Source organism: Copadichromis virginalis, linkage group LG22, assembly GCF_057382275.1.
Source record: "Copadichromis virginalis isolate Kocher_CV1m ecotype Utaka linkage group LG22, C_Virginalis_male_GT1.1, whole genome shotgun sequence".
NCBI classification, from domain to species: domain Eukaryota; kingdom Metazoa; phylum Chordata; class Actinopteri; order Cichliformes; family Cichlidae; genus Copadichromis; species Copadichromis virginalis.
Window position 1 is genome coordinate 22,062,660 of NC_140638.1, and position 144,179 is coordinate 22,206,838.

A 144,179-nucleotide genomic window follows, 5' to 3' on the forward strand; every position below is an offset into this window, starting at 1 on the left:
CTGTCAATCAGAAAGAGAATATCTTTATTTCACGGGACCATAAACCTCCTTTTGTGCTTAAATACCTGAAACATTTCTGTGAGTAATGCCTGCACAGAAATATATTTGGTAAAAATCACATAAATGATGTATTGGCTCAGATTATAAAGGTATACTCAAAGAACACATTGATGCATAATATTAATTACTGCAGTGGGAATCTGGACCAGTAGCAGATTCCCACTGCGATAACGCACTAACAAATTAAAGACTACACTCTCAGCCACATTAGAAGATTCACCTGTTCAACTGCTCCTTTATGCAAATATCTAATCAGCCAATCACTTGCCAGCAACTCTTTCCATTCAAATATCCACTTAGAAGCAGCTCTGGGTGAAAACGCCTTCTTGATGCCAGACATCAGAAAGGTCTGAGCCTGGTTGCTTCCAGCAGATTAAAGGCAACAGTACCTCAAATAACCAGTTGTTACAACCAAGGCATGCAGAAGAGCATCTCTGAATGCACAAAGTGTCAGCAGAAGACCACCCCGGGTCACACTCATGTCAACTAAGAACAGGAAACCGAAGCTACGATTCGCAAATGCTCATTAAAAACAGAAGATTTGAAAAACATTGCCTGGTCTGATGAGCCTGGTTTGGCATGCAGATGGTAGGGTCAGACTTTTGTTTAAACAACAGAAAAGCATGGTTCAATCTTGCCAATATGAATGATTCAGGCTGGTCTTAGTGTACCAACTGAGCATTGTTTAAACGCAGCCTACTTGAGTTTTGTTGTAGACCATGTCCATCCCTTTATGACCCCAGTATACCCTTCTTCTCATAGCTGCTTTCAGCAGGATAACGTTGTATGTCACAAAGCTCAAATGATCTCAAACTGGTTCCTTAAATACTGGAATGAATTCACTCTACTCAAATGACCTCCACAGTTATCAGATCCCAATCCAACAGAGCACCTGTGCAGCAACTGTGTGATGCTGTTATGTCAATATGGGCCAAAATCTCTGAGGAATGTTTCCAGCAGCTTGTTGAATCCGTACTACCAGAGAATGAAAGCAGCTCTTAAGGCTAAATGAGGTCCAACCTGGTACTGGAAAGGTGTACCTAATAAAAAATAGTGTGTCCATGTGTGCGTCATTGCAGTTTGCTTTAATAGTCTCAGATTGATCAAATATATTCTGATTTCTGTGCAGTATAGTCAATGCGTGCTGCGAGTACTGTTAATGGAGGCAAAGTCAGGTTATTAATCTTACTTTCTTGGACACTTGGAAGAAAAATGAAAATGTGTGAAAAAAGAAGTGGGACATGGTGACAAGCAGGCATCCTGTTGCCTCAATCATCAGTTATTCTGACTTAGAGAAAAGAGGACCTTTATTAGTTACACTCCTGTGCCAACTAAAGGGATCGCTGGAGGTCAGAATGACCCAACCCTGAACTCTTAAAGGAACTGAAACTTAAGATGTAAAAGACAGAATTTAAATAGTAAAAATGGCAGACCAGACTGTTGTGCCGTTTGCCATTTGAAAATGTGTTGGTTTTTACAGTCAGGACCTAACTTACATTTAGTAATATTTGTAATCAAAGTCGGTGGCAAAAATCCAATTACATCGTCACTCCATAATCAAATAGATAATTTCAGAACATTTGCAATACAAAAATAATGCATGTAATATTACAATGATGTCTGTTGTTTAAAACTTTCCACTGTAAAATATGAAATTTCATAACATCTACAATTAAAGGAAGATTTCACAGATGAGTTCAGTATCATAAATTTAGCACCAGAACATATTTTCTTTTTCTTTATGCTTTTTTTAATGTTCTGTTTATAAACAAATATCCAAAATTTAAAAAATCACCATTGATGATTTTTAAATATGAATCAAAAACAATCACCATCATCTTTTTGTGAACAGGTATATTTGTGTTTCACCTCCTGTTTTTTACTAAGCTGTTTTTCCTCCCTGTGGTTTCTTCTTCTTTTTTAAAGAATAATTTCCCCCAATATTATTAAGAAATTGTAGAGGCACTAAAGGTTAAACTACTTTCATGCATCTACATTTTCACTAATGAACATGAAAATTACTTTTATGAACTTTAAACCTCCTGATCACAGAGCCTGTTATAGTACCATATGTCACGGTCCGCGGAAGTAGACTGTGTTGGAGTGAGATGGAGGGCCCAAATGCACACCCAAAAGGAGACAGAACTGACTTTAAACAAAAGGCGAGCCGTTTATTAGGCTGAAAAAACATGAATACAAAAACAAAGCAAGGTGAACAGGGGGTGAGAACTAAAACTAAAACCTAAACTGGGAAAACATAAACTGTGATGACTATGACAAAAGTGAACATGATTCTGAAGAGGTACATGCGAGGAACTATGAAGAGAAAACACGAAAAATGAACATGACCTGAACAGACTCATGAAAGACTTTAAACCTGAAGTTACTTAGAGGGAGGAAAACAGACGACCTGAATGAAAACACAGAGACTAAATACACGAAACTTTCTCGTATCCTTTAAATATGAGTTCATTTATTATTTTTTAAAATTATCTTTTTGAGCTTAATGTTCTAGCTCATTTTAAATAAATAAATAAAGACTTAAAATTGCTTGACCACCTCAATGGTTGTGTTGTGAGGCAAGATGTGGTTTGGCTGCTGAATGAACTTTTGCTGAAAAAGACATCCGTTTTAAAGATTACTCATCACATATGAATGAATAATATTAATAAGTTCAAACAGGCAAATCTGCTCATGTCCCGAAACGGACACACAGATACACACACAGATACACGTCCCAGTGTGCTCATATGATCAGAATTAACTCCAGGAGGCGGTCTTCTGTTAGGGTTAGGGTTGGCTATACAGTCCTCTCAGCACTCGCCTGTAGCTTCTCCCGGACAGTGCTGTCTTTCGGGGATTTGCTTCACAGTTTCGTCATTTGCTCAAATAGCTGTGTGTGAACTTTCACTTAGAAAGCCAAAGGACTACTTTTGGATTTTATTTTTTACGTCATCATCGGTCACATTTCGTTACTGACTGTCAACTCTGAGAAAGGTAAAAACTTTATTTATTGGCTACTGCGTGTCAGTCTGTGTTTCTGTGCGATGACGAGACTAAGAATGGTTTCACTGTCCCAACCTGTGTTGTTATTTTGCGGTCAAAGTATTTTTGAGTCTCCGGCTCCCTTTAAATTCATCCAAGTCATGCGTCTTGAGGCTCGTGCGCAATTGACCTCACTCATTACGCCAGCTCGTGCGCGGCCCCAGCTACTGTAGCTTGAAAGCTTGAACTGGAAAAAGTGGGCTGCCGGGAAATGGGCTGGCACACGTGTGTATGGGGGTGGTCGTGGAGCCTGAGCCGAAAACAGGACTGTCAGAGTCCAACTTTAGCAACCTAAAGCGTCTGATTATGCTCATCGACACATTACATTACTATAGAAAATCTATCTATCTATCTATCTATCTATCTATCTATCTATCTATCTATCTATCTATCTATCTATCTATCTATCTATCTATCTATCTATCTATCTATCTACTGCATGTGACAGTTATTCCTTTTATGCCCCTTGTTTCCTTGGTTCAGAACACACTAAACAAAAGAAACATGAAATATTCAGAATGTGAGCTTTTACAGTGCAAGTTTGGGGTTAAAGGACAGTCCCAGGTGACATTACGGCAGCTGCTTAATAATTTAACCCAAGTGACTCAACACAGTGAATCTATGTCAAGTCATGGTTAGTTTGCCTTAATCTTCAACGGCGAAGTTGAACATTCTTACATTTTATTCATGAGGATAGTTTTCAAAAGCCTGAGCTCCATCATCTTCTTTTATGTAACATTCCTCTACCATCTAATGCTGCGCAGCCTTCTCCTCCAAACTCCCCTCCCCTCTTTATTGTACATCCAAATATTGTGAATATTTAAACAATGAAAACTGAGACTGCAGTATTAGTGGACCTTGGTGTCTGTGTGCACTCATGTTTTTGTTGTTAAAGTTGTATCCTAACATCCAGGGGACTTCCTCTATGTCCGATGAGTCACTGATTTCTTGCTATTTGGGGGTTAACCCCCCCCCCCACACACACACACACACACACACAGGCCTCTCAGTCACTCATAAACAATCAAGGGTAGAGAGCTGGAGAGAATACCAACTGGAAATCACCTACAGTTGTTTAGATATTTAAATAAAACACATTAGGGTTGCTGTTGGAGAGAAATTAAGCCCAAGCTGAAACCTTTAATTTCTTTCTCTTCCAGCTGTCTGTGGTGCTCGTCTTCTGGAGTCATGTTTTCCAAGGCCACTGCCAACTTCGTCCGTGAGATTGACCCCGAAGGACTTCTCATCCACGTCTCTCGAGTAAATGACTCTCACAAACTGGTTCCCATGGCCCTCGTGATCAAACGCAAGCGCTGGTTTTGGCAGAGACCCAGGTACCAACCAACAGATTTCACTCTCGGCGACTTGTTGCTGGGTGACAAGGAGCTCATCCCGGGTAGGTGTGCAGATTCAAACTTAAGTTGTTACAGGAAAAATGTCGTGCATGTGAGTTCCCAGACACATTTCAACAAAGCTGATATCGGGGTAACACCTTGTGTTTTTGCAGGAGTGTCAGAGTCAGAATTCTTGACCTACAAGGGGACATATGGAGCTAAACTTGCTAGTGATCTGGGCCCCGAAGCCGGCTCTGCAAGTATCAGACTGGAGGGGCGTGGCACTACCAAGCTCCAGTCATGTTTTGGCCAGCTGAAGAAAGAGGAGGTGAATGTGAAGAAGCTATTACTTGACTCAGACAACAGGTATGATGTAATATTTTAAAAGCTTTTTTATTTTATTTTTAAAAACTGCTTTCACATATACAGGTTGTAATCAAAGATTAAGGAGATGAGGTCATCAATGGTGATGTAATGAACTCCTTATAAATGTGGACTTCAGGCATCACATGCTAAACACCTCAGACCACAGCGGCGTGGTGTCATTTTCCATTTGTCAATCAGTCTGTCTCAAACCATTAACACCAGCTTCTCTTCATATCAGGTCGGTGGACATGCAGCACGTGCTGGTGAGGCAGATAGAGAAGCGGGCTGAGGTGGTGGGGCTAGTGAAGGAGAGGATCTTCACCACCAGCCCCTGTTCCATCACCCAGACAAAAGTGGAAGAGTGCACCTTTCAAGGGGTGCTCGGGCTGGTTGGCATGCTGGGGAGTTCGGTTAAGGTAGGCCTCTTAAAAGCTTTTTTAGTCATGATGCCATGAGAGTTTTCAATAATTCTATCAGGTAAATTATTATCAGCATATGTCTTATTTTGTAGTTTGATCGCCATAAATTTGTGAAATTCTGTTTATGCACCCCCCAAAATATAAGAAAAAAAGAAATCTGTCAGCCTTCCTCTAATCAATCCTATATGTGTGTGTACAGAGAGTGCAGAATTATTAGGCAAATGAGTATTTTGTCCACATCATCCTCTTCATGCATGTTGTCTTACTCCAAGCTGTATAGGCTCGAAAGCCTACTACCAATTAAGCATATTAGGTGATGTGCATCTCTGTAATGAGAAGGGGTGTGGTCTAATGACATCAACACCCTATATCAGGTGTGCATAATTATTAGGCAACTCCCTTTCCTTTGGCAAAATGGGTCAAAAGAAGGACTTGACAGGCTCAGAAAAGTCAAAAATAGTGAGATATCTTGCAGAGGGATGCAGCAGTCTCAAAATTGCAAAGCTTCTGAAGCGTGATCATCGAAAAATCAAGCGTTTCATTCAAAATAGTCAACAGGGTCGCAAGAAGCGTGTGGAAAATCCAAGGCGCAAAATAACTGCCCATGAACTGAGAAAAGTCAAGCGTGCAGCTGCCAAGATGCCACTTGCCACCAGTTTGGCCATATTTCAGAGCTGCAACATCACTGGAGTGCCCAAAAGCACAAGGTGTGCAATACTCAGAGACACGGCCAAGGTAAGAAAGGCTGAAAGACGACCACCACTGAACAAGACACACAAGCTGAAACGTCAAGACTGGGCCAAGAAATATCTCAAGACTGGTTTTTCTAAGGTTTTATGGACTGATGAAATGAGAGTGAGTCTTGATGGGCCAGATGGATGGGCCCGTGGCTGGATTGGTAAAGGGCAGAGAGCTCCAGTCCGACTCAGACGCCAGCAAGGTGGAGGTGGAGTACTGGTTTGGGCTGGTATCATCAAAGATGAGCTTGTGGGGCCTTCTCGGGTTGAGGATGGAGTCAAGCTCAATTCCCAGTCCTACTGCCAGTTTCTGGAAGACACCTTCTTCAAGCAGTGGTACAGGAAGAAGTCTGCATCCTTCAAGAAAAACATTATTTTCATGCAGGACAATGCTCCATCACACGCGTCCAAGTACTCCACAGCGTGGCTGGCAAGAAAGGGTATAAAAGAAGAAAAACTAATGACATGGCCACCTTGTTCACCTGATCTGAACCCCATTGAGAACCTGTGGTCCATCATCAAATGTGAGATTTACAAGGAGGGAAAACAGTACACCTCTCTGAACAGTGTCTGGGAGGCTGTGGTTGCTGCTGCACGCAATGTTGATGGTGAACAGATCAAAACACTGACAGAATCCATGGATGGCAGGCTTTTGAGTGTCCTTGCAAAGGAAGGTGGCTATATTGGTCGCTGATTTGTTTTTGTTTTGTTTTTGAATGTCAGAAATGTATATTGCCCTCTGAGTGGTAAATGCTGTGCAAACATTAATGTCATAACTCGACAAATATCTCGTAATCTGTGTTCAGGAGAAGCAACTGGAGTTTAGTCAGTATCACTGCCTTGCATTGCTTCACTTCTTCCTCTTATTGTAAAATAATAATTGCTTTTGGAAATTTATGTCTAAAATATTAAATATTTAAAGGAATTATATAACCTCTTACAGATAGTAGACCATTGTTTTTCTTGTTCTCCTTCTTGTCTGTAAAAAACTGCATATTTTGCATGATTTAATAGCTTGTATATCACAAGTTATCAAGTTGTCTCCACAACACCGTGAGACACGTTACCAGTTGCTCATGTTTCTGTGAAGGAATTCTGGCCTACAACATTGCTTCATTTCATTTTGCACAGCTCTTTTGAAGTCCCACCACAGCATTTCAATCCGGTTAAGGTCCGGACTTTGACTGGGCCATTGCAACACCGTGATTCTTTAAAAAAAAAAAGAAAAAAAAAAGAAAAAAAAAAGAAATGTATATTTGTGAATGTGGAGATGTTATATTGGTTTCACTGGTAAAAATAAATAATTGAAATGGGTATATATTTGAGCCCTGCAACAGACTGGCGACCTGTCCAGGGTGTACCCCGCCTTTCGCCCTATGACAGCTGGGATAGGCTCCAGCGCCCCCCGCGACCCTGAAAAGGATAAGCGGAAGCGAATGGATGGATGGATGGGTATATATTTGTTTTTTGTTAAGTTGCCTAATAATTATGCACAGTAATAGTCACCTGCACACACAGATATCCCCCTAAAATAGCTAAAACTAAAAACAAACTAAAAACTACTTCCAAAAACATTCAGCTTTGATATTAATGAGTTTTTTGGGTTCATTGAGAACATGGTTGTTGTTCAATAATAACATTATTCCTCAAAAATACAACTTGCCTAATAATTCTGCACTCCCTGTATATGTGTGCTCCCAGGTGTGTGTGAAGGACAGCAACAGCATTGAGATAGACAGCGATGTTTCTGTGGAGATCCCCTCTGGTACAGTCATCGCGTACAGCATCCTGGAACTGGAGGTTAAAAAAGACGGACAATACTGTGAGTGTGTGTGAGTGAGAGTTTCTTCCACATTGTCAGTGGGGTCACTGATTTTCCTCGCCAGGTTGACCTGTGTTTTAGCTCAGTGAGATGAGATGCCGTTCTCAGACTGGGAGGCCCGGGTTCAAATCCCGCTTATGGTAACATTTCTTTAAGTTAACAGTTAAACTTTTTTAACTCTTTTCAACACAAATTTCAGCCTTTTCACCCCTTTTCAGCAAATTTTTCAGTTTTTTCTACTGTTTTCAGAAAAAAACTTTTTTCAGCAGAAATTCTGCTCATTAACCTCTTTTCAGCCCAAATTCTGCTTATTCACCTCTTCTGCAAAGTTTTCAGCCTTTTCACCTCTTATCAGCACAATTCTCAGCAGCTCCTGCTCATTTCAGCAGATTTGTCAGGCTCTCCACCTCTTCTTTGTGAGAATAAGTTTGGCTCAGTGAGATGAGTAGCCGCCTTGAGACCAGGAGGGCCAGCAAAAATTTCTCTGTCTTTACCCCTTTCAGTAGAATTTTTGGCTTTTCACCACTTTTCAGCAAAAATTTTCTGCTTCTTCACATGTTTTCAGCAGAATTTTCAGTTTCTTCACCGCCATATAACTTTTTGCAAGTTTTCAACTTTTTCAGCTTTTTCAGCAGACAACTTCAGCGTTAAGGCATCCACACAGCATTTTCGCAGGAAATGTAAATTTTTCTAGTTTTATCTCAGTTTACCATCTCCTGTCCAGCCATTTTGCTGCTGCTATGTGTGTGTGTATGTGTGTATCAGATAGGACACACTATATTACACCCATACATGGAAGCCGCACTATAAAGAGCAGTTATTCTTCTTGACTTAGATGCTTTGAAAGGGAAAATAAAATGTTGGGAATAGAAGTGTTAGTGATAGATAGCCAAACATGGTTAGAGGATAGAATAGCAACAGTAAGTTCTTCTGTTTACACACTCAATAATCAGATAACATTTGTGTGTGATATGTGTTTGCCCATGTGTTTATGATGTTTTCTGTATTTTTCAGACATATGTCTACAACCTGGTGCAATTGGAGGCTTTGAGTCAGACTCCATCTCGAGGTCCTGGCCTTCTGATGATTGCTTCGACACAGTGGATGGAAAGTGCAACGAGCAGAAGGTTCCACAGAAAGCCCCCCTTATTGCACTTCATAATGGTTTGTCCCTTCATTCATACATTCACACAATTACTTGTTGATGGAAAAAAAATATAACAAATGAAACACAGTAGACTTATGGCAAACCGAGGAAGGTTCCTTTTTGTCCCAAATACAACTGTTATTTTATCCGTCTCACTGAAACGTTGCCTATGCCGTTGCATTTTGTGGTTTATTCTCAAACATTATAGCTGAGCTGACTTTCCTCAGTAGTAAACACTGCCACTAAAACTAGCTGTAATACCTAAAAAAATGATTATGACAATATGAAAGAACAGCAGTCACATGGTTATAATAATCGATAATAAACAAACAGTATCTTCTGGTTTGTTGCAGAATCGCAGGAAAAAGTCCTTTCTCCTCTGGCAAAGCTCCCCCAGCCGACCCAATGGGCTTTATTCAAGAAGCTCCAAGAAACTCTGAATGACAGTGCTGCTCTGTCATATCTGCAGCTTGTGGTGAGTGAAACTGGTAACGCCCTGTAGACCAAAACAAATTTCCCACGTGTGGGACTAATAAAGGTTATCTTATCTTATCTTATCTTATCTTATCTTCGTGGTGACCACTAGCCAGTCGGCTAAAATAGTCTGTCTTGCGGTTGTGTGAATAAATGTGTAACCACAGCATCCCAAAATGTTTATTTTTCCTTCTAATCTGAAGCCCTTTTTCTATGTCAGCTTGAAGATTTGTGTAGCAATGAAATACACAATGGGACCCCAAAAGAAGAGCAGCCCAGTGCAGAGAGTCCCACTGAAAGCACCCTAAATGCAGCGCACCTGTTGGTCAGTGCCATGGAAGGTAAGAGGAAGTTACAGACAAAAAAAAGCTCAGCATACAAAGCAGTGCTGCAGATTTTTTTTTTTTTTTTTAGTGGGTTTAACCTCATCATGTGTTCTGTTTAATGTTTTTATAGAGTTGCCCAAAGAAACTCTGGAACTTCTGAGCAAGAGCGCTCCTGACTTTCTGCAGGCTTTCAACATGCTGGTTAGCTAACTTGTTTCAGTTTAGTACACATTGTTGGTAATGATTGGTACCATGATTAGTACATTGGTGGTTGAGTTATTTCAATAATTCAATATTTACGTAGAACACACTCACACACAAAAGAAAACTATGTATTAAAAATAAATTTTATATCTCTAAACATGACAAGCACCTGTTTAGCTTAGTATAAATGGGGAACTAGCTAGCCTATCTCTGTTCCAGAGGTGTCAAAATACACACCTATCTGACCTTCTAAAGTTCAATTAATAATAATATTTCTACTTTATGTATTTTTTACCCCCCAAAATTCCTTGTGACTTTCTGGTGGCTGCTTTAACCAGGCTAGCTATGCTAAGCTAACTACAACCAATTATGAGGTTTTAGCTCTATATCTAATGTTATGACATAAATTTATAGTATTTATTAAACCATTTCATCTTTCTTTATTTTAGTTCTTTGAGGAAAGTAGAATTCGAATCTGTAAACCAACATTTTGCAACAAAAAACTTGTCCACTGATCCACCTACCTATCTCCCCAGGTGTGCAAGCTAAAGAGCAGCGATGTTCTCAACATTCAGTCTCTTCCTGCCCTGCTGCAGGATAACCAGGCCTTTCAGCTGGCAGAGCAGTTACTTTCCTCTGCCAGTGTGATGCTAAGAAGAGACGCTGACCTCCTGTGGATGGAAACCAGAGATAATGCAGGAGTCCTACCAGTGGTCCTCTTCCTCAGCATCCATGGATTGTGTTTGCTCTGCAATGCACTTTAATAGTTGTAGTGCCTGAGTGTGCACTCCCTCTCCTTTTTTATTGATTGTATTTGCACCATTTCTTTTTTTATTTTAAAATCTTATTACATGTAAGCTTGCTATCGTTTGTTACAAGACTTTTTCATATTATTATCATTATTACTTTTAAAACATTGCTTTAGATTTATTACAGAGCAGGGGAAATTTTTTTTTTCATAAATATGTTTTTATTATCTAAAACAAACATTGTATAACATGTATTTTGAAAAAAAGAAATATATATTGATAGATAGTGATTAATTGAAGGAGGATTTGATATATTGTGGGGAAGCCCTGATATGATATATTGTTTCATTTTCTTACTTTTCACAGAGTTTGATTAGACACCTTAGCAGGGGTCTCGAACTCCAGTCCTTGAGGGCTGGTGTCCTGAAACTTTTACATGTGTCCCTGTTGCAACACACCCGAATAAAATTAGTAGGTCATTAGCAAGAGTATAGAACTTGATTGCATGCTGAAGTGGCAACCCATAACCCTACTCAAGTATAAGTGTTTGGAAAAATGTACTTCTAAAAGTACTTTTATTGCACCAGGTTCATTCACTCATGAGCTACTGTAACATGAATCACATGGCTGAATTGTTTCTATAGAGTCTTGCTAATGATGTATTCATGTGTGTTGCAACAGGGACACATGGAAACATTTCAGGACAGCGGCCCTGGAGGACTTGAGTTCGAGACAACTGCCTTACAGTAATCTGTCCTACAAGTTCAATCCAGACGTTCTTATCTGCTAGTTTTTGGTACACAGTTTTTTTAAAATTTTTTAGTAAATCTCATCGTTTAGAAAATTTACTAACCAGGGATCACTTGAAAGGCGATTAAGCTAAAGGTAGTTCAAATTTCTCAGCTCAAGAAATGTTTACATGTTGATGATTTTATACAGAAGCGTTGAGCTGCCACCCAGGGAAAAGAAAAATAGAGCTATATCACATTATAACGTGAAACGTTTATTGATCTAACAATATACTTTATATGTTTGTACAATATATCTTTCACATTTGAACAACATAATATCATGTTATTACAATAAACATAATTATCACGTTATAACAAAAAACCGTTTACGTTCGTACAATATAAATATTATATTGTACAAACGTGATAATTATGTATATTGTAATAACGTGATATTATGTTATTCAAATGTAAAAAAAGGATATTGTACTAACATTAAAATATATGTAACAAACAACAAAAGTATATTTTTAGATTTTTCATGTCATAACGTAATATAGCTCTGTTTTTCTTTTGCCTGGCTGGCAGCTCTACACTTCTGCAATTTTAAGCTTTTCAATTAACATAAAAAAATTGAAGTTTGTTCCATGCCTATGGTATGTAAAATAACTAGCCTTTCCATATCTATGTGGTGAAAAACATGCTACATGCCAATTCATGCAAGGATTTTTAATTTTAAATGGTACGGCATTGTATTGCTGCTCATCTTAATAATCAAAATAGCATTAAACTTTTTTTTTTACTTAAAGAAAGCTTTATTTTTAATATTCTCTTGAAGACCAGACTTTGTTAAAACAAGCTACACTATAAAATACAGTATTGACATTTTTAAAAAGTAGAGCTTTTATTAAGAAGATCGTGTGTTTTCATATATGAACTATATGTTTTTATGACATTCCTTTTCTCATGACCTTACTGGTACTTACTTTCTAATTTATTGTTAAGAAAGACTATATTACTGGGCTTTCAAAGAAAGTGTTTTGCATGTAGTTGTCTGTATCAAAGTATATCATTTTGATAACACGGAAAGCAAAAATAAAACTTTTATATTTTCTGTGAATTGTGTCCTCCATAGAAAAATAAATGTGATGCAAGCTACATTTTATTGTACACGTTTAGAGAAAGTAGTGCATTGGGGGATTTCTGTATTGAAAACTATAAATGATCATCCTTTACATTTACATTTTTGGAAATTAAGAACGAGTGTGGTGTAGTCGCTGTGTATCAGTGAGGTATCGATACAGATTATTTACACCATTTCTAATTATCTTAAATTAGTGTTTACTTATTTTTTTTACATTACAGTAAGCACCGTAACTTTCTTATAGTTCCACCATAGCTTTTAAGGTTACTATTTACTGACAGCTACAAACTGTAGGTAAGAAAGTGTTTGACATCTTCAGTGTGCTTTTTTTCATAGGTTCAAAAAGTTTCTCCAACTCTGAGATTCCAAACCACAAAGGCGTGATGAAAGGTGTATCTTGGATTTTAGTCAGAGTTTGTGCAAATATTTAATAATGATTAAATATTCTAAGGTCTTACAAACATTAAATCACTTTTAACTTTAACATTATTACACATCATGCTGTAGCTGTAATTTACATTTTAGAAGTGATTATTTTAGCTGAGTCATGTTTAATAAGATCTTATAAGTTAGTAGCTGAGTGAGTTATTAGTAGTTGTGACATTATTTAACAACATTTACCAAGGACTTTACCATACTTTACCAAGTACAAATACTAATACTACTACAATTTTCAGGTATCTGTAGTTTCTTCTCCTTACATTTTGGTCAAATAAAATAAAATAAAAATACAGATTTGTTTTTCCTTTGGTAAAGGTTAAATTACAAAAAATGAAATAAAATGTGTTTTTAATTTAATATGATTATTTAATTTCTTGTTATTAGTATTATTATTTTATATTATTATATAACTTTTGTTAAAATTAAAAAATATCTGATAGAGAAATTATCTGGTAAAGAAATTAAAAAAAAAAAAGAATCCCACCCGAAAAAAAAGACCACGTGGGACGAGTGGTGACGTAAATCTCGTGCGACCGCAGTTCAGACACGGCCAGAAAATATTGCCGAGTGGAAGTGGTGTTTTTGCGCTCTAAAAGACGCCTTTAGCACCTTTTGGAAATGCCTGTGTGCAACTTCTTTCTTCAGGGCCGCTGTCGTTACGGCGAAAAATGTTGGAATGAGCACCCAAGAGGAGGAAGCAGAGGAGGAGGAGGAGGAGGTGGTGGAGGATATAACAACAACTACAGCAACCGCTCCTCTGGTCAGCAACAGCCCAGAAGTGGAGGTGGAGGTAACGTCTTTGATAAGTTAACATTCATCTAAACGTACTTTCAGTTTCTTTAGCATTCTTCGTGTGATGTTTTCGCTCTCTTAGCTAGCTTTTGTTAGCCTTCCTTTACTGTTCCACTGAATTGTAGGCAAATTAAGTTTGCTTCGTGGGTAGGGTATTTGAACAGTGGGCTGAGATTGTGCTTATCTAGGTAACTTAACCATGGAGTTAACCCTGGATTTTCAACTGTGGTTCACTTCTTACTGGGGTGTGTCCCCGTCATGCTAGCTTATTTAGAAATGGAAGGGTAGCCTGAGTATGTTGAATTCATTTCATAGCACGGGGCCCAGTCAAAAATATCAACTCTGTTAAGTTTTAAGTATGTCAACAACTTGGCATATGGGTTTATTTTTTTATTTTTCCCAAACTTGAATGGGCATCACAGAAGAGGTTTTCCTGTTATTCTGAAGCCACATGAATGCACATTTAGTATAGGAGGGATGGGTAATGTTACTGTGTCGTAGTTTCTTTTCCAATGCAGTTATACTAGAAACAAATACATATTTTACAAAGGTCAGGTGTGTGCTAAACAACAGCAATTTAATTTCATGTTACCACTTCATGAGACCTCATGGTGGTTATCAAATAAATGAATGTAAAGCAGACAACCAGCTTTCAGTAAAGCAGAAAGTTGAGGATAAAGCTATCCAGAGAGCTAATAAAGTGATTTAAACAAGGATTAAAATTGGTTAATAATGATGATGCACTATGGAGTGTATTTTACACAATTTGTAATGCTTTGTGACACTGGTTTGTATTTTGATTCCAGGGTTTGGAAACAGAGTCTGGGTGAATCCTTCCCAGCAAAAAGGAAACTACATCCAGCCTTCATCCTTCTCTTCTCACGGAAGTGACGACTGGGGTCATGGAGGAGGTGGGGGAGGGGGAGGAGGAGGTGGTGGTGGTGGAGGGCGAAGAGAAAATGTGAAGAGCTCCGACTTTAGTTTCTCAAGTCAAAACAGATTTTCAGCTCTTAATACTCCCAGCACCTTTGACAGGGGAAGCAGGGGGGGAGGAAGGCCAGCGGGAGGAACAGTTGGTGATGAAGACGACGACAAAAAACTGTGAGTCTTTATGAGAAAACATAATGTTCTTTTTTTTTTTTTTTTTTTTTTTTTTTTTTTTTTTTTAAACAAATTTTTTTTATCAGTCGTAAGGAAATCATTGTCATATTTGTTATCCAGGGAAGTTATTCAGATGGACATGGATGTTTGGGAGAAGTCTGGCCAGTGGGGATTCTCGTGTTATTATAGCTTCAAGACACTTGTATCTGGTGTGTATGAGATTTTTCATTTTAAATGTATATTTTTAAAAACTGAAACACTGGACCTGAACATGTTTCCTATGTTTTGACTACAGGTTTCACTGACCTCTCCCCTGAAGAGCTCCGGCTGGAATACTACTCCACAAGACCTTCAGGAGATCTGCAGGGCTACGTAAGTGTAGTGTTCCTTAGTAATGTCATGTCTGTTTGGCTTTGGGTCAGTATTCATCTTGTACAGGATAAAGGTCTAATCATCTCTTAGTTTACTCAGATTGCACAGAGTGTATATTTGTTAATAATTTGAATCATTTTGGATAAGGATAAGTGTAAGATAATGGGGAATTTCAGTTTTTACTTTATAATTTCTTTAGCGTAAGATTTACAGTTAAATTGTATTTTCTTGCCTTATTTAATTTTTACGTACTGTTCCTTTAACACACGGTAACTGCACGGGGGGAACGTTCGCGACGGGCAGTGTGGAGCTACGGGGGCTTTAACTAGCTGTGGAGAAAAACAGTTTCTTACTGTGTTTGCAGTGTACAGGAACATTCAAACGGATCACTGTATTTCAAAACTGTGGAAATAAATGTTTGCCTGTTTGTTTTTCGACTACAAGCGGACTTAGTGCAGTTGAACATAATCCACAAAGACACGCGTACGGCCCGACTACCAGCTAGTGCTTCCGCGGTATCACATCTTCGTCGTGGATAGAAGCATGGCCCCAAGTCTTTTTGTTACATGGGCTTGATTATTATAATCAAGCTCTAATTTAATATCGGAAGGCAAAAGGTTAAATGTGTTTAAGTATTTCTAAGAGTATAAGAAATTCCTCTTGTCTGTGCTTAGATGAATGGCATCAATCAGCTGCTCAGTCAGTGGAAAAACAGAGTCCAGGAATTGAAGATTATGAATCCAGCCACTCGTGCGGCACTGGTAAGACACACAGATCCTCACAAACATCGCTTCCCAACTTTAGATCATTTGTTACAATTCCAGAGTCCATAACTGGTCCCTAATGAGACGTGAAAACCAAACAGCACTGAGAAGATGTGTTTAGATTTTTGCCATTAGGTGTGCATGTCAGCAGTGTGCAGCAATGGAAATGTCAGAATACATTTTCGTTTAATAAAGTTTCCTTCTACTCTTTGAACGTATCGAACACCTGGTTTAGATTTAATGCTGACGTTCTGATTTGACACTAGCATTGCTCCTGTCTGTTTTGGGGCTTTTAATTCAGTGGGTTTTTTTTTTCTTCTTTTTTTACTTCATTTGTTTTCATTGCAGCTTGCAGAATTAAATGGTGCCGCACCTCAGGGATCTTCAGGTGGGTTTGGTTCGACAACAGCAACTGGATTTGGATCCTCAATCTCCAGCTTTGGAAGCAAAGGTAAAGATTAACGATTTCTTCATTGAATCATAAACTGTCTTTCTTTTTTGAAGGTACTTCCCATTTCTAATGAGTTATGATGCTTGAGCAGATTTTACAGAGACGGCATGTAGTTTAGTATTTTAGCACTAAATTAATCAAAGTATAGGTTTTCAGAATTTCATAATAAAAGGTATTCTATAAAATTATCCATCACTCCATGATAACTCTAAGTCCTTCTGTTCCTGCAGATTTTGGTGCACCAGCCCAGGCCAGCGGTTTCAGCTTTTCTGCTTCAAATAGTGGATTTGGCTCTGCAGCCACACAGTCATCTTCAACAGGTTTTGGTGACATCTTAGCAGCTCCCACACAGCCTCCCTCTGGGTTCGGCACTGCGTCCTCCTCTACACCTTCAGCTTCAAGTTTCTCCTTCGCCTCTACCACCACGGACAAACCAGCACCTGCGTCAGGATTTGGATCTGCCTCTGGATTTAGTTTCCCCACTGGAGCAAGCAGCAGTTTCGGGGTTGGAGCCCCTGCGACAACAGGAAGCAGCAGTCTTTTTGGGCAGACAAGTGGAGGATTTGGGGCAGCAGCCACTCAGCCCACTTCAGGAACTGGGTCTGCCGAAGGGGCGTCAGATAGTCTGTTTTCCCCTGAGAGTAAACTGACCGAAGAGGAACTGAGTCAGTTCAAGGCTAAGAAATTCACTCTGGGACAGATTCCACTGAAGCCCCCCCCTTCTAACCTGCTAGTGGTGTGATACTGTGGAGAATATGGGTAGATTATTAAACTAAAAACTATAATTTTGTGTAAACTTTAAGCTTTAAACCTTTTCCGTGCAAGTAATTTTGAAGATGTGGCTGACATCCACACACTTCTCCTCGGTGTAGGTGGAGAAAACTCAGTTTGGAAGTGTGCTGTGTACTTTCGAGCTATCTTTTGTCATAAAAAGTTCTATTTTTGAACGATTTTAGGTTGCATGGGTTTTAATTTGTTGATTTTTTTTCCCTTTTAAGTACCTAAGGGTACAGCAAGAAAAGTTGATGGGGAAAAAATCTTTTAAAGGTTTATTTTAATTTTTAATGATCAAACATGCAAAATTCAGCAAATCAGCTTCTTGAACTTTATGTGGAGTAAATTTGAGATTATCTGTGTGTTGGGCTAAAGGTAAATGTATTTCATTTAAGGTTTCATGGGATAGGAATTCTTGCTGTAATTACATGTGTCAGTCAGAAGGTGGTGTCACAATACAAGCTGTCCATGAGGGTTTTTTTTTTCTTTATTATTATTGTTATTTTTTCTGCATTTAAGTGTACTTGTGTTTTAACCTAGAAGTACTTTTTAACTTCAGGCTACTTTTCCCTTGCAATGTAATGTGATAAAACAACAAAATCAAGGCCTGGAAACCAAAAACAAACATTTATTCACACCAGATTTCTGCTAACAGAGAGCAAAGTGAGGCAGAGAATAAATAAGCTGTTCAGAATGTATTTATTAGGTGCTGAGCAAATGGTGGGACAGCAAGAGTGATCCATGTGACAGCAATAAACCATTCTGCTGAGGGGGCTCTACCTCTGCTGACTCGAGCATATTTTCAGCTGACGGGGAGTGCGTAGCTTCAGTCGGAGGTGAAGCTGGGTTTCGTGTTTGCCTGCGTTTGTGTGTCCGTGTTTTACAGCCAGGTCAAAAAGGCCTTGTAGATATAATTAATACAAATTTTGTGTTCTTATAAATACTGAACATTAACTGTGAGCAACAGTGTGCAACACAGTCATTTTCTCTCCTGCTCCTCTGTCCCTCAGCAGTAAACTCCCACCCACCCCCTGCTAGAAGATGATAAATAATTCAGCTGATTAATGAACGACTGAAAAAGACACGCTCTCATGAAAAGGCACTTGCTCCCTCGTGCCGCTGAAATGTGTTTGTATTGCTGTCCTGTGACTTTTAAAGCAATCTAACTGATAAATAAGGGCGCTTGTGAGTGTTTGTTACCCCACCCCACACCAAATAAGCAGGTTTGCTACGGCATCAAATCGATAGCATTGCTTGTGTTTACGTAGGGTATGCATGAGTGAGGGGATGAGTCTGTGGATACCTGAATACACACACAGAAACGCACGGGGTTTCATTGGTATCATTTACTCACTCTCAGATACATCACCTCAGTGATGATGTGGGATTGCTCGTCTGACCAGTTGTGCGTAATCTTAACACACATGCGTACCCTCCTTTCCTCCCATGGATCATTAAATATTCCCCAAGAGGGACCCTACATTTAAAATGATGGAAATACAGCGTCAAGACTTGAGTCCATATGCTCCTTCAGTCCTCCCTTCCCAACCCTCCTGTGAAATCACTGCTTAAACAACACAGCGTGCACTGTAATCCAATTGACTGTGCCCTGACTTCAGCAACACGAACCAGATGTACACAGTATATGGTGCTTTAATATATTTAACACACCCATCGATAAGAGGGAAACAGGAGCTGTCTGTCTGGTTGATGCCCTCCTTTAGACTGCATGCCCCGGCTGTGTAGCAGCCCTTTGAATTATGACTTCTGCCTGCTGCTAACTTTTCCAGATCAGCAATTTTTGTCTTTATTATAGGGTGACTAAATGCACGCTGTTTCCATTGCCACTGTGGTGTCTGCATTAGCTGATGTCAGCACTGGAAAGAAAGAAACGCTTCGGTTGCCCCTCTGCACATTTCAGAGGAACTGAGTTGAATCCAAAACTACTATAAATAGGGTATGATTCCAGGTGACCCCTCCAACACACACACACACACACACCACCCCTTTTATAGTTGTAGCAGAGAACAAGGCTTAGTAATTGGAGCTATGAATCCAGAGGTAGAATTGATTGTGTTGTGCCACAGCAGTTTGCCTATGGGAAACAGGGCATTGATCCAAGGCCTCTGATTTATGCCTATCTGACTGGCCTTTTGCAAGAGGCCTTGGTGGCACATATTTCACCTGCAAATATATTTTTATAGGTCCATGTCTGGCCTTGTGTTTCCATGCTGAGGATGTTTATGGTTTCATAGTAGGATTAGTGTCTTCCGCTTAACACACTGAGAGTAAGAAACGTTGGCTTAGAGAATATACTGCACATGCTGCATTTAAGGCTGGTCTTGTTTTAAATATTGAACTGGAGATCCAAAAAGGCTGGATAGAAAATAAATTCAAAGCATCAATCTTAACTGTGCAGACACTGCTGCATACTCACTAAGTGGAAACGGAAGCATAGCCATTTCAATTTCATTAGATCTCATATAAATTCAAAATACTTTCCAGTAAAGATCATGTCTGCTTTTTTTTTTTTTTTTGAAATTTCATTTCACATTAATCTAGTGTACTGGTGCTGTACAGACTGGGTAACTCAGACAGTAACAATGTGATGTGTTATGAGTCATCTCTAGCAAACATCCAGTATACTTGTTGAGTTTTATACATTACAGAAATGGAAAAATTTAAATGCTGTGTCCAAGCCAAGAGTCTCAACTTGCATAGGCCTACTGTACGTACTCCAGCCTGCGATTGCTTGCAGCTGTTTGAGTTAGATCAGAGAATAATTTCAGTCTTGCAAAAGGCAGCGACCGCCAAAGAGTTCAACAATTCTTGAAGTTCACCATGAGTGGCTGCAAAAGAAAAGTAACTGTTTTCTTCACACTTGTTGGATTAAATAACTTTAGGAGCTAGGACACATGTAAATATATATAACTCATTACAACGCTTTAGAGTAAACGAGTTTGACATTTTGCCACATACACCCTTTAGTTGTTTTGCTGAAATTAACATTAGAAGATTTCTTTTACTCTCTTTTTTGTCCATTAAGTATGAGGCTGTGCAGCCAGGAGACCATTAGCTTAACAAAACAGCAAGAGTGGCAAAGTTATTGCCGCTCTCTGCAAAAATGACAACACATCTAAAAATCGCCAATTAACACATTATAATGTGTGTTAACTATTTCACAGCCATGGACTGTGACTTGTTGGAGTGAGTCTCATCCCCATTGTGAATTTGCTACATGAAAACCCTAAATTTATGGATTTAACACACCAGCTATGATTAATATTTCACTTTGGGGGAATAAAAAAAGTACTATGACAAGAACATCAACATAACCTTTTTAGCTAACCCCCCCCCCCCCCAAAACCCTGTTTGCTTATTTACACATACAGCTGTTACTTTATGTGATTAACGTTATAAATTGGCTATTCAATTCTTCTATTCTTCCTGTTTTCTTTGCTATCTAGCTTGGTAAGCTAGTTTATATGCTAACTGCATATCAACTACTGCTAGCTGTTTATAGTGCCTAATTAAGGTTTTTAAAAAGGCAGTTCCTGTAACATATTTTTTAAATGCAGCTACATTATTATCATTAGCATTATTATTTAATAAAAGGTTGCTGTGTTTACTTTTTTATTTAACTAAAATTATAATTTTGTAAAATTTATTTCACAACTGGGTCATGCCAGAAATAGTTTTTTTGAAAACCACTGGGCTAAAAGCTGGTGCAAAGCAGTTAATAAAACGTAAAATGTAACTTTCTCCAGCCTGAAAACAGTTTCCTCCTGAGGCCGAAACGAAGAATGGCAAAGGTGAATCACAATGATAAATGTGAGGACAGGTGGACGCTTTTGCACAGGTAAACATTTACAGTTCCCTCCACGCTTTCTCCACACATGTCCACGCGTAGTCGCTGTTTGCCTGTCTTCTCCAAGCGGCTGGGCCTGCTTGTAATCCATCTCTCCTCTCCCTCCTTCCCACCCTCCTATCCCTTTCGCCACAGCAGCGCGTTTCTCGCCGCGCCTTGCATGCCGTGTGACCAGCATCACAGAGCCGACAAGCCGTCCTGCGAACCGCCGTCCTCACACCAGCACAGCGAAAATAAAACCCAAACGATGACATACTTACAAAAACGACAGAAGCAAACATTAATTTGACAACTTCCGACTCCCCGCACCTTGCCTTCGCCGCTCCTTGCTGTAAGTGGTAAGTGCACTGATTCCTTCTTAATTGCGCGGCTCGCGGTGCTCAGTGTCCGTGCAGGACAATGATCGCACCAATGGACTGATGATCGGAATAATACAACTGATATCTGAGCAGATGAGAGGAGCATGGCGCAGATATCTTAAACTGTGTTTAATCTTGCAGTGTACAGGCTATAGGCATTTTGGAGGTAGTGGACTGGATTAGATTATTTGCATCACATCAGCTGGAAATACTTGGTTTCCTCTGTTATGCTCTCATCTTTGTTAGTAAGCAATTGCCACGATACAGCTTACAGGTTCATGTCTTTTCTTACTTTAATCTCGTTAAGTGTTTAAAGAGATTAATACGGTCATAAGAGACAGTATATATGATGCACAGTGATGCTGTGGTGGATATAGCATTGTGGCCTAAATACTCATAGACACAATTTTCTTGCTTTCACTTTTACTAATAAAGTATTCTGATTCTGATGATTCTTAGTCTACACTGATGTTTGCTTAAGAGATGTGGAACCAGTTGTCTCTGCTGATTTAGACATGTAGGGAGAAAGTTCAGGCATGTCATAGGTCAGCTGTGCCCTTCTGGTGATCTGTGGATGGCTGCATGAGGTCAAAGGCATAAAGGTGCCTCGCTATAATTCAGTTTATGCACTGCTGCCCCTTTCTTATGGTGTTTGTTTATGCTGCACGTGACAGTGAATGGAGAGGAAGGAGGGAGTGTGAGTGAAACTGAGCATATTTTAAGATGCCTGCCCCTTGCCTGTGCCAAGTGCACGCTGAGGTGTGAGGTTGTATCAGATGGCTGCATGAACGTGTATGCACACAAATGAAGGGAGATGCAAACACCAGAATGGAAGCGCAGACTGTGCTCCCCACCTGTGGAAGGAAACTGAAACATGTGACTCAGGATCTTCTTTTGAATAAAAAGAGACAGCGCATATTAATGAACATATATCAATGTAAATATGCCAGAGTTAGCCAACAGGCTAAATTTACATCTGTAGCACCTGGCAGGTCAGACAAAAACAATAAATACGGAATTTAGCAAACCCTCAGACAGTGTACAACAATCTAGTCCAGACAACAAATACATGAAATTACAGCACAAAATGTTATATTACAATGAAACCCAAAATATGTAACATTAAAAATAACACATATTAATATAAAACTAGTGATTGCAAATCTGATTCCTGTTTAGCCATCGTTTGAGATTAGTTTTAAATGTGTTGAAGGAAGTCCATTCTCTTAATACAGCTGGAATACCATTCCACATCTCAGTATCTTTGCCAGAGGTAGTGAGATACCAAAGGTACTGTACAATCCCTTCTAGTAGAGGATCTGATTACTCTTCCACTGATATTGGATTTAAACATGATGAACTCACTCAGTGAGGGTGGAGCAAGTCCATGTAGGATCTTATAAAAAGAACAAGCAAAAGTAAATATTTAAACATTTTTAAAACTGAAGATATTATATTTCTGAAGCATGAGACAGTGATGGAAAGAAAAAGGTTTTGTCTCTAACACTTCTAAGGCCTTTTAAAATAAAGAGTCTTTGGTTTCAAAGTAGCTGTACTTTGACTTTCTCTCAATCGTGTGAAGGGAATAGTATGAAGGCAGTTTGATATTTGTGACACTTGTAATTGTTAGTATTAAGCATGAGTAAGCGAGAGCGAGTAAGTGCATTAACTGGCACTAAAGGACTGTATCTTCTCGGCCTGTTTCAAGGAGAAAGAGAATAATTATCCTCATGCTTAACTCTTAAAATGCTACCGTGACTCAGACTCGATCCTTTGAATAATCCAATGAAACGCAACTGAGTAAATAAAATCTTAAAAAGACTGAAACTTGTGCTGTGGAAAGCTGTGGCCCTGTACTTCCATTTAATTTGAACTCACACATTCACAGAAGCCAGTTTTCATAAATTTGCTATTCTGTACCGATTTAAGAGAGACCAAGGATCACTCATCCCATTTTATATCCTCAAAAGCTGCCATTTAGCTCACATGTCTGCTTATGAAGTATTCATGTGCTCGTGTCACAGTTTTACTCCAGATTTGGTTGGGTGTGGCTTTCCAAGCAGCTTTTGAGCTGCAAGTCTGGGATGGAACAAAAGCCTCTTATTGTAAAATATTTACTTGGATGAAATATATAGCTGTGCTCAGAAGTTTACATACAGTGATTTCCATGAACTCATCTCACTCGCAAATAAAGGAGGATCCAAACGCAGGCAGTTGTAAAGGTGTGAGGGTGGTTTATTAAACACAAAATAAAAATGGGCAAACAGCAAAAGGAACAGAAGGCTATCTAAACTGAGAACAACTAAACTAGTGAACACAAACCAGGACATGAACATGAAGGAGGATGAGCAGCGGAGGATGAGCAGCGGAGGATGAGCAGCGGAGAATGCCGACGGACAGCAGGGAAAACACACGAGTGAGACATGGTGGATACACAGACAGACCAGCAACTACAATGACAGGAGACGCGACTTAAATACTCACAGAGAAACACAGGGAGATTACACACAGGTGGTGGACACAGCTGGGAGTAATTAACGAGACGAGACAAACCTGAACACACTCACATGAGACGCCGACCTTCACAATAAAACAGGAAACAAGAAAACACTACACAAGGACGCAGACACGACACTGAGAGATAGACAGAAAATGACACATGGAACTTGAACTATACTATACAGACACAACCGAAGGACAATTCCTAAAACATGAATAAACAGACACATAGAATTCCAATAATAATAATAATAATGATCAACAAAGCACAAGAGTAACAAAACGATCATTCAAAAATAAATCAAAACATAATAAACTCAAAATGCTGGGTCGAACCGACCCAGAACCGTGACATGGACCTGGATTTCAAGCATAGTCTGTAGGATTGAGGTTAAGACTTTAGGAAGACCATTCCAGAAGTTTAATCCAGTCACAAACCAGTTTTGATGTGTGTTTCGGTTCATTGTCCTGCTGGAACGCACAGTTTTTTCCAAGTTTCGTCTAGTCGTTGATTACTATTCATTATTCCATCCACTTTGTGCAGTGTATGAATATCAACAAAACAGCCCCAGAGCATGATGCTACCGCTACCATGCTTGACAGTTAGTACAGCCTCATCTTTATTCCTCCTAACATATCTCTTGTCATTGTGGCCAGAAACATCAATCTTTCTCTTTTCTGACCATAAAATGATGAGTACCCTCTCAGTCAGCGTTGTTAACCTTGCTTCGCTGTGGACAGTGATGCTGGCGTTCCAACAGTTTTCGGTTCATGGCAGGCTCTAGTCTTGGTGGTTTCTGGGTTGTTCCTTAACATCCCAACAAATTTCCTCTCATCTGAGGGTGACAGTTTGAGTCTTTTGCCAGACCTGGGCAAAGTGGAGACGCGTCCGAATAACTTTGACACACCATTATTCAAACTGATGACCTTGGAGTAGTTCTTGTAGAACATCCAGCACAATTTAATGAAAGATTTTGAGTAAGTTTATGTATATGTTTGAGCCTGTATGCAAACTTCTGTTTGAATACGTCCGTTTGTATACTGTATGGATTTGAGAAAATCCAAAATAAGCCACTAAGTCAGTAAACATGTCTGCTGTACAATAATTTCACTGTGGACAAAGAAAAGTTGAAAGAAATGAATAAAAGTCTCAAATTACCATCATATTATGTAAAGTTGTGACCACAATTGTATGATTGTGCATAGTCTTGAGTCTTAGTGGTGGGGAGAGTAGCATCACATATTATCAGATGAGCTGCTCCAAAGGCCAGCCTGACTTTTGTGCACTATATCATCTTCCATCAAAGAGCCTCAGCTCACACACACACACACACACACACACACACACACACACACACACACACACACACACACACACACACACACACACACACTACTAAAAACCAATAGCTGGAAAGGGCAAAGGCAAAGTGCAGTGCAACACACACACACTCATAAATGCACTGACACATCTGATCACACTTCAGATCTGTAGCTGCCCGCTGCTGGTTCTGGTGCTCTTTGAAATGAAAATCAAATGAAAACAACCAAGAGGCAGAGCTAGACACTTATCATAGCAATGAACAGGCTCCGGTGTGCGTGTCTGGGTGCTTATTTATATGTGTGTTATTGTTGCACCGTATGTCGCTGCGTGCACTCGTGGACAGCCATCTGTGGGGCACAATTCACTAGCCAACTGGTATGTGTCATCAATGGCGGTGGTTGTGATTGGCTGACGATTATTGTTTGGCTTGACTCGCGCCTCACCTCCCACTCCAAACTGGACTTACCACTGAGACACTAAGGTGTTATATAAGATTATTTTGCATACTTGGACTGAACCTTGCCCAGAAGAGGTCAGCCCATATGGATGTGATGGGGGTTTTTGACCTATATTTTTGAAGTTTACATTTTTCATGACACAGTGAGGGAATTGTCCAGGTTGAAAGACCAGTGTTCTGGCCTGTGTGCAGTGATGTTATGGGCAGTTGTGTGTCAGTTAGAGGAGCGAAGATGGCAGTGTCGGTAACAGTACTGTTGCAAATGAGTATTTAATCCAACACTAACTTTTACTATCCATTAGTGTCTGTGTATTCATTTTTTGGCCCAATTATCCATCCATCCAGCTACCTGCTATCTGCTATTTATCAAGCACTGGGTTGTGCAGCTGCAGCCCAGATCTCTGTCTCCTCAGCCACACTCCTTCAGGTTAGCCAATGGAGTATTCCTAGGCCAGTTGAGAGATACAGTATAATCTCTCCAGCAATCTCTCCACATAATCTCCTGAGTCTAACCCAGGGCCTTCTTTTGGTGGTATATACTTAAAACACCGCACTCTAGAAGTGCTTAGGAGCATCCTAGTCAGGTGCCCAAACCACCTCAACTAGCTTCTTCCAGTGTGTAGAAGAATTGGCTCTACTGTGAGCAGCAATATCCCACTTGCACTATTAACACTGTGTGGGCAGAGCATTGCTTCCGCCTCCCGAGTTGTGTGATGATTTGACAGAATCGCTTCAAGGCCAACTGACAGTCTGGCTCTATGGCCAAACTTCTCCCATACCTGACTTTTTGCTTTAGCTACTACCAGAGCTGCACTTTGATTGGCCTGCTGGTATCTGGCAGCTGTCTTTGGAGTCCTGTAGGGTAACCAACCTTGATAGGACCCTTTATTCCGTTTAATGGCTCTCATCACCTCTGATGGCCAGCTCTGTGTAGCTTCCTGAGCCATTGAACGTGGTCCATTCAGATTCAGTGTCCCCAGCCTCCCTCGGAATGCTGTCAAAGCTGAATGTGGGAACTGAAGGTCTTCTTATTAGAGTTCGGCCTCTCTTCAGGACGCTAGCTCCAGAGTCCAAGCCATGAATTGAGGTGAGCTTGACTGTATCCAGCCAGTATCTCTCAACCTCACACTGACTCAGGTTCTTTCCCCACCAAAGTGGTGATGTTCTGTGTCACGAGCTAGTTTCAGCACTGCTGCTTGACACACATTTAGAAGAAAAAGAAGAGGAACCCGAACTGTGATAAACCTTAGAAGAAACCTAGGATTGTCATTTTATAATAATAAAACATAATAATTGATTGCATGTTATGTTGTAAAAACACAGTATGGATTCAGCTGCAGATAAAAATAAATCCCTGAAATATAATAATAGTCATTATTATTATTATTAAGAAATCATTTATATCAGCAAAACAAGAATAACATTTAGGTCTAGCTAAAAAAAAAAAGAAGGGGTGCAACGATACACAAAATTCACGGTTCGGTTCGATACTTTGGTGTCACGGTTTGATATTTTTTCATTACAAAAAAATGTTCATGCCTTTTTAATTTGTCATCTATTAAAATTATAAATATATATTTTAACTCAAAAGTACAGTTTTTAAATTTAATGTTGCTAAAACAACAAAATAATAAAAAAAAATTAAAGGAAGCTCTTTGGTCTTGGCCATGGCGGAGTTTGGAGTCTGACTGTTTGAGGCTGTGGACAGGTGTCTTTTATACAGATGATGAGTTCAAACAGGTGCCATTCATACAGGTAACGAGTGGGGGACAGAAAAGCTTCTTACAGAAGACGTTACAGGTCTGTGAGAGCCAGAGATTTTCCTTGTTTGAGGTGACCAAATACTTATTTTCCACCCTGATTTACGAATAAATTCTTTACAAATCCTACCATGTGGATTCATGGATTTTTTTTTCACATTCTGTCTCTCACAGTTGAAGTGTACCTCTGGTGCAAACCTCTGTCATCATTTTAGGTGGGGGAACTTGCACAATCGGTGGCTGACTAAATACTTTTTTGCCCCACTGTATATTTATATATATATATATATATATATATATATATATATATATATATAAGATAAACATGTAACTCTTATCCTGTCTTCCTGGAGGATCTGTATGCATTCCATTGCACACATCCCTTTAAAATGTTTAGCTGTAAATAAGACAGAAAGCTGTGCTTTGGTTAAACCTAGCTATCTCTCTACAGACCTACTGCAGCCCTCGAAAACCTCACAACACAAGCCCTTGCATTCTAAGTTGGAACTTGGTGATTTGACATGTTGAGCTGGGTGAGATCCTATGTGATACTCCGCCCCAGGCAGACTACCAGTGTCCCAGGTGGGATGAGACAGAGGGGCGTGGGGGCTGAGGGATAGTGAGAAAGATGTCACTGGCCACATTAGTCACCAGCAAAAGCAGGCCATGAGTCAGGAAAGCTCGCCGTCTCATCCATCACGTCCCTCTTAACCCACTTTCCTTTCAGCCCAGCCGTTCCGACTTTTATTTTTCTATTTTCTGCTGGCTCTCCATCCCCCTGCTGACTGAGTAACTCTGCATCCTTCTTTTGATGGTGATGAAAAGAGAAAGAGAGTGCAACGAGAATAGTCCAGTGCTGGACAGATTGCAGGTTACAGTGAGAGATGAAAGTGGAAAGTGATTTAGGGTCAACCTTTGTAGTGCAACAAGGGAAACGGCGAGGAAATGGACTGTCTTCTACCAAACAGCTTTTACGATAAACATAATGATTAAAAGAAGTTTATTTCGCTTCTGTCACTACAGGCAGATAAAGAAGACAGCGCAGTGATAAAGTGTGTCTTGTTTTCACACCAAATTTCCCATGGCGATGCGTAGAGAGAAACCCTGTGAGCTAGTGAGGCTTCTGTGGGGCATGCGATGATGATATGAGCCTCATCCAAAAAGCTGTGGGCTCAAATCCAGGACAAGGTGTTTAATTCAATGAAAGTCTAATGTTTCTAGCTCAATGATAGAGAAATAGGTTTGGAAAAGTGGGGATGAGTGAGTGAATATTTAATATATTTTAACACCAACCTGTGCAGTTTTTTTTTGTTGATATTTTGAACATTTAGAAGGTTGGCAGAGCTGATAAGCTGCAGCTGCTGCTTGTTAGTTTGATTAGTGAGATGTATCCATTATGCACTGTAACCCCCCCCCCCCCAAAAAAAAAAACAAAAAAACCCCCAAAAAAACAAAATGCGCTTCACAGAAAAACTGATTGGCAAGTCCTTCGTAGTTAGTTTTGCCCGTACATCCTTCGTATCTACGAGCAAAACTAACTGCTGAACTGGATGTCCACGAGGAAGCAACTTATCGATTGGAAGTGGGCTATACCTTAAAGTTTATCGTATACCATTTAGAGTCTGTTTTTTGCTCTGAATGGGTCACTTTGCTACAAAGCAAACATTAGACTTTATTAAAGAAGATTTTAATCTAAGAGCTCATCAGGAAAATTTTTGCTGAAGTCCTGAATTCATAAAGTAGCATAATTTTCTCACAACCTTCCATGCAATTGAACCTCTCTTGTTAACCAGTGGAGTCGCCCCCTGCTGGCCATTGTATATAGATTGGCCATCTATATTAAGCAATTTGTTTATTTGAGGTAAAGAAAAAGCTAAATTTCCATTTTGTTTAATACCTAACATTAGCTTTTTTTTGTGCTTTTTCTGTATTATCATCAATTTGTTTTTAATCACAAATATTTCTTTTTGCAATTAAAAACAAACTTTAAAGAGATGTTGGTCATTGGCTGACATTTGCCTGATGGTAGTAAGACACAGTGTCATCCATCTGTTTGCTTACAGATGTGCACTTTTTAATGCCACATTTCATTGTTAACAACCTCCGACAGGCTAATTTGAACTGTAATTGTAGCAGTGATTGGGGAAAATTCAAAGCTTTGCTTCCCTGCCGCAGCCGATTCAACATGATTTCAGCAGTTTGTGCGAAAACGTGGTGTGACGAATCGAATTTATGTCTGCTGTCACAAGGTGATGTAGAGGGAGTGACTTGGTGACTCACCTCATTAAAGATTTTATTGGATACGCTGCAAAAACTCAAAATCTTACCAAGTATATTTGTCTTATTTCTAGTCAAAATTATCTCATTACACTTAAAATAAGACACAATCAGCTACAGGGCAACATTTCAGTAAGCTAAAGGAAATTGTTTCAAGACAGTGAATCTTGAAACTAGAGAAAAACTAGAGATTTTTCACTTGTTCCACTGGCAGATTTTTTTCACTTATTTTAAGCTAAAATATCTTGTATTAAGTGAAAAAATCTGCCAGTGGAACAAGTGAAAAATCTCTAGTTTTTCTCTAGTTTCAAGATTCACTGTCTTGAAACAAGTTCCTTTAGCTTACTGAAATGTTGCCCTGTAGCTGATTGTGTCTTATTTTAAGTGTAATGAGATAATTTTGACTAGAAATAAGACAAATATACTTGGTAAGATTTTGAGTTTTTGCAGTGTAAAAATTTGATTGGGCCAACGGGAGAGGGAAAGCGAAAAGCTTTCTCTTTTCTGTTCATTTCATGGCTGTTAGCATTTGATTCAGATTTGTGTCTGTGTGCATCAGGCATAATATTGCTCTGCAAAGTGTGAAATGGAAATTTGTGAATATTGAGTGGTGCTCTCACTTATTGGTCAGCGTGCCTTCTGATACTTTGTACTTTTTCAAGTCGAAGTGAGACTGAAGAAATCGGATCTGAGTGTGTGAGCCGAGTGGTTCACAGAAGATTTGGATATTAGCTCAAGACCAGCAGCCAAGACATCAGTGTCAACACCCTATGTCATTCAATACTTTGGTTCTGTCTTTTGCCCCACTCTGGCACATACGTTCAGCACAGCATATGTGTGTTTGCACTATGCTGCGTTTCTCTGTGTGCGATTACGTGTGTGATCCATTTGGCTCCCAGTCTTCCCACAGCTTGGCAGTCTTACGCTCTCCTCTGTGTGTAGCTGTATAACCGGCCTTCTGTTTCCTCGCCTTCACAGACCCCTTATGATCACAGAGATACAGTACTCCCCTAACCCACACACACACGGCATAAGGTCTGGTATAATACAATGGCAGCAGGCGCTGGGGTTCACACGTACAATATCATAACCTGGGAAGTTTCCATAGTGGCCCCAAGACGAAGTGCTTTAATGGTGCTGCCTTGCCCTTGTGTACTAAATTTCTTTCATATTTCTTTTCATTCTTCATTACTTACCAGGATGTACAAAACAAAGTGTATGATCAGGATATGCTGTTTCAGCTGGTGAAGAAACTAATATACTAAGTCGTTGAAAGCGACAATGTTATTCAATTTTTATTATTTTCTACCATATATATAGGCCTACATACTGTTCTTTATGTGGGTGTTCAGTTTAGAGAAAATGATGGATGTGTAACTAATCCCTGTGAGTAAAAAGCTAATTCTTCCAACTACTGTGAAGACTCAAATTCAGACAGTTTTTCCTGTTACTCTTGGCTCTGCATGATGTTAAGGAGGGTGAGGAACATCCTTAAAATGCTCATCTCAGGCACACAACTCTAGCTGCAAGTGCAGATGGATGATCAACCTGCTGTTCAGACCTTCTGTTTGCCAGGGCAGCCAGTCAGAAGAAATCTGGCTTAAAGGGAGAGGATCTAAAATGGATTATTTGAGATATTGCAAGAATGGCATTGCTGCACCAACACCCAATCTATGGTAAATGAGGATTATTTTGAACGGTGATTCATGCTAAGCCACTCTTATTAGAGTCTAAGAATACAAATGTGATGGTGGAAAGGAGAAGAATAGCTTTGTACCTATTTTAGATTTGCATGTGTTTAAAACTCTGTCACAATGAATGACCGGACTCAGGCGCAGAACTCTGTTGATGTTGCAAAAAATAACAGTTTATTTACACAATCACCAGGTGCCATATACAAAGTGTGAGTGGAAACTTGGTGGTGGTGGTGGGGTGGGGGGGCACACTCTTCTTCGGCCACACACACCACTCAGCAAAGACATGCCTGGGGAGACACAGGGAACCATGACAGTACCCCCCGAACTTAAATGGGAGCCTGCTGGCGACCCATCATTCTTGCCAGGATGCAGGGGTGGAACTCTCAAAGCTTGGTTTTGTCCAGAACCACTGACCGCAAAATCCAGGAGTGTTCTTCAGGGCCATAGCCCTCCCAGTCCGCCAGATACTGAAATCCTCTCCCCCCGTGGCCTGGAATCCATAGTCCATTTTATAGAGAAGACAGAGGCATGCCAGTGGCCTGGTCCCTGTGCTTCTTGGAACGATGACTCAATTTCCCATGCAATGGTCCCAATGGTGTAGGTAGGTTGCAGGATGGGTGCAGTGTCAGTTGGGTCCTCAGAGAAGGACCCAATCAGACGAGCTGGGATAGAGTGTCCGGTTTCACATAATGAGAACCTGGCCTATAGGTAATAGAAAAATGGAAACCGGTGAAAAACAGGGTCCATCTGGCTTGCCCGGGGGTTTAACAGTTTGGCGGACTGTAGGTACGCTAGCTTTTTGTGATCCGTCCATGAGATGAAGGTTGGACCGTGCCCTTGAGCCGGGTCTCGAGTCCTCCAGGGCAAATTTTATTGCCAGCAACGCTGATCTCCCATGTCGTAGTTGTGTTCTACAGGGGACAAATGGTGAGAGAAAAAGGCACATGGAGGGAGCTTACTCCATCCTTTTGTTAGGAGAGCATGGCATCCACCCCCGAGTTGGAAGTGTCTACTTCCACCTTGAATTGGAGACCCAGATCCAGTTGGGAGCTGAGGCGAAGTGCTCCTTGAGAAGTGTGAAGGCAGCTTGGGCATCCTAATCCCACTGGAAAGAAATCTTAGGAGAGGTTACGTGGGTTAGAGGAAAAGCAATTTTATTAAAGTCACGAAAAGAATCTACGATAAAAGTTAAAGAAACCGAGAAAACGTTGGAGCTGCCTGCTATCTGTGGGCTCGGGCCAATTCAGCAACAGCTTGAACCTTGACGGAGTCCGGTTTCAGGTTCCCCTCCTCAATGATATACCCCAGGAAAGGAACAGTCTCAACATGGAATTTGCACTTCTCCCCCTTAATGAACAGTTTATTCTCAAGTAGCTGCTGGAGAATTTGCCTAACATGATCCTTGTATGGTTCTTGTACAAAGACACTCACGCTCACAGTCACAACTCCAGGGGTGGAAACGGGGACGGGTCCAGCAAGATCTATAGACTAGAAAACATGACTGGAAGCCAGGAAAAACACCGGGAATGAGAATACACAAGAAAGAGATGGGGTTACACCGACAAGTGTCGTAACGATCCAGCGATGAGAAACACTGAGCCATCACCTTAAGTAGTAGCTGGAGTGTCCGGAGAACAAGAAGCAGGTGCGTGATTATTTGCTGGAACCCGCAATGAGTTCCACCCTGGCAGAGGAGAGCAAGAGAGAGAGCGATTACAACAACAACATCCCGAGGAGACACAGGGAACAATGACAAACTCAGATTCTGTTTTTTTTTTTTGTTTTTTGTTTTTAATCAGTTGGCATGTTGTTCCTTTAGTCAGAATTCAGATATCAATTTCTGTGCTGGATGGAATTTTATCTGCACAGTTCCTTAATTTATAATGAAATGAACTATGGACCGATCAGATATTACATATCGGTATCGGTCCGATACTGGCCTAAATTACTGGATCGGATATCGCAGAGAAATAAAAAATGTAATCCGATCCATTAAATATAACGAAAGCACCTCACAAAACTTGTGACATGGCGTAACTCGGCTCATAACCTTAGCACGTCGGAGCAGTATGCATCACGTGATAGAGCGGCTGTGGCGTGCAAGACCTGTCGGTGGTCTGGTTGAGCATTTGGAGCCTTGCTACCAACCCGGCATTTCATCTCCGACAAAGTTATCCCAGAGAGAAGTAAAGCAAGTGTGTAAGTTCATCTCTGAATGTTTGTAAAGCATTCCCACGTTAAGCTTAACAACCGATATATGGATCGACTGCTTCTTCTGTCTCCCTCCCTCTCGTACTTCAATCGTGAAACTGATCAATGATCAGCTGATTGGCTTTTCTGTCGCGACTCCGTCTCTCTTGTTTGTTTATCACCCACTTTGCACCAGAAAGAGGAAACCAGCGGATAAACAACAGCAGCACGTTTAACCTTGATAAGCTGTTGTTAGAATCTATTTAATATTACTTTCTACACCAGGATCCTTTTCTACGTAGCTGACGGCTGGTAACTGTGCAGGGGCGGATCTAGCAAAGTTTAGCCAAGGGGGCAGGTAGGGCATTAACAGGGAAAAGGGGGCAAAAATACATACTTTTCTTTCTTATTCTCGCTTGTATTAAATAATTATCTGAATCTTACACCCAAAGTTTTAATTTGATGTAAAATGAATAGAAGTCCATTACTGTATATAGTAACTATTAAGTTTCCTTTGGGAAGGCAACAACTGTGCAGTCTGCAATTCTGTAGAAGAAAGATGTTGAATCTATTTAATATTTCTTGAAAAATAATTGATTTTGGTGCATTTTTTTCACACTGCATCAAATTAAGGTTGATTACGTTGATTAAGCATCATGAGGTGGAGCGTGGGGGGTGGTTCCCTTTTTTTTTTTGTTGCTGGGAGTTGGAACCCTGTTAGTTAGGTTGCTTAATATTTACGCTAATTACTCTTTAAAATACCAGAATAGGGAGGATGGTGTAGGTTTAAGTTTATTAGACTGATCAGTATTGCTGAATTATGAAATATTTTGGGTGCAGTGTATTTTTTTGCATACAGGTATAACAGAATATCTTTAGAGTTATTTTTTTTAAATTTGAGTATGAACTTATACAAAATGCAGCAAGATATTAAAGAACAGTTTTATTGATTAAAAAAACACTATCGGATTCATATCGGTATCGGCAGATATCCAAATTTATGATATCGGTATCGGTATCGGACATAAAAAAGTGGTATCATGTCATCTCTAAAATGAACCAAAAAGTGCTGTTAGCCAGGACAGCTGTTATCCACTTCAGTAATATACACGCTCTTTATAGTTAACATCTGGTTGTCATAGTGTAAGTTGTGTATTGTGTGCCTCTAAATGCCTGATGTCATCTGACTGATATCAAATGAACAACACTGTCTTAATTAATATACTCCCCCATATTAATTTAGTTGTGATCTAGCTCACTTTACCCTTCACTGTCCCATGTGGGAAAATTCAGCCAAAAGCTTTTGGCAAGGATGCATGAAAATAGATATGTCTCTTAGAAAATAATATAAGCTAACTAAAAACAGTAATAACTATCAGCAGAGGGAGTAAATAGTAACAGCATTAGCAGATGAGAAAAGACAAGTTAAAATAGGTAAGATTGTTTATCGGGGTCAGTTTACATTGAGGGGTGAGTCACCTGATGACACACTCACACCTACTGTACAGTAAATCTTTAATATCTACACTGCTGCTAAATTGCCAATTAATTAAGTGCACGGCCAGTGTAGTCTGCATAGTAGAGAGCAACTTTTAAGAGACCATTAATGGATTGCTCAGCCATATCTAATTACAAGGTTGTGGCATTTTACGAGAGGAAGAGAAAAGAGAAGTTTTTTCCCCCGCTCCTTTGTTTCTCTGGGCTTTCTTTCAGCAGCTGAATTATGCTGCCTATAAACAGTCCAGTTTTGTTTTTGGTTCTTTACATGGTTTTCTGGAAGCTGATATTAGTTTAAACCTGGAAGACTCAAAACATGAAGTGTATCTGTCATTTGTCCTGTTGTGTCTTTGATCCTATTTTCCTCCTCTCTGCCCCAGCTGGTTACACCTCCAGGTGCCTGGTTCAGCCCAAGGTTTCTTCCTGTTAAAAAGGAGTTTTTTCCTTCACACTGTCACCAACTACTTGCTCATTGGGGGTCATTTGATTGTTGGGATTTCCTTTGTATTACTATAGGGTCTCTTAATTACAATATAAAGCGCCCTGAGGCGACTGTTGTTGGGATCTATATAAGTAAAACTGAATTGAATTGAACTCAATTGAATATATAAATGCTCTCCTTGTTTTTTTATGGGCCTTTCTGACCAGTTAACTACCAAAATAAGCTGTTAACTGTGAAACACGTGAACATCGGTAAACATGCTTTGTGTTGTTACTGAAAGCTAAATGAGAGGACCATCAAATTCATATTTTAATGGATGCTTCTCTAATCTGTGTTAAAAACATGTGAAGGCACAGGGCAGAAAAAGACTTTGCACAAAAGCCTAAAAAAAGGTAAAGAACGAAACAGTGAATTGGTTTTGACATGCTAACTTTAAGTCATATTTAACCTTAGGGGAGTGAAAGAGGTTTTTGTTTTTTGTTTTTTAAATAAAGTTGAAAACCTACTTATTCCCGTTTGCTTTCAGTTCCAGTTGAGAAGGGTACCCTGGCTTTGACTAAGCAGTCTTATTCACTTTATTTTACCGGATGAGTTGTACGGTATATTTATTGTTAATTTAGTAACTGTTATGTCTAGTGTATGTTTTGTATAACATGTACAACACTTTGATCAATTGAGGTTGTTAAAATGTACTATAGATATAAACTTTTACTTGACTCCACCTGATGCACTTTAATAAGTGAAAGCTAGGGGTTCTGCGGGCTGGAGACGGGTTATGTTGAGGTGTGGAGGGTGAGCTCAGAGCCACCAGAATGGGCGGAGAGGGTGGTTTGCTGACAGGAGGGGAAATAAATGAGCTTTGAGATGAGAAGTTAGAGAGCACAGAGACATATGGCGAGGGAGCTGTCTGACATAGAGATGAGGATGGATGGGCTCTGAGTCTGCCTGTAGGTTGAGGAAAACGCTGTATGGGGACAGGTGCATAGTGCCATATTGAGCGGTGACATTATATCTTAGATTTTAGAAGTAGACAGACTGAAAGAATGTTAGGTGGTGTAACCATGTCACTGCAGTATACAAACGAACAAAAGAATTACTTATTACTGAAATGATCTGACCCACTTTAAATGTATTATATTTTGTTTGGCTTGATACATCATGGCACACTGTACGGGAAAAAAATCATTCCAATCAGTCCTGTTTGTGGCACATTAGTATATGTGAGGGGGCAAACTCCTCAAGATGGGTGGTGACCATGGTGGCCATTTAGAAGTCGGCCATCTTGGATACAACTTTTGTTTTTTCAATAGGAAGAGGGCCATGTGACACATCAAACTTATTGGTAATGTCACAAGAAAAACAATGGTGTGCACCGAACTGGGTCACTTTCGTATGCCGTGCTGAATCCGATACATATCTGATGTTTTAGAAGCGACTGCTGTTTAAATGGTCATGTCGCATTAAATCCGTCTTTTATGTCATCGCGAATGCTTCCTGGCCATCCAGTGTAGATGTTAGTGAAACTGTTTGGAAGACAACGTTGGAGAAACGTGAACATTTTATTTGTACTGTATAATCTGCAGGTTCTGACAGAAATCTGCAACTATCCTTTGAAGCACCGCTCCTCTAAAACAGCAATAAGGATAATTATTAGGCCATATGTAAATAACAAAATAACGTTATAACTTAAAGCAAAATTGGGAAACAAGTCTTTATATTAACGGCCATCAGTCAAACAATACTGTTTGGTCTGGGTCTAAACAGAGCGCGTTGTGTGTGACGTCTTCTTTTGCGCACGCGGGCGGTTTTGAGGGTTCACACTAGAGCGCGTTTGCTGTCACATTTTATTTGTAGTGTGAACAAGCAGACAGAAAATTGGAATTGAGCATTAAGACCTGCAGTGTGAACGTAGCCTTAGTGACTTTAAAGCTCATCATTATGTCTGCTTTGTTTAACAAAACAAAATGTAAAAACCGAAAATGTGTGGCTGTTTAGGAGGTTAAGGGTTTTTTGATAGGTAGGAAATGAGCAAAGAATGAGGGATGTGTGGTATGCGACAAAGATTTGACAGTTGAAACAAACTGTGGGGGTAGCAGTTACGTGGTATCCCAAACCATTTGACTTGGTTGCCAGGAAACCACTGGAGACAACCAGAACTGCTGGTAGGCAGATTTACTATATATGGACTGAGACAGGTATGCTGTTTCTGCAGTCTTTTTGCAACGCTGGGCTAAGATAACGTCTCACGGCTCTATATTTAAGGTACAGTGTAAGGAAGTGGAGAAGTGCTTAAGACATTGATTCTGAACCATAGCTGTATATAAAAGATGGATTTAGCCACAGTGACGCCACCCACTGGAAGTCCATTTCTGAAGCCTTAAAACAGAGACAGTATTTTGTCTTGTGGGTTTTTGTTGTTGTTTTATTTTAAACCAGATGGGTGAATCTGAATGACATGAATGTGAATCTCACATGGCTTGTTAATCACGATGTAAGCAAACCCAAAATAATATTCTTTTTCATCTTCTATTTTACTCTCCTTAAGAGCATGATTGCCAATTCAACTGAGGTCGTTTCGACAACCAGATTAGTTTTCCCCTTGCTGGGTACTACAATGAACACAGATTAAAGTCCCTTCTGAATTGGCTCCACTTTGCAGAGCTGGTTTCTATATCAAGTGTGTTTTCAAATTTTTAGTTAGCACCAAATAACAACTACAGTTGCCTCAAGATGCTTTAAATTTTAAAGACCCTGCAAAAATACAGAGAAAAAAGCGAAACCCCCAACAACCAGATGACCCCCTATGAGTAAGCATTTTGGTAACAGTGGGAAGGAAAAACTCCCTTTTAACAGGAAGAAGCCTCCAGCAGAACCAGACTCAGGGAGGCACAGTCACCTGTTATGACTGGTTGTGGGTGAGGGGAGGAAGACAGGATAAAAGACACGCGGTGGAAGAGAGTCCGAGATTATTAATAACGAATGAAAATAAGTAATAATGAATTGTAACTGATTGTATGTACAGCCTGTTTCTAACTCTTTGTTTGTGAAAAAGAAACAAACATACTTACTTTTGTTAGCTTCTAATGCAATACATTAATGTAGCAAATTAACATATATGAAGCACACATTCAGTTTAGCTTGTGTCACATTTAAGCCTGTGATCCACACTCACTGATACTGTGGAAGATCTCATTAGAAAGAATAAGGAGGCTGGGATAGATGTCTCAGTTACTGTCACTGTCAGTGTCATATTCTTCTCCCTCTCCTCTTTCCTTCTCTCCATTATTTCACACAGATCAGACTGCAGCTTTGTGCAGTTTCCCCCCCTTTTTTACACTGTCCATTCATTATGAAGCATCTCTCATCCTCCCACGTTTCAGTCCCCATCCTTTCATTTCCTTCACTTTTCTTGTGTGTCCTCTCTAAAACCCACCGTTATTCTATTTATCTCTCGCAGCCTTCTCTCTATCTCTATCCTATCCTCATTTTCTCCCGCTCTATCACTGCATGTTCCAAGAGAGCCAGAAAAGAGAGAGCTGGAATAGAGAAAAAGGAGAGAAGAGAAGAGAGGGGAAAAGGAGAAAGACATGAGAAGAATATACAGGGAGTACATGTTCACCTGGATTTCTGTTTTCAAGCCCCTGCTCCTCCCCCTCCTGCTGCCTCTGTTTCCTCTCAGTAACAAATGTCAAAGCATGCAGACCCGCTGCCTCAACCTCCTCCTCCCCCTCTTCAGCTTATTATTATGACTTTCATTACAAAATACCAAAATCTGCCCTTTGCTACATCAGTTCATTGTTCCTCAAAATAATCCACTTTGCCTATTCTGGTCATTTTTTTGCTTTGTTTTCTTCTAAAAATCAGCCAGCTACTTTGGGCTTATGGTGACGTGGCAGAAAGTGGTTGGGAGAATGATTCACGCAGACAAATGAAACACACTGCTTTTACATGTATTCTCTTCCAAAAATGCATAAAGGGCATATTTTACTGCATGTATGTATATATTATTTATGATTTCCAGCAGTGGGGATGTTTTAATAGTAAACTCATTTTGTGCCATTTCCAGCGATCACCGACTGAGTCTTTTAGCCACACATGTGGGACGGCTGGAGAGACGGAAATTTCCACTGCTTTTTTGGCAATAATGAATAGAAGGATTGCCATGAAGTTTTCCACTGACATTTAAAATCCTAAAATGATGAATTCTACTGACATTGAGGAACTCCATAGCTCTCCTATACCATCAGATTAGGCTAGCACATTGTAGCATGCTAAACATGCATGGTAAACATGGTAGGACAGGGCGATTAAAACTGCTTAAAAGAGGGCAATTTCAGCTGCAGTGCGTCAAACACATTACTATGCATCACTGTGACATCACAGTGGTTGTAGTACAATTGTAAGGAATGATTAACTGTATTCTGCTGCTCCAATAGGTCTGGCTGAATTGAGATGAAGGATTGTTGTCCTGAGTTAATTGTTTCATTTAGCATCATATGCGAGAAGACCAAAAATCCCAGACATTACTCTATTAAAAATCCAAAACCTTACCTTATACATACACTTGGACTGATCTTTCTCTTAAGATGATCTTCTCATGCACCTCTGCAATGTTATAAGCGTGCTTGCAGTTTTTGGATCACTCTGTAAAAAAACAAACAAACAAAAAAGCCCTAAAACCACATTTGTATTTATTCCTCTGATGTGTGCTGGACCTCACTGCGTTTCACCATTGGGAAGTAAATAAAGTCACAGGGAGGCAAAGTCAATTTAATTCAGTTTTGTTTATATAGCACCAATTCACAACAACAATCGCCTCCAAGTGCTTTAGACTGTAAAGATGTTAGAATAATAGATGCCCTATGAGGAGGACTAGGTGACAGTGGGAAGGAAGAAGAAGAGACCTCGGCACAACCAGGCTCAGTGAGGGGCAGCTATGTGAAACAAAGGACCAAACAGAAGCCATTGGAGAGAGAAGACAAAACTCAATGGCATGCAATCATGGCATTTAAACACGCGGGGACTGAAAAGAGGGAAGTGGAGAAGAGGTGCTCATTGCATTATGGGAAATCTTCTGGCACGCCTAAGCCTGTGGCAGCTGATCCAACTCTAAGTATTTGCTTTATCAAATATGAAAAACTTCGAAGCCTGATCTTGAAAGTAGAGATGCTGTCTGTCTCCTGACAGCTAAAGGCTCTTACTTTTCAAAACTCTAGGAAAAACAAGTAAGCCTACAGTCTGAGAGTGAAGTGCTGTGATAGGATAATACTACTACTACTAATAATACATTTCATGTACAGATGACTTTCACCTTTAAATAAGAACACCTGACAAGGAATTACTTACCAAAGTCACAGTATACATAAAGTAGTTAAGAAACGCCATAGAATAAAAAGCTAATACATCATAACCTCAAATTCAAACAGAATAGGCCATTTTTAAATAAAATATGTGTTTTATGACTGGCTTTAAAGATCGGGAGAGAATCAGTATTGTGAGTTAGGTCCGGGAGAAAGAGACCCAAAGACAAGGGGGCACTTGGTTGAAAGCTCTAAGGCTCTAAATTAATGCAGTATATTATCCTACTGTGAGGTCTTAAATTTGCAAAAGAAAGGGTGGCCAAACCGCTCTTTTCTTTTTGTTTTACATTTATTTGTGCCATTGTCATTTGAAAGAGAGCTATCTTCTAAGGTTCAATAGATGTGTCGAAGTGATGTAATTCTGACTGTCTTAACCTAGTTCTCATCTGCATTACTTTAAGTTTAGGCATCTAAGCTACCTGAGTGTGATATGTGATACAAATTTTATGAGGCAATGAGATAAGCGTTATAGAAAATGCGCAGTGATGAACAAGAAATATTTAGGGTGAGTATAAAAGCACAATGTCGGCCACAGCACAACTACATATTTAATGTGCCTCCAGGCTGTCGGTTTAGCCTCCGTATGATCGCTCTTGTGATGGGAGAGAAAAGGAGCAGAGTTAAAGAAGGTCCCAAGTCACAGATGTTTTTTTTTTTTTTTTTGGCTTAACACAACTGCAGGTGTAAGCAATGGCTGAATCCCATTTAATAGCTAGTGAAAAAAAGTTTTATTAGTAGAATTGTACCTCTGCCAGTACAAAAGGTGGCGTACACATCAGTTTGAGAATACAAAGGTGATCAGAGTTTGGCGAGTGAGTACACGCGCGCACTGCCATGATTCAGCCAGCCAGTGATGACTTGGCTCTGGAGTTTATCATCTGTCGCTGTTTAAGGTCAGACAAAAAAAAAAAAAAAGATAAAAAAAAATACAGGAGACAAATACCAGCTGACAGGGTCACCCCTCAACAGCAGGCCAGTCCTGACATTTGTGTGCGTGAGTGTGTGTGATGCCACAGATATAGTTTACCTCACTTGGACAGTGTGCTGCCATCTGCACTGTCCTCGCCTGCTGACCTTTGTGTTCTTTGTTTTCTCAGTTTTCAAAACTGTTGAAGATGAAAAAGACTTTTTAGAGCTTTTCACTTTTTCACTGTGTCTTTTATGGTGTAAGAACTCATTTTTTCTGCCTCTGCAGTAAGTGTGTAAAACCAAACTGTGGTTGAAATCGAAACTTGGTGTCCTTCAGCCCCGGGGAGCTGCTGCTGCGGCTGTAAGACAAGCTTTTCCACTGTGTTTTATGAGACACACTGCACGTCAAGACGTCCTTTTATTTGAGCTCTTCTCCCCTATTTGTTCTTTCACGATCACCTGACTCTCTGTCCTCTCTCGTCTCTTTTGTCAAGCCAAACTTTCCGGCCCCTTCTCCCCCCCCAGCCCATCGGCCCTCCAGTCCAACAGGACCATGATGCTCAGCAGCTCCGTGGAGGTGCCCCGCCCGGGAGGGATGAGTGGCTTGAGCGGGCTGAGCACGGCTGCCCGGAACGTGGTGCGCTCCTCCAGTATCTCAGGGGCCATGTACAGCCTGGAGAAAAGTCCTGGCAGCGGGGGCCCAGACTCTGCATCGCTGACTGGGACTAAGAAGCGGCGCTCCAGTTTGGGTGCCAAGATGGTGGCCATTGTGGGGTTGTCACAGTGGAGCAAGAGCACACAGCAGCTCAACCAGCAAGGTCAGTTTACAGTCTAAACTACTTAATCTGTCAGTCGTTCTCTCTATGTATGTTCACTTTCTGATTCCACCTTTCTGACACTTTCACCAAGGCAAATTCATCTGTTTTTCCTCATTTCCCCAGCCGTCATCCTCATAGCTTCTGTTTTTTCTTTCTGTATCCTTTCCTTAGTTCTAACCTTGGTCTCTCCCCATCTGTTTTATTGTGATTTTAAAAGTTTGAAGATTTTAGATTCTTTTTAAAATTGGGGTTTTGTTATTTCGAAGAGGAAGGAGGATCATTTTTATCCTGAATTTTCTTTAACCCTTGTTCCTTTAAATTGATTTAAATACCTTGCTGCAATTGTTAAAATGACACTAAAACTGTTATAACAGAATAATTATTATTATAGTTAACATTAGCATAATCCACTCTAAAGTGTATCTGGGGTTATTTTGACAGCTACAGTATTTGATTGAACAAGCTTTATCTTTTAAGGTGTTAGTATTGTAGCGAGTCCTTTTTGAAAGGCTGCAGCACATTTGTGAGCGTCGCCGTGTGTTGAACTCTGCAGCGGGTTTGCAGCGGCAGCAGCAAGTACGCATGGTGATTGTTTGGTAGCGGCATTATGTTCTAATGCGTCTCCTGCGGCGTATATTTACAGATCCTGTGCAGCTGCAAGAAAAGCGTTTCTCACTTTGCGCCTCAGTGGCGAACACAAACCTACTCTTTCCTGGTGGAAAATAAGAAAAACATGTCACACACTGAGACTTTGTAAAGGCTGAGAGGCATGGGCAGGAGGGGCAAGGGGAGCAGGGGATGCATCTTATTTGAGTGCAGCCAAATTTTTCCTTTTTTCTTTTTCATTCCTCTATCTGTCAGTATGAAAGAAGTTGTTCATCTCCTCGTGTCCTCTTACACATTCTGTTTCTCGTCTCAGCACATCAAACTGTAACTTTTACAGAACAGAGTGTTCGTGTCTGCATGTTTCTTTCTTTCTTCTTGCCTAGCTGTACACCGTCTGTGTCTAATTCTGTGTAAGTGTTGAAATATATCACAAGATCTGGCTCTCTGCTGCTTTGTGCAGCAGCGTGTTTTTACCGGTACTTTAAATTATATAAGCGCTTTATTTTAAACAAAAATGTCAAATACGTATTTATTGTACCTGCTCAGTTGTGTATATTTGTCAGTCAGACAAAACTGTGCAATTGAAAGATTTCACAATAGACGGCGTTGACTCATCTGCAAACACTTGCCATTTATTTTTTAAGCTGTTTTGAAACCAAAAAAGGTGTAGCACAAACCGGAGAACATTCACCTTCAAAGTAGAAGTTGTGCTATGCTCTTTGCGCCAAATTTAACACTAGTGACTCCCAGCAGCCTCCAACAATCACTTGCTAACTGGTTGCAGAATACACACTTATCCCTGGGTAACAGTGCTTACAAGTGGGCATTATTAACCGGTCTAAAGGCTTTTGTGAGTGGAGCATTCGATTTCACAGTGACTGCTCCAGCAATCGGTTGGAGAATGCACATTTTCCCCTCGCAATTTGTTATTGCCGTATGGCGCATGTTTGGCTATGCAAGTGGGGCCTAACTCTAGCCCTAGATATCTTATAGCCTTTTTCCACTAGTACCAGCGTGGGTTGATGCTGTTTTTAGGGCTTTCCATAAAGTGGTAGTATCTGGTACCAGGTACTTTTTTAGTACCTACTCGGCCAGGGTTCCAAGCGATCTGAGGTGAAAATGTGACATCAACAGACTGCATCCAACTGTTTGGCTAGTCAGTGGCTTCAGTTAATGAGTCATGAGCCCTATGAGTCCCTTCATGAAAATACATTCCAGCAATATGGGAAATGGCTACACAAAAAGCAGCACAGTGGTTCCCGAGTCTGACAAAAAGCCATACAACGAGCAGCAGGTATACCATCGTCTCAACATCCTCCATTGTTGTGGTGTTGGTGTTGAATATAAATGATGTCACAGGACTTTTGGCTGCGTTGCTACAACGACCCCATGCACATTTTGTGATAGTTGATGGTATATTGCCAAGTTGAGCTAGTGGCTATTAATTGACACTGTGATACTCTGTGGGATGCTAAGTTTGGACCTTAAAGCATATTATTTTTCATAGAATTGTGATTTATTCTTAGAACTCCACCGAGTAATTGGCCAACGGCTGGCATATGACAGTTTTGTGCCCTAAGCAGAGACCAGGGCCCTATTTCAGGAAGCGGGTTTAGAAAACTCAGAGTTAAAAATGATACACGGGGTTGAGTAACCCCGAACTGTCCAACTCGGAATATTCGGTTTCAGAAAGGCTGATAACAATTAGTTCAGTCAACGCGGAGTTGCTTTAACCCCAAATTAAGCGCGCACACGAGGATACATAAAGCCCTGATTAGTGGAGCACAGATTAAGCGAGTCACCATGGAGACGGAGGGAAAGGAGGCGCGGTCAATGTATTTTACAGCGCTTGAGGCCGAAATTTTGATGGCAGTATATGCCGATAACATGCAAATTTTGCGGAAAAAAAGTAACACAGCCTCAGCTGCAAAAGAAAGGGAGCATGCATGGCAAAACATAGCCGACAGAGTCAATGCGTGAGTGTTAATTTAAACATTGATCTAGGGATTTCCACCCATTTAACACGTTATTTTATTCTATTTTATTTTATTTTTTATTTCATACATTTTATTTTGTGATGTGATGTGAGCGCAGGTGCAACCCAACAGGCCCCAAACGTTCCTGGCAGCAAGTAAAAATGAAATATAAAAATATAGTCCAAACAGGTAAGGTGTAATTGTATTATGAGAAAAACAGGTGGGGGTCCTCCACCACCACCACTCACAGAGGCTGAGCAGTTGGCTTCCACATTTGTGATAATGTTGGCAGCATCACATATGATCTTCACAGTGCAGAGAACACAAATTAGCATCCATTACTATAATGAAATAATTTGTTAGTTTGAAATGCTACAGGGAACTGTGTACCTGTACATTAATGCTGTGGAAAGACTTCCTGTTCACATAGTCTCCTCCATTTACTGAAGGAGCAATGATTGGAATGTGAGTGCCATCTATACAGCCAATCACGCCTGGGAACCGTGAGAATAAATGTAAAATTTAAGTAGTAGTTCAAGTATCACCACATCATGAATTAAGTTTTGTTCATCCTGATACCTGCAATTTTGTGGCATCCCTCTTTGATAAATCTTGTGGGTCTATGACCGGGGAACACCACAAACGAGTACAGGAGACGTTTCAGTGCAACTCTAACATTCCTGACTGCCCGACAGACGGTAGCCTTGGAAACGTGCTCAGCGTCACCAATATTATACAGAAAGCTCCCGTTTGCAAAAAACCGAAGTACAATACAAATAATATGTACAGAACTGAGAGCATGTCCGCGATGTGTCTTATGAGCAATATTAGGCCTGAGGATGTTATTCAAATAAATTATAGATTGTGCTGAAAAACGGTAACGTTCACAGAGGAAATCATCAGGAAATGATAAAATGTCCGAATGCGCTCTAATCACTCTCTCCCGGCGGAGAGCTCTGCGGAGAATTTGGGCTTCAACATCTACTGGCTCTTCAAGGAAGGAGCACGCCATGTCTGACACTTCCTACAGTCAGGTTTCCGACAAAGAGGCGGAGAAAGTCAAGGTTAGTTGAAGTAAACCTGCTAGGGGGCAGGTTAGCTTCACGGAGTGTGTCGTCATAGTAACTCACTCAGGATTAATCTAAACTCGCTTTGTGAAACCGAAAACCCAGAGTTTTCGTTAACTCAGGGTATACTTACTCAGAGTTTGCACTAAACCGGCTTCCTGAAATAGGGCCCAGCTTTTCAGCCTAATGAAAGTCCTATTATGAACTGGTCTGCTCCATGCATGGGCAACACATGCACAGCGGCGCAGGCACATAGCTGTATGCTCACATTCATACGCTAGCATGCAGTTAGTGTGGTAGCTCTTCACGCAGAGTGAAAAAACAAAGTTTGACAAAGTAAACTGTAGGGGGACAACCATGAAAATGTTCAGAAAAACAGAACTAATCAGACACTTAAATCACCTTCAGCCTGAACATGGACACTTTAAAGAGGCTTACAAAAGCAAAGTGGCTGTCCAGAGCTCAGAGCCAGCCAGAGGCCAGCTGCCCTGGTAAGAGCAAGAGGATCAAAGCAGTTATGGGGATAATTACAAAGTGCAAGTGTCTGGTGAATTTAAAAACATGCTGGAAAATGATGTAAGTACTTGAAATTTGTTTTGTTATATAACTCTGTCGGCCTGGTTTTGTTTGGTAAAGTGAAAAATGTCAGGTTTGTCCGGGTAATTATTTGTGCTGCTTTTCAGTAGCAGACCACTTTATTTTGGAGCTATTTAACTGAGAGAAGCAAATTCTGTAACTGACTCCAGTTTAGGGGGTAAATTGTAACATTTAAAGAAAGCACATCTGTATCAACTCTTCAGACACAGCAGCTACATCCATCTTTTATGTACAGATTCTTTATTGAACTCATTTGGCATGTCCCGTAAGTTATAATTTGACATTATATTTATTTAAGTAAAAAATTTGGGTCAGTGTTTAAACACTGTATAGCAGCCGAAGTATAAATTTTCTGGCTATAGCGCATCTTGATATGTGTAGGACTGCATGTTTGTCAAACAAGGTCATTTGATTCACTTATTAATCGGCTTTTATTTGTACCGCAAATGTAACAAAGCCAGGCAGTTTAGCTTTTCTTTCTGTCTCCAGCGACAGCTTATCCTGAAGGATAAGTAAGAAGAAAGCAACCATTAGATAAATGCAAACACATCCACTCACCATAATTCTGCATTGTTATCCCCTATCATTACCTGCCTTTGAAATCAGCTTAAAATGGCTGTTGTAACCAGGGCTCTGTGGACACACACACACTCATACACAGTGACACAAACAAAGAGCTTGCTTCACTCATCACAGCTGACACTTGTCTGACGAGGGAGAACTGTCGATATTTTCACCACGGGGGCTTTCGTGTCGTGTTTGCGGTGATGAAGAGAGCACAACAAAGGGAAAGTGCAGATGGGGAGGCTAGGAGGGGCTGACGAGGTAGGGAAGAGGAAGGGGAGACAAGGGGTGCATCTAAATTTAGATGTTCTCAGCTGCCGGAGCAGCACATTGTGCCTGGAACAAAATCACAGTATCGTAGATGGCTCTTTCTTCTTCTTCTTCTTCTGTCGATACCACATCTCACCGCATTAGAAGTTCGCTAGTTTTCTCACTTTGCTGCGCTGGCAACAGGTTATGAAATGATTTTTTTAAAGCACACCTCTGATGAGCTGAGACTCAGTACGAGATATGAATAAAGAAATCTGTTCTCAGTCCTATAACAAGATATTCTAAAGTAGAGTGGTTTAGATCATGACCGTGGACACAATATCTTATTAAAAATAAGCTACTAGCAGCCAATCTGATAAACTGAGCTATAAAGTGTCACTTAAGCAGGAGAGATGGGTCACACACACAGGTCAATTGTGTGCAGCCCATCTAACAGAATCTCATAGAGTCAACTGCAGCTTTGTAGATACAGAGCCTGCTGACAGTGGCATCAGTGTTATATCGATTTCAATGTTTTGGGGAAAAAAGGGAGAACTGATGGTGCTTTGTGACTCAGTACTGATAGATATCCCGAGTATCAGAATCAGTTTGGCCATTGCATCTCCAAGCTGATTAAGTGGAGGGTAGGCTCAGGCTCAGACAGTCAACATTCCAATTGATTTAGGTGTAAATTGAATCACTGTCCAGGTCTTTTTACATAACAGTCACCCAACAAGATTATGTCACTGCTCTACTAGGAATTTGCCTGTTTCTCAAAGCTTAACCAGGTAAAGACTGAAAACCTGTTGCTGGAAGAAAAAAAACAAGGTTGTTTACTCCAACCTAACATGTCATCAGCTCATAGTTTACACCAGCTAGAAGGACATATCAGATGCAGATAATTAGGCATGTGACCCACACACAACATTCCTTCTCACTTGGTCGGGTTCGATTAGGGTCCTTTCTTTTCTTTGTGGCAGTCAATAATGACCTAGTCCGGTCAGCTCTCGGTGCTCCATGTTTAGAATGACACCAGCATCGATTGACCAGAGGGGGGTAGGTATGTGGGGAAAAGATGACCAGCTAATAACCAATAACACACAATATTGATGCAGATTTGGTCTTGGACTGGATGCATGAATGGGAAAGGAAAACGAACCCAAAACTCAACATAGATTATTTCATTAAATGACTTATTGATTAATTTGATTGGATGTTGTTGGGGAAGGGAACCTTGAGGAGAAACACAGACTCTCACAGCACTCCGCAAATCTATTAAATGCATATACAGTAACTTCAGTGTTCTGCATGTGTTGTGCTCTATTTTTTCATAACTTTTAAAATGAGATCACAAGCAGCCTTCTTGTTATCAAGTTAAAAAAAATGGATGGTTCTGCTGCTGCAAACAATACAGTTTGTGTGCAAAACGTGAACACGGTGAAGGAGAATGATGAAGAGTGTGACTTAGCAACGAGGTAACTGGTAGACACCAAAATGTAAAGACATTGAAGGAATATGCCAGCATCTTACCGATAAAACGCTTTTAGGAGGTAATGCACTTGTGGTATTATTGTGTCACAGTTCCTACCAGGTACGTTCTTATTTTGTGAATTGGATCCAGTCAATTTACAGCGATCTGCAGAATCACTTAAGGTAAGGTCTAATGCAAACTTTTTTTTTTCTACAGATGCGTTCAAGCACATTTATTTTATCTGATTCCCAAATAACAACATCAGCATCATCTGATGCTCTTAGTGGGGTTCTTGACCGTTTGTCAAGGTAGGCTTAATTACATTGAATCACGTTTCTGTAGGAGTTGTCATTAGGGTTGTAACAAAGATAAAATTCCTTTCCTAATCAGCTACTTGTAAATTTCCAGGCAGAACTGCTGATTAAGTATCAGTGTTGCCACACACAACCCCTTAAGTTGGAGAGCTGGTGTTGTGTCTTTCATCAGGCCAATCATTTGAGATCAGTCTGTTTGGTTAAACCTGCTTCAGGGTAAATTTCCCAGTGGCAAAGCACTCAGGATCTCTGACACATGCTCAAATCTCCTTCGTCACAAGGTGGAAAATGAGAACAAACTGTGCGCAGTGAAGAATGCAACAAGATTATTAATTTATTTAATTAGTGCTTTTGGGAATTGACCCACCTATCCAAGTATATTATTCATACATAAACTGATTTTACATATTTGAAGTAGGGCAAGGACGTTTTCTAGGACTTGTCAGAACTGTCAGACAACAGCTGAGACCTCTGCCAGTTCGTCGTCTTAATGCGTGAAATTTAATTGCGCCCTTAGGTGTTTCCAAGAAAAAAAAAGACTTTAGGGGTCAGGTCTCTATTTTGCAGCAAAATGGGTAATTGTCATTCAGTGGAAATGTTTCAGCAACTGTCTCTTTAAAGAGAACTGCATGAATAAAAGCATCAGGTCAGAGTAAAGACACTTACAGTATGTACATTACAAGTTTATCTAGTGGTATAGAAAATAAGGTTACATACACTGCGAGTGCCTGCATGTTGTATAAAAGTACAGTACACTTTGTGTTCTGTTGTTGTGTAACATTTGATACCATGTATAGCTCCCTATCTTGACTATTTTCACGCTTCCTACCGACTTGGTGTATTTTTTTCTACCGTAATGCAGCTCAGTGTTCCTCATGTTATTCCATTCAAAGCCCCGACTCCCACTGTCTCATTATTCTGGGTTTTGTAACAGTGTTGGGGATGGCATTTTGGTTCTGTCTGTGTTCTATTTATTACCTGCTATTATTAGTACCGGTGAGGAGAAGGCACACACACACACACACACACACACACACACACACACACACACACACACACACACACACACACAGAAACGGTTTCCCAGGTTTATTGGGTGAGTCACTCCTCAGCTGAACATGGTCTTATCTTCTGAGCAGGTTTATCCATGACTGCGAAAACAGAGCCAGCAGAGCGCTCCCAGTGCACTGTCTGTCTGCACAGAGGGACGTGGATTCAGAGAAACAAGCACCAATCATGTGATGCAGTGCACCAAGAGAGTTAGATTAAAGGAAACCAGGCATAGATATGCATGTTTGTGTGTCCCACTGAAAGCCCCCCCCCCACACACACCCCAGCTCATATGTGTCTAAAACACCTTACTCTTTCCTGCTCTATTTAGCTCAGCGTCCATGCTTTTTTTTCTTTGACCTCCTTTTTAAAATCTTGACTCCTGTGTGTTTATTTATTATTTATTTATTACTATGACGCTGTAGCTCCTGCTGGAAGGACGCCAGAGATACGGAAAAGAAACAGAGACAGAAATGGAAATATGTTTGACACGTGACGAGAATACTTGTTCCTTTGCTTATTAAAATGATTCCAGCTACGCTCTGTGACCAATAGCAACCACATTTCTGAGTATGCTGTCGTCAGACAAATATTTTTGAGCCTGTAACTCTAGCTCCAGGCTGTGAAAAATATGCAGAGGGACTTGCACCATTGCCAGTAATGTTAAGTGCTTCTGACTCATTTTTATATTTGTCTTTCAAGAAAATAACACAGGTGTTTCCTCCAGTGAATTTTACTTTGTTGTTGTATACCAAAGGAGAAAGAAAATAGAGCAAATACTTAATTTATGTTAAATTAGCCTTTTGTTTCTCAACACAGGACAAATTGTACTTAAGTGACAAAGCTTTAGTTGTCACAAGACTAGTATTTTAAACTCAGTAACAATACCAGGAAAGTGTTTACAATTTTATTCTTGTTATATTTGGGTGGGACTGATAACTGCCTACCTTTCACATTAATGCTATCACATTATTTAGCTATAGCTGTTAGCCGCTAACTTAATGATAGCTAATGCTAATAGTTCAATGGCTCGCATGCCCCGGACAGATTAACATTTATGATAACTGTTCAACGCTGTTGAAATGTGAGCTATAGTGACCTCTTGAAATTTCTCATTAGGTGTGAGAAAAACGTCAACTACTTTAGCTGCTAGTGAGGAGAGGGGCTGTCTGAGGTTGTGTGTCAGCAGCAGGAGGCGAAGATGGCACTGTTGGTATTGATACTGTTGCAAAAGAATATTTAATTCAGTAGCAATTTCTATTATTGATTAGTGTCCGGGTACCAATTTTTTCGACAACCGTGCACAGAATTTGGGCGCCTGACCACGAACTCCTCTCTGTACCGAAATATTAAAATGTGAGGCCATCTGTTTGACAGCTCAGCTGAAATTTTGTGATGCAGCAGGGCAATGATCACAATCACAGCATCAAATCTGAAAACGAAAGGAATCAAAGTGTTGCAGTTGCCCCAGTCAGTAAAAGCTTAGATCTCAACCTGATTGAAATGCTGTTGTGGGAACTTAAGAGAGCTTTGGATGTTCGGATGCCCATAAACCTCAATGAACGGAAGCAACGCTGTAAAGGCATGAGGGAAAGATGTGAGAGGCTGATAAAGTGATGCAGAAACAGATTACTTCAAGTTATTGCTTCTAAAGCCAATGAATCTGGGTGTGCTTAGTTTTTTTACATGACTGCACAGAGTCCAATGCAAATGTGCTTTTAGATATGACTGTACACTCTGTTAGCTACAATAAGATGCAACCAGCTGTGGATGAAAACTCAGCCAGTGTTTGACCCATATTTAGCAATTTATTGCAAAGAGACTGCTTGACTCTGCACCAACATCTGCTAAGCTGTGATGCTACATGTGTGGCCGACAGTGCACAGAGCATTTTAAACAGTGGAGCCAGAGATTTGGTGACAACTTTTCTAAAATTGCTACAAGCATCAGGTTCTCAGAAAGAAAAAAAGAAGATAAGACGTTATATAAGCTGATAGCGGTATATCTGCAGGACAATGCCAGGCGGCCAGTAGCAGTTCTCCTAGTTTCCTAAATACTGATAATATGAAGGTTGTACTCCCCCAGTCTGAAAAAGCTCAGGCTAGACAGGATGATGTGATGCAGAGGGAAGATAGCAAAGGATACATTTTTCGGAGGAGCCGTTTCCATCTAGTTAAGTCTTTTTCTCTCATTTTTGAGGTTCTCTCTTCACTCTTAACTGAAAATGTTTTGAAAGGAAATGATCTCTCTCTCTTCACAATCTTGTAAATAATGTTTTCTTGTTTTTAAAGGGTGCTTTGACAGGAGAAATAAGCCCAGCAACAACACACTTAAAGGCAACAAGTTAAAGCGCGTCCTCTACACTATACTATAGTAGATTAAAGAGACCTTGCGTTTCAGTTCTGAGGGTGTTTTTGTGGTGACTCATGCCCTACTTCCAGCTCAGTTTCTGAGTCAAAGCTAGGAAACACACATTAGGAATTTTGGCAGGCGCATCTTGGAAAGCTTACAGTGATTTAGATCCTTTGAGGGAAAACTCACCTCCAAAGGGAGATTCTTAAATGTCACTTTAGCTCAGAAAAGCCCGGACAAAAAGAGCAAGAGCAAAGACTATGAATTGTTAGAATAATAACAATGAAAGTTGCTGAGTCTCTGCAGCATCCGAACTGTAGTAACACACGCGCTGCCCTTTTGATAATGAAAGCTATTTCTGTGGATGACTCACTTGATTGCTATTCTTATCCACTATGACTAATCAAAGAAAAAGTCCTTGCGTCTTTCAAGCTGCTATTTCAGGTGAAACTGCTCTTTTTTTTGTAATTTCAAGCGCTGGCACGTCTTTTTGCTTTGAAAGCGACATTGTGTGATTGGCTCTCCTGACACATACTGTAGAAACTGAAACCTTACTCCTGTCTCTAAAAGCTTTCTCCTCCATACTGGTCCTTCTGGAGGCCGCCAAACACACAGCTAAAATGACCGACGATCACTTTCTGTCCTCTTTCTGCCTCTCATGTCTCCACTTCCTCATTGTCCTCCCTTTGTTTCCACAAGCTCGCCAACATCGTAATTTCCCCTCCCCTTTATCTCTCCGCAATTAATCTCAATCTCTTTGGCTCTCACTTTCACGCAGCATCTATCACGTTTTCTCAATCTCGCCCACCAACCCATCAATGCTCTATTCTTAGCGAGACAGATTGGTGAACTATTTCACTCTTTCTTTCTTTGTGGCTTTGCAATTTTGGAAGTGTAGCTTCTGCATGTAAAACACTACATCTAAACAGCATGTGGATTCAAAGCACACTGCCTGCAATCTGATTCAACGTTGACATTTGATATACCGTCTTTAAGATGCAACTGTTTACAGCAGCATACTTGCCAATATTTTCAAATGATTTTCAGTGGGGATGGGGGTTAGCTCATCTCGCCTGATATGCTAGCTGATATGGTGTCCTATGTTACCGTTATGTTATGACTTTGCAAAAAGGCTTGCCCACTGTCCAAATGGCTATAAATCTTTTGACAACCCCAAATGCCTCACTCACACAGGCTTAAAGACAAGTCAGCAAGCGCCCGCTAGCCACAGGTCGCAAGGGAAAAATGTTCCCCGACCAGTTTGCAGGTGATTGCCAGAGATGGGTGATTGTCGCTAGATGAAATTGGTTTGTACATTTGTCCAAACACTGCCAACTAGCCAGTGAGTGGTAATGAAACAGGGAAAAGTGTGACACTTTTCTTGTCCAGTTCTAGTGAGCCTGTATGAACTGCAGCCTAACTTTCTTCTTCTTGGCCGACAGGAAGAGCACCTGGTGTGTTCTTCTGCTGTTGTAGCCTATCTGCTTTAAGGTTCAACGTGTTGTCCACTCAGAGACGCTCTTCTGCATACATCGGTGCATTGATGCAGTATTTTATCTTGTTTGTCTGCTGTTCTGTGTATTTAATAAACACATTTTGCAAAATGTTAGACCTCTACACTTGATCAAAGTCACGTAATTGTACTTGACAGCAGAGTGGTCTTTTCTCAATAAATATCCCCAAACTGCTCATGTCAATAAGCGAGGCATGACTCAACGTGTTCATATGTAACATATCTAAGTCTAAGGTAAAATTAAAAAGCACAGTAAACACTGTGCTTACACAGAGCATACGCAAGCCTACTGCTGCCTGCCGTGTGGTGTTTTGGATGGGGATGGGGAGAACAGCTTTTGGTGCATAGGAGCAGCACACAGTTCTGCTTCTTTCTCAAGCAATGGGAACATACAGGCAGATTGATTTCTAATTCTGTTTCATGGCACAGAGACGCTGCTGCTGCTGCACTGCAGGAAGCGCTCAACAAGCGATTTAATTTCTACCCTGAAATGTTATCTCCTGTTGAACCGGAGCACAAAGTATCTGTAAGCTAGATATAGAGCTCCCCTTCTGATCAGGTTGTTTGGGGAATTTTCTTGACCTAAATGAAATTTTCTTCATGAAAAGTTATTGCTCTCATAATCCTGCTTTTATTGAAGATACACTGGCTGGAACCTGGAAAACAGCTAAATTAAATCAGAAGGAAATTAAAATATTCCATCCCAGTAGTAGAATTTTACAAAGCATTTATGTAAAGGCAGGTTTGAGATCAGTTTTGTTTTGCTCTTTACATGTTTTGCTCTGTGTGTTAGTGGTAGTTTAACAAGCAGCAGAAGGTCTTGTGATTTCGTTTGTTTTTTCGCCATATTTTGCCCATATTGTCTTATTTTTTTCTCATCTGCTTTTTCTCAAAAAAAATGAAATGCTCTGCCATCCCTAATCCTTTGGTCATCAGCCACAGAGTCAAGTAATCAAGAGGAAATTACATCTAAATTAAATTACTCTTTTCCTCATCGTAATTAATTGCCGTTAGACAAGAGCCTGTGTGGCATATTAACTCGCTGACAGACATCCTGCCATACATGAACGTTTTTTTTGATTTCATGAAATAATTTCCCATGCAACCCGATGCTGAGAAGCGCTAATCACTTACTTCACATTGACCACTCCCTAACTTAGGTCTTTGCCTGAAATGTTGCATTGCAGTTCACACACAGCGACAGTGCACACACGTGCACACACGTGCACACAAAGGGGAAATTCGATTTGTTTAATTCCCATGCATTATCTTTAAAGACGGGGTAAGACTAGGCTACACTTAACCCTCGACCACATTTATTTGTTTTTGCATGCTCTGTTAGAGTTAAATAACTGACTTGGAAAAGTGGAACGCTGGCAGTGTTTCATAAATGGTTAAATTATAGAGAAAAGGATTCTTTTGGAAGGATAAAAATACAGATGCAGCACAGCAAATGGGGGAAAAAAACAAGGAAACAAAGCTTATGATTGCACATTAATACAACATAATAAACCAATTTTGAGAAGTCACGATCATTAACCTAATTACTTGTACTGTAAATAGTTTTTATGCACTTTCTGAACTGTTGCCCCTACATTATATTCGTTCTATGGCTGTTGTTTGTCAAAAAGCTGATATGCCCTTAAACAAATGGTTCAAAGTGAGAAATACTTGTAGTTAGCTTATCTTAGCATACAGATGGGGAAACAAACCATGATTATGGCTGATCAAGTCCTGCTTTCACTGTACAGTAAAAAATAAAATAAATACAAATCATATCCTTGGCTGGTTTTAAAATGAGGTGAATGCAAAAACCAAATGATTACAACATTATTTAGCAAAAATCAAACCAAAATGCAAAACATTGTGTAAAAAATTAAGTACACCCTTACTGCTTCCATAGAAATCAGGAAGGTTAGTAAACAACCAGGTGTGTTAACACAATGCCAAGATGGAAAGATATCATCAACGATCTTTGGGAAGACAATCTGGGAAAGGTTATAAGTCCATTTTCAAACAGTTTGAGTTTCAGCTTTCTACACTAAGATTTCCACTCCTGGAAATCTTAGTCAAATATTTGTGACTAAGATTTCCAGGAGTGGTCATCTCAGCAAATGCAATCCAATGTCAATATATATTCAATGATCAAAAAGAAAAAAGAAAAAAACTGCAAAGAACAAAAGGCTCTATCTCAGACTGTGCAGATCTCAAAGGATACCAAAGTGGAGGTGATTGGTCATAAAGCACAGTGTTACATTTGGTGGAGGGTGATGATTTGGCCTTATTTTACAGCCACGGGACAAAATAGGTGAGGGCATCTACTTTACAGCTAAAAGTTGCCCAACTCTGGGTTTTAAAACAGAACAATGATCCCAAGCACAGCAAAGAATCTACAACAACAATGTAGCTTGCCATCACCAGTGTGTGAATGTGTGTGTGAATGGGTGGATGACTGGATATGTAAAGCGCTTTGGGGTCCTTAGGGACTAGTAAAGCGCTATATAAATACAGGCCATTTACAACAGAATTTCTAAAGAAGAAAATAAAAATGTTGCTCTGGTCCACTCGGAGTCCAAACATCAAACTGATAACAACTGTGCATAAACAAATGCCTGCAAAATGAACTGAAGCAATTCTTTGGCCCCATGAGCTGCCCAGATTTCCTCCATGATGATGTCAAACATTGATAAAGTCATGACTAAATTTGGTTCTACAAGATACTGAATCATGGGGTGTACTTACTAATATTTAAAACCTTAGAACTGAAAGAGGTGGACCTTTATTTTTTCGTGACTGTAGACAGATGCCCGGGGTCTCTTGGGAGGGCTGATTGGAATCAATAAAACAAAAAAGCCAGCCGAGCCAACTTGCTCGGTAAATTTCTGCTGTTTACATGTTTGAGTTAACTTGGCTGTAGTGATTTTCATGCTTTTTTTTACTTGTTATATTGTTATGTGTTGCTTTGCCTTTTTTATTCCTCGGTGAAATGTTTAAGGGCAGTTCAGAAAAGACAAACCTTCATTTACCAAGACCAGCTATTCCAATTCAACTTGATTGAATAATTCATCATTGGGAAAAAAGGGGGCATTAAGTCATGTGCTTTGGGAATGTGATTATGATCTATTTAATCACATGTTATCACTATTTAAATGTTATCATAGCTATCTTCATTTAGAGGCTCCAAGTTAAACTTTCCTAGGCTTGATAAGATGAGGTTTGCCTTGATAGCAGGGAGGGGAGCGACTATGGCCCTAATACAATCTGACAGATGGCAAAAAAGGACAGAAAGGTTACAAAGCAAAACCTGTGCTGTGATCGCTGACATAGACGTGGATGAAGACAAACGAACTGAGGCCGTCAGGTCAACGGTAATGTCTGTGTTTGTTCTCATGGACAGCTGTAACGCTGGCAAAACAAACACTTGGAATGCATGCGTCTTTCTAAAAGAAATGCAACATCAAAGAGAAAATTAAATTTGTTGGTCACAAGCTCTACTGTCATACAGCAGTAAACCCCAATGCACTGCGTGATTTGTTAAGTTGCTCCCAGTGTTTGAAAATGTGGTTACACTTTTATCTTATTTGTGGTAGCTCAACTGACACAATGGATTGCCAAAAAGTGATTTCTGATGTTTCTTTTAGTTTTTTTTATGTCTAATATCTCTACTGATATTGGTAAATGGGCTGTAGTGAAGAAGATATTTGAAGGGGTTCTATATAAATAAAGAAATAACTGGCTTTGCAAATATCTGTATATCTCTTCATATCTGAATCAATCCAGTCTTTAGTATTGAAATGAGAGTTGTATTTATCCTACAGACTTCTTGGCAAAAACTACAAATGCACATTTGAGACATTTATCAAAAGACAACTATGCCCTGCACTAAAAAAATGTTACGTCTGTGTAGATGTGGTTTGGTTACATTTCACAGAGTGAAACTGGCCAGTCAACCAACTGCTATTAGACTATTTTTTTTCTAACTGGAGTAAAAACTGCTGATCCTCCAACAGCCGTTTGAAATTGGTTCTAAAAGATCAGAAATCATTCTCTAAAGATTGCCACGCTTGTTTGTCCTATTTTTTTTTTTTTTTTTTTTTTAACAGTGTGGGCCTTTTAAGCTAATTTCACCATGTATTCATCAGTGGCTGAATTATACCGGTTTAGCTAGTTTGCTTTTTTAAGCCAATTTGACATAAAATAATAGACACATCCAATGATACTTTTGTCACACTCATTAAACCTTTGCCTTTGTAACAAGAACAAATTAATTATACGCTAAAAACCTGTGTTTACCTACTATTTCATATCAAAATGGCTGCTGTGAAGTTTGTGTTGTGTAAGGACTTGATGCATTATCAGAAGCATGCTAATAGTGTCACGGAGGCTAATATAATTGGTGCTAGCTGTCTACCAAATTGCACCTTAACTAATTAAATTGCTTTGGGTTATTTAAAAAAGTGATGTTACTAATAATATGTTTTGCTGTGAACTTAATGTATTAATCATCCATCTTTTTCTGTTACTTGAAATTCTAGGATTGTGTTTTTTCTGCGTTGTGAGTAATTGGCGGGTATATCAGTTTATATGACGCACATTGCTAATCAAGATAACCAGCATTACCTGATAATGTTTTCAGTTTTATTCAGATCTTGTCACTTCTCGACATTATTAAACCACGACAGCAATGACCAAAGCACCAGACTCGAGATGTTAAAGCAGTAGTCAAAAAACCAATGGGTGATTTTTTTGAGTGTTCCATCTTTTATATACAGTCTGTGGTCACAAATAGTGCAATAATGCCAGGCTAATTAGGAGTTTTAATTTTCAGGATTTTAGCTTCCTAAGGTAAAGCAAAGGAGGTCGCTAGTGATTGTTGATTATTTTGTAAAAACTAGAGGGTTACATTGTGGGGTGTTCAACAAAACCTTTAAACTTAATCTAAGTTTTTATTTGCTGTTTGTTAACTGGCTTGACTCATTTTGAATAAACTCCATAATACAGGAATAGCTCCAAATGTGTCATATGACACATGAATTGTGTAAACTGTAAATATGGCTCTGAATCTCTGATTCATATGTACACTATAACCTCTTGGTCTTACTTAAGCTTCCACTTTGAATCTTCCCTTAGTCCAAATTTAGCTGGGGTCTGGCAGTAAATATACCACAACATATCCTTCATCTCCAACACCCATGCTTGGTTACTGTTGCTATGCATGGTGGATCGTTGCCGTCACCGGTGCATCCAATAGGCATGTCGGCGTAACCCGGGAGTCTAAAAACAGCATTCTATATTACAGCATATAATGAGAATGGCTTCATCAGTGTGCTCTCCAAATGTCAGAGCAGTTTTAATGATCTACTGAGCACACACACACACACACACACACACACACACACACACACACACACACACACACACACACACACACACACACACACAAAGAAGCTATATGTCATGTGTGAGTGTGCATGCAGTCACAGTGTGTGGCTCTTTTCTGCATTGTTGGCATTTTTAAGCAATCTCACCTTCCTAATAGTGTTCAGTGTTGAACCTATTAGTTCTTTCCACCCTAACACTTTTGTGTTACACCCTTATATTTTTTTCCTCTACCATGATACATAACATGTGCATAAGCAGCTGAGAAAAAAAGTTTAGTGTTTTTTATTCCCGTGCTTCGCATTTCCGCGAGATTCATGAGGTTGTTTACAGGGGCGGGGTATTACTCATCGTAGTGAAGCCAACAGGAGACACTTTAACTGTTTTTGTAACACACAGAAACTGAAAACCCTCTACTGTAGCACAATAAAGCACAACAGCTTATGCAATGTTTTTGTTTTAGCTGCTCAAATGGCATATATGTCAGACAACCTCTAATTACTTCTTCCGGGATGTGTGCTTTGTGTGTTTTGATGTTAACAGTATAACAGACTGAATTCACCAGCAGGTTGGGAGAAAATACATCCAAAATGATTATGAAGCAGGAAATAAGATGAGGCAGATACAATAAGAAAAGAAGAAAAGGAATTGGTTAGGAAGGGGTTCATAAGATAACTAGCAGACAAAAAGCTGGAGAGAAAGAGGAGCAATAAGAGGAGAATATGACAGTGGAAAAGCAGTGGAGGCTCGATTCAAAGAGTGGGACTTGTGGAGGGGACAATATGAGTAAGGGGGAAAGGCTTGTGAGCGAACATGCCGGCCGGGGCTCTTGGTGCAATGCAGAAGGCATTGCCATGGAAACGAATGGAGGGAAAGAGCAGAAGAGGAGGAGGAGGAGGGGATTAAATAGGAAGGAAGAGATCAGTGCCTCATACTGTGTAGGGGGCTATTTTCACGAGAGGGGAGGGGCCGGTAGACAAACGAGTAACAAGTGTGGAAATGGAGTTAAATGAATAGCTTCTCGATAGTTTAACACTGGAGTTCTCCCACTTGTGTGCATGAAACTACTCATCGTAACAGAGGCGTCGTCGCACTTGTGTTAAAATTTAAACACACTCTTCAGCAGACTTGTGCGGTTTGGTTGTGAGCGAGGACAAAGTTTTGGAGAGGAAGTTAGTGCAGAAGTTACAGTCAAGTATTTCCTGTACAAGTTACGATTCTTATTTTTTTTTTAAATGAAATAAAATAAAAGGCAATAGCGGATGAGCCTGTCGCTATGGCGCTAGTTGTCTCAGGTGGCATTGTCTGAGGTCCAGATCTGAGGGCGGGGGTTGTCATGGCAGCAGGAGTGCATGGAGTTTGTCTGGGTGTCATGCTACAACACATACAGACCTTTCCCTTTCTCTCTCGGTGTCTCTCTCTCGTGCACACACACACACGCGCACACACACATACGCACACATACACACACAGGCTGTTGGAAATACTCTTTACTGCAGGATTATAAATAGAAGGTACCAGAAGGCAGCACCCCTCTCCTCATCTTCAATGCCCATGGGACCCTATCATTCTCATCTTCCTTTTCACCCATCTATCCTCAGCACTCGTCCTCTCTCTTCTTTAGAGCCCCACAGATGCAGCATTTTTTTTGTAAAGGTTTATACTAGTCCGCTTCAACCTAACGTGCATCTTTTTAGATTGTTGCAGACATCGACAGCATTTTTGTTAACATGGGATGCACAACAGTTTATTTTCAGCTGGAACAAAAGAGCTCTGTTCAGTAACCTGTAGCATTTTAAGATTTGTTCAGGTGAAAGCAAGAGAAGGTCTAGCAGATTGATAGAGAGATACATAGATCTGTCCTCGTCTGTCATTATCATCATTTTAACACCCAAAACTACCATCAAGGGCCTCTGTTTTGCTGTCTGTTTATCTCCACAGTGATGGTGATGATGCAGGGTGTCTGTGGTTGTCATGGTAATGAGCCTGGCATGGTAAGGATGCTTAATGAGACTGGAGATGCTCGGGCTAATGAAGTGGGACGGCTGGGTGTTCGCTTAACTGGCAGCGATAAGGAACCACTTGTTAAGTCTGCTGTGCCTTCACTGTGCTGTTTTGCTATATATCCAGGCTCCTATACAGGGCAGATGTACATGTTTCTACAGCAACCACCGCTGTAGTCGTAAAGGCGCTCTGTGATGTATTACTTCTCTTTGTTATTGCTTTGATAAGCAGCCATTTGCCTCATAATTAACAAGGTCAAAGAAGAGGAAAGCTTTTAATCCCCACTGGAAAGTTTTTGAAAAATATTTTTGGCCAGAAAATCTCCTTTCATAGGGTTGACCCAGAAATTAGTCAGAGCCACTGTGGAGGTTTTTCTAAAGTGAGCTTTGCTGACATGACAGCTCACAGCTGCTTTCTCATCCTCCCGTGTGACTAAACTGTCACTGTGTGGCCCGGGCTGTTCACGTGCAGACACTTTGTGCACATGTTGCACAGAGGTGTGAGTGCGCAAGCTGCATACTAGGGGTGCAACGATACACAAAATTCACGGTTCGGTTCGGTTCGAAAATTATAAATATATATTTTAACTCAAAAGTACAGTTTTTAAATTTAACCCTAACCCTTGTGCGTGTTTTTTATTTTGACAGCGAATGCGCACCTGCGGACCACTTATGTGCAGCCCTGGTTATTTAGCTCGTCATATCGCAGCCACAGAAATTCTTTTGTCCATGAAACCATAAAGCTGCACTTTCTTTTTGCCTTATAGTCTGATTTGTCATAACTTCTCCGTTTTGTGGTAAGCTTTTCTTTGGCTGTCACTTCTTCACCCTGACCTGTCTTATTTGGCTCAGCAGAACTGAAATGCTTTTACACACTCACTCACATAAGCTCAGCGATTCTCTGCACGATCAACCTCTCACATGTTTAAGCTGCGGGAGATTTCACTTGTCATGTTTGCATAGTAAGCTAACGATTAATAAGACGATGTCAGAGGAATTGGTGCACAAATTATCATCACTCACAGATCAGTGCTGTCGCTCTCTATACACAGTTCGCACGATTGCAAAGTGAAAGCAAAAAAACAAGCGCAAATTCAAACGCGACTTCAATATGTCACATATTGACAGTGGCTCACCGATGCCAATGACATAATTACCCAGCTACATTTCTGAAAGAATGCAAAAGCATTGACATATATTTTTCCTACAATAGCCCGACGGGCAGGGCAGAGATAGATTTTGGTAGCCCGACTGAAAAAATCGCTAGCTCCGGGACGTCGGGCTAGCGATATTGCAAGCCCTGTATCTGATTGAGGAATCACTCATCTTTGGAAAAGAGAGTTTATTACAGAGAAATGGCTCTTTCCAAAATAAAAGCTATACTATCCGCTTCTTCTGGGCTATATTCTCAGCAGCATAAGGAGAATCATGTGCTAACAGCTGTCTAAATGACTCGGCTAAAGTTAGTAGCATGCTTGCTTTTTTTTGTCTGCTTCCACTTGTCTTTGCACTAGGATGATGTCGGCGTAAATGTGCAGTCATATTCGTCGTGTTCCCACTAGTGCTTTCAGGTTAATCTCGTTGAAATGACCTTAACGCCACAACACGGCAAATCTCCGTTAACGAGCTACCGCCGATCGCTCTGTGCATGGGGCTAGACGGCCAACACGTTAACGAGCTAACTGCGCTAGCACACTAGTTCACACCAATGTAATTGAGCATTGCATGGCACATCCAACATACTGTTTTACTTTAGTCCATGACTCGCTTACCTTCAGGGTCATACGTCACATGAAAACCAAAATAATTCCAAACGCCAGATCTGAATGAGGGTGGGGGAGGTGCCCTGCGCTCTTCCTTCTGACTATACTGTCTGTGTTGAGCGCTCAGTGGATCTGCGCTGGACAGTGCAGCCTAGGCGGAGTAGTCGAACACAGATTCACTGAGCGCTCAACACAGACAGCATCGTCAAAAGGAAAATTGATAAAATAAATTACAAATGTTGTATTGTTCGATACATATGCGTACCGAACCGAAAGCACTGTATCGAACGGTTCAATATCGATACGAATATCGTTGCACCCCTACTGCATACCCGTGTAAAGGTGTGAATTTACAGTTGTGAACATCGATCTCTTATCAAAGAGTTGGCAAATGCCAACTCTTTGATAAAACTGACCTAAAACTCTATGGCTAATGCTACAAGAATGACATCGAGGCCGAGGTGTGGAGTGATAAAAGTGAAGGAAAGAGCTGCACAACCTTACACTTCATATCCTGAACCCAAATCACTTCATCTGTGCCCTGCTGCTGCTATTTCAGCATGCCGAGTCACACGGAGATACAGTGTGTCATTACAGGGGATGATGTCCTGAAAGCTTCTTCTGGGGTTAGCACTCTCTGGCTTGCTCTCATTCTCCTAACGTCAGCAGGACTTGCAAAGCCTTGATAACCCTCCCCTCTCCTCCTCTCATCTCCTCATCTTTCTGAGCTCAGCCTCTCACCTCTCCCCTTGCCCTGCCACCCACTACTCTTCCCCATGCTGCCAATTTGTGTTTCTGCCTTACAAGCCGAGGCTCAGGAGGTCCTGCTAAAGGCTTATTGCTCCCTAGTTGCAACAGCCATTGCAAAATGGGCTTTGTGCATTTAAAATGGACTGTAGTTATACCTGTGATGTGGAGCTGTTTTTCAGTAGCGCAGGGACACCCCAGTGGATATTGCCTTCTCGCTAGAGTGGCCTCGCTTCATAATAAAGAGTGCAGGAATCTGAGCTTTCTAGGCAAACTTGAATTCTTGATTATTTGTGGTAGGTAGCTTTGAAAAAGCAAACATTTTACACAGAAACACACTCACAAATAACTAAAGAGAAACATCAGACATTTTTAGGCAATTTGTGCATCTGAGTGTGTATGTGTGTAAACTTTGCTTGGCTTTACGAAGTATCTTAAATTCTCATAAGGGTCACATAATTTCACCGTTAACCCCTGGCGCCCTTAACAGGCAGCTCTAATAATCCTTGGATTATTATACTTAGTGGATTAGCCTGTTGAAATAAAGGTACTTAAAGAAGGGAACATGACCTCTGTGTTCTGCTTTCAGATGGCGGGACAAAGAAGCTCCGCAGCACCATCCGGCGAAGCACGGAGACCGGAATCGCCGTCGAGATGAGAAACCGAGTGACACGGCAGGGCAGCAAGGACTCAACCGACGGCAGCACTAACTCAAACAGCTCCGATGGAACGTGCGTGTCCCGTCCAACAGTGTATCCGTTCGCTCGTCCATATACACAATACCTGTTCATCCAGCATGAGTCTGTTTCTCCTCTTGCAGGTTTGTCTTCCCTACCACACGCCTGGGCCCTGAGAGCCAGTTCAGTGACTTCCTGGACGGACTAGGCCCCGCTCAGATTGTAGGCCGGCAAACATTAGCCACACCCCCAATGGGTAAGCGTGAAGTCGGCCAGCATCACCATCTAGTCCCGTGCAGTCCACTCCATTCTCATCTGTTTTTATCATACAAAACTAGTAGAAGTCATCAATTGTTTCTACTTGATAGCGTTTGATTGAAATGTGAGACATATAAGCAGGACAATATATCGCACACCAGCACAGTCAGATCATTCAGTTAATACATCATCAATCAGAACCTCCGGTTTCTGTTTAAAACTTTTTGCAGCATGCATCCACTTAAATGCACAACAGCATCGTGAAATACTGCCCAGTAATCGTGTATTCGCTCAGCAGGAATGAAGTTATTCCTGCGTGAGCTATAAATCTTTCATGCAAAGGTTACTGGTTTTGAAAAAATAACTACCCAGAGCAGTGTGCTCCTTTATATCTGGTGGTGAAGATGGCGTTGTAGCACTATGTGGCCCTCTGCTGCTGAACATTGTCTGTTGCAGCTGCAGTCCAGGCTCTCGTTTGATTGTTAGCTGAGTACCACAGAGATCTCAGCTGCATTGAAACTTCAGGGTTTTTTAAAAAAAAAAAAAATTTTTATTATGGTGTTATATTGAGTTTTGGTTTGTTTTGATCTATAGGGGATGTAAATGTAGGCATGGTAGACAGAGGAGGGCAGCTAGAGGTGGAGGTCAACCAGGCCAGAGGGTTGACCCCCAAACCAGGCTCCAAGAACATACCAGGTACTCACTTCTTGATGAAAGCTACAATTCTGTGGGCTTAGCAGCACATGCATGAGGCTCACTTTTTCTTTTTTCCTCTGCAGCAACCTATGTGAAGGTGTATCTTCTGGAGAACGGCGTGTGCTTGGCTAAGAAGAAAACCAAAGTAGTGAAGAAGACTCTGGACCCCACCTACCAGCAGGCTTTGTTGTTCGATGAGAGTCCTCAGGGCAAAGTCTTACAGGTAAGTAATCCTCTTTTTCTAGCCTTTACAATTTTCCGCCAAACATTTTAAGCTTCATCACCCAAAAATGAAACGTCTCACGCATTTTTCTTTTGATCCCGAACACCCCAAATAATTGATTTTACGCTGTCTTTGCTGGTCTCACAGGTTTAAACTGGGTGATACTGAAAGTTCTTATGCACCAATCAAAAACTTCATAGGACTTATAATTATTGAGTTAGTAAATTTGTTGTATGAAAAATAGATTTGGGGTCTTCCAGTAGCTGAGAAGTCTCCACAGCACTGGAAAGCAGTAAAAAAAAAAATTGCTGTCATTTCTTCTCCAGGTAATAGTGTGGGGGGATTATGGGCGTATGGACCACAAGTGCTTCATGGGAATGGCCCAAATCCTCCTGGAGGACTTGGACCTGTCTGCCACAGTCAGCGGCTGGTATAAGCTGTTCCCTACCTCCTCCCTGGCAGACCCCAGCATCGGACCCCTCACCCGACGCCTCTCTCAGTCCTCCCTGGAGAGCGCCACCAGCCCTTCATGCACCTAGACACCCAGAATACATACACACACACACACGCGCGCGCAAGGCAGAGTCACGCACACACAGGCGCACGTACTGTATATACACGACGACTATGTAAGTGCAAAGCCAGGTAGGCATACATACACAAAGCGATGCATCCGTGCAGGAAGACACACTTGACATACACACAAATACCTGATCCCAGCCACACTGACACACATGCACTCTCAACATGCTGCCATAGTCTTTACTGGAATATCCTCTCGACTGTCCGTTCACACTCTCACCCACCGCTCAGTGTTTACTGGCAAAACGATTAGCAGATCCAAAACAGGAGAAGGTGTAATTTACCTGAACATGTAGCATTTTTCCACCCACCTGTTTCCAACATCTCATACCACGAAAACCAGGATTCACCGGGTGTTCTGCAGTCCAAGATTTTCCGTGGCACAGCTCATCCCGGGGCACATCCTGATGCCAGTTTCTAAACTCTCTATGCCAAACTAAGAAAAAAAAACTTTATTTTTTAAACCAAAGCAATTGTTATTGTTGTTAATATTACTATTATAAGTAGTAGGTGAACTAGTATACAATATAAAATATGGATATGTAGCAGAGTCAATGACTTAGATGTAATACAAAAAAAAAAAAAAAAAAAAAAAATGACGATACACACACACGCACGCACACAAGCTGGGCACGGGAGGCCAAACACATACACATACCTGGATAACAGGCTCGGATATTCACATAATGGCTATTATGTGAGGTAGCAACACTGCTATTCTATAATTTTCACAGGGCAGAGTTTATATATAGATATATATATATCAAAATAGATATATAGTTAAAAACTTACTTGTGTTTATATATATGTGTCGGCTGCATTCTGCATGTTTGCTTGCGAGACATTTTAAAGTGCTTAAACCTTTTTCATTTAGCTTGCTTTGACCAATGTGACAGCAGTGTAGTGCTGCTTTATTTTGTGCCGAGAAGGGAGCACACCGCACTGAGTTGGGGAGAAGGATAGGGCTGTGGTGATGGCGGAGCGAAGGGGTTGGCTGTCATCGCTATCTGCAGAAGACGAGAACAAAATAAGCCAGCCAGCGGACAAACACATTTATGATCCCTGCCTTCACCTTAGGCGTTCGGAGAAATGTGACCGCTTTGTAGCCCGTCCTCGCGTATTCTGGGGAAAGGGCCTCTACCAGCACCTGGACTTGTTCCAGCTTCCAGTTGAGTTCCCCATTTTTTTCCCCGTCCTACTTGATGAGGGATGTGGGGAGATGGCCGGCGTGCCTCTGCACCTCTCCTTTTCCGATCAAATGTAGCCGGTGTTGTGCCAAAAAATAAACTGTTGTAAATGGCCTATAATCTGTGAAACATATGTCAAACCTGTTTCTCATGAATGATATCAAGTCCTTTTGAGCCACAAACAACATTCCTGTCACAAGATACATTCAGTTTTTGGCAAAGTGACTCTTATAAATCCTTTATTTATCTAGCTAAGAAGTGTCATTTACATTATAAATGTCTTATTGTAATAGAAATCCAGCCAAGAGGGCAACAGAAATTGCAACAAATATAGCATAAATGTTTTAGAAAAGCCAGAAGAGACTGGATTGATTATAATGTAGGTGCAAATAATACACAATCATGATAAGAAGCTTTCAAAACAGGTAGTTTCTTCATTTTGTATATAAGCCCTTCAGAAATCCAATAGACTCTGTAGTCTGTTTACCAATATAAGCAAAGAGATTATACATAAAAAACACACAGGAACAACGGGAATGACTTTTTGGGACAACACCGGAAACATTAACATGCGCACAGCTTGTGAAACCTTTAACCCTCCTAACTTTCCCTTTGACGCTAACTAAACCTCTTTTAAATGTGTCAGTGTGAATTGAATTTCTTTGCGATAGCCGACTATTATGTCAGCACTACATTTACTAGCGTACCTGCCATATGGTGGTTTTACTTGTTTCAGGTGCAAACGTGGCAGTGACACATTTCCAGCACTCTCGTTTTATATTTCCCGTCAGGCGGCGTGTTTGCGTTTTCTTTAAATAGCACTTTACTGTAAAATATTCACGCGGAGCACGCAGCGGTTGACTGCTTCTTCTTTTTATTTTCGTTTGCATTTTTATTTGGTCACACTGCGCTGCACAATTGTTTTGAATTGCAGCATGGAAATGTAAGTCGAGTGCACTAGAACAGCTGATCCAGGTGACTTCTGCTGCCGGATTTAGACTTCTTGAAGGCTTTTAACCTTGTTCAGCCACCTTTTCCCATTTACATTTCCTCTGAGTCCGCTTTGCACTAACTATATGGGTGTTTGCAGAAAAAATCAACAAAACAGTTAAAGGTGTGATGATAATGGAGTCTTCACTGGCAGCAGAGGGACTAGCATCCAAATTAAGCTACTGCTTTCTTACTGGTTTATTTAAGGTGCAGATGTCTGGGGGGGAGGGTTTATTTTATTTTTTTCTGACCAACATCAATCCTTGTATATATTTCTCATACATGAACACGGGCAAAGGCGCTAACAGAGCTCATATTTTGAAGAGGTGCAAAGACACAGTCTCGAGTTCCTCTCTTAAAAGCTTCTGCGTGTTTATGAGCTCTGAATTTGCTTTTATCACCACCTCATTTGTTCCTCTCTCCTCATCTTTCTGCAAAAAAAAAGGGAAAATGCGAGGTTTTTTTTAGTCTCGCAGCACCTCAGAACAACACAATTCACGTTTCAATGCTTTTTGAACTTTGGATAAACTAAAGGGATATCTGGCATTCTTGAATTTTTGGGAGGATGATTTATGATGTTTATTTTTAATCCTCCTATCATATGTATACAAAATGTTTTCTTTGTTAAAGAGGTGTTGTCATTTGTTTTATGGTTCGGAGCTATTCCTTGCTGGATCTGTACTTGTATGGTCCCGCCTAGGAAGTAATTTCATGTATTGATTTGTTTTCTTGGGACAGCTGGCATGTTATACAAATATGGAAAAAAAAGGAATAAGAATCCTCAAAAAACAAGATAATGAAATTTATAGATCTGTGTAACTTCCCTGCTGATTGTTCCACTCCTTGGTAAACTATCAAAATACTGTTGAAAATGTGTGGAGCTTTTATGAGACTGCGTGTGTATGTGTGTCCCTTTGCTATATATCAATCATCCTCAAAGCATTACCCATTCTAATGATTGAATAGATGCAAAGAAATGTATTATATATCTTATAAGAAAGGCAGGATTAGCCAAAACTTGCCCAAATCCTTTGATTCTTGCAACCTAGAGGATAAGTTTTAAATATTGCCTTTGTTTAAAGTGTAGTGCGGGTGTATGTCTTTTAGAGAGATGCATTTAGTGTGTTAGTGTGATGCATAATGAGCGACAGGGCAGCAAGGTGTGAGTGGATCAGAGTTTTCAGATATGAACGCCAACATTAACTTTGAACTTTCTCTTTACCTTACATTTAAAGAAAAAAAAAATTATATATAAACTGTAGTGTCACCTGATCATTGTGCATTGTCTCACACAAGGTCATTTGATTTATTTGGACACACAATTAACAAAAAAAGGGGGTCGAAGCCTCATTAGCAGCAGGGATGACGGGACGGAGATCAAGCAGGTTGCCAGTCTTCGTGCTTTTGTGGAGCTGAGTGACGCATAGACTGTTTTCGTTTTCTTTTTGTCAACGTGAAGGTGTCCAGATGCATGAAGTCGACACGGCTCAGGTGACATTTGAATGGAGAGGCTGCCAATGCTCAGAATGTAAAACCCCACAAACTTGCTATAAAAAAAGCATCTTTTTAACCCAAAAAATGTATTGTGTGTAACGCATCTTAATAACACATACCTGAGTCATAGTTTGTGCACTATATCGAAATATAGTATTATATGTATTTTATTTTTCTAAGGACAGAGGTATTATTCAGAGAAGGAGGACAGCGTGGGCAAAACCCGCCTTTTAGCTTTTTTTGCAAAAAAACGAGGGCTTGTTCAGTTTACAATGGCCTTACTTTGCGTAGGAGACGTTGCTTCACTCTTGTAGCACACAGCTGAAAGTTTTGAACAAATGTATTTTGCTTGAGATATTGTACCGAAGTTCTCTATGTGTATATGTATAGTTTTATGAATGTATTTCTAAACCCTAACACCGAGGAGGAGTGTAACTCTTTTTCGTCATCTTGTTTGCTATACTGTCTCTTCTGGAGACTTTCCGGGGACCCCGCCTGCACCCAATCAGGCGGCCCCTACTTTTCCTGTACTGTAATACTGTATGTCTTATGATTTGTGTTTTAAAGGAACAGCTCTGTGTTTGTAAACAAGCATGAATTCCGTCTGGCGAGATGCGGTTATTTTATTTATTTCAATCGCCAAGATGGGTTTTGAGCAGAAGGGTTTGCCCTCCCCCCGCCACCAACCCTTTGTCTATCAAGCTGATGGAATTATTATATTTGTATTTTGATCTAGGAAATATTTGCCGCATGGTTACTCTGATATTTGCATTTCTGACCTTGTATTTAACCTTTAATGATGGTTTGATCACGATGAGACCAACAAGCGACAGCGGTGGGGGCGATCAGACCCAGAACAGCATCCAGAGAGATGCAAAAGAACTTTTATGATTAAAAACACTGTTATCTTGCAGTAGCATGAGCCAAGCCTTACATTTTATGATGTTTTTCTTCTGGCAATAAACATTGGCTGTAGCATTTGCTGTCGTGGGCGCCTTCGCCCACGGCTTCACTCTCTCTCTCTCTCTCTCTCTCTCTCTCGTGACCCCAGAGCTGAGCATGTGGCGCCAGAAAGTGATTTCCGGTATTCGCCCAAAAAGTGATTGGCCTAATTTGTGTGAAAAATATATCGGACTTATTTCTCATGAATGATATCAAGTCATTTTGAGCCAGAAAGAAGTTCCCCTTCACAAGGTAGAAGCTTGAATCAGGTTTTTTGGCAAAGTGACTGTTATATTTCCTTTATATATTCGGGTAAAAAGTCTCATTGACATTAAAAATGTCTTTTTCAAGAGAGATCTGGCCGAGAGGGCGTCAAATACAACATCACAGTTCTTGAAACACACTATAAGGGACCAAAAGGCAATGAAAAACCAGTTATTTCTTTATTCATATTTGACCCCTTCATACATCTACAGTCTATTTACCGATATGAGTAAAGATATTAGACATCAAAGAAACTCATGGAAACATCAGAAATCACTTTCTGGCTTTTGGCACAACACTGGTATCAGTTGAGCTACCATAAATAAGATAAAAGTGTAACCATAAATTTAAGCGCTGGGATAAATTTAACAAAGCATGCAGTGCATTGTGATTTACTGCTGTATGACAGTAGAGTTCGTGATCAACAAGTTTAATTTTCTCTTCGACGTTGCATTCCAGACGCATGCATTCCAGGTGTTTGATTTGCCAGCGTTACAGCTGTCCATGAGAACAAACACAGACATTGCCGTTGACCTGACGGCCTCAGTTCGTTTGTCTTCATCCACGTCTATGTCAGCGATCACAGCACAAGTTTTGCTTTGTAACCTTTCTGTCCTTTTTCGCCGTCTGTCAGATTGTATTAGGGCCATAGTAGCTCCCCTCCCTGCTATCAAGGCAAACCTTATCTTATCAAGCCTAGGAAAGCACAGAACACAACCCAAACTAATGGTTTAACTGATATTTAAATGGACCACAATCACATTCCCAAAGCACATGTAGTAGACTCGATGCCTCTTTTTCCCTGCAAATTACGGATTCATCATCCCAGTTCAATTGGAATAGCTGTTTTGGTAAATGAGGGTTTGTCTTTTCTGAACAGGCCTTAAACGTTCCACCAAGAAGCAAAACGAAGGATAGCGTAGCTGCCTGGCTGATGAAAGGATGTGGTTTATGGCAAAGATGAAGGAAAAAACAAAACAAAACAAAGGGAGCTGTAATTTTATACCTGTGCTTTGTAAATGTTTTCTATGTGCAGTATTTGATAATGTAAAACTGGTATTTTTGTGGTTTGTACGCTGCAAAATTGATTACTTAAGGTGCACGTAGTTTTGTAAGAAAATAGAACCAAACTGAGGAGAAAAGGAAAAAAAACAATGGGATTCAGAAGCCTGTATTTGCATGCCCTTTGACATCTGGACGCAAAGTCAATAAAGTTTATTTGAATCACAGACATTCATTCTCCGTGTCTTCACTTTTCTAATGCAGGTCGTGCATTCTTTGTGTATCTTTGATGAATCTTTGTTCAAGTCACGTAAAAGAAGAGCTGCATTCTTTCCGATGGCCACCAGGGGGCACCTCCTCCCTATGGAAAAAGAAGTCAAACGTATAAAAGTCTATGAGGAAAAAAACACCATTAATGACCTCAGCAAACACCTTTCTCTTGGTTATATGGCCTCAGTTGCTGCTTTCACACATTTTTAATACAACAAGATGCTCATTTTTATAAATTATGGTCTCAGTTAGATTAAAATGGACAAAGAAGTAGGCCACACAACAAAGCATATGAGTCAGCCACACATGAACATGTATGGCCACTAGTGGGCAGTAGAAACAAGCTTTAAAGTATTACACAGTTGCACTTTTAGTTGATTTTGAGAGCCTACAAGGAAACCATTTACTACTGTTTAAGTCATGCACATGCAGAGCAACATTAATGTGTCTATACTCAAACTACCTTGAGCTTCGTGACCTTTGTGACCTGTACATGAGGCCAGAAAAAAATTACTAACAAACTTCCACAGTAGTATTAAACATCTGTGCAGCCACTCCTTTTTTTGTTGACAGCAGTCAAGCAGAATAGGCGATTTTCTGCAGAATGCAAACAATTCATGCAGAAGAATCGTGTGAACAGGCATTTGCGTGGTTTAATAGTGTAAGAAATAACGAAAAGGGACTAAAGACAAAGCCCAGCAATGAACACAACAAACAAAACAACATAAAATTTAACGAAAACAATATTTATTTGCATGTTTTCACGGGGACAATTATCATATGTCACATATACATTGTTAAATTTTATTGAAATTGTGTAAAGTGGGGCAAAGCATGTGGAAAAGAAAAACTAATATACAGAACATGTTGTTTAAGAAACATAATATACAGCGATATTCTGATAAAGAATTAAAATATACAGTATCTTGATCGACAAGTACGTACAAAGTTACATTCCTTTATTCGTTTTTATTTCACTGAAAAAATATTGGACCAAAAAAAAAAAAGTAGCCTGATCACAAATGGAAAAGCTCAGGTGAGGCCTTAGCGTCCACAGAGGTGGACTTGCATTGCCTTTCCAGAAGCTTTTGTTGACTGACAGATTTGCTGTTGCTGTGCTGGATGTGCTCTCTCTTATATAAATGTTGCTCTCAGTGGAGAAGGTGACTGCTGCTGTCACACTGTTGTGAAATAAGTCCTTATATGCTGCACATAGGCACCTCCTATGTTGCTGCCACTCACATTAAAAGCAGCATCTTACCAGCTTAACACAAGTGTCAAATAAAATTAAAATAACAGAAACACAGCATTTCCATAAGCATTCATCAGAAAAGGCAGATTTAGCAACACTTTTAAGAGAAATCGGGGCACAGAGATGGTTTGTGTGGGAGAAGCGTACAAGCATCAGCTAAAACAGATGTGACAGATTGCGGATGTACAATCGCTTTATGCTTCACGATGTGGTTTGGCCAGCTTGTTGAATACTCTCATCCCCTCTCAAAAAGAAAAAAACAAAACAACAGCTCACTGTTTGCCCCCAACGTAAAGGTGAGGCCGTTACAGCAAAACTGGAAACCCACAGGATGCCATCGAGCACAGACGTTCGAGAGACACAAGGTGCACGTTTCTAGACGAGGAATATATAAAAAACAAAAACACATCGAAACACAAGTGCGCGCGATCAAACGAGTCAACCGAGATCACATTCAGAGCACATGTTTTACCCATTTTTTTTATTGTTTTTTTGTCAGTCTTTATCAAAGACTTTGTCAGAGGGAGAAACATTCAGAGAGACACATTCGCAAATCTTAACAAACATACAGTACAGTACATACAATCAGAGCTAGATACACATTCTTTTCATGCAATTCAGTGGAAACATCTGAAACCCGGCTGACCTTCACCTTGAAGTTTTCCGTTTCTACTCCCACTTCTCTGTTCACCTCCTATTTACAGACATTCAACGTTATTTGAGGCCACTAATGCACCAGGCAGATTCTTAACTGGAGGTGTGCGGGCGCTGATGACACTGCATGCAAAATTATTTCTTTCTTCTTCTTTTTTTATTTTTTATTTTTTTAAGTGTCCTACCCTTGGTGAAAGAACAGCACAGTGAAGACAGTGATGCTGGACTGCTGAATTGCTGTTTTTTTTTCTATTAATCACTAGTTAAGTGGTTGAACAGGAAAAAGCATACAGGAATACTGTCCACTTACAGTAAAGCTAGTGTTGATCTTTGGTCTCCCAAAATATGGTTTTGGACTTTTGACATTTGAAGATTAAAGATTCTAAAAGAAGCCCTCTAGATATTCAGATGAAGACATCAATATTACGGGCTGTGTAGGTAGGATTTGTTGCTTGAATTAAATATTGTTAGATGAGTAGAATTTCTAGATATATGTGGCTAAAAATGGTTATGCGTATTTGTCTTCTGCATGCAGCATGAAGGGACTATTAGGCTAGCCTAGCTTTTATATTTTTTAATGATTATTAAGTGAATTAGCAGCAGCTCATCTCACTTATGTGAAAATATACTTTTGAAAAGCTCTAAATCTCGAACTTGAAATTGGCTGAATAAAGTTGTAGCTGCTACACTTTGCAAATATGGCTGCTGTTAAAATGTAGCTATGTCTACGGTGGCCCTGAGAGGTCACATGCACTGCAACTGTAGAAAACACCAGCAAAACATTAACATTTTGCAAAAGCACCACAGAAGTTGATTAAAACATAACGGACATAGAAAAAAAAATTCTGACAAAACACAATGGACACTGTAGGTACATGGTTGCTGTTAGCCGTTTACTGTTAGCTGTTAGCCAAAAACATTTTTGTTGTGTTTTGTTTGGTTTTTTTCTGTTAGCTTCTCCAGTGTTTTTCTTTCCATTTCCATTGGGTTTTATTGAACTTCAATTATTTTTTGTGTGATTTTGCACCATTTTTCATTTTTGCTGGTGTTTTATTAGGCAGCAGTGTGTTTGACCTCTCAGGGCCACTGTATATATCATCACTAAATGTCGCCCCATCAGTTGGGTAAATACTGGTAATGTAGGGCGTAAAGTATGAGCCACCTATTTAGGTTGCCAGATTATATATCTCGGTCTATTTGAGCTTTTAAAGCTAGGCTAACCCCAATGCCAACCCCAGTGCCATCTGATTAAATATGAAACAGTGCAATTCTGCAGCTGCTTGATACCCTCATAATGTTTCTGCACACAAGCTCTCTCTCATAAAGGCTGGGCAGAAAGAAAGCTCTGGAGTCCTAACCAGTGGCCTCAGAACCGCCTTGTCGTAGTCGTCATATGAAAAGGTCCTGAAGGCAAACATGGAAATCTGCAGAACATGGCTATGCATGAGACGGCAAGAGGAAGCGCGGCCAGAGAGGAGAGAGAGAGGTAGTAGTGGTTTCTCAAACCTTCTTCTTCTTCTCCACCTCAGTCTCCTCCTCCTCCTCCCTTGCATCAGAAAATGTTTAATGGAGAGTCTGATCCACGTCGTTTCTCTTCTCCTTTTGTGGGTCGTTGGCGCTCCATCGAATCTCAGATAGACAAGCTCATTTCCACACGTGCGCTGTCATGTGTGCCGAACTTGGAGCTGCTGAACCTCCCATTTGTTGACCACTGTATCCCATCATACCGCTGGTGTTGTAAAGATTCATGCCGGCCATGTGCTGAGTCATCTGAAGGGCACAAAATGAACTTTAGCAACGGATCCACTCCTCTCACAACTTTCAAAACCCCAAAAAACAAACACACACCTGACTGATGTTCCACTGTAGCTGCTGGGCTTGCTGGACTCCATAAGTCTGCTGCTGGGGTAATGCGGGCAAACCCCCAACCTGCTGCTGCTGCCCCATCATCCCACTTTGTTGCTGTCCTATAATGCTGTTCTGCTGCTGTACCATCATTCCAGTTTGCTGCTGTCCCATCATTCCTGTCATGTAGGGCGACGGCACAACGCTGCTAGGCTGAGCCGTGACACCCTGAGCGCCCATTAAGCCATTCTGCTGCCCCATCATGCAGTTCTGCTGAATTCCAATCATGCTGTTTTGTGGCACTGCCATCACCCCGCTCTGTTGCTGCCCCATCATGGCCATCTGTGATGTCATCATAGTGCCTCCCATTCCCCCCGCCTGGGCTAAAGAATGGTATGGACCATACGGGTGTGTTGGATATCCCATTTGGTTCATGTACAAGCCTGCTGAGAGCAATCACAGACACCAATAACGATGAGCAGACTATCACCGTGTCAACATCCAGATCTGGACCACATCTGACAGAAATCTTATAAACTCTTACCATGTGCAGCCATACTGCTGGCATGTACCGAGGGAGTGGAGGCGTACAGGGAAAGAATGGAGTCCTTGGATAGTTTCTTGACAGTGCCCTCCTCTGCTTTGGGTGCTGCGTCTAAGAACAAGCTCAGATTCTCAGGCACTGAGGCAGTCACTCTGCTCTGAGGCATGGTGCTGGAAACAGACTGGACAGACACAAGGCAAAGATGAAAGTCTGTCTGAATGTACGCAAATAAAAACTCAGCAGCTTATAGCATGTACAGTGTGTTGTCTACTACCGTGCTTTTTGTAGAAGAAGCAGGGGAGGGGGCTGCAAGGGAGCTGAAGAGATCCAGGGAAGAGTGTGCAAGGGCTGCGTTAGACACCACTGGGCTCTCATTACTGTCTGGAACACATCCTCCACCATTAGACACCACAGGGCTTGGAGCTGGGGCATCTAATAGAGGTAATGATGATAACAACCGTTTCAGGTATCCACGTTCAAAGCAGCTCATCTAATTAAGATTCAGCTTTCTGTCCTAAAATAGATGCCTGGCATGTTTATTTGCTTTTTAGGTGCAGACTTGCAACATAAAGCAGTTCTATATTAAGACAGCAGTTTCCTGGTGTGGAAATTTTTTGGACTCTGTGTTAGTGTAAGCGCATGCGTGCAGGTGCATAAGGCAGAATACCTAGTCCAAGCAGGTCTGTGACAGACTGGGAATCTGTCTTTGGGCTGACGTCCTTTTTCTGTCACAACAGAGAAAATCAGTGTAATTAATGCAACAATTCTGCACTGGCGAATGAGTCTGTCTGCCGATTCTTTTACTCTTCACACTCACTAGTGCTATAAAATGACTGTTCCATTAAAGTCACCACAATAAAAGTTACCAGCTTTTCTCTGCCTTTTGTTGACGCCTTTTCAAATACAGGGATTTACCTGTATTTGATAATTAAGTTCAACAAGAATGTTCTACAATATGCATCATCTGTCCAGATGCTAAAATGTTTATATCACTTCAATTCAATTTTATTTATATAGCATCAAATCACAACAGTTGACTCAAGTTGTTTTGTTTTGTAAGGTACAGAGTTTACAAAAATACAGAGAAAACCCCAAAAATCAGACAACCTCCTATCGGTGCCAACCAAGCACCTGGCGACAGTGTGAAGGAAAAACTCCCTTTTAACAGGAAGAAACCTCTGGTAGAACCAGGCTCAGGGAGGGGCAACCATCTCTGGCAACCGGTTGGGGGTTAGCTTTTTTCAAAAATCTTGTTCAGGCTTGAAGACAGGGAGTGTGGTTGCGACGATTGACTACTACTGCATTAGACTTTGGTTGCCTCTTGATTTTTTTTTTAAATCAATTTAGCAACTTAACAATATAATAAACAAAACCAAGATAACAAAGGCCAGAATGGAATCTCTGGTCTATGATATGAACATGGAATGATGCACCTACCAATTTCATCTTCTCAAATACAACTGGCTCCTTTGGGATGTTGTCACAACTCTTTTCTTTCTGCACAAAGAAAAGAAGTGGTTTTGTTTGATGACACTCAAGGTTGGTCGAGGGTAGCAGGAAAGTAAGAGAAATTCACTCTCCAAACCTGTTCTGCAGATTCTGCTGGAGACACAAGAACAAACACGTGGATCTGTTTGTGTGGACTCACCCTGAGCATCTGGATGTCAATGACTTTATCCATGTATTTCTTCTTTTCGTATTTGTCCCTAATAAAGATCTCGGCAGCCTGGTCTGTCTCGGGACGCTGGAAGCACTCGGGTAAAAAAGCCTCGTAGAGCCGTTTGGCCTTGGCATTTCCCATCTCTTGAACACACTGGGGATACCAACGGAGAACAAAATAACTGACACATTGCAAAGAAATCTAGTAATGTTCAAATGCAATATCCAAGGTGTCCTTGTTAAAGTGCGGTTATATGAAAAAGCAGGATTCTTACAGTGAGAGCTGTAGAGAACTAAAGAAAAAGTGCTGACCAAAGAAATCCCCTCACACTGAGAAGCATCACGCTGACTGTCTTGTCTATCAGACCAGACGAGATGAGCTGCATACTAAAGAGAAAGAGGCTACTCGGAGGTGGAAAATCGTCAGTTATACTGTATGTGAAAATACCAACTACCAGATAAAATAAGCATATATACATAGAATAAAATTACTAAATTACAAAAAATTATATTGTTGTTTATTTTCTATCCATCTCTATATTGCATGGAAATCTATTTTATTTAAAGGTTTTACTTTCTGAAAGATTTTCACAAAAGAAGCAACAGCTTAGAATTTTGGGAAAACAGGTGTTTTCTTGTTAACAGTCTTATGCAATGAACAATACCACCTATTTTAAAATTTAACTTAAAAATCTAAAGATATAACCAGCACATTTCATTTGTGTTGCTTTACCATAAAGACTCAAAACAGAGTCAGCCAAACATGTCTGACCATTTTAAAACAAACTCACTGATTAACACAATAATCTTATTTACTTCAACTTTTAAGTAACCAGTTTAAAAGTGAACAGTAGTGGTTTTTCTCGATCTTATGCTAAGCTAATTGATTGATTGTGATTTGGATTATATCCACAGTATACCGCCCCCCGCCCCGCCCCCCATTACACATGTTTTACTGGGTCATAATACATCCCCTTAGTTTATCCTCTATCTGAAATAAGCTGTCTCTTTAATGTGCCACTCCTTAATAGACAACCTTCTTCTGATTGGATGCCCCTCACTTGGCTTCCACAAACAGAACCCATGCCTTGTAAGCCACCTTCTAGTCTGAAATGACCATACAAGGAAATTTGAGCCAGGCTAGTGTCAGTTAAGCTAATTAGAGAAACTTGAAAAACAAACAGACAACCAAAAAACAAATAAGAAAGCCAACATTTATAGCGTTTAATAATCAGGGACAGTTCAAAATATTTAACCCAATATTTAAAAGCTTTTGGGTTTTTTAGTGGTTATGAAACTTTCATAGTGAAGACCACTGACCTGGACTTGCTCCTGCGTCCACTGATCCAGGTTGACAGACTTGACCTTGGAGATGTGAACCCCCAGGTTTCGATGGATACCAGCACAGCGGATACAGATGAAGATGCCCAAATTCCAGGATGCCCATCGTGGACCTGGAAGAGCAACGGGGGGAATGAAATTTAGAGGAGAGGAGAGAGTCTTCGCAGAGGAGCGATGCAAGGAGGTGGTGATAAGCCAAGCTAAACGTATAAAAGAGATTTAGGTTAAACAAGAAAGAGGGCTAAGTGAGTAGACTAGAGAAACATGAGGGAAAAAAACAATTAATTTTAGACCAATTATAAAGAGACAAGTCTGAAACCTCAATTATGAGTCTGAACTCAGCAGGGAGCACATCTAATCCTGTGTAAGTCATGCGGTGGCCTAACACATAACAGGATCCAATACGAGAGTTAGCCTACATAACTGAGAGGCGAGAGGAGGAGTACAAAGTCCCACAAACACGCACCTCACACACACAAGCAATCACACACACTCAGGGCCTGGATACCTGCAGGGATGATTACTCATTTGATCAAGAGCCTGTGTGTGTGGGAGCACTGTGATCTGAGCCAAACGTATGGATCCACTCAGATTTTGTGGAGACCTGTTTATTGCTTATGCTGCATATGTTTTAGCTTAAAAGCATGCTTGCAAATCTTTCTTCTATATTCAGAACATAAAAGAAATAAAAACATCATAGATGAGATCGTTATTTATTTATTTTTGCTCAAGATATGCAACCATCCTCTTTGGGGACTGCACTCAGCTTCAAAGATAATATTTGTGCTGTTCTTACATCTTTACCATATCTCCCTCCTCCTCTTTCCTTGCCTCCATCTCTTTCTGCGACTCTCTACCTCCACTTCTCCAAACCATCTCTGCTGTGAGTCCCTGCAACCCTGCTGCCACAGGTCTGTGCACTGTGGCCTTCACGCCACTAGGGGGAAGAGCAGCTTTTCGATTTGGATTTCTCCTCTTCTGGCAGATAAAGGCATTGTGCAGAGCTTAAGAAAAGGCCATTCTATGCAAATGAAAGGGGAAGTCGAGTTTGAGAAGGGAAAAACATGCAGCGCCTTCCTCTTTTCCTCTGAGAAAAACACTGCAATGAATAGGCTCCTTCTTGAATCCTACTAGAATTCTGTTTGCACTATTAAGAGTTAGTTTTCAGTTTTCTCCATCTTTTTAAACTGCGAATCACAAATGCAAAAAACACCATGTGCACTGGTCTTCCTCACTGTCTAGCTGCAGCATTAGCTGTCTACTGGCTAATAATAGTAGAATTACTCTGCAAAGCCTGCTTAGCCACTGTACACGCCGACACAGACACAGAGAAAGACAGAGACGCTGTCAATAGTGTTGAAGTCCCTGAACACTGGAATTAGTTTGTCCTTCTCATCTCTTATTCTAATGCTCCCTCTGTGCTCTAGCCGCCATTTCTTATCTTTCTCACTACGGCTGCCTCCCTCATGTTCTCCTTTGTCTGCTTATATCTCTTTCACACCAGTTCCATTTCTTCCTTTCTGTTTATTTTCTGCCCTCATGTTTTCTGCGATTTGTGGGAATGCTTTTTCCATTTGCATATTGAAAAGTTTCTCCTTTTTTTTTTTTATAGCAATGCACAGTTTTGACTGATGTCTCTACAAAAAAATAGGCGAGTCTATAATAACAATTAGATCAGCTGTCATGAAACATAGTTTAGGTGCTCCTGATGTTCAGAAGATGAATCATAGCTGACCTGACCTCTTCTCAGTCATCATTATGAGGCTGATGTCTGTGCTTTTAGCTGAAATGTCTTCGAAATTATGGCATGCGTTACAATAGCTTAACTTTGCTTTAACAGGCAGAGCCCAACCACTATACGTTTGTATTTTGTCCCTTTAGACACACAAAACATAGATTTCCCTAACATCTGTTACGTGTAACTCTTTGTTTACTCATTTGGCCTCGTTTGTCTGACTCTCCTTGGATGGTTGTTTGGTTGTTATGTTGCCAGCAGGGAAGCTGTAGAGTGCCGTCTGGTAGACAAACTATGCAATGTAAATCCCCAAAAGTTGATTCTGTCATCTGGACGTAGCGTTTTCAGTGGGAGAAACGTTTCATCACTCATCCAAGTGACTTCTTCAGTCTCAGCTGACTGCAGGTTTCCCCAATCTTATAGACACCTACAGGCCAGTGGACACTCTTTCAATGATAAGGATGTACACATCCTGGACAGGGAGGAACGCTGGTGTGAGCGCAGAGTCATACGAAAAGGGAAAGACCATCTCTGAATCGAGGAGGGGGCCTAAGGTTACATCTTTCGCCATCTTACAATGCTGTGATTCCAGCCATTCCCCAACTCTGTGAATGGTACTCACGGCCATGGATCAATTGTCTTTGATCAATGAGCTTTGATCAGTGGTTGTTGATCAATGGTCATGAGAATTTGCATAATTATGATGAAGGTGCCCTCCCAGCCCATTGTTCCTTCAGTGGGCTGGTTTCAGTGATTTTGCAAATGTACGGTTTATAAGATTGGGGAAACCTGCAGTCAGCTGAGACTGAAGAAGTCACTTGGATGAGTGACCAAACGTTTCTCCCGCTGAAAACGCTACGTCCAGATGAACAGAATCAACTTTTGGGGATTTACTTACCTGGATGATATGCAATGTAAACATTGATAAATTAGTCAGGTTTGATCAGGAAGTCATAATGTGTAAAATGACAATATTCTGTTCAAGTAACTCAAAGTTGGTGGGTCCTTAGTAAACAGAACCCACTTTGAGCAGCCAAAAGAAGAAGTTTATTGGTGTGGCCCTTTACAACAGTCCCAGTTTCTCATGTCGCCCCTTGGGAAAATTAATTCCCAACCCCTGCTTAAGGGAGGTAGCCAGCCACCTATGTGACTGGAGCATGCATGTCCACTAGTAATTGACAGTGAACAACCTCACACCTTTTCTTTCTTGATTAACGGAATTACACTAAAATTCAGCTGTAATTTCTATTTATTGTCAATTAGGGAACACTTGTCCTCGCTTACTTCTGTGTTACACTGTAACACAACTCAAAACCGCACACCCCTCTGAAACCCTAAGATGTAACAAACGCCGTAACAAACTACTGGAGTGGACATGAGGGAACGGAGAAATATGTTTCTGTCATGGCTGGTACAGCATTCAAAATAATTAATAACACATAATGCACCATGCACAAGCATGAATACTAGTAACAGTGTTGGCCACTTACAGTGGCTTGCAAAAGTATTCGGCCCCCTTGAACTTTTCCACATTTTGTCACATTACAGCCACAAACATGAATCAATTTTATTGGAATTCCACGTGAAAGACCAATACAAAGTGGTGTACACGTGAGAAGTGGAACGAAAATCATACATGATTCCAAACATTTTTTACAAATAAATAACTGCAAAGTGGGGTGTGCGTAATTACTCAGCCCTCTGAGTCAATACTTTGTAGAACCACCTTTTGCTGCAATTACAGCTGCCAGTCTTTTAGGGTCTGTCTCTACCAGCTTTGCACATCTAGAGACTGAAATCCTTGCCCATTCTTCTTTGCAAAACAGCTCCAGCTCAGTCAGATTAGATGGACAGCGTTTGTGAACAGCAGTTTTCAGATCTTGCCACAGATTCTCGATTGGATCTAGACACCAGACAGGTCAGGGATAAAGTTATTGAGAAATTTGAAGCAGGCTTAGGCTACAGAAAGATTTCCCAAGCCTTGAACGTCCCACGGAGCACTGTTCAAGCCATCATTCAGAAATGAAAGGAGTATGGCACAACTGTAAACCTACCAAGACAAGGCCGTCCACCTAAACTCACAGGCCGAACAAGGAGAGCGCTGATCAGAAATGCAGCCAAGAGGCCCATGGTGACTCTGGAGGAGCTGCAGAGATCTACAGCTCAGGTGGGGGAATCTGTCCATAGGGCAACTATTAGTCATGCACCGCACAAAGTTGGCCTTTTGCAAAGAAGAATGGGCAAGGATTTCAGTCTCTAGATGTGCAAAGCTGGTAGTGACATACCCTAAAAGACTGGCAGCTGTAATTGCAGCAAAAGGTGGTTCTACAAGGTATTGAATCAGGGGGCTGAATAATCACGCACACCCCACTTTTCAGTTATTTATTTGTAAAAAATGTTTGGAATCATGTATGATTTTTGTTCCACTTCTCACGTGTACACCACTTTGTGTTGGTCTTTCATGTGGAATTCCGATAAAACTGATTCATGTTTGTGGCTGTAATGTGACAAAATGTGGAAAAGTTCAAGGGGGCCGAATACGTTTGCAAGCCACTGTATGTAGGTCATAGGCTCTACAAAGATTCACCACAAAAGTCCAAATCAGCCTTTACATGCTAAACCGATAAACATACCCAGTAAAAATCAGCACCGTCACTGTTAGCATCTTGACGTTAGCACTTAGCTAAAAGCGCTGTTATACAGTTCAACTGAGCTGCTAGCATGGCTTCAGAGTCCTTTTTCCATACACTGCCTGTTATTTTTCTCCCCTCATGCGAAGATTTAATCTGCTTCCAGCTGGGTATTATGAATGTTTGGAGTCATGGTCCTCAGGTGTGCACCCGAGTGCGCTGATCCGGTGAGCCGGGGGAGCAGAAAGAGCACACAGATGAAGGCTACATTTAAGGCAGATCACACCTGCACACCACAGAGAAGCAGCCTTCTCTTGTTCCAATCAATGCTATGCTTGAGTAAGAACCCATATGCAGTGCGTCTGTCCGGCAGCACTGCACACCTACAGGTGCTTTGAACAGATATACAAGGAAGTAGGTGGAGGAGACGTCTAAAAAGGGAAGAAAAGATTGAACCAACGATCCCTATGAATCACTTTTTCTTTGTGGCTGGCATCACAGTGAGTGTAGACTGCTCCACCGTTCACCAGCAGCAGTGAATACATGTCCTCTTTTCTTGATGTGATCAAAAGAGCAAATGCCAACATCATTTAAAAGGTCTAATTAAATTCTCCAGGTCTGACTAATAAGTCCCTTTCTCAGTTTTTACACGGAAAAGCATCCAAAAGCAGAGACAACTGATGAATCACCCTGGCAAAACTAAATAAATAATTAAATAAAAAAAAAGGCTGTGGTCATGGTTGTGAAACACGCAGGCTGAAGCACATTAGGGGTGGAGAAGGCAGAGCCACAGCGAGAGCCAAAAACAGAGACAAGCAGGAGGGGATTTTTATAGTCATCAAATGGTGGACTTTAGACGTCCTGCTGGGGTGTAACGGGGGTATGACGAGCAGAGAGCGCACACAGAGATCTGTAATGAACTTCGCTGTCATTTACACACACGTATTTGAATGCTTTTCCATACCATTTCTGGCGACTTAGTCATTAACTTCTCATCTTAAACACATCTCTGTTAAAAACCCTGTCTGAATCCTTACAGTTACAAACACACAGGTGCACACGTTACACAAATACACTGGTCCACCGACTCTCACACACATACACACTTGTTCATGAGCAGGTACATATGGTCCATTAGCCTACATCCCACAAGGATAAATGGTGCTCTCTGCATGTACCCAGTTAATCCCACGGAGCATCTCAGCCATCAGCGGCTCCCATGCCCTGCTCCGCCGCCACACAAAACACACGCTCATGCATACACCCCTTTGTCCCTTACTCTCTAGCCCATTAGCATCTAAACCAATCCAGATACCCTGGAGCCACCCAGTGACCCAATCTGAACCAAGCAGATGGAACCTATTGATAATTTACAAAAGGCACACCCACCATCTGTGTTACCATGCAAACATCATGACTGTGATCCTGCAGGTGAGTAATTGAGGTCGAACAGTGTTACATATAAAAAGATGAGTAAGGTAGTCCAAATTTTTAGTCCTGCTTTTATGTCTTTTTTAATCTTATTGCCCACATATTGTTTTTATCCCCTGAAATGTTATAAGGTTATTGTGCTGAGTAGTCATCTGTGTTATTTGCTTAGCTATTAGAGCAATCCCCTACACTAAGATAACCACTATCTATAGAACTAAAACGCATCCTTAGAACCAATTTATCACCCGGTGAAACAGTAACAGCACAATTCATGTGACATAACTTACCTTTGAGGAGCTCACAGCTATATGATTTTTAGGTTTTTAATAACTGCTCTCTTTAAGCTGCTCCTGACATTTTGTCTGCTTCCTGTGCGGCCAATTCACAGATAAAAAACCCCAGCAGACTGACGTGTGACCTTATTATACTTTTGTGTGTTTTTCCTACATGGTTGTATAAGGCTGAATCACCAATCAGTCCAAACGGGCAACTCAGGGGCCACGAGAAAAGTCGTGTTTAGGATAGTCTTACGGAGGGGCAATATCTTTATGTTTTATCCTATAAATTGTTACAGTGGTCAGTGCTCATGTTAAAAATGGCCAAAGTTTCAATGTACAAGAACTCTCTAAGAGCCCAGCTCAGCCTCAGACTGATTTTCTTTTCACTCGTTCTGTGTTTATACACCACTTTGCATTTAATCATTAATCTCTGGCTCTCCTCCACAGTGTATCTTTTGTCCTGTGTCTCCATCCTCTCACCCCCAGCCAGTCATGGCAGATGGCTGCAGCTCCTTGAGCCTGGTTGTGCCGGAGGTTTCTTCCTGCTAAAACGACACTTTTTCCTTCCCACTATTGCTTAGCGATTGCTAAGCTGGCGCTTACATATTCAGCATTCTTAAAGGGATAGTTCACACCAAAAGCAAATGTATGGGTTTTTCCTCTGTTTTGATATTCTGTGTTAATAAAGTTAACTAGTTTTGGTGATGTTAGCTGTGCCTTCTTTTCATTATAATGGAAATACATGGTTAAAAACTGCTTACTAACTCAACAGTAGCATCTTTTTCCAGAAATCGTGACCCATTTACTCCAAAACACTACGGTGAGCAGTTTCTGGTATGAGTCCTTTTCTTGGTAAGGAAGCATGCAGCTGACAACATTACAGCTCAGCTGAGGAAGGACTCCCTTAATGTTTACATCCTGTCACGCTGTCACTAGCACGAGACGCGTGTGTCCTCCTGCGCAGTGATACGATTTGCAGGTGTAAAAGCAGGATCAGGGTTGTTAAAAAGGGACCCAGCAGCTTATTTGTCCCAAAGCCCTTTGCAGCTTAATCTGGCCATCGCTGTGTATTAGAGAGTTGTGCGCACAGCAATGTAGCACGGTGCCACCCTCTCTCTGGTACTGAGGCTCTGTACTTTGTGCCAGCCAAGGACACACGCGCAAACAAACACACACCGACACACACGTCCAATAACCTTCTTCTCTGAATGGAAATCTCTGCTGACTTCTCATTGGATGAGATTAAAAAGGGTCCGAGGGGAGGAGGGGACTGAGAGCTCATGGTAGAGGTAGACAGCCTGGCATCATCAGGTGATATCACCACAGCAACCAGGGCCCAGCATGAGTAAACACAAGTACAATAGAGACAATAAGGGAGACATGCTTTTATGCTCATTCAAACACACATGCACACACATGCACGCACATGTACACAGCCCCTTGAGACTGAAGCCAGAGGTTGAAGTGTTGACTACATTATGCACCCTGCCTAACCCTCTGCCTCTCCCCCTGTCTCTTTATTATTTCCTGGCAGTATTAAGGATTTACTGGAGGGGTGTGACTTTATGAGGAAGTGGTAGAAATAAATAAACAAATAGCACACAAAGTCATTCAGCCCAGAGAAACAGACAGAGACAGGAAGTTTGCGGCGCACAGGCAGTAATCTACAGTCGGAGAAAGAGATATTGTTAAGCGGCGCAGTATATAATAGACAGGGGAATGTCTGAGAGTGCTGCTGTTGTGTGTTTGCATTCGCTGGAATAAACACGTTCTTGGCTCCATACACCACACCACTTCCTCTCTGATCATCCTGAGAGAGGGAGGGAGGGAGGGAGAGAGGTAGGTGATGAACGTGCAACGGCAATCAGGTGCAAACAAGATTAGACCAAACCCCATCATGAGCCATATGGCCAAAAATAAAAAAGAAAACCTGATAAGAGAGAGAGGGCAGGGGAGGGCACTAATGTGCTTGAGGTGTGCACTTGTGCGGCTGTGCACGACTCGAGTGTGTAGTCTGGAATCTGTACTTACAGTTTTGAGAAATGCACTACTCAGCAAAGAGGTAAAAAAACACTCTCTGAGCATCAGCTCAGATCACAGAGTCAGCCAGGACTTTGTAACCTTTCAAAATAAAAGCTTTTTATAACAAAATAATATTTGCTGTTCTTTAAAACTGTATTCATATTTACTGGAAAATTTTTTATTTTGGAACAAAACATTATATTTTAAAAATCAAAAATAATAAGATCTGGCAACCTGTCCAGGGTGTACTCATGAATCACACAGTCACATGTCAGTCATTTTCTTTAAACCCATTGGTGGTTAATTCCCTTACTCGCCAGTGGTTATTTTTCCTGTTGTGACCACAATTCAAATTTTTACTGTCATCCCACGGTCACTGCTCGTCACATTGCTGCAAGAGCCTTCCTGTGTGGACACCCTTTTAGCAAATTGTACAAAGATTTTGTAATGTGTGAAATCTTGACAGAAAACATGTTTTTGTTCGTGTGTGTGGGTGTGGTTGGCAGGGATGTCGAGCTCTTACATTGAAAATCTAAAGAGTTCACACCAAGAGAGCCTTTGTGACCATGATTTTAATATGCAAGAAAAAGGAGAAACGTAGTAGTAATCAAACTTGTGTAGCTAACTTAAATACCCTTTCTCTCTCCACATGTGCCTCATTTGGGAGTAAAAAGTCATAAAATTAGCATCGTATTAGCATCACATATGCAAATATAATCTTCTAAGATATCATTTATTCTCTGTGCTTCTGAAGTCTGCGCCTTCAAACAGTATGTAAATAAGCTGCAGGAGCCCAATCATACTGTGCTGTTTTCAAACTGTCCACTGAGCAGTCACGAGTGTGTTTGCCTGAAGGCGAACAGCATCACTTCTAAATATCTTGTTTAAAAGAGCACCCAAAGGCAATAGGAACATTAACAAAACCCTGCGTTGTTGTATTCATAGATCTGGTGACTTATTCAGTTTAAATACAACTAAGACCTTGTGGTCACATGTCATCTTACTAAAGTAATGTACAAATGTGTTTTAAAAGGAAAAAAATGTCTATCACAAATTAGATACAGTATTAACATCCTCCCAGGACAGATGATGTGCTGTACTGACTTGACAGCTGGAACTGATTTTTTCTAAAGCTTTAATTACACACTTGAACTTGTATAGACTTAGCTGACTATACAGTTTAGCCTATAGATGTTAGATTTTTTTTATTCAGGCAAAACTTTGCATAGAATTCGGTATTATTATAAAAAAAGGATACTAATATGCTCACTACTAAGTCTGTGTTTTTAGTCTTGGACTCTGCTAAAGTAGCTTTGCATGAATCAGAGTTCAGAATAATCCTTATTTATCTTCATTTAGATCTTCCTATGTCTGAGACAAGCCAAATCTGATTGGTTGCCCCTTGTAAACAGAAGATTGACCATAAATTCTCTGCCTGAAAATACCTTGTTGATGTTGGAGGTTTGAGGAGAATGGCCAGACAGATTTAATGTTGAAACACAAAGAATCACTCGTTACAACCAAGGTATACAGAACAGCATCTCTGAAGGCACAACAAACTTTGAAGCAAATGTACTTCAAACCACAGAAGATCATACTGGGTGTAAATCCTGTCAGCTGAGAACAGGAAACTGAGGCTACAATTCATACAAGCTCACCACACATGGACAACAGAAGACGTAAAAATGTTGCCCAGTCTGATGAATCGAGATCTCTACTGCAATATTTGGATGTTAGGGTCAGAGTTTGCTAGAAACAACATGAAAGCATGGATCCATCCTGCGTGGGGAATATTTTCATACCAACTAAGCATCGTTTAAATCACCACAGCCTACTAGAGTGCTGTTCCTGAGCATGTCCATCCCTTTATGACCCCAGTGTGCCCATCTTCTGATGGTTGCCTTTAATGTTTGCCAAGTGGTCAGTAATTTCGCATATATAGTGAATACTCCCATTTTAAACTGGGGTCTGTCTACAGATATCATTCTCAAAGTTTGTATTTACCAAGGGTGTCCTCCTGCGTTACAGTGATTTGTGTACACACAGCGCTTCCTTTCAAACATTTAGAGTCAGTGATGTTGATCTCGATAAGCCCAACACCGGCTGTATGCTCTACAGAATCCACCCACAAGGCCCACACAACATGCATGTAAACAAAAACATTCCTTTTCCAGAAAAATATGCAAGAGCTCTTTAACTAACATAAGGAAACAGCCCCACGGCCTCATCAACTTGTTGATGGCTCATCCGAAAACCAAATAAAGAGCAACCTTTGAATAGTCTGTTTGTTGACTCAAGACTCTGACTGAGTGTATTTGCGACCAAAACACCAGTGTTTACCCACCCCTATGGCAAAAATAAAGGTTCAAGGCCTCCTTGAGGCTACACACAAATGAACACACAGAACACCTGACAGTCTGATTATGGTGATTCAGTGTATAAAAAGACAGCCTGGCTCCACTACAATCAAGCAACTCAATAAGTCTCCTTGCTATATAGGTAATCACTGAGAATTGCAGCTCAGTGTTGTAAGAACATTGCAGTGCCTCTTTGTTAAGAGTTGGGTTTCACTGCCTGCTCCCAGTCTGCAAGAACAGTGTGTTCAGGGTGACTCAAAGTCAGCACAGGTGCCTTCAACTCCATCTCTGAGCGGCGATAGCTGGAGTCATTTTCACTAATGAGCGCATTTTCTCACTTCATCCCGCCACGCAGTTCTCACCCTTTAAACCCTTTTTAGATCCTATTACTTGAGGTAGCTTGGCATGATGTAACTGCATGCCATGCTCCAGCCGTGTAAGGATGTGGCTCCACGTCTTTGCACCATAGTACAATGCAATTGGCCGAGGGATGATGAATGCAGTGCAGCATTTTTTTTTCCAGCGTAGTAAACGATCAAAGAGGGTCGATTCAAGCGCCGGGCGCGCGCCTCGGGCACAAAACCCGGGGAAACATGACCCTGATGGAAATCACCTACCTTTCGATTCACAGTCAGCGCAGTATTTGTTCTCCTCCAGCGCCAGTAAAGAGTTGAGGACAGCCTGGTATCTGTCAACGTCTTTCACAGATTTGCCCGTCATCATCCTCCTCCACCACCACCACCAACACAACAGTTCCTGCGGTCTGTGCCGGCTATTGCCAAACGAGCCCTTAACAAAAAAAAAAAAAAGGAAAGTGTGAGCACGGGCGATCTGCTCCGCCGTCCCTCTTCTTCCTCTTCCTCGCCGTGGAGCGCAGAGTTTGCTTCACGACGATGGGATGATTGCCTTTCAACCAACCAGCATGCGGCTTATTCGAGGTGAAAATACCCCCAATCAGGACGAAGAGGATGCCATGTGATGTCTGAGATTTAAAATGTGATGCTGACTTTGAAGCACATCTGTTACCTATCACTACTATATTCTCTCTGTGTGTGTGAACCCCCTTCCTCCGTCTTTCTCTCTCCCTCTCTCTTCCTCTCCCTCTACCTCACTTTCTCTCTCTTTCACACACGGACAATATCTGTAGAGTTAAAAGTTATGTTATGAGCAAGAGTAATCACTACACTTATTGAGAAAAAACTTTTTTAACGACCATAGGTTTAAATTATTTGTCAAGGAATCTTACAATTTTATAAAGCAGGCTTTTAAAACTCCCAATTTATCAATATATTGCCCATATCGCCATCGTGTGGTCAATTATGGGAAGATTTTGTTGAGACCAAGAATTTGCGGTCCTCGGTTCCCCTCCAAGACGCCAGAGGGCGGTAAGATAAGCAGCTGAACAAAAACTGCGTCAAACACACCCCTAAAACTGTAGGAAAAAATGGGTTTCTTTCAAAATAAAGTGTATTATCTGGTGTTATACATAAGAGGCTACATTTGTCTAAATATCGGCAACAACAGAGTGTAATTTTAAAGGCTTTTTATTCCTCATTGCACCGTTTTCTTTAGTTTCAATGGTTTACTCGCGAATTTCCCGCAATAAAGCTTTTACTTTTAAGTAAGACCGGAAGTTCATGTTTCTATCTCATGACGCTTGATACAGCGAGAGCGACTTAAACAGGCGATTACGGAAATAACTGCTTAGCCCGAATCAAATAAATAAAGGATTAATATCGAGTGCACCACCTGTGTAAGCCCGTAACACCCGTCACAATGTCCAGACAAGCCAACCGGGCAACAGACAGCAAGAAGATGGTAGGCGACTCCCACAGGATTAATGGCAACATAGCAAGCTTAGCTAGCAGGATGCTAACCGTGGCTGTAAGGCTAAATTAACAACTCACTCATGTCTCTGAGCTGAGCTACTCGCCAAATTATGCATATTTATCTTGCACGTGTGGCTAGGTACAAGAGGTATATTTGTACCTGTTTAACATTTATTTCACTGTTGCTTAATGCCGGGTTTGGCTTTGACAGGAAGTGGAGCTACAAGCTAAGCTATGACAACAAAACACAAAAACACATTTAAAAGCTATTTCTTAAAGGATTTTTCAGTTGAACGTATATGAATTTGCAATTTATTAACTGAGCTGACTAAAACTGTAATATACCTTTCTAAAAACGACGCTAAAACACTATTTTCCAAGCAGGTATCGTAGCTCCTGTGCCGTGACAGGTCATTCATGTCAGCTGTGGCTATAATCTTAACAGTTATTTTATGGTCATAGCATTAGATCTGTATAGCTTTTAAAGTTTGGTGTGAAAACTGAAAGATCAGCAATAGAAAAATGTGCCACATATTAATGAAACGTTATTCAATCCTAAGCTGGCATCAAACGTTAGTTCAATTCTAGGAGCTGCCCTGGGACGATCTGTTTAACTTCTAGATGTTCAAAAATATCCCATCCCCAAATTATTATTTAACTTAAAAATTTTTATATAGGCTTTTCTTGCTGGTAAAAAGGTTGTCATTTGTCCAGATTTGTGTGTGGCAAACATAACATGTGATCTGTGTGGTTTCTGTTGGTTTTTTGTTTGTTTGTTTTTTAGAACTCGGAGTTGTTCACACTGACTTATGGGGCCCTGGTCACCCAGCTTTGTAAAGACTATGAGAATGATGAGGAGGTCAATAAACAGCTGGATAAGATGTGAGTACTCTTTCAAGCAGGATTTTTCCTGTCTTTGAACGAACCATTTGCTCCACATACAGCAAAGGCATTTTTTTTTAAAGCACAACCGACAGACATTAGTGCTTCAATTTGTGACCATTTAAATAACAAACTTTGAATTAAGCTCGAGACTTGCCAAATCCTCTTTTGGGGCTCACACCCAGCTGTCGGTTGAAAATTGTGTAAATACTGTTAAATGCACTTGCTGTGTGAAACAAAAAAAGCATTACTTAATTAGAAACACAGAAGGTAAACTTTTCCATCACTTAAACAGTAACTAGGTACTTTATGAGGTACACCTATTTGCTGCCCTTCAACACAAATTCCTAATCAGCCAATCACACCTCAGTTCATTTAGGTTATCCTGTCTCAAGCTGTTAGGGAGGCAACAGTAACTCAAATAAGCACTTGTTCCCACCAAGGTATGTAGAAGAGCATCTGTGAATACACGGTGTGTCAAACACTGGGATACAGCAGCAGAAGTTCAAAAGCACAGCGCTTTTTCTGTGTTAGCTGGCTTGACACAGTCGAAAGCCCCAGTCACCGAAAATAGCCACCACAGTGCTTTTTACCACCTTTCTGTTAAGCTGGGTTTCTGCTCTGCTATGTGAATGATTACATAAAAATAGTGATTTTACAGGTCATGTGACTCTTCTTTCACACAAAGTGAGTATCACCTACTGCAATAAGAGACAGATCCTCAGATAATGATCATAAAATGGTGATTAAAAATATACCAGTAAAATGCACCATTGTCACAAAGAGAATGCTACTGAAGAACATTAATCTTGGGATTTATTTCACACAGCGGTAAATAAACAGTTCCATGTGCTGCTATTTATTTTAAAGGTGACTGCGGCACATTTGAGCCTTGAATCTTTGAACTAGTTCCATTTAAACATTAAAGGTTTCTGTTCTGTAGCCTAACAAAGGAGATGTGGAAATCATTTTACTTTGTCAGCAGAGGAAAGTGAAATGAATGTTTTGTTCTGGTAGCTGCAATTCCAGCAATGTAAAAGAGATTTGGCACCAAATTAAAAAACCTGTGCGAACATGGTCCATCCAGCTTATTTTAAACTGAAAATTGGAACATAACCTGGTCAGGTCTTCAGCATAAGTTACCACGGTGATTTAGCTAGGTAAAAAGAGAGCCACTTTTGTGACACAGAAAACTGACTTTTAAGCTCGTAAAAGCTTGATAAGCTATTAAATAACATGAAGGCATGGATCAGTCCGGCATCAAGCTGGTGATGTAGTAATGTGTAGTGTATCCATCTTCTGATGGTTTTTTCCAGCAGGATTAAGTACCATGTCCCAAACCTCAGATCATCTCAATCTGATGATCTGAGGTCAAAACAAAGGCACCCTTTGTTTAATTTATAGTTAATAAGTTCATCTATGTACCATTAAGTATGTGCTATCATTCAGCCTGTTTAATTTGATACATTAAGAAACATAAACCTGGCTCTTCTGGTAGATAATTCCAAGCCGCTGAAACTCACTACATAACTGTTATGATGTGCAGGTGTGCATCACAAAGCCATAATGCAATAAACACACAATTTATAACATCATACATAATTTTGAACGTATCACAGGAAGTACAATGCTGATGACAAGGTATTGCCGAGTATTCTGTACATGAGTATTTATCTGTAACAAAGTTCAGTTCTTCTGTCTCGCATATGTTGAGCCTGTGGTTTTCAGTGGATGCTCTCAATCATGCATCCTTTGGGATTTTTGAAGCCTCTTGGGTGACTCTTTATAGCTGACAGCTTCATTATACTCTTTAAGCGTTTTCCTATTTTCAGTTCATAACATAGCTTGACACAAAATGGAGCAAAGACGTAGTCTTATCGGATTTCATTTCTTACACTGCTGCTTCTCCTCTTGTAAGTTCTTTGGATGGGGTCTTTTGAAGAAGCAAATATTTAATATTAAGACAGAAGAATCTTAGGAATGCCAAGCAGGAGACAGTACTCCCCCAGAATAAATGGTAAATGGCCTGTATTTATATAGCGCTTTACTAGTCCCTAAGGACCCCAAAGCGCTTTACACATCCAGTCATCCACCCATTCACACATACATTCACACACTGGTGATGGCAAGCTACATTGTAGCCACAGCCACCCTGGGGCGCACTGACAGAGGCGAGGCTGCCGGACACTGGCGCCACCGGGCCCTCTGACCACCACCAGTAGGCAACGGGTGAAGTGTCTTGCCCAAGGACACAACGACCAAGACTGTCCAAGCCGGGGCTCGAACCAGCAACCTTCCGATTACAAGGCGAACTCCCAACTCTTGAGCCACGATCGCCCCAGAATAAGATTAAGACAAAATGATTGGTTTCTAACTTAAGAAATTTAAATTATCCTGTCATGCTGACAGACCTTTGGACTGGATGTACTTTGTTTCTCTGGCTGTGCGGTAACCCTGAGCTGTCAGGACGGGGCTCGTCTTACCTGGCCTTAGAAGGCAGTGAATCTGCACTGCCCAATCTGCCAGATGCCATCCAGCTGGTTAGAGACGGACCATGTTAGGATTGGGATGCATCCATTGGCTTCAGACTCTGCTGTTAGGTTAAGTTGTCTGGACTCTTTAATCAGAAATGTCATTATTTGGCAAGTATATGAACCAAAAATATTTTGAAGGATTTGAAGCTGTCTGCCTTGGCTTTACAGTTTGCCGCAGGTTAGCCTGTCATTTCCCCCCAACTACTTTTCCTTTAATATAAAAAGAAAACATGACTTTGTCTCTTACCCACTTCTCTCTCTCTCTCTCTGACGTTCTGACTTCCACAGGGGTTATAACATTGGTGTGCGTCTGATCGAGGACTTCCTGGCACGCTCAAGCATCGGCAGGTGTCAGGATTTCCGAGAAACAGCCGATGTCATTGCTAAGGTAACTGGAAGGTTCCAGGCCAATCAGAGCATGACCATGGACTTCTCCCAAGATAGACAGAGGGAAATAGGAGAGGGAGGAAGGGACAGAAGGGACAGATTAGAGGGAACATTTCTAATAAAACACCCTAACACAGGATGGGTGAAAGAGTGTCAGGATAAGGGTAAGGGGTAAGTAGACAAGAAAAGCTCAAAACACAGAATGAAGCATATTTCTAAACTTTATGCTAAAATCACATTCGTGTGAGTGTGTAGAAATGATCCGATGTGAAATGTGATGCAAATTCAGTGAAACATCTCTGGTTTGCCATCTTTGGACTTTTATTTTGAAAGAGAACCTGTTAAGCTTTTCCTTATTTTCTCTAACATATTTGCTGTTGCTATCATAGACGCTCACATTTGTCATGGCCAAAGTAACAAGTTAAGAGTAATCCCTATGAACCAAAGGCTCTAAATACTGGCTGTGAGCACAGAAACCACACCCACCTGCTATTCAAACTTTCTGGTAGTGAGCGGCAGCCAATTAGAAGGTTACAGGCCTTAAAAGGAACAATTTATTTATTTGTTTATTGTTCGTGTAGTAGATGTAGTGATGTGCTTTACCAAGGCCCAGTATAAGAAAAATAAGAATTATTTTCATATGTGAATCATGCATAGTTGTTAAAATAGCTGGAAGTTAACAAAATGGGTCTCTGTTCAGCTTTGGCAACAGGGCTGCATAACTGAGTCTGGTTTTATACTAAGTCACCTGGCTGTCAGTTTTTCCATATGACTTCCTTGTGACAAAAGGACACAGACAGACCAGGAAGGCGGCTCTCGGGCACGTTGAGCCTCTTCAGTTGCTTTCGAGGTGTTACATCTGCGTGCAAAGGGAGTCATTCCACAGATGTAACAACACTCCAGCTCAGGGACCTGGCTCGTGGTCATGAAGAGAGAGGTCAGCTCTGTAAATGGAGGACCACTATGGGACAGCGGTTTGGAAGGTGCAGTGAATGACTGCTTCAGGATATCTCGTGACCTCTAGCTAAACTCTGAAATCACCTCAGCAATTCTTCAGTTAAATAGACGCAGAAGAGGTCTGTTATGTGGTCACAACAGATTTTCTACAGCTGTGGATCATATTTTCATTATTATTCTATGGCTAGTGATGTTTAAAAACTGGAATAAGGACAGCAAACATTTTACATATGAGTGCAAATCTGCCCAGGCCAGCTTAATGTTGGAATTGGAGCGTGCAACTGGGATTTTGTTTGCGCCATTGAAATTTTATTTGTCAGAAAATGAGAAAGCCTGCCGTTCCCTCTATGAAAAAGTGATAAAGAAGAACAAAAGCCAAAAAAACTGATGACTTTATCAGAAAATATTTGTAAATGATTAATGTTTTTTTTTCCCTTTTTCTCCTCTGTTGTTAATATTGGGGTCTTCATTAGGTTGCTTTTAAAATGTACCTAGGAATCACCCCAAGCGTGACCAACTGGAGCCCTGCAGGAGATGAGTTTTCCCTTATCCTCGAGAATAATCCACTGGTAGACTTTGTGGAGTTGCCAGATAACCACAGCACACTCATCTACTCCAACCTTCTGTGCGGCGTCCTCAGAGGAGCCCTGGAGATGGTAAGATAAACCTCAGAAGTTTTAAGGTGCCGCGTGTATAGGATGTATGGAAAAATATAAAGAAACAATGGTGATATGGTTCCAGTGCACAGTTACATTTAGTTTATGCCGTAAAATGATGGCATACATCTTTAATGATGTCTACTACCAATTTTATTTTGGATTTCCTCTAATCCACACAGGCTCAAACAAATACATATATAAATACATTGGTAGAGTTTATTTAAATTGGTTGGTTTTCTGGCACAGACCTGGCTTTTAAGTGTAGTCCACAAATTTCCAATAGGGTAAATGGACTGATTCTTATATAGCGCTTTTCTACTCTCCCAAAGTACTCAAAGCGCTGTATACAACAAGCCACATTCACCCAATCACACCCATTCTCACGAGCACTTTCTCTACAAGTAGTGCTTTCTAACTACATTCACACACATTCATACTCCGATGGATGCATCGGTTAGTATCTTGCCCAAGGATACTTGACATGCAGACTGGAGGAGCCAGGAATTGAACCACCAACCTTCCGATCAGTAGGTGACCTGCTCTACCTCCTGAGCTACAGCCCCCCCAGGGTGGAGTTTTGGGAAGTTTTCAGAATGTTAATGTTGGCCAGCTTTATCCATTCCAACACCAGTTTTGTTGTGTGTTTGGGATCATTGTCTTGTTGAACACCCAGCTGTGTCCAGCCTTCAACAGTCAAGATTTTGATTCTAGGTGAAATAGAAAAATTTCGAGATAGTTGTCCTCCTTCACTCGTGCATGATGCTCCTTTTTTTTTGCTGCCAACACCATACTTGAGTAGGCGCCGTGCTCTTAGATTTGAAAGCCTAACACATCTCTTGTCATTGTGGCCACATAGCTCAAACTTTGTCTTATCTCACATTATACTTTTCTTCCGAAAGCTGCTTGATTTTGGAGCAGGTGCTTCTTTCCTGGTCAGCACCTTGTCAATCTATGACAATGTAAAACTTGCTGTGGACATAAAACCTGATGAACATTCATGCCCATGATGAGATACAACTTCTGACCACAACTTTAATAGTGGAAAATGAACAAATGAGGATAAAAGTCTGTCTTCCTTTTTGTTTTTTTTTTAAAACAAAATCTTTATGAATGTGGTTTAGGTCCAGATGGCGGTGGATGTGAAATTTGCCCAGGACACTCTGAGAGGGGACAGTGTGACAGAAATCCGCATGAAGTTCATTAAGAGGATTGAAGAAAACCTGCCTGCGGGAGACGAGTGATGGAAACGCAGAGATCACCTGCATCCCACAGAGGGAGGACTGATTTAAACACAGAACACTTTCACACTTTAAAAGATGAACACGATTCACACCATCAGACCGCATGCTCAACTTTAACAGGATGGTTACTTTTCTGGCAACATAACATCTCTATGAGTCGATGTGAGCATAAGAGGCTGATGGATGATTCACTAAAAATACCTGAATCGACTCGTAGCTTCAGTTTGACCATTTATTTGTTACTAACCCATGTTTAAAGACTCTCATTGACATCTTTTTCTCATGAATAAAGTGTTTCGTTTATTTTTGATCGGCACAAGGCGAGTAAGTCTTATGCCAAGTTTTTCTTTTTTTTTTGGTTTGTTTGGTTTTTTTTGGTCTATCTTCTTTGTTTTTAATGAAATCACACTTTATTGCTGCCAATTATTTGGCATGTTAATTTATGATGATGTTCAGTAAAAGTGACATATTTGATGCGATGCTTTTCTCATCCATTTATGAGATTTGAAACCTTCTAACATGCCTGCTTGGGGACCTTGAACACTTTAAACCAAGCTCTTTCTTACACAAACACACTAAATGTTTCAGTGTACTGTGGAAGTTATTTCTTTGGAGCTGTTCTGCAAAGGCAAACAATAACCGACCTTAATTTCTCTCTTATGTTTGTTCAGGGCCCATAGAAGCAATTTGCATGGGTGCAGAAAAGTCACCAGTTGGGGCTGTCACACCTGTGAATAGCTCCCTTACAAGTAATGAACAGAACCTCTCAGTCAGACCTGCTGCACACCTCATCAATAACTTAAAACACAGGCGGCCATTCATGAGATGTAGCACATGCACACACACAATCTATCTGTGGTTCCACATTTGAAAGGAAGAAAAAAAATTGGTCTGGCTACAATGAGAACATTAGCAATATTTTCTTAATTCCTCATTTTTATTCATTTTTTTTATTGTGTAACAGAACAGCAAGAGTACCAAAGTCACGAGTCTGCTGAAAGCACTTAGAGATTGAGATTGTCAGATAGGGATTTCCTTTTGGAGAAATCTGTCAGCCATTAACTGCTGGAAACCTCGAGGCCCTACACATTCTTATTTTATAGCTACTAGTGCTATTACATGAACCCATGACAAATTCTGTTGACTTGAGGTCAATTCTCCAAACAGCCACAAGAGGTTGCTGTGTACATTAGCTTTCCTCTGCGGGCATGTGGTTTAAACGATGTACTTTTTTTTTTCCTGCCAAAGATGGATATATTGCGGTGTGGGGGTGTACATTCCCTTACTTGTGGGAGTACTGGCCGGATCTGCAAGAAAACGTAAATAATAAGGCTCTATTTTTTTCAGATGGTGCTAATAGCTTTGATCTGGCTCGAGATGAGAGAAACATTGACAACATACAGTCAACTCTGTACTTTATAAGATGTATTAGGGAGGGATTTCTCATTATTATGCATTGTCTGAAGCATCTGCCTACTCCCGTCTGGGGTAGCGCTCATTTAAAAGGATAAAGAATGGAAAGCGGAGGCACCACAAGGGCCAACAATAAACTCGGCAGGCCATTAGGCGAGCACTCAACACATTACGCGTGCGTATCTATGCACCCTGTAGGCCTGTCATGTGGATGTTGGATGTAGAGTATTTCAGGAAATCTATTTTTTGGGTGGTTGTGTGCAGAAGCTTAATGTAAATGACTTGGCAGGTTTGGAGCTGGACCTGAGGGATGCATAGACAGCTGGGTTTGTGTACTTGTGAAAACCGGTATCCCTCTGCCATATGCTTACAGGAATTTACCTTGACAAATGCATACACACATGCTGGTCACGGAGCCCAAAGCGAGGATGAATTTATTACCGCCGCAGCACTCTCGCGTCGGTGTTAATGCTTTCTAGAAGGACCGATCATGCAAACAGTCAACTGTTTCTCGGCTCTTGGTGAGAGCTTTGTGTTGATTGTTTTCACAGTTTTACCCATTAAGCAAGAAAGTATGAAGACTAACTAGCGCTCTGCTTATAACCTGAGCATCTGGGATTTCTATTCCCTCTGCAGGACTGCAGATGGTGTCACAGAAGAGAGAGGGAGGGAGAGAGAGAGAAAAAAAGAGTTGTTTGAGGCACTTAAGACTCATCGAGCCACGAGGAACTACTTTGAAGATGCTATTCATATTTATTCCCCTTCTTTCTGTCTCATAGTTTCAAACAGTCTACGATGCTTCCTAACATGCAGGCAGTTTGTTCGCCGTCTCCCACAAGCGGACGTGCTGCCATTTAAAAAATATTTATTAATATTATTTATTGCAGCTGCCTATATTTTTCAGAAAACTTTATTAGGACAGACCTGGAATACAAGTAGCAAATGTTACGGGCCTGAGACAGTGTGCTCTGATCTGCTTTAAGCCAGCTAAATGTTTCCATGTGGCCTTTATGGGAAACAAATGGTGAAAGGCACGCTGTGACAGTAAAGCCCAGCACACAGCCTGGTAATGGACCTGCGCTTATTGAATACCGCATCCCTTTCTTCTACCTCCACCCCATCTATTTCCCACCCCATCCTCTCAACGTTTAGCCCCCCCTCCCCCTTTTTCCCTCTGACTTTCACAATGTTTCCATTATTCAACCTGTTTACTTTGCAGTTTTTGGGAATGTCCTGTATCTGCTGGGAATCGTGCTGCCTCACAGGTGAAGTAAAGGCTGGCCGAAGATTCAGTCACCCAGGATTTTCAGAGGTTTCCACAATGTGTGTGTGTGTTTTGCAGCTAGTCAGTGAGAACAGCTGAGATGAAAGCAGTACGGACAGCACTTCATAAAAGGAGAAAATGCAGTGAGTCAGCATACAAGTGGATTCATGGTAAATTAAAACCCTGACTAACTGAAAAATGCTCCTGGGCAGTGAAGCAGTAGAGGTGGCTGATTTAATGAGCGTGCACACCTGAAAAGATGCTCTTGCCAGTACAGGAGTTATTCATAGGAACGTCCCTTGTCTGCTAAAACACACCTCCCTGTTGCTCCGTGTGATTTTTAGTGGTTTGAGGGGATGTTCGATTGGGATTTATGCGCATAAACACCTCAGTAAATAAATGTGGATGTGGTTTCGAGAGGTAATTATAAGTTGATTTGGTATTCAGTCGCAGCATGTACCCACCGAGATCTGCTACAGCATCTGCAAGCCATTTGGAATATGATTCATTACCCACTTCCAGACAAACTGTTGAGCACTTCCTATAAATCTAATAACTCATGCTTCGCTCAGTCATCTACCATGGGTTGTACATCCAATAGAAAGTGAGAAGTTATTAGGCTTCCCAAAGTAATGTTTGGGTCATTAAGTGTGCTGGCAGGAAAAGAGAAACTAAACTAGCAACAAAACCCCTCAATTCCCAACAATAAAAACAGATCGGCACCAGGTAACCCACACAATGAATTCCTGGATCGCCAGTGCTCCGGGAAAGTTGTGTTTCTGTCTTTTCAACAGGAAGACATGTCAGGTTGAAGTTGGCTCTTTTGTGTATCAGCGGCGGCCTGGCTGGTTCCAGAGAGGGTTTCAGGCGGGCCTTGGACAATTCCAAGCCATTTAATGCTTTGTTTTCAGTTTTTCCTTCTTCCCTTTCTTCCAGGCTTTTTGGATAGGAGCTGCTAAGCTGCCTTCACTCTGCTTCCAATTTCCTCCTGCTCTTTTGTTCTTCCTCTTTTCTCCGGAATCTTATGAAGAGGAGGTTTTTTTTTAGATATTCCTGATGACACAGGTTTTACCCAATCCAGATCCTTTTTATCTTTGGCCCTTATTTTCCCACAATATTCCTCAGCTCTTGTCTTGTTTTTCTCCCTCTTTTCTTCCCTTTTTCTTGACCCAGCTCGAGCTGGAGTTTATGTAACAGCGGCAGAACTTTCCAGCTTGGAACAGCCTCACTTCAAGATAGAGCAAGGAGAATGAGAGAGAGAGAAAGAGCAAAAAGGAAAAGAAAAAGTGGTGTGTGTAATTTTACACTGGCTAGCCCGAGGGCAAACAGCACCTTAGCTAACACTTTAAGACATTATTCCTCCAAAATTCATATATGTAAGCGCTCTATGAGTCTCTGGGGCAGTAACAAATAATTTCAGTTGAAAAGCTGGAATGTGAAAGTCCTGGTTTGCCCTGGTTTGACTAAAATCAAACCAGGCTTCCCTCCCAGAGCGTAGGACTGCCTAGAGGCTGCAGACCAGCTGCACTGGACGGGATGTCACTGCTCATTGCTGCCAAGCATGAGCTGACCGTGTGTGTGTGTGTGTCACATTAATATTTTGTGTGACACACAGACTGTACACTAATTTGAGTGACAAAACAGACTGTACACTAATTAGGGCAGCTTACTTCAAATGAGTCAAGCTGGCCATCTATCTACATTTCATAGTACGTTATCCATGCTAGTATGCAAGGCATAAATCCAGACACCAGCTCTAGGATTTATATCTTCAGCAAAACATTTATTTCCCCCTGATTTTAAGCAATTGTTTTATGCAAATTATTGTGATTAGAAGGGCTCTGGATAGTCTCATTGTAGAGGCTAAAGATTTTCATGCCTGAAAAACTGACTCTCTCTTCAAATACACTGGAATTTGAGGCTCACCTGACCAATAACATGATGTAGCAATATATAGTATGATGCTATTTAAATGTTGAGTGCATTTTATGCATGTTAAAAAAATGAAAAAGTAATGGCAAATGAAGCCATATAGTAGCAAATATTGCATTTTGATCAAAGCTTGGACAGTTTATGTTTGACATTGTAACGTGTCTTGAAGTTAATTAATGAGACGTCTCATAGGTCAGTGTTGCCTTCTTGGATAAAATGTAGCCACCATTTTATAATTTCATCCATTTCAAACTTAAAACAAATAAACAAACAAAGCAAAACAAAACACAGGTTATAAAGTCAAAATAAGTCAGCACATTAAATGACTTCTTCGTGTTAAAAACAAGCTAACAAATGATTTAGCCATGGATGTATTTTCATTGTAAAGGTTAATATTAGGTGAGTAGTGTGTTTATATTTTCTTCAAATTTTATGCTGAAAATGTTACACATGGGTGTATAGTTAGTGCTATATAGTTATTGTTGTATAGTTAGTGTTATCTGCAAATTACCATTCTCCGATGGCAATGTATATCTGAAAAAACTGTAGCTGTTAGAACTGCTCTCTACAGATTCAAATTTGATCTTTGTTACTCACATTTGAACACTTTTGTAATTTTTTTTTTTTAATCTTAATTTACAATACTGATCTTCGCCTTTCTGGGAAATGACTACCTAGCTATCCTAGTAGCTTTATGACACTAAGTACATTGAGCTAAATGCTAACACGGAAACTGACGTTGAACTGATTTCTGCTAGAATGCTCACTAACATCCATCCATCCAACAGACAATATTTAATCGTGGTCACTGTCTTATTTTAAAATGTTAGATGGTTGTTATTTCAGCTAAAATATTGTAGCGGGTCAGGGCTGTTTTGGGTTTTGTTTGACAGCTGTGTTCTGTTGTTTCAGGCGGCAGCATTATGTTGCCATGGTTACCATGTGACACGCCCTCTCTGCAACTGTGTGTTTTTCTGGTGCGCCTTTTTGTTGTTACGCTAGAGCTGCGCCGAGCAGTTGCGTTAGCGTGGTAGGTTTTGAACTAGCTATAGAGAGTATAAAGGATGGATATGGCTACTGGGACATCACTGATCGGTTTCTAAAGCCCAGTTTTGAAGCCTAGAGATTAAAACTTTCAACATTGCATCACTGTAACTGTCTGTTTAGTCAGAATGTGGTTTTTACCATAGATAATCCTCATTTTAGTAACATTGTATGACCAAGATTTACAAAATGACCTTATTTTGGACTCAAGTCAAGTCAAAACGCTTTTCTACCTTAAAGTTTTAAGCAGAAATCTTTTTAGACAACAGCTATTGCCATCTAGTGGTTTTCAGGTAGTTTTCACTAGAAGGCACTTTCACATTGGCTTCATTTTTGCCCTGCAGAGGCTACGTCCATCTTTTATTGAGGTTTCTCATGTGATGTCATGTGCACAATGCTCAACAGCTGTCTGCCATATTGGATGTGATACAACCACAGGTTGTATTCCCCCCTCAGTAATTGCTTTGGTTTCTAGTAGATTGCCACATTTGCTTGTAGTAAAGTTGTGCCTCAGCATTGCAGCCAACATGTTTCAAAAGGTGCAACTTTTACTTTGAAGGCAAACAGTCTCAATTTCAGTTTCACTAGTGTTGGTAGACAAGTCCATCACTTTCAACCAACTTCAAGAATTTGTTCTATAATAGTTAACTCAACATTTGTAGTAAATGAACTTGTAAGATATAATGAGGTTTAATAATCATTTTGGGACATCAACCTTTTGTCATGAATGACAAGACCAGACTATTGTTCACATTGTCACTATTAGTATTATTTTCATCAGGTGTAGTGTTACTGTGTCCCATTACTGCTGGAGTCTGTGATGATGTGTCTCTCCAACTGTAAAGTCTTCAAAGTCTTTCTATTTTTGCCAAGTTGAAGACCTCTTGTTCACCTGCTGGGCAGACACACAAAGGCCTCGGAGTGATGAGCCATTTATGTAATGGACCATTTTTATCAGACAGAGGGTTCCTCTTTGGCAATCCATAATGGAAATCAGAGATAAAATGAGGTTAGAAACACAATAGAATTAAAATTGCATGAGAAGAGTGCAGAACAGTCCATTAGTACAGTGTTTTCAGTGCAGGAAATGAGTCATATTTCTACATGTATAGATGCCTGATCTTTTTCCCCTTCATATATAACACATGCATACATATATTTGGGATGCTGTCAGTGTATTCTCCGATGGCAATGTGCTTGCCAGACATGTGTAACTTAAAGTTCAACCTCCTCATTTCCTTGTTCATGTCATTCAGTAATGTGAGCAGCGTGCCAAAATCACTTCTTAATTTTTTATGGTCGTCAAAACATTCTGTGTGCACATGCATCAGGGCTCTAGACTAACTTTTTGCCATGGGCGCACAAAAGTTAGGCGCACACAAATTTTATAATAATTTATATAATATAATGTGTTTTTCTGGATACACTGTGCTTTTTCAGCATTCAAAGATTGATGACACCGTGTCAGAGCACTGGCTATGAATTTCAGAAGGATCAGGCCTTAACTTAACAGAAAAGTTAGCAATAGTTCTTTTCCTATTACAGCTACATCCACTTCTGTGGTGCCTAGGCTGCTCACTAGGGCTGGGTATCATCACTGATTTCTATAATCCATTCGATTCCGGTTTTCAAAATCCCGATTCGATTCAACTTAGCCTCAGACAGTCAGAAATATTATAATTCTGATCATTTATCAGTACTGACTTCTTCAGAGTTGTGAACATCACAGCAGATGCCTTTGTGTGAAAGTAACTGAGAATAAAACACAGAAAAACATGAAGGAGATTTTCCTGGTCTGGCTTTTTATAGCAGATAACCTTAAAAATATTCTACAATGTTCTGCATATAAAGTTTAAATTTCTTCAGTATTGAACAACAGAAAAAATAGGCTTTCTTGTCCGAGGTCATTTAAGTGAAAAAAAGAAAAAAGAAAAGACAGCAGCCGACAGCGCTGTAAACAACGGTAGACTGGTGGGTAATAAGCAAATGAATAATACAGAAAACAGAGATTGGAGACGGGAAACTGTTCTTGAAGTACAGAGAGAGATAGAGAGAGAGAGCTAGCTGTGCATGGAGTGTGATTTTAATAGTCGTGGAAGCAAAACAGCAAAATTCATGACGACATTGATCAAATGTGAAGCGCAGTTTGCTGCTTCTTTTGCTGCTGGCTCGGTGAATTTTAGTTGGAGAGAGACAAAACCTGCAATTTGGTCGCATTTGCGACCAAATTGGTCGCACTCTAGAGCCCTGTGCATGCATTCGTACTGTGGAGGATATATCTTTACACACATTCATATGTACATCTGCTTCACCTGTGTGCCGTCCTTTGTGATTTCCTTGCTTAGTTGCTGAAAGGACCCGCTGCGGGCCACATAACGTACAAATCCTTTTTCCAATTAGCTTGCCCAAGTTCGGCTCAGTGGCGCATAGATCTACTGTAAATCTGACCTGCAACATCTTGCTCCAAAGGGATACATGGAGCAAGTAAAAAGGAAGGGAGTTCTCCAAAGCTGTGTAGCATTTTGTTGGATTGTTTCCAGGCCTCTGATGAGCCAGGTCAGCATCTGGCCCCACCAACTGTCAGAATCCACATCAGTTATCCGGTTAAAGGAATGTCATACGCTTTGAAACAGGAAAAAATAGACACACATGTCTGAGTGGATGTTACAACCACAGATTAAGCAGCAAACAACCCCACATGGAGCCATTAAATGTTTCTTCTACGGACAGACTCTACCAGAAGCCTGCCTCGTGTCAGCAGAGGGGTTTTATTGTTTTCAGTAAACAGAGAGCAGTTGATTGTCATCAACTGAGATTCTCTCTGTGTTTGTTGTAGTATTTCCAGCCACCATCATTTGAGCACACTGTGGTTTCATGTTCCACTGTTACAATGAACCTCTTATGTTGCTAATGTGCTGTGAGACCATATAATTATTTCCCATTTCCTCTCTTTTAATCCTATCAAAGCGTTTCTTTGATTTAGACATTAAACCATAATAATTTAAACCAAAACTGTATTCCACAGAAACAAAAGACAATGTAACAAAATCACATAGACAGTCTGTTTTCAGAATACCACATTTGGTTTCTTTTGCACTCAAGTTGCGGCACACACCACTGAGACATTTTCAGTGGACATAAAAGCCAGTGGGGCTGAGTGAATGAGACCTGGATGTCCTTGGAGATGTGCCTTGGAAGGCAAAAGAATGACTTGTGAATGTGAAGGGATATCCAACATTCAAAATCCCTCCCACCGGTTCTATCTACTTCTTGGCAGATGTGAATGAGCACAAATAGATGACGCTGTGAGAAAAATTAGGAAGTGGATCGTCCAAGACGAAAGTGATGACACGCTCTTTCAAGCAGTCCGGTTATTTGGCATGAGTAACTAGATCATGGCTTTGTCCACATGACAGCAAATCCAGAACTTTTTCCGAAGAAGCAAATATTCTCACCACAAATCAATACATGAGTACCTCTTTAATGTGTGGATGGAGTATTTTCGTCTTGGTAAATGTTACCAACAAACATCAGCATCTTGGCACTCTCATTGTAAGGAGCATGCTCAACTGCTGGCCAATGTAAATCATCATTATGTTTAATTATAGTAGTGTTTTCTTCAAGCACTAGCAGAACTTCTGACTAGCACTTAAGAAACTGCAAGTGTGAACTTAGGTCAATGGAGTATGAGTGCAGCATACTGTGAGCAAGGCTCGTGTACTAAGAAGACTGAGCGGAAATAAGAAATTTCAGGTCTACTTGGTAGTAATGGAAATCTAGATTTGATTGATGAACAGCAAAATGTGAGGCCAGGAGCTCTAACCAATCAGATGACGACACCTCTACCATGAACCATGCTCTGGAAGGGGTCGACCTGGAAATGAAGCTCAAAGAGTGGATTGTTCAGAGACATAACCCCCATTCACACCCAGCTCCGGTACAACGTGGTCTGGAACAACTTTACAACCTGTGGGGGTTCTCAGCCTCCAAAAATATGTCACTGATTTGCACACGCAGACACACACACACACACACCTGTGCATGGTTCACCAACCTCTGACATGTGCTGAGAGGAAGGTGGGGCCACAGTCAAAGTGGGACACTTAAGACATCATGACATCATCGGGCCAGGTGATGGAGTGCTGTGTCAGGCTTTGTTTGGTTTTCCAGCTCTAACCATATAAGCAATAACACAGACTCTGAGAAAACATGTCAGTGGAGGATATAACTGAGACCGGCACACGAGAGAGGGAAAAAAACAAAACAAAACATAAAATAACAATTCAGGACATGAATGTGTTCAGAAGAAATCTAGGGTTGAACATAGCTGTAATTATTTAGCAACAAGGTGCCGTCAGTTTCATTTCCCGCATCTCCTTCACACCCCAGTGACCTATGAGCCACATCTGGCGAAAATACTGACACAGTGGGTCTTATGATACATGAGGCTCCCCTCAACATCTTTATACTCAACATAATGCGCTATACATTGAGTGTAGACCCCAGTATACTCAGAAGCTACAATTGCTTAAATATGCAATGTTTAGAATTTAGTAACATCTGCTGGTGAGGTTGCAGATTACAACCAGCTGAATATATGTAGGAAGAAAAAACAAAAACAGAAACATTAAAGGGGCTCTGACTGACTCTCAGTGTTTGGTTTGTCCATTGTATGGACCTGCAGAAACATGAAAAGGCAGCAAAAGTTATTTTCAAATGTTTAAGCACTATGAAAACATATTTATGAAACCTTTCTCCTAGTATTCGGTGCAACTCAAGTTCTGCAACTTACACAGATGAAGTTTTGAAAAAGTTACCTGATTTATTGGCGACTTCAAGGTTGTCTCCTTCTACACCTCTAGACCTCTTCAAATGCAATTTTTAATATCCTGTAAATGTGTGTCTAATATGTGTTGGATTTCCTTCAGTGTTTCAAAATGACAAACCTTTAACTAGAATTTCTTTTTGGTGGAAGTGGACACATGTTACAGGGACCCAACTTTGGTGAGCAGGGCAGATAGGGTGCAATACTGGTACATGCCAAACTTCAGACTGGTTTGCTCTGAGTGTCCTCAGTCAGACACCTCAGGACTTTACAGTAGAGCTCCACCATGGCAAACTTAACCTGGGGGTTGAATTTACTGGCCCATGATTAATGTTTTTTTTCTTCCTTTTTAAGCATTTGTCACAAAGTATATTGCTCAGTTTCTGATTAATTACAAGCAACTTTATTCAGATGGTTTGTGTAGAGTTAACAGAAGCTGTGTTGTAGAATTTGCCTAAATCGTAGAACACATTTATGATATTGGTGTACAGACCTTCCAGAAAGACTGGTGGGACTGGTGATGGAAACAGTAACAGATGGATTGATGAAGGGGTTGTGAAAAGCAATGATAGAAGAGAGTTGGCATGATCTGTGACTAGTATTTATTGCTACTGTGATGAAAATAATAGAATTATTCTAGTCAGTAGTCAGTGGTGCAAGGTGTGGACCCAGCAAGGAAAGAATGACACGCATAGTGGAGGGTTCCATGAAGTGTGAGTCATTCATTAGCACCTCTTTATAGACTTGTGTACCTCATTTAAAAAAGGTACACTGCATCCTAAAATAGAAGCAAGAATTAACATGCTTGGAAAACTCCATCTGATGTTTCCATCTGCACATTTTGGCCACTAATGGAAGTGTGTGACGTGTTCAAAACCAAAATGATGTGGTGGTATGATGTGTGCAGAGTCACATCACACCACACCACCTCTGAATCCACCCTCACTTCTGGCGTTCTAAAGGCCAAGCAACAGAGAATGACTTTAATTTCCCAAAGATGGTGAAAACGCCTTCAGTTTTCCTCACATACTGGAGGCCTGTGGGCTTTGAGTTTTCTGTATAATGCAACCTTGGGTTTCTTGAAAGGTGCTATATAAATATATTATATTATCAGTTAGCTAGGAAAAGTTTCAGAACAAACATGCAGACACACTACGATCTTTATAGTGATGATTTATTTAAATCATTTGATGTATGTCTTAGCCATTGTAAACTTTCTATACGCAAATAGTCACAACCCCATGTTGGGAATATTGTAGGGTGTTAACAGCGTTTCCCATCTGATGTTTCCGTTTTAGGCCACCAGGAGACTGAGGTGTGACGAATGTCCATGCCTGTAGGAAAAGGAAGTAGGATGCAGTTGTGTGACCTGTCTACCGGGGATAGGAAATGTAAGTCGTCATCTGGGGCCGGCTTAGGTCATCTCTGTCTGATTTACCTTACAATAGCGCCTGATCAGTGCAGCGTGTTGAATTTTGATAGGGCATCATGCATTGAGATTAGATTGAATCTAAACTAAGGAAAGTTCAGAAATTTTAGCCTTTTTAATGTTTTCCATTCCAGCTAAACTGAAGGCTGAAATTCATGTCTTTATATCACTTCATAACTACAATCCCCTTAAGGCATTTTATATTGCATGTGAGAGAGCCCACAATATTAGAGAGAAAACCCCAACAATCAAACAATCCCTTTTGGCAAATCAATTTGCCGACTGTAGGGAGGACGAACCCCTTGCTTAAGCAAAATGACTTCAGCAGAACCCGCTGAGTAGTTGTGGAGTGAGGAGAAAAAAAGAGAAAAAAGAAGAGCATAAAGAGACAAGGAATAATAAACTATGGGAGAGGGGCCAAAAAGCTAATGAGATGCAGTGGTGGTATATAAACATATAAGGAGTGAAAAGAGGGGGGAGTGGAGAAGAAATGCTCAGCGAATCACAGGATGTTCCCCAACAGCTTGAGCCTATAGCAACATAACTGAGGGATATTTCAGCATCGCCTGATCCAGCTGGAAAAGCCTTTGTCTTACATCTTAATCATTGAGATTCTGGGACCTACAACTAAGCCTGCAGTCTGGGAGTGATGTGCTCTCTGGGGATAACATGACACTGTGATCAGAAGATATAATCAGAACAACCTAGACATGATCAAGACCATCATTTCTTGTTGGTTTTGGACAGGTGATTTTGTTAGTTTAGCAATACAGAAATTAGTCCCTAATAAGTCTATCACTTCAGTCTAATTTAGGGATCTGATTAGCTTCTCTTGACAGGCAAAGATGGGAATGTGTGTGTTGTAGTGATCCCTTTAAAGCAATTATGAAATCAGTGGTGCAGGATAATTGGTATCTATTATCCTCCTGGGTGAGTGAAGGCAGACAAAGCTGTAATGCAGAATAGGGGAGATAGATGCTTCATCATCCTTCTGCCTTTATTACCTCAAAGTGACTTTGAGGTGAAACTGGGCAGAACATATAATGCTGTGAAGGATTTTGGGATAGCTAGGATCCTTTCAGGTTTTTTGACCACCCTTGTTTGAACCAATGATTGGTTTGAACCCATATTAACCTTACTGATGCCTTGCTTAGAAGTAACAAATTGGAAAGTTTTCCAGCATCAGCTCTGAGATTAAAATGCTTGTTTTTTTTCTTGTGTCCTTTTATTATTTTCCCCTCATGTTTGTAGTTATCTTCTCGTGTTTGATGCCTGCCCTGTTTCATGGACTATTTCCAAGGCCATCAAAACTGGCAACAGTGCAATTAGCACTGTGCAATTAGCTGGGGCTTTTGCACACTGCTCTCGTTTGTCTGAAAGGCATCTCTATTTGAGTATTTTCCTGTATTTTATTATCGTAAATATCATCTGCCAGGTTTTCTCTAATTGCATTCAATGAAGTGAATGCAAAATATCCACATAATTTGGCTCTTACATCGACAATAAGGTTTTACAATTCTGAAAATATAAGCATGTAAATATAAAAAAAACATAAAAAACACTCAAACAAAATACACAATTTCTATTACCCTCTTAAAAACAGCCTAACTAGGCTTTTAGGTGATTTTTAAAATTATGAATAGAAGCCAATTCTCTAATTGTATAAGGCAACTTATTCCACTGAAAAGATGCTCTAAATATAACAGAGTTTTTCAAAAAGTTACTTTTAACTCGAGGAGTTACTAAATTGTGGTTAGTTGAGAATCGTGTAGCATGATTATGTATTTCATCTGGATACTGTGTTTACCAATATTGCTTTCTTTAAAAATACAAGTAAGCCATAGTATAATTTAGCTTGTACAGAAAGCCAAGAAAGTTTATCGTGCATTTTATCAATATTTGTATAATATCAACACCTTAACACTAATCTGGCCGCCCTACTTTGGACTAACTGAAGTCTGTTCAGATCTGTCTTATTAGCTGCTGACCAAATGATTGAGCAGTACTCTAGATGAGATAATACTAGTGCATTAATGACATCTTTCATAATTGAAGAAGTAATATAAAAGGAGCATTTCCTAGCTATAGCTATGCCCTGTCCCATTTTCTTAATAACAGAGTTGATGTGCTGAGACCATGAAAGGTGGTGGTTTATGGTAACACCAAGTAATTTAATCTGGGTGACCTGTTCTAATACCGATCCAGCTATGGAAAGATTTCATTGTGGGCTGTTGACTAAGCGTACTCTACTTCCTATTAACATGGATTTGGATTTAGACACGTTTAAAATCGTGTTGTTTTTACTTATCCAGTCAAACACGTTCAGCAAATCTAGTTGTAATACGCTTGTCAATTCAGGGTGGCTACTGGCTGAATAAAACATGGTGGAATCATCAGCATACATTACAAGATGAGATTTATCCAGGACGTACGGCAAATCATTCGTGAAGACTGAATAGAGAAGTGGACTGAGGCAGCTGCCTTGAGACCACAGTTCATTTCACAGCCCTCCGAGAAATAACCATTATAATAAACCTTTTGCCTTCTTCCAGACAAATAACTTTCTATCCAGCACAAAGCAGCTGGTGAAAATCCATAACATTTTAGTTTATCTATCAAAAGATCATGATTTATCAAATCAAATGCAGCACTAAAATCCAAAAATACCACCCCGGCCAAATTCCCATTATCTAGATATTTGTACCAGTTATCTGTCATGTGAATGAGAGCTGAACTGGTGGAATAACCAGGTTTGTAGGCATGTTGAAACTGAGTGAGTAACTGATTTTCTGTTAGGTAATGTTGAATTTGTTCATAGACAATCCTCTCCATAATTTTACTTAGAATGGGGAGTAGACTAATAGGTCTGTTATTGACACTATTAAAAACGTCATTCTTGTTTTTAGGAATGGGAATTATTTTCGATTCTTTCCACTGCAATGGAAATAAGCTGCATGCCAAAGATCTATTAAATATGTGACCTATAGGAAGGGACATAAACTTGGCTGCAACTTTGAGCAGTTTACTACCCATTATATTATTTAAAACTTTCCACACCTTCTTTCTGTCCTTATTGGCCTCCTTGAGCTTGAGTTGATAATATTCTTTCTTCTTGCGCCTATTCAATTTAGTTACTTGATTTCTTAACTCGCGATATCTTGCCTACTCTTGTGGACTGACAGACTTATGTGCTTTTGCTATATCCCTTTCTGACATTGCAGCCTTAAGTTCATTATCTAGCCAAGGTGCGTAGTTCTTTTTAACAGTAAATCAGTAAATCAAAGGGGGCATGTTTGTCAGCCAGGTAGCAAAAGTTTTCAATAATAATAGATATCGAGGCAGATGTCAGTCCAGTGAATTCCTTATACGTCATTAATATACTTATCTGCATTGAAATTTTTGTATGATCTATGAAAAATTATCTTTTGTGCAGTTTTCAGTGGTTTCATTTTCTTGGTCAAACCTACAAGATTATGGTCACTATAACCAACTGGAATAGAAACAATATTAGAGCAATGCTCAGGAACATTTGCATATATGTGATCAATACACGATGATGACCTATGACCTCCTGCGTTGACCGTGACCTGTGTGGGAATGGTGATCATCTGAGACAGGCAACAAGCCGACGCTGATGAACTTATCTTTTTCCTTAAAGGACAACAAGGAGCTTACCAATTGATATTAAAGTCTCCAAATAAGAACATGTCTTTGTTTTCCTCAGTTACTCTTTCCAGCATTTCACATTCGTTCTACATCATACAACATATTACTACATGGGGGTCTATAGCAGCAACCTACTAATACAGGCCTGCCATAGAGCGGGTGTAACTGAACCCACACAATTTCCAGATCGTCAAGTGTTAAGTCCATACGTAGTTTGCTTGCCATATTATCATTAATGTATAGGGCTACGCCCCCTCCAAATCTGTTTCTGTCCTTCCTATACAATTTATAACCTTTTATTTCAAATTCATTATTCTCAAAGGCATCGTCTAAATGAGTCTCGGAAATAGCCAGCACACTTATCGTATTTGTTGACAACAGTGACTGAATTTCCAGAATCTTATATTTAAGGCTACAAATATTGACATGAGCTACTGAAAAATCTTTACCAGAGAATCTGGGAACAAGTATAGGGTCAGACATTTGCAGACCGATTGATCTCAACAGCTACAAATGACAACATTGCTGAAGTCTAAATATTAATTCCGGCGTTCTGTGACCTCGGTTTAACAATTAATTTGTCATATTTCAGGACGGCAATATCACCTCTGTCTCTGGCCGCTCTCAGCTGTGGTAACAGTTCTGGACTCTGAGAAATCCTCGTTGATGTAAAGATTGGTACCTTTCAGTTTTTTGGCAGATGAGAAAATTAATTGTTTATCTTTAAATCTTTGTAGTCTGACCACAGTCTGCCTGGCTCGTCCATTTTCCTTGTATGGACCTTGTATGGACCGACGAATGCTGTCACTATCCAGACCCAGCTTGTTCTTCAGCATGTGTCGGTGAGCTAGCAATTAAAGTTTGGAGAGCTGCATCAGGCTGTGAGGCCCACGATGAATAAAATAAGTAAAATTCCCCTTTGTCCAGTAAGTCATTCAAGCCTAAACCATTGATTAATTTGCCTTTCTTCAGTACTCTCCTTTATCCTCGTCCTTTACACTTCTCTGCATCATTTTCTCTTTGAGGTTTTGTGGTTGCAGTGTGATAACTTCAATTTACCTTAAGAGCATAAATCCTTTTTGTCGATCAAAGACAGTCATTTACCACTGCATAGCAGCCCCAGGCCAAACACACTTTTCTACATAAACCTCTTGATCCTATTTCCCAGACTATTATGCTTGCATATTTCAATCGGCATGGAGCACAAGTGAAGGGTGGAGGAGGGAGGCTGAGAGGGAGAGGGGGGGGGGGGGGGGGGGGGGTAGAGAGGAGGAATGAAAAGCACAAGGAGGTCAGCAGAGAGACATTTCTTTCTTTCACACCATGTGTTACTGTAAGATATTCATTTCCTCGCCCCCCCTCCCTGCGGCCCTTTGTTTTTCTTCTCCATCACTGTCAGTGTGCACTGGCTGAGGTAGTCCAGGTCGTATTGAGTCCACTGGAACCCATCTCTATCTTGGATCCATCCTTCCAAACTGGTTTCCCAAATTGATCCGTGCAGAGTGCAGCTGCGGTAACTCGAGCGCTTTTTATTTTGAACCACCAAAGCCCTTTAAAAATGAGCATGTTGGACTTCTGGACCTAGCTATGAGATTAAACTAAAAGGACCATTTTTTTAAAATCAGATTGACTCTAGACGAAGATCTGTTGACTTCACGTGAGATTTAAAATGAGGCTTGGATCGACTTTAAGCCAGCTGCAACAAGACCTGCTAATGCATCTAATTTGCAAGCCAGTGACGTGCTATTAATTTATCAAACACCTTAATTCACAGATTCTTTAAAATGAGACGAGACATCGCTCCTTTATTCCTCCTTCCCCTTCATTTGTCCGTAACTACCCCTGGCCTGTTTCCTCAGCAAGCCTGCAGTTATTAACGGTGCAGTATGCCTCTGAGTTAAGACATTCTCGTCATAAAATCCTAAAAACGTGACTGTGGTCGTACTTCAAAATGCAACACATTCTTTTACACAGAGATTGAACAGAATTCATTCCAAGTAGAGGGGAGAGTTTCTGGGGGCCAAAGCTGTCACATACTTTTGTTCCAGTTGTTTGGGTCACATGAACTCTCTCTCATTAAATACAGTATGGTAATTTAAGTTTTTAATGTGCTGCCATTTATTTGTTACATTACTCAAACCACCAAAAATAAGGTAATATATGATAAATAGAACAGACATCTTACAAGTACCATACCCTCGAGTCTTTTTCATCCTCACAAACTTCTCTGATTTTGTAGTTGCGTGTGGTCGAGGAGGTTGGTGCCGGAGTTCTAATAAACAGTCTCAGTCACATATTAGGTCTGCCCTACGTGTGTGTGTTTGCAGCTTTCAGATTCAGTCAAAAATAACTACTTATTTCACAAACACACAATATGCTGCGTGTGAGTGGAAAAATTGCTCCACACAGGAGCGATTGTCCAGCCCTAGCCTAGCAACTGCAACTAAACACAGCAAGCCAGTTCTCAGTGTACCAAAGCAGCGTTCTTGGGTATCTAAGGGAGCTTTTCAGCTTTCAAAGAGTTTGGAAGATATGCCTTTTCAGACACAAGAGCAAATGTGTTGCTGAATGCTGCATTCATCTGCTGTAATATAGTAACCAAATTTTTCTCCCGAGGCATCCATTCACTTCCTACCTTAGTTTCCTATTGCGGTTAGAGGTCACATAAACAAAGCCAATAAAAATGAGCCACACAACAGATGTGTAGCATTACCCCCCACTAAAAAAACAAAATTATGTATGCAAGTATTTATTATTATACATACTTAAAGGAGACTTTTATACTTTTTGTCATTTATTTTGCATACCCTTTAATCAATGGGCTTTAATCAGTGGTTGTTGATCAATGTTCATGACAATTTGCATATTAATGATCAAGGAACTGACCTCACAGCCCATTGTTCATTCAGTGGGCTGGTTTCAGTTATTGTGCAAAAGTACTGTTTATAAGGTTGGGGAAACCTGCAGTGAGCTGAGACTGAAGAAGTCTCTTGTATAAGTGACGAAGTGTTTCTCCCACTGAAAACGCTATATCCAGATGAACAGAATCAACCTTTTGGGACATTCTCTAATAAATGGTAAATGGCCTGTATGGACCCCAAAGCGCTTTAATAAAGGTTATAATGTTATAAAGTGGCAGATAATAAGGTAATAGAGTGCAAAATTATGTATGCTAAATCTCAGGCTTCACATTAGTCTGAACTGTTAGAACTGCTGGCTCTGTATGTCAGTGAGGGCAGAAATAGTCCCACCCATGTGCTGTTCAAATTGGCCATTTACAGCTAATAAAAAACCAAGTTGACCTTAAAAGGAAAAGAACTAAAATGTCTCTTTTTAGACTGTGGGTAAACTGAGGGGCTGCACCAAGGCCTGGTATAAGATAAACAAGGGTTGTTTAGAACTGTGACTCTTGCAATGCTAGTCCAAGAATAAGAATATGAAGATAGAAATTAGCTCAAGTTATACCTAAGCTGAGAGTTTGCTAAACTTAGTTGGTAACCTTCTTAACTTATGATAGCCAGACATAAATAGTAAATTCCTGTATGATGTTTTAAAATAAATTGTTCCTATTTCATAGGATAATTCATTATAGTGCTAAGGATTCAACCACCAACCTTCCCATTAATAGATGAACTGCTTTTCTCCCTTAGCTACAACCACCCATTGTGTGTTCTTTTATCCAGGTATGCCTTTACTGGAGTGTTTGGGGGTCATTACCATGAAGCCATTGCCAATCAGAAACATAGTGGATCAAAAGCGGATGTTATTCTTCATTATTCATAATTCTATCAATTTTGACTAGACCCCCCAAACCACTGGCTAAAATGCAGCTCCAAACCATGACAGAGCCTCCACTGTGTTTTACAGATGGTTGGAGACACTCACTCCTGTACCTCTCTCCTTCACATATAATGACGACTTGAACTAAAAATGTTAAATTTGGATTCTTCCCTCCATAAGCCGCCGTGACGTCCTTCCAGTGTTACTATTTGTGATGAGGTTATTTCCATCTCTGCGTCACATCAAAAAAAAAAATGAAGCACTTCCTTTCTGTGAGAGATGGCAAAATTGTCATTCAGTTCTCATTTCCTCCCGCTTGGAAAACTGCAATTCACTTTATACTGGACTCACTCAGTCCTCTCTTTCTCATTTCCAGCCTGTCCAGAATGCTGCTGGTAGGCTCCTCGCAGGCACCCGACAAAGAGATCATATCACACCTGTTTTAGCTCTCCAATAGTTGCCAGTGAGGTTCAAAATCAATTTCAAGATCCTCCTGTTTGGCTACACGGCCTTCATGGTTTGGCTCGTTCCTACATCCTTCAGAAAACCTGGAGAACTGTTGCTCAAGACCACTTTAAAAAAATTACAAAAGAGTGTGGCTCCTTGACATGAGGGCTGTCTCAAGACCTTTGCCCAATACTGAATATTTATGACCTGACATTTTAAAAAAATATGAGTTATAAGTAAATATTAAGAAGTCACTGGTTTTTGTACGAAGTTTGTATAACAATTTTTTTAAACTTTGATTGATTGATTGATTGATTGAATCTTTATTTTGAACATGTTGAAAAAGTATAAAAAAAATATAGAATTAAAAGAGACAAATGAACAAAGCAAACAAAAGGAAAACGAGCAACCACAACTCCAAATAACGTCCATGTTCAAAAAGGAGCAGGAAGAAGCATAAGCTTATTTAATCCCACCCCTTTTCCACTATCTAGTATCAATAGACTACAGAAATACCTCCTTGCAATTACATTATATGTTATGTGTAATTTTTTTTTTAAATATATGCACATATATGTTTCTATCTATCCATAGATACTTATATACACACATACGCACATATACACATTTTCAATAACCCCATTAACACCTCAAGGATACACAACCTACAATTATATATATATATATATATAAAAAAAAAACACCCAGCACGCCCCTGCGGGCGGTTTATCCTTCAAGCTCGGGTCCTCTACCAGAGGCCTGGGAGCTTGAGGGTCCTGCGCAGTATCTTAGCTGTTCCCAGGACTGCGCTCTTCTGGACAGAGATCTCCGATGTTATTCCCGGGATCTGCTGGAGCCACTCGCCTAGCTTGGGAGTCACATAGCCCCAAGTGCGATAGGAGAAGTATCGTTGAGTGCGAGAGGAACTGACCTGGATAGGATAATGGCCAAGCTTGAAACCTGGATACCCCGTAGCCTGTTACCAAGATTACGTGAAGTACCCTCAGAAGGTCTGCTAGATGATGTTAATGCAGCACTACGGGCAATACCTACAACCACGATTACCGACACTAACAAGCTGATCTACAATACGGCAACAGTGATCAGTGAGATGCTTGGCTACAAGTTGAACAGCGACAAGGGGCAGTACCCTCCATGGAGAAGGAGGCTAGAGGGCAAGATCAAAGTAGCACGGAGGGAGGTTAGCCAACTAACGGAGTTGCAGAAAGGTGCGACAAATAAGGTGCCTAAGAAATACAGCAAGCTGTCCATACCTGAGGCCTTGGAAACTGCCAAGCAAAGACTCACAGCCTTGGCCAGCCGCTTGAGGAGGTACACCAGAGAGATAGAAGGCAGGAGAATAAACCAGCTGTTCTCCACAGAACCAGCAAAGGTGTACTCTCAGTGGCAAGGGAACAATAAGAGAACAGCACCACCAAGGCCGGAGACAGAGCAATACTGGAAGAGCATATGGGAGAAGGACGCAACCCATAACGGCAATGCTCAGTGGCTAGTGGATCTGAGGGCAGACCACAGCGACCTCCCTGAACAGGGTCCAGTAACCATCACAGTGGCAGATATCCAAGAAAGGATCTCCAGTATGAAGAGTTGGACAGCACCAGGGCCCGACATGGTTCACGCCTACTGGCTAAAGAAGCTGACTGCACTCCACGAGCGTCTGACAGCACAAATGAACCAGCTGCTAGTTAACGAGAGACACCCGGAATGGCTAACCGAAGGTCGGACGGTCCTGATCCCCAAGGACCCCAAGAAGGGACCGGTCCCCTCCAACTACCGACCAATAACCTGCCTCAGTACTACATGGAAGCTCCTGTCAGGCATCATATCGGCTAAGATGAACAGGCACATGGGTCAATACATGAGCGGGACACAGAAAGGAATTGGCAAGAATACCAGAGGCGCAAAACACCAGCTACTGGTAGACAGAACAATCAGCCGAGACTGCAAGACCAGACTGACCAACCTGTGCACTGCCTGGATTGATTACAAGAAGGCCTATGACTCAATGCCCCACAGCTGGATACTGGAATGCCTAGAATTGTACAAGATCAATGGGACCCTAAGAGCCTTCATCAGGAACTCAATGGGGATGTGGCGTACAACACTAGAGGCCAACTCCAAGCCCATAGCACAAGTCACCATCAAGTGCGGGATCTACCAAGGAGATGCTCTGTCCCCACTGCTGTTCTGCATAGGCCTGAACCCCCTCAGTGAGATCATTAACAAGACTGGCTACAGATACCGACTACGGAACGGAGCAGTTGTCAGCCACCTCCTGTACATGGATGACATCAAGCTGTATGCCAAGAGTGAACGAGACATCGATTCACTGATCCACACTACCAGGCTATACAGCAATGACATTGGAATGTCGTTCGGACTGGAGAAGTGTAGTCGGATGGTAACAAAGAGAGGGAAGGTAGTCAGAACTGAGGGGATTGAACTACCAGAAGGCAACATTGCAGACATAGAGGACAGTTACAAGTACTTGGGGATCCCACAGGCGAATGGGAACCATGAAGAGGCCGCTAGAAAAGCTGCAACCACCAAGTACCTGCAGAGGGTCAGGCAAGTCCTGAGGAGTCAGCTGAATGGTAAGAACAAGATCCGGGCCATCAACACGTACGCCCTGCCCGTGATCAGGTACCCTGCTGGGGTAATAGGCTGGCCAAAGGAGGAGATAGAAGCCACTGACATAAAGACAAGAAAGCTCCTTACCATGCATGGAGGGTTTCACCCCAAATCCAGCACCCTGAGGCTGTACGCTAAGCGGAAGGAAGGGGGCCGGGGACTGGTGAGTGTCAGCACCACAGTCCAGGATGAGACAACGAACATCCAAGAATACATTAGGAAGATGGCCCCAACTGACCGAGTGCTCAGTGAATACCTCAGGCAGCAGAAACCCAAGAAAGAGGAGGGAGACGAGGAACCATCATGGAAGGACAGGCCCCTGCACGGTATGTACCACCGGCAGATAGAGGAGGTGGCTGATATCCAGAAATCCTACCAGTGGCTGGACAAAGCTGGACTGAAAGACAGCACAGAGGCACTAATCATGGCAGCACAAGAACAAGCTCTGAGCACAAGATCCATAGAGGCTGGGGTCTATCACACCAGGCAAGACCCCAGGTGCAGGCTGTGTAAAGATGCCCCAGAGACAATCCAGCACATAACAGCAGGGTGCAAGATGCTAGCAGGCAAGGCATACATGGAACGCCATAACCAAGTGGCCGGCATAGTGTACAGGAACATCTGTGCCGAGTATAACCTGGAAGTCCCGAGGTCAAAATGGGAGATGCCCCCAAGGGTGGTGGAGAATGACCGAGCTAAGATCCTGTGGGACTTCCAGATACAGATGGACAAAATGGTGGTGGCTAACCAACCGGACATAGTGGTGCTAGACAAACAGAAGAAGACGGCCGTAGTGATCGATGTAGCGGTTCCGAATGACAGCAATATCAGGAAGAAGGAACACGAGAAGCTGGAGAAATACCAAGGGCTCAGAGAAGAGCTCGAGAGGATGTGGAGGGTGAAGGTAACGGTGGTCCCCGTGGTAATCGGAGCACTAGGTGCGGTGACTCCCAAGCTAGGCGAGTGGCTCCAGCAGATCCCAGGAACAACATCGGAGATCTCTGTCCAGAAGAGCGCAGTCCTGGGAACAGCTAAGATACTGCGCAGGACCCTCAAGCTCCCAGGCCTCTGGTAGAGGACCCGAGCTTGAAGGATAAACCGCCCGCAGGGGCGTGCTGGGTGTTTGGTGTTTTTTATATATATATACACACACACAGTGTATATATATATATATATATATATATATATATACACACCCATACCAACAAACCCGTGCATGCGCACACACATGAAAATATTAGACAAGAACACCCTATCAAATCTCTACCTTTTCCCTGTACCCTGTAAAAACCATATCCTTAAACCGCTTTTTAAACTGCGCCATGCTTGGACATTGCTTCATATCTTTACTTAGTCTGTTCCACAGCTTCACTCCACACACAGAGATGCAAAAACTTTTTAATGTTGTACGGATACGAGGATGTTTTAAATTTAATTCCCCCCTCAAATTGTATCCCCGTTCCCTTTTAGAAAACATTTTTAGAATATTGTCAGGAAGCAGGTTATTTATTGCTTTATATATAATTTGTGCTGTGAGAAAATGAACCAGATCTGTGAATTTTAGAATTTTTGATTTTAAGAATAGTGGATTTGTATGATCTCTGTAACCAGTTTTATGGATTATCCTTATGGCCCTTTTTTGTAATATAAAGATTGATGATAGCGAACATTTGTAAGTATTGCCCCAAACCTCTGCACAGTAATTCAAATACGGTGCAATCAGGGAACAATAGAGAATGTGGAGTGATTTGTGGTCCAGAATGTGTTTTACTTTACTCAAGATTGAGACACTTCTTGAAATTTTGTTATGTATATGATTTATATGAGACTTCCAGTTTAATTTATCATCTATAATCACACCAAGAAACTTATGTTCAAGTACTCTTTCAATTTCCACACCATCTACATGAATCTGCACTTGTGCATTTCTAAGGGAATTCCCAAATAAGATAATTTTAGTTTTACTTAGATTTAGCGATAGTTTGTTCCTGTTAAACCATTTTTTAATTTTGCACATTTCTGAAGTAATTGTATCCAGCAGCTCCTTTAGATTCCTCCCAGAACAAAAAATATTTGTGTCATCTGCAAATAATACTAATTTTAATATATCAGATGCCTTACAAATATCATTTATATAAATAATAAATAATTTTGGACCCAGTACAGAGCCTTGTGGAACACCACAAGCAATGTCCAAGCATGATGAGGAATGGACACCCAGCTTCACAAATTGTTTCCGGTCACTTAAATAATTTTTCACCCATTGCAGTACAACCCCCCTAATCCCATACCGTTCCAGTTTATTAATTAATATGTCATGATTGATTGTGTCGAATGCTTTCTTGAGATCCAGAAATACTCCAGCTGCATACTGTTTCTGATCTATAGCATTCGTAATCTCCTCAATTGATTCGATTAATGCCAGAGATGTTGATCTTTTTGATCTGAATCCATATTGACTGTCAGAGAGTAATTTATATTTATCTAAGAATTTGTCTAATCGTTTATTAAACAGGTTTTCTAGGATTTTGGAGAATTGTGGTAGTAAAGAAACAGGCCTGTAATTTGTGAAGTGGCGTCTATCCCCGGTTTTATACAGCGGCACAACTTTAGCTATTTTCATTTTGTTTGGCACTTTTCCCGTCTGAAATGATAAGTTGCAAATATATGTTAGAGGTCCTACAATTCCTTCAATGACCTTCTTGACGATTTTCATGTCAATATCATTACAATCAGTAGATGTTTTATATTTACACATGTGTACAATGTCAATTATTTCTTTTTCCTCCACTGATGTAAGGAACATTGAGTTAGGGTTCCTATCAATCAGGTTTTCACTACATTCTACTGATGGCAGTGACTCAGGAATTTGTTCTGCCAGTTTTGGTCCAATATTTACAAAATAATGATTAAAGCTGTTGACCTTATCAGCAGTGTTTTCCATAATATTGCCATTATCGATAAAGTATTGTGGATAACTTTGTTGTCCAGAATTATTTTTAATGATACCGTTTAAAACATCCCATATTCCTTTCATATTATGTTTATTGTTGTTCAATATTTTACTATAATACTCCTTTCTACATACACGTATAATATTGGTCAACTTATTTTTGTATTTTTTATATTTATTTTCAGCATCTTTTGTTCTTTGTTTTAGGTATTCCCTATAGAGTGTATTTTTCTTTTTACATGCATTTTGTAAACCCTTAGTGAGCCATGGTCTATCTGAATATTTGTGCTTTCTGTTGTATTTTATTGTTGGACAGTTTTTATCGTACAACTCCATGAATATTCTTAAAAATATGCCATATGCAATATCAATATCAACTTAATTATCAGTCGTGTGTTCTGAGGATGTCACCACAGCATTGCTGGGATAATATTTACCCAGGTGCTGAATGTGGATTGGGAGACGTTTATAGAGCCGAGCGCTTTATGGAATCCACATCCCTCTTCAGCAAGCCCTCGCTGGGCTGCCTGCACAGTGTCTCAGAGAGGGAAAGAAAGGGAGAAAGGGAAAGATGGAGTGAGAAGGAAAGAGCAAGACATGATGATGGAGGGAGCAGAAAGAAAGTAGACACCAGATACGGACAGACACAAATAACCCAGAGTTTGACAGTTATAGTTAAATCCAGTTCTCCACAATGCTGCAAACCCATGCATTTCTAAAACAATTTGTTAGGAGGATAATCACGCTTTGGATCCAAAGCACTCAATGCTGCAGTGAAGTCGAACTTAAGAACTCTGCTAAAATTCCTGCCTTTGGAATTTGGATTCCTGTGTTTTGAGACATATGCTTTATATATGAGCCTGGACGTGGCCAACACGCTGCTTTATTTTCTTAACCAGACACCCACTGGCAAGTACCATAACTGTGGTCAAAAACAGGGAGAGGCTTTAGCAGCATACAGAGCCCACCCTACCAAACGACATCCATACACGGTGCCTCGCCCCATGTGTTCAGTTCGCTCGTATGCGTCTGTAAATGTGAGAGCGGCTGAGACATTCAGGAAGGAGAATAGCAGAATTTGGGCCCTACCAGAGGGCCACCTCGGCGGCTAGGGTTACCTCCACTCATTCTTCCCTCCCTTTTTTCCACATGAACAGGAAAACCCGGCCTCTCCCTCCCTCTGAGAAGTGCTGTATAACTCAGTGTATCTATGAAAAAGAGACGGGCCAGCCTGGTTTAGCTCGGCCTTGGAAAAACCACATACTAGGGCGTACTCAGCCTTCAACATGCTCCCCGCAGAGAAACGCATATCGGGGAAGTCGTTGGCCCCTCTCATAAAATCAGCACCACGCTTTCACCTTCCCTATTCTTTTCTTTTGTTTTCTGTATTTCTCCACTCCTTGCTATGTTGTTTGCCATGCCCCCTTTCCCTTCCTTTTGAAATGTGCTAACATGTCAATGGTAATTCATGTTGATAGCAACCCTCTCTCCAAATATTTCCACTGTAACTTTTACCCAGAAATCGGTGGTAGATCCTTTTTGATCGAGCTGTTTGCTGAGGTGGCTACTTAGCACTGCTTTCCTTGGCTAGTTGGTGGTGACCTGTTTAAATATACGCCCACTTTCTGTTTAGAGTGGCGTTTTGGATTTAAACCCTCTGCTCGCCAGTCAACGCACCTGACGGGAACAAATAGACTCAATCTGCTTAAGCTGTCAGAGTTGCTGTTGGCTCAAAGCGCAGCATGTGTGAGGGATGTGGACTCAAGGACGTTGTCCATATAACGTTCAGGTTATTTGGTTGCACAGTAATCAAGTCTTTGCACTGTGTGTGAACTTTTACAGCATGTCTGTTGTTGCCGTTGTAGCTGGGAGAGGTGTAGGCTTTGCAGCCTTAGCACAAAGCGGGATTTCCAAGTCGTTATACCGAACTTACAAGGAGGTAGTTTGTTAGTAGTGTAATCCTTCTGAGAATGTGTGCATTCTAAAACTGCATCAGGGTCAAGATTAAGGGTGTTTAAATTTGGACTCGATGGTGAAAAGAAAACTCTGATTCTTCTTTTTTTATACAGTTGTAATCATTATTTAAATGCACTCAAGAGGTCACTTGTCAGTTAAATGTAAGGATAATGTACACATACCTCACACATACCTCCTTTTTGTCTCTTTACACATATGATACCAATTACAGAATTATATACCCAGAAACACTGATGGCTTTGGGATTTCAGGGAGTCAGACCTGGATCACTTGATAGTGCGCATGCACACACACACACACACACACACACACACACACACACACACACACACACACACACACACACACACACACACACACACACTACAGTGACCCCAGTAATTAGGGCTTATACAGTGTACATGAATTTAAATACTGTTTCACATAAATCATGGCCTACCTATTCCTTTAACTACACTCAGCCACAATCTGCTAATCACGTACAAACACATGCATGCCTACACACACTCTGGAGTCTTATCTGCAGCCTGTCCCAGTCCACAGATGTTCCCTCTCAGCGTGATCTCCAGGATTTGGACTGTGTTTTGAAGCACTGGGCCATCGATGCGCTGCAAAGCCTTGGAGATTTTTAGTGGCGGGCCCTAAAAGAGAATTTTGCCCCCTCTGCTGAACTCCCTAGAGAAGCTGAGCTCGATGCTAATCATGGCATGGGATCCAAAAGTGGTGCAAATAAATGTGCATGGGTTTGTGTGTGTATGAGTACAAAAACACGCATGAATTTTCAGCCTTGTGATATGGGTAGCACATGTGTAGCACAGCAGTCATGTGAGCTTTCATTCTTGAAGTCTGTAGACTTACAAAATATTGGCAACCTTCCTCCAATACATGTGTTTTCTATTTTCTAATTGGAGAGACTCCACTTTTACCTTATTTCCATCTTTTCCCCCTCCAATAGCTGATATATTTTGTACATTCTGCCTTTCAAATGTAAACACCAATGTGGAATGTTCCCAATCAAAACCCGAAAAGTCGCTCATACACAAATCTGATCCCACGTGTTTGTTTTGGTCTGTGGAACACTTTGAGCTTCTATTTTCTATTTGTTTCCTCACCAGTGGGCATGACAAAGGGTGGGCGTTGCTTTTATTGTACACGGGAGTATTAACAGGTGGTTTCAGTGGTAGTCCTTACGCACGCCTTGAGGTTCATGGATGAAAACATTTAGCCAGACAAAATTTGCACCATAATTACCATTTCAGTCTTTGTTACATCATGTCTACACATTCAAAATAATTTTGCTTGGATAGACAATGTGCATAAAATAAATAAATAAATAAATAGAGTGATAAGAAAGACCAGAGTAAAACCCTAAAGCGAGTCCAGACTCAACACACGGTCACTAAAATGAGGTCGTAAAGGAAAATCTGAGAATCATTTTACAATTTATCGGAGCCCAGATTCTTATCAGTTTGTGCTTGCTATTAAGCCATTCATAGTTACTGCACAATGGGCAGTACAGCACAATTTGACCTACTTTGTCAACAACAACAAGACTCTACAGCCGTATAAGCAGCTGTATGAGGTCCAGACAAAAGGTTTATCAGAACTGGTGTGTTTAAAATCGGAGGAAATTGTTTTGATTTGCTCCACCAGAAGTGAAACGTGGTCTCTCATCAACTTTTTCCAGATACATACTGCAACCCTGAACTTTCCTAAGCATTACCTGGTGTAGGTACATGTGAGAATGGTGACTGGACACTAAACAGTCTTTAACTTGCCAGCTTTTGATATGGGATAATGTTAGAATAGTGCAGGTGAACTGCAGGTCAGGAGAGGTCTCCTTCATAATCTAATCCAAGAAAATTCCTCGCCTAAAACAGGCAGAGTATTTTTAATGGCTCCCTGCCTCTTGCTGTTTAAGTGAGGAAGGAATTATGAAAAATTACAGCAGTACCCAGACCTGATTAATAGACATTCTGTAGAATGAATGCATGATAAAAAACACACGTTTGTGAATCTGACTCGAATATTAAATTATTTTAAATTGTGGTCAGAAACACCCCCTCCCCTCTGGATCTATGTTATTTTTGTGCCACTATTCTGGGCGCACGTAAAAAAAATTTGAGCGCACGTAAAAAAAAAATTGCAGTTGCAAGTGTTGCATTTTGAGGAGAAATTTATTTTGAGCGAAGAAAAGCTAAATTTGAGTGAACAAACTTCATTGCTGCTCAGTTTTTGCATTTGCGCTCGCTCGCAATGTGTTGCTCGCGCTCTCAACATTGCTGCCGGTGCGTGCTCAACTCTTTCTGTACACCGTTATATTTATGTCACAAAACCAGCCAATCACAGACTTGGATGCAAAAAAATCTGATTGGCTGTTTTGGTCTCCAATCAGCTGGAAATGACGAAATGCAATATCCCAGAATCCATTTTGTCCAAAACTCAAACGAGGCAGTGGCGGAGGAACACAGAGTGGCGGAGTTTGAAATATTACTCTTTCTGTGTCACAAGATAAACTTTTAAGATATTTTCATGCGATAATGTAGCTGTGTAAACTTCTAATATCTGCTCGATTTATCAAGACATCACATATTTCCATAAGTGCTCTAACGTTTTCTGAGATGGCTGTTACCCACCAGCTAACCCGGGTGGTCACTCGGGTTAAACATAATATATAAGGCTGAACTGACAAAAAATCACCAACTACACCACCAGGTATTATAGGAAAAACCATAAAGCCTTTGAACTAAAACAAACGCTGTTGTGACAGTGATGTACACTGTCTTGTTGGTATATATGTATGATTTGTATCACCTTCACGTTTTCCTCTCACCACGTATCCAAATCGATATCATGAGCAGCAGCTTTTACAGCTGTGGCTCCAGCAAACATCAGCTGATACTAGAAAGTAATATTAAATAAATTCTAACAACAGCTTATCAAGCTTGAACGTGCTGCTGTTGTTTAGCGCAACATCCGCTGGTTTCCTCTTTCTGGCGCAAAGTGGGTGATAAACAAACAAGAGAGATGATCAGCTGATCATTGATCAGTTTCATGATTGAAGTAGCAACAGGAGAGGGAGAATGAGACGAGAAGAGGCAGCTGACAGCGTAAAGACAGAATAACTCCAGCTTTGTGTCTTTTTTTTCTCATTCTAGCTGAAGTCCGGGACGAATCGCGTTCCTTTTCATCTCAATACAGCTGTACTGTAATTGGTCCAGCTCAGAGTTGATCATGACCAACTGGCTAATCCACCACCTTTCATTGTTTATACCGTTACAAAAACAAACAAGCAAACATAAAAATGAAAAATCACCATCGGCCCACCGGGTAAATGCTGGGTATGCCCAATGGCCAGTCCAGCTATGCGGTCAGCTGGTGGGTAACAGGCATCTCCAAAAATGTTAGAACACTTATGCAAATATGTGATGTCTTGATAAATCGAGCAGATATTTGAAGTTTACACAGCTACATTATCGCATGAAAATATCTTAAAAGTTTATTTTGTGACCCAGAAAGAGTAACATTTCAAACTCCGCCACTCTGTGTTCCTCCGCCACTGCCTCGTTTGAGTTTTTTTTCCAAGTCTGTGATTGGCTGGTTTTGTAAGAGTTTTGTAAGAGTTTTGTAAGAGTTGAGCGCTCACAGGCAGAAATGTTGAGATCCCAAGCAAGACATTGCGAGCGAGCGCAAATGCAAAAACTGAGCGAGAGGGGCTGCTATTGTGTGTGTATGGATAACAGCAAACACTGAAATACATTTTTTGCACGCAGCAATGAATTTTGTTCACTCAAATTTAGCTTTTCTTCGCTCAAAATAAATTTCTCCTCAAAATGCAACACTTGCACCTGCAAATTCTTTTACGTGCGCTCAATTCTTTTTTTTTTTTTTACGTCCACTCAGAATAGTGGCACAAAAATAACGCCATATGGATCCAGCTTCATAAAGGTGAGCAGACATGTCTGTTTTTATTGAACTGAATATCTTTATTGTCATTGTCGCTTGAACAACGAGATTAACAGTTGTCTTTGATCAGCTAAAAACCTTGAAATACCAATAAAACAACAGAACATTCACATTCATTCCAATACATATGGATCAATTAGTTGCAAGTTATTCCACAGCATGGTACAGGGTACGGTTGCTAATGCTGATGTTCAAATATGATATTGCTGTTGGGTAGAAGCTGTGTTTAAGTCTGTTTGTTCTTGCTTTGTTTGTCGTATACCATCTGCCCGAGGGCAGCAGTTTCAACAGGGAATAGCCGGGGTGAGAAGTGTCTTTAATCATGTTCTGAATTTTTTTCCAAGCAATGGTTTTCATGTAAATCCTTCAGCACAGGGAGAGGGCAGCCAGTGATCTTTTGGGTGGTGTTAATGACCCCTTGGAGTGCTTTCCTCTGAGCTGCCGTACAGCTAGGGTACCAAACGCATATGCCATCAGTTAGTACACTCTCAATGGTAGCTCGATAGAAGGACACCATCAGTCTCTGTGTGATATTATTATTCCTTTCATTGTGGAGCCAGAGGAAGTTTGGCTCTCTTAAGTGTGGTGATAAAGGCATGGCATATCAGGAGGAGCCACACCTAGGACATGTTGCAAAGAACATCTTTCTTGGCTGGCTTGGCTGAGTTTAAGGAACTAGTTCAAGGAGGTGGCCAGGGAGAGGGAGGTCTGGGCATCTGTGCTTAAGCTGATGAGCAGTAGAAAATTGATGGATGGAGTACTTAGCATGCTTGCCATTTTAGGTCAGTACAAATAAGCTAATTAGCACCATAGACTGTAGCCACAGTGAAGCCACTCATTGGCTTTTTGACTCTGTAGTGTGAAACCCTAATGTTAGCATTTTGGAAACTACCACTAGTCATTAAGCGCTAACAAGCAGATGAAAGAAAACCAAAAAAAAACCCCTAATAATAATAATAAAAAATAAAAAATTCTAGCGTTTCACACACCAGAACTGAGGCAAAATCTCTTGGATGAGTAATATTATTTTGAAATAATTCCATTAAGCTTTTAAGTGCAGTGGCTTCATTTTTAGCTTTGGGGGTCTGCACCTAAATTCCTGGTCTAGTCAATGTTAATGCAAAAAGTTAACAAGTAACAACTTTGATTCACTGCTTCTGCTTTTGGTGCTAATTAAAAAGGAACATCAATAAACACACAGATATTCTCTGTGCACTATAAACAGAGAAACATGAGAAACAAACCGTCCTATAGTTTTAAGTTTGGCCCAGAGTGGCAAGTGAGACCAAAACACCACCACTGCTCCATTGCATGTCTACAATCACAATAATTACCCCAACTCTCTCTTTCTCAGCACTATCGGGTGTGTTTTGGTTGTACCCTGTCCCATGTTTTGTGTCACTGTAATCCCTGTTTATGGTAAAAGCATTTCTGCTGTATTGTTGGATTTTAATCAGATGCAAGCAGGATATGGTTGTGTTCAGGCCCACTTTGAGGTTGCACAGTCTGTGGTCAGTCTGGCTTTCTTCCCTTGTGAATTGAATTGTAAATACAGATGACATTAATGATTTGATCACTCCCACCACTACCATGGAAAGGCACAAAATAAACTGCTGTTGTCCAATTCTGGCTGAATCTGCAGAGCCAAACTGGCAGTGAAGGGCTCTATCAGGCTACAATCATATCCTGCAAACTCTTTAAAAGGAGATTCTCAGGAATGATCACAGTAATGAAATGGCAAAAATATGCACAGGTTTTCTTACAGGTGAAAGGCACTGAATTTGTTTACATTTTTATAAGGACTTGAGGTAAAACTACCACAAACAGGACAACCAGGAGCTTTTGGTTGCCCTGCGACTCTTTGTTTCGCAACTTTGTTATGTAAGTCTTTCTGATTCAGCAGTGCTCACTGCTGTTGAAGAATGTACACAACTCAAAGAGAGCTGGATCTGTACCGATGTTTCAATATGTTTCCATTTTGATCCTCAGAACCCACATTGGAAACAGACAGCTCCAGCCAAGACCGTTTTTGTAACAAGGGCATACGACCGAATGTTACAGCTTAAAAACACGCTTTCCTTTTTTTGCGACATACAGCACGGAAAAGGAAAGAGCAGAATGCTTTAGGACTTACTACTGTCTTTAAATAGATCAACTCATTGGAAGGTTAGGCTTTGCTGTTCTTAAAAAAGGCAGAAAACAAAAACATGAATGAGGAACATTCTGCTTTTAATCTGACACAAACATCTAAGTAGACTATTTCTCAAATTTGGAATAAAAAAAAAATAGCCAGTTCTCTTTAAAGGTTAAACACTTATTGATTTCCCTATCACACACATGATGAGGATATTGACAAGCTGGATAAATAAGTAGGCAGCATAGAACCTAACTAAATGAAAAGGCATTTCATGCATCAATGGGATATGTAAAATTAAAAGATCGATGAAGAAAACATGACTATAGCCATACTAATATGGAACGGGTAATGTGTTAGAAAAGAAAGGATGCCACATTGTTTAAGGGAAATAATAAATGTCAACCTACAGAGGGCTGAATTCAAAGACACCCTGAAAATCAAAGTGAAAAAAGGATACGGTAAATTCCATTGCAGCAGCTCAAAATGGTACTCATGCATGCCTAACAGTGTTAGGGCATCCTCCTGGGCAGTCTGATCTATAACCCGGCTGGGTTAGATGTACTGATACATAATATGTGAGAGGTTTTCTATTGGATTTGGGTCAGCAAGTGTGGGGGCAATTCAGTGGCATCCATTCCTTCATTGTCAAGGAACTGCCTGCACCCTCCCGCCACATAAGGCTGGGGATTGTCGTTCACCACGAAGAACCCAGGATCTACTGCACCAGCGTAGGGTCTGATACTGGGTCCAACGCTTTCATCCTGATACCTGATGGCAGTTAGATTGCTGTTACCTATTCTACAGAGGTCATTTTGTATCTCAGGCAGTGTTCCTCTTTGCGTAAAGGAGCACATACTGGTCTTGCCGATGGGTTAAGGACCTTCTAACCCTCTGTTTAGTTCTCTTAATCCAAGTCCAGCTCGCTTAGACCAGCCTTCCCTGTATAACGCTTCAAAAATTGCTCATGGAAAGGCTTAAGGAGCACAATAATGCATTGGTTTACACTCCCTAGATTCCAGTCTGATCCAACAACTCAAGGAGAAAGCCTGATTCACAGAGATCCCACCGCTGCCGTCAGGGCAAAAAAAGACACCAACAGCAGTGACCTGTAATGTGAGAATCAGGTGGACCCACACAATATTAGGCAGGTGGTTTTAGTGTTGTGGCTGACCGGTGTGAAAGTTCTATTCTACCAAAAATGCCTTTGTTTTTGTGGTTCTGAAATTTTCCACTGAGTAGACATAGTGTAACCATGTCTTCAGGCCATGGTGTGCACGTGTGGCAGGATGAATGTTATCCCTCGGTCCAACCCACTTTCAGCCTGGCCCATTAGGGGGCGCTAGTATAAATAGTGGCCATTTGAGTGTCTCTGCATCGCTTGCCTGTGATCTCCTTTTTGGTCACCTGACTTCCTCGGTGTGGTAGAGATCGTTTGTGGGTTACTCCTCTAAAGTCTCCATCGCGGCTGGTCGTAGCTATAGAAGCCTCCTCTGAGCTATTCTGGTTACGTTCTGTGACCCGGCTTACTTGGAAGTGTGGACCTTAGTTTTGCGCCAAGCTACGCGAACTGAAGTGCTGCTGTTTTGCCTTGCTGTGCTTTTACCGTCTGTTCCCGTTGTGAGAATTCTTTCCCTGCTGCTGTCAGCTTTTACAGTGGACGTCGGCGTGGACAACGGCCATATGCATGCCGGTTATCGGAGTCAGCTGGCGTGCATATTGATTGACTGTTAACTTATCGTCGTGTGGACGGCAAGTTGGAGCAGTACGGCGATTCCGTTTGCTCCAGATTTTAGAGTTTTATCCAGATTGTATGTTGTTTTATTGCTTTTGATTTGTAGTTTGGATTTTTGTTACACCACTGGTGGGAGGCCCTTTTTCTAGCTGTAGATCACCAGTGTGGTCCTGCAGTTGGGTTATCCCCCGGTGCTACACATTAGTTTGTTGTAATATATTACAATTTTCTTTGTTTCTTTTTATTCAGATGCGGAGTGCCGACGTGGAGGAGACTAGGGTGCCTTGGTGGTGGGATCCCTTGAGTGTACACACCTGCCTTGTTTAGTTTATTAGTGTGAGTGTGTGTGATAGTCTGTTGCACTTGTGTTTTGGGTGTGTTTTCTTTCTTTAGTTTGTGTGTGGCATCCCTGCCCCTCCACTGGTAAGCCTCAGCTCTGAATACCTTTTTAAGCATATTTGTACTTGAATATTTGTGATTGTGCTTTTATATGGTGTTTTAAATAATTATTAATAAATTGTGAATTTGTTGATCATTGAACCTCGTCTCTGGATTGAGTATAGCGAACCTAAGTGCCTTTTTGGTGATTTAGTGTCATTTCCAGTATTCTCTGGGTGAAATTCCCAGGGTGGCGTTGTCGTTCTTTAAAACTGCAGAGTATTTACTTTATATCCCAACCTCGTCTCGCCACACACGCGTGTCTGTGTGCTTTTAAAGGATAAGGATGGGATTCGTTGAGGTTTGAAATGGGAAACAGACTATTGGATACTCTTCCAGAAGTGATTATATCTGTGGGATAGTAGAGTCCATCCAAAATGTGTGTGGTGTCTTTGTCTTTGTCTGGTTTCCTAATGCCATTCGGGGGCGCAGATGAGTTTGAGGACCCGAGGACTCTTATGACAAATCAGTGAAAACAGCCTGGTGTGGAAGGGTTTGGTAAACTGCTATGCCAATAAGACCTTTTCTTTACAGAAAAGATACTATTTGTACCTGCTAGGGGAACAGATGGAATACTACAAAGAGGCACTCCAACAAACACCATTACTTTAGGGGGACATTTTATCAGAACATGAGAACAAGAGATGATATAACAATAATATGACAGCCTCCTTTTTGCTTGGAGTTCAGTGGAATTTTTTGTTTTGTTTTCTTGCAGATCAGAAACAGACCCTGTAACAGTTCACCCTGGCCCCTATTAGGAACACATTTAGAAACTACTTCACTTTGATTACTTCAATATGAGAGTTTGTGCCTAATTTGTGTTACCTGTTTATCAGTGGTGCATTAAGATCTCAGACACAAAAACATAAATCATTTGTTCGGGAAAAGTTGTGCCTTTTTTAAGTTAAAAAACCGTGAGAGCAAGCTTTCCATTGCCTAACTGACAAAACATGATTACAAGCGATTAGAAATTGAAAAAAATATGAATCATTTCATGTTTCTTTGTGTGTGCAAATGACAGCTGGCTTTTTCCAAACAGTTTATTTAAAATGAGATGCACGCTGACTTTGTCTGACACAGCGTGGGAACAGGAATGGCCAACAAGTGAGTAAGGTTTTGTCTGAGCGTGTTAAATGTTGTGTGAGTTATTTCCCCACAGGACACAAATGTCCCTACTTTCAGGGAAGTACTGTGTTTAATAAATGAACCTGTTCGTGCACTGTTTCACCACACTGCCAGTAGTGCAGAACGCTCATGCCCTCTCAGGAGCCTCCAGCCCCACAATGCCAGTTTTTTTTTTGGGATCGGCACACGGGTTTCTCCTTTTAGGATGCCCATGGCAGCGAATCATAATCTGAATTGCATGTCAGAGTCTTAGTTCCACTCGCTGCCATCCTCATTCCTCTGCTCTTTCATTCCAACTTCCTCTCACTCTGTCTTCCTGACCCTGCAGCTGTTTTTGAGGAATATTTCCTTTGTTTCCCCATCTTAATATCGTACCTGTTTGAAGAGGTTATGTGACGCTTATCTCTCACTCACCCTTCGCCTCGTCTTAAGACTCCCTCTTTATCTCCACTGACAAGTAATTGCGCGAAACTGTGTGTGTGAATATGTGCACGTGTGTATGTTGTACTCCATCTGTCCACTCTATGCCGCACATCTGCACCACAGCTGAACTCTGCTCCAGGCTATGTCTGCACTGTTTGGTTTTCAACATTTTGCACGAGTGTGTGCGCGCATGTGCCGGGATCTGTGTGTGTTTGTGTATTCCGTATAAGATAGGATGACCATGAACACTATAAACTATTTAGAAAAAGATAGCGTGATTTCCTTTTTTATTGTCTATCTAGGCTTTTTTTTCAACGTTATATAATCATAATTGCGTGCATGTGCATGCACATGGAGCATGTAAAAAACAGGTGTATGTCACTACTTTATGAACCCAGTAACCCCTGATCCTATACGGCTTCCATACTGTTCCCCCCAGAGCCGATATCCCGTTATATAATCAAATGTGAGAACTTTACATTGCAGGCTCTTTTTATTTTTAGCTCAAGGATCAGATCCCAGACAGTGAAGGCTTTTAGAGAACAACTCCTACACGCCGCAGCCTTACAACTCTCATGCGAGCTTTGAGTCTTTGGCAGGCTTTAAGGCCCATGTGAGCTGAGCCAGGTGATTGCCTTTTTGCCTGTGTATTTTCTTTGTATGAAGGTATAAATATTTATCATATGAAGAAACGGAACAAAAAACGTTGTTTGTGTTCACTAACTCAGACACAGATGATTTTCTTTACTCACGTGTTATGGATTTCGCTTAATAATTCAGATTTGTTAACATAACTTTAAATTGATAGTAGCCATACAGAACATGATGCTTTGATTTCTGTTTGTTCCATAGGAAATTGTGAAAAATATAATAACTTTAGGGCCGGCTTGGGATTTAGTTTTGAAAAATTGTCTGGCTCATATAAATAAACACAAGTGAATTTCTGGAACGATGGGTATTTTGCTCCAGATATGCATGTTTTTTTATCTATTGGTCTCATTGTTCACACTTCTGTACTTCCTTATGAGTATTTCATAACCTGGCCTTATGTCAATGCTGCAGGTTAAAGTCTGGGAAAATGTGACAATATATGTTGTTATATGAGAAAACCATAAAAGGGACACAATCACCTGTTATCCTAAGAAGCGTTTCTTTGGATTAGGGACTACTTCACTCCAACCGGTCATGGCAGATGGCCGCCCCTCCCTGAGCCTGGTTCTGCTGGAGGTTTCTTCCTGTTAAAAGGGAGTCTTTCCTTCCCACTGTCACCAAAGCGCTCGCTCCACTCTAACTCCCAGATAGAGACAACCGGTATCATGACAGTGATTATCAACTATGTGTTAGGTGTTGTGCCAAAAGGATAGAGACATGTTTGAGACATGCTTAGTAGATTAACAAAGCCAACAAGTGACAAACCTGACATTCATTTGCCACCACCAATCATTAAAAAAAAAAAAAGAAATACTGGAAATCCCTTTCTGGCTTTCTATTTCAGACTCTGCGCTCACATAAAAAGGGTGTTTTGCTGTTTTTCTGACTCTTTTTTTCCCCCCACAAAAAACGTGCAAACTAGTTTTCAGTTTCAGAATAGAGGCAAAATTAGCTAGCATCTAAGGGATTTAATAAAAAAGTGGGTCCACAAAAGTGGTAAATCTTGAAAAAAAGACAGATATTAAGTTAAGTCAAACTGTTTGTACTTAAAAACCCCAAAAAACCAAAAACCAGGCTTGGAGCTCAGAGGCTGTCTCCACAGATAAAACTGTTTTTCCTCAAGAACAATAGCTTTAGTATCCTTAGATTTCTTTTAAAAAATGTTTGAAAATTCAATTTTCTGTTAAAGACCATTAACAACAGCCGACTGTCCCATGCAGCGAAATGTCAAACTGAGTTAGTATAAAGTTTAAAACTCCTTTATGCAGAGGTGGTTTTGTAGATGGCAGGACTTTTTTTTTTTCTTTCTTTTGTTTTCTTATTTTTTTAACCAAGTGCACACTGGTTGCATGTTTTCCATCTGCAGTGCTGTCATGATTTCTAAGACATCACGTTGAGTGTTATTCCTTAAGCTAACATTTCTTGCTCCTGTTGCAAGAAAAAAAAGCTTAGAGTCCTGGATGAAACAAAGAAAAAGGAACAAAGGAAGGAGTTTAGAAAGAAAATACATTCTGACTTTTCTGAAATAACCCCCTTTTTCTTTCTGCATGTGATTCAGAGATTAAAGGATGGAGAGCAAAGTGAATCGGTATGACTGAGTTGAATGGGATTGGTATGTCTTTACATTCAAACTGTTATTAATGGAAAGGACTTTTACTTTGGCAAGAACGTCTGCTGCGCACACACACACACACACACACACACACACACACACACACACACACACACACACACACACACAGAAGGGGAGAGAGAGAGAGAGGTCATTAATACAAAGGATTGCAGCAGGTTTTGGATTTTCACTTTGTTGGATTTAATATGAACAGTCACATAAAATTCATTCTAATTTTTCCTTTGCTTCAATTAAAATGTGTCTTTAAATCTACCATACCTTTTATTGTTCAAAATGTCTACTGACATAGTAAGGAAGTAGCTAGGGAACTCAGTAAGTATGAACAACAATAGCTTAGGGACAGTTTCTCCAATAAAGAGAAATTCATCATCTGCAGTTCGTCAAAAAAAAAGTGCCATTAACAACATTTCAGCAGATCCTCAAAGTGTGGATACAGACTGTTTTCAGAGGTACAGGTACACTTCATGCACTTATCAACATACAGTTCAGAGGCTTGCATTAGAGTGCATTGGTGCTTGGGCATCTTTTATTTAGCACGGTTATACCATTGTGAAATTAGCTATAAAAGAGTCTATCATATGTTTGTCATGCAATTAAAAATTCAAAAATATATTTTTTAAATCCGTAACTTTGCAAATTAGAAGAATTGTTTTTGGACAACAAATGTGTCACATTTTAAACAGGGTTTGAATAATCAGCGCTGACATACAGACATTTATGCGCTGGGTATAACAGACATGCTTACCGTGTGAAAGGACCGCGGATGTCTTGGAGCAGAGAAACACGCTGTATTGTTGCTTTTCTCTGTTGTATAAGCAACGCCCGACTGTCAGAAACGCTCTGTGCGGGTAGCAAAGTCGGCTCCAACGCACATCCAGGCAACCGTGTGAAAGAAAGGTGTTGCTGCGGCTAGGCTCTCTGGATAGCCAGGCTTTTATTTATATTTGCATTCTGGTGCGTTAAAACTAGCAGCCTCTGTGTCCCGCTTGGATCATTAGTCCGAAAATTCAGATATTTAAATAAAATGGTGAATTGGCTAGTGATGAGGAGCCACTTAGATCCGTAAAATGAGGTTTGATTAAATTAAACTCTTATGAACAGCGATGAATTCTACCTCTCTGCTGATGTGTTCCAAACAAACTATGTTTTCTACATGGCAAAAGTGCAGGTATATTACTACTAGCCTACTTCCCGTAATAAATGAAATCATCATTTAAAAACTGCATTCTGTGTTTACTCAAGTTATCTTTGTCTAATAAAGTGTGACTTGCCTTTTGCTTTCATGAGTGTGATTTGCCTGATCTTTATTTTTTTTAACTTTGTACTTCCAAAACAACATATGCAGAATTGGGAAAGCCATTAACTAACAGATAATTAACCAGGACACCAGGAGGGTTCACTTAATTATGTGAAGATGTGTTAAGGAAAAGGTCATTCTTTTTGGATAAAACAGAGCCTTTTCATAAGTTAACATGTTCCTCATCTAAGCCATGACTGGCTGCCTGACAATGAGCCACAGTGACGTCAACTAAAACTTACTGAAAAGCTGAATTTTACATTCTGTAATTCATAAGACTGTAAAAGTGCAGGTATATTACTACTTAGGCTATCCAAACCTACCTGGTCCTGTTTGAAAAAGCCATTGTCCTTTTGTTAAATCATGAATTAACTGCAAATAACTACATTGTGTTTGAAAGCTGAGTGCAATTTCACTATCCACTGCCAGGCTTGATTACTGCCAGACCACAAATCACCTCAAAAAATCTGTCTAACAAAGTGAAGTAGGCCAAAATACTTCAAAAAGCAACATGTGACAAATAAAAAAAACAGCTGGGAAACAAAGTCAGTCTGGAAAGGGTTACAAAGCTATTTCTAAAACTTTGGGGCTCCAGTGTATCAAGGTGAAAGCCATTATCCACAAATGGAGCAAAACTTGGAACAGTGGTGAACCTTCCCAGGAACGGCCGGCCTACAAAACTACTTCAAGAGCGCATCGACGATTCAGCCAGGTCACAAAGGAACCCAGAACAACATCTAAAGAACTGCAGGCCTCATTTGCCTCAGTTCAGGTCAGATTTCATGATTCAACAATAGGAAAGCGAGTGGACAAAAATGGCATCTATGGGAGAGTTCCAAGGAGAAAACCACGGCTGGGCAAAAAGATCACAAAAGCTTGTCTCACATTTGGCAAAGAAACATCATGAAGAAATCCAAGACTTTTGGGAAAATATTCTGTGGACTTAACTGAGAATTGAACTCCTTGGAAGATTTACATCCTGTTATATCTGGCATAAAACTAACAAAACATTTCATAAATAGAAAACCATATCAACAATCAAACATGGTGGTAGTTTGATGGTCTGAGGGTACTTTGCTGCTTTAGGACCTGTAAGAATAGTCACAATAGATGGACCCATTCTAGTCTCTACTAGCATCCTAAAGGAGAATGTCTGGCCATCAGTTTGTGCCTTGAAGCTCAAGAGCACTTGAATTATGCAGCAAGACAATGATTCAAAACACACCAGCAAGTCCACCTTTGAATGGCTCCAAAATAAATAAAAAAATAAATAAAAAATAAACGTTTTTGTCAACATCTGGACTTACATCAGATTGAGAGGTTTTGGCATGACCTCAAAAACTCTCCAATGATGCTGAATTATGCAACGCTTACCCAAAGAAAAGTGGGTCAGAATTCCTCCACAGTGATGTGAAGACGTATTACCATTCATCACAAATGCTAGATTCCAGCTTATTCTGTTTGGGGGGAATTATTTTTTTAAATCAGGCTAGGTGGGTGGATATGGCTGACTCTCTCGGTCATGGTATGATGTTTTTCTTTGTGAGATCTTCTACTTCACTTTTCAGACAGGTTCAGTTTAAGCGATTTATGGTCTGGCAGTAATTAGACCTGCGTGTGCCAAGTGAAATCAAACTCAGCTTTCCAAAGATGTAGTTGATCACAGTTAATTAATGATTTAATAAATGGAGAATGACTCCCCCCCACACACACACACAAGACCAGGTAGGTTTGGATAGTTTTCTTCCCCTTAATGAATAAATTGAAAGACTGCATTCTGTATTTACTCAGTTAATTACTGTCCAGCATTAAAATCTATGCCCATTGGACGTAGGTAGTAGGGGTGCAACGATACACAAAATTCACGGTTCGGTTCGATACTTTGGTGTCACGGTTCGATATTTTTTTGATACAAAAAAACCTTCATGCTTTTTTAATTTGTCATTTATTAATTATAAATATATATTTTAACTCAAAAGTACAGTTTTTAAATTTAATGTTGCTGAAACAAAGTAATAAAAAAATAAATCTATCTGATCGAGGAATCACTCATCTTTGGAAAAGAGAGTTTATTACAGAGAAATGGCTCTTTCCAAAATAAAAGCTATACTATACGCATCTTCTGGGCTATATTCTCAGCAGCATATTAAACATATCAGGTCCCCATAAGGAGAATCATGTGCTAACGACTGTCTAAATGACTCGGCTAAAGTTTGTAGCATGCGTGCTTGTTGTTTTTGTCTGCTTCCACTTGTCTTTGCACTAGGATGATGTCGGCGTAAATGTGCAGTCATATTAATTTTGTTCCCACTAGTGCTGTCAGCGTTAATCTGAAATGACGTTAACGCCACAACACGGCAAATCTCCGTTAACGAACTACCGCGGATCGCCCCCGTGCTCAAAACCATGACATGACATGCAAAGAATTTCTAAATTATGCGGTTTAAAATTATATATTTTAGTCACTTAAAATTGTGGAAAGTCGTAGATTGTTAAATTAAATTATTAGTTTCCATGAGGGAGTTTGGCACTCACACATACAGGCTAATGCTTTTCTTTTTCCTTGTCTGTGTTTGTGTTGGTAACATGCTTCTGGGGTCAAGAAATCCATCACGAAACTCCAGAATAAAACAGATGAAAGTTTTACGAGACGGTGGGTTTACTTTTGTCGTATCAGCCCGTCCCAGTAGCCCTTGGTGTTAGGCATTCGTCACAATGAGTGACATTCACACAGAGTCTCTCACACACACACACAAACACACACATACATTCATTAAACTTTCAACGCAGCAAGTGGTCATAACATGGGAATGCAAAAGCAAATAAAAAACAACTGGGAAAACTAGCCACCAAAGCAGTAAACTGTAAGTCAATAGTGTGTTCTGGCCACTGGATGATGGATGCAGGCTGCACTGTTTGTATTTACAGGAGTATCGAATGCTGTTTATAAGAGAGATGAGATCAGAGAACGGGCGTTGCCATGGGAGCAGACAGACCATCCGGGGGCTACACGACGAAGACTCTGGGGCACTCTGTCATCACCAAGTGCAGCTCTCTACTTTGATTTCCTTTATTAGCTCCCTTATGTTTGCCTCTGTGTCTGTGTGCATGTGTGTGTCAGGGTCGATTCACTTCATGGGTGCTTGCATCCGTGATGATTAATTTAAAAGTGGAATTTTATCCATAAAAGTTGAGTGACATGTTAGAGTGTTGTTACTTCTTTATTTTTTTTTAGGCACACCACTGGCTTCTTTCTGCCTTTAATCGCCCATAGTGTGGATAAAAGAATGTACAGTAGACCTGTTGTAGCTCACAGCATTTATTGCATACTTTGGTTAGTGCTTTTGATTGCTCTTTTTAGGGATTTTAAGGCAGGATGATACTATACTATGCAAGAATGTAAAGAAAAATGCAGCGAAATCTGTGGTAACCAGAAATTCCCCCCTAAACAGAAAAGTATGATGCCAGTTATTCAGTTGATACTGAGAGCTCAGCCAAATGCAAAACTAGTGAAAAAAACTAAAGATCAGGAAGGAAAAATCTTTGAATGCAAGTTCATGCACCTGCACCCGTCTACCTCCTGAGGTTAAGGCTCTTACTTTGAAAAATCCTCAGGGTGAAATGGGTTGACCGAGAAAGTTCTTGTCAAATGTGTGCCTACTTTTGACTTAACTGATAACATTGCTGTGAATTTTTTTTCCCCATGAGAGACAACATAGTCATGATGGACAAACAATTTGTGCAATTTTTTGAGCAATTTGTTCTCAGAGCAATTTAAGATTTTGTAAAACAATTTTGAGCTCACAAGTAAAAAAATGCTGTAAAAAAACATACCGAAAGATTTAAGTAGCTGTGGAAATGAAACCCTCTGTCTCCAAATATTTTTATAGCCAGTGCTGATGGTCTGTCTTTATCATTACATCTTGCAGTTATGTCAGTTGATGTATGTTCCTCTATCATTGGCTGTGGCCTCAGTTTACTGCTAGCTGGGAGGACAACGTAAACAAGATTTTTCATCAGACTAATATAAGAAATCTGCCAAGGCCACAGAGTAATTTTAGGTCAAACAATAATTATTGTTTACCGACTTCAGCTACTGTAGTAATCTCCTCTATTACTCTGATAACGGAAAGACTGAGGTTTTGAGGCCAATGTGACAAACTCAAACAGTTTCAGTGAAGTAAAAAGTTAAAGCTCTAATATCACAGT

General features: G+C 40.7%; 5 protein-coding genes across 11 annotated transcripts; 4 read left to right on the forward strand and 1 right to left on the reverse strand.

The window, feature by feature from the left end:
- Positions 1–2,892: 2,892 nt before the first annotated feature.
- Positions 2,893–12,534, forward strand: LOC146683363 (gasdermin-E-like). Its single transcript, XM_085446541.1, has 10 exons — positions 2,893–3,057; positions 4,266–4,501; positions 4,613–4,805; positions 5,044–5,221; positions 7,663–7,783; positions 8,798–8,947; positions 9,284–9,405; positions 9,625–9,745; positions 9,861–9,931; positions 10,471–12,534. The coding sequence occupies exons 2-10, from the start codon at positions 4,294–4,296 to the stop codon at positions 10,696–10,698; spliced, it is 1,392 nt and encodes a 463-aa protein (XP_085302667.1). The 5' UTR covers positions 2,893–3,057; positions 4,266–4,293; the 3' UTR covers positions 10,699–12,534.
- A 976-nt stretch (positions 12,535–13,510) lies between these two features.
- Positions 13,511–17,430, forward strand: nup42 (nucleoporin 42). Its single transcript, XM_085446608.1, has 7 exons — positions 13,511–13,789; positions 14,598–14,892; positions 15,013–15,101; positions 15,188–15,264; positions 15,939–16,025; positions 16,377–16,479; positions 16,710–17,430. The coding sequence occupies exons 1-7, from the start codon at positions 13,618–13,620 to the stop codon at positions 17,219–17,221; spliced, it is 1,335 nt and encodes a 444-aa protein (XP_085302734.1). The 5' UTR covers positions 13,511–13,617; the 3' UTR covers positions 17,222–17,430.
- A 3,815-nt stretch (positions 17,431–21,245) lies between these two features.
- On the forward strand, positions 21,246–72,905 carry rims3 (regulating synaptic membrane exocytosis 3). 4 transcript variants are annotated; one of them, XM_085445831.1, is made up of 7 exons: positions 21,246–21,459; positions 42,387–42,710; positions 64,951–65,092; positions 65,182–65,294; positions 65,891–65,992; positions 66,076–66,215; positions 66,542–72,905. In XM_085445831.1, exons 2-7 carry the CDS (start codon positions 42,446–42,448, stop codon positions 66,752–66,754), a joined length of 975 nt encoding a protein of 324 aa, XP_085301957.1. In that variant the 5' UTR covers positions 21,246–21,459; positions 42,387–42,445; the 3' UTR covers positions 66,755–72,905. The 4 variants fall into 4 exon arrangements, with proteins under 4 accessions (XP_085301957.1, XP_085301958.1, XP_085301960.1 ...); XM_085445832.1 differs by having other exon boundaries at positions 21,246–21,452; XM_085445834.1 differs by lacking the exon at positions 21,246–21,459 and adding an exon at positions 37,767–37,785.
- Positions 72,906–75,065: 2,160 nt separating this feature from the next.
- On the reverse strand, positions 75,066–95,930 carry smap2 (small ArfGAP2). 3 transcript variants are annotated; one of them, XM_085445513.1, is made up of 10 exons: positions 95,889–95,930; positions 91,312–91,483; positions 80,221–80,354; positions 78,890–79,054; positions 78,679–78,738; positions 77,909–77,966; positions 77,516–77,673; positions 77,242–77,422; positions 76,701–77,143; positions 75,066–76,622 (listed from the first exon to the last, which is right to left on the reverse strand). In XM_085445513.1, the coding sequence occupies exons 2-10, from the start codon at positions 91,415–91,417 to the stop codon at positions 76,497–76,499; spliced, it is 1,431 nt and encodes a 476-aa protein (XP_085301639.1). In that variant the 5' UTR covers positions 91,418–91,483; positions 95,889–95,930; the 3' UTR covers positions 75,066–76,496. The 3 variants fall into 3 exon arrangements, with proteins under 3 accessions (XP_085301639.1, XP_085301640.1, XP_085301638.1); XM_085445514.1 differs by lacking the exon at positions 95,889–95,930 and having other exon boundaries at positions 76,701–77,140; positions 91,312–91,757; XM_085445512.1 differs by lacking the exon at positions 95,889–95,930 and having other exon boundaries at positions 91,312–91,757.
- trappc3 (trafficking protein particle complex subunit 3) lies at positions 92,307–99,662 on the forward strand. 2 transcript variants are annotated; one of them, XM_085445517.1, is made up of 5 exons: positions 92,307–92,512; positions 93,308–93,405; positions 96,228–96,327; positions 97,116–97,309; positions 97,757–97,846. In XM_085445517.1, the coding sequence occupies exons 1-5, from the start codon at positions 92,471–92,473 to the stop codon at positions 97,776–97,778; spliced, it is 456 nt and encodes a 151-aa protein (XP_085301643.1). In that variant the 5' UTR covers positions 92,307–92,470; the 3' UTR covers positions 97,779–97,846. The 2 variants fall into 2 exon arrangements, with proteins under 2 accessions (XP_085301643.1, XP_085301641.1); XM_085445515.1 differs by lacking the exon at positions 97,116–97,309 and adding an exon at positions 99,064–99,662 and having other exon boundaries at positions 92,316–92,512; positions 97,757–97,939.
- Positions 99,663–144,179: the final 44,517 nt, after the last annotated feature.

What these genes read in the sequence shown, in the direction of transcription:
- LOC146683363 (XM_085446541.1), top strand. Translation starts at nt 4,294, where the DNA reads ATGTTTTCCAAGGCCACTGCCAACTTCGTCCGTGAGATTGACCCCGAA. An exon ending in TTACTTGACTCAGACAACAG is followed by an intron (nt 4,806 to 5,043) that starts GTATGATGTAAT and finishes TCTTCATATCAG; the next exon opens with GTCGGTGGACATGCAGCACG. An exon ending in CCTTATTGCACTTCATAATG is followed by an intron (nt 8,948 to 9,283) that starts GTTTGTCCCTTC and finishes GGTTTGTTGCAG; the next exon opens with AATCGCAGGAAAAAGTCCTT.
- nup42 (XM_085446608.1), top strand. Translation starts at nt 13,618, where the DNA reads ATGCCTGTGTGCAACTTCTTTCTTCAGGGCCGCTGTCGTTACGGCGAA. An exon ending in CTTCAAGACACTTGTATCTG is followed by an intron (nt 15,102 to 15,187) that starts GTGTGTATGAGA and finishes TTTTGACTACAG; the next exon opens with GTTTCACTGACCTCTCCCCT. An exon ending in CTCCAGCTTTGGAAGCAAAG is followed by an intron (nt 16,480 to 16,709) that starts GTAAAGATTAAC and finishes CTGTTCCTGCAG; the next exon opens with ATTTTGGTGCACCAGCCCAG.
- rims3 (XM_085445831.1), top strand. Translation starts at nt 42,446, where the DNA reads ATGATGCTCAGCAGCTCCGTGGAGGTGCCCCGCCCGGGAGGGATGAGT. An exon ending in ACAGCAGCTCAACCAGCAAG is followed by an intron (nt 42,711 to 64,950) that starts GTCAGTTTACAG and finishes TTCTGCTTTCAG; the next exon opens with ATGGCGGGACAAAGAAGCTC. An exon ending in CTCAGGGCAAAGTCTTACAG is followed by an intron (nt 66,216 to 66,541) that starts GTAAGTAATCCT and finishes TTTCTTCTCCAG; the next exon opens with GTAATAGTGTGGGGGGATTA.
- smap2 (XM_085445513.1), bottom strand. Translation starts at nt 91,417, where the DNA reads ATGATGACGGGCAAATCTGTGAAAGACGTTGACAGATACCAGGCTGTC. An exon ending in CGCTGACTGTGAATCGAAAG is followed by an intron (nt 80,355 to 91,311) that starts GTAGGTGATTTC and finishes TTGCTCTTCCAG; the next exon opens with GTCCACGATGGGCATCCTGG. An exon ending in CAGCAGTATGGCTGCACATG is followed by an intron (nt 77,144 to 77,241) that starts GTAAGAGTTTAT and finishes GATTGCTCTCAG; the next exon opens with CAGGCTTGTACATGAACCAA.
- trappc3 (XM_085445515.1), top strand. Translation starts at nt 92,471, where the DNA reads ATGTCCAGACAAGCCAACCGGGCAACAGACAGCAAGAAGATG. An exon ending in CAGCCGATGTCATTGCTAAG is followed by an intron (nt 96,328 to 97,756) that starts GTAACTGGAAGG and finishes GGTCTTCATTAG; the next exon opens with GTTGCTTTTAAAATGTACCT. An exon ending in TCAGAGGAGCCCTGGAGATG is followed by an intron (nt 97,940 to 99,063) that starts GTAAGATAAACC and finishes AATGTGGTTTAG; the next exon opens with GTCCAGATGGCGGTGGATGT.